At 32.9% G+C, this 144,179-nt stretch overlaps 8 protein-coding genes, 1 non-coding gene and 1 pseudogene across 10 annotated transcripts; 1 reads left to right on the top strand and 9 right to left on the bottom strand.

The window, feature by feature from the left end:
* Window positions 1-7,988: 7,988 nt before the first annotated feature.
* On the bottom strand, window positions 7,989-16,511 carry LOC127541328 (olfactory receptor 4C11-like). 2 transcript variants are annotated; one of them, XM_051966612.1, is made up of 2 exons: window positions 15,614-16,508; window positions 7,989-7,999 (listed from the first exon to the last, which is right to left on the bottom strand). In XM_051966612.1, exons 1-2 carry the CDS (start codon window positions 16,506-16,508, stop codon window positions 7,989-7,991), a joined length of 906 nt encoding a protein of 301 aa, XP_051822572.1. The 2 variants fall into 2 exon arrangements, with proteins under 2 accessions (XP_051822572.1, XP_051822573.1); XM_051966613.1 differs by lacking the exon at window positions 7,989-7,999 and having other exon boundaries at window positions 15,585-16,511.
* A 17,901-nt stretch (window positions 16,512-34,412) lies between these two features.
* On the bottom strand, window positions 34,413-35,347 carry LOC127541558 (olfactory receptor 4C11-like; annotated as a pseudogene).
* Window positions 35,348-49,070: 13,723 nt separating this feature from the next.
* On the bottom strand, window positions 49,071-50,003 carry LOC127541308 (olfactory receptor 4C15-like). The gene has a single exon (XM_051966592.1). The coding sequence runs from the start codon at window positions 50,001-50,003 to the stop codon at window positions 49,071-49,073; it is 933 nt and encodes a 310-aa protein (XP_051822552.1).
* A 16,360-nt stretch (window positions 50,004-66,363) lies between these two features.
* On the bottom strand, window positions 66,364-67,296 carry LOC127541334 (olfactory receptor 4C6-like). The gene has a single exon (XM_051966617.1). The coding sequence runs from the start codon at window positions 67,291-67,293 to the stop codon at window positions 66,364-66,366; it is 930 nt and encodes a 309-aa protein (XP_051822577.1). The 5' UTR covers window positions 67,294-67,296.
* Window positions 67,297-73,176: 5,880 nt separating this feature from the next.
* On the top strand, window positions 73,177-73,283 carry LOC127542196 (U6 spliceosomal RNA). Its single transcript, XR_007948584.1, has one exon. It is a non-coding gene; the product is annotated as a U6 spliceosomal RNA (small nuclear RNA).
* A 7,697-nt stretch (window positions 73,284-80,980) lies between these two features.
* LOC127541557 (olfactory receptor 4C6-like) lies at window positions 80,981-92,081 on the bottom strand. Its single transcript, XM_051966784.1, is given in 3 exon segments — window positions 80,981-81,540; window positions 81,543-81,620; window positions 92,054-92,081. Coding segments are annotated over 3 exon segments (666 nt in total).
* A 53-nt stretch (window positions 92,082-92,134) lies between these two features.
* LOC127541306 (olfactory receptor 140-like) lies at window positions 92,135-93,073 on the bottom strand. The gene has a single exon (XM_051966589.1). The coding sequence runs from the start codon at window positions 93,071-93,073 to the stop codon at window positions 92,135-92,137; it is 939 nt and encodes a 312-aa protein (XP_051822549.1).
* Window positions 93,074-114,853: 21,780 nt separating this feature from the next.
* Window positions 114,854-115,798, bottom strand: LOC127541330 (olfactory receptor 140-like). Its single transcript, XM_051966614.1, has one exon. It carries the CDS (start codon window positions 115,790-115,792, stop codon window positions 114,854-114,856), a length of 939 nt encoding a protein of 312 aa, XP_051822574.1. The 5' UTR covers window positions 115,793-115,798.
* Window positions 115,799-130,500: 14,702 nt separating this feature from the next.
* LOC127541316 (olfactory receptor 4C12-like) lies at window positions 130,501-131,430 on the bottom strand. Its single transcript, XM_051966599.1, has one exon. The coding sequence runs from the start codon at window positions 131,428-131,430 to the stop codon at window positions 130,501-130,503; it is 930 nt and encodes a 309-aa protein (XP_051822559.1).
* A 3,082-nt stretch (window positions 131,431-134,512) lies between these two features.
* Window positions 134,513-135,442, bottom strand: LOC127541318 (olfactory receptor 4C12-like). Its single transcript, XM_051966602.1, has one exon. It carries the CDS (start codon window positions 135,440-135,442, stop codon window positions 134,513-134,515), a length of 930 nt encoding a protein of 309 aa, XP_051822562.1.
* Window positions 135,443-144,179: the final 8,737 nt, after the last annotated feature.

The following is a 144,179-nucleotide window of genomic DNA, read 5'->3' as shown; positions in this document are numbered from 1 at the left end:
CTGTTTCTCTCTCTCTCTCTCTGTTTCTCTGTGTGTGTTTCTCTCTCTCTCTCTCTCTGTCTTTCTCTGTCTCTCTGTGTATGTGTGTTTCTCTCTCTGTCTCTCTCTCTCTGTTTCTCTGCCCAGTAAATGATAGCTCTATTGATGATGTAAAAGAGCTCCCATATGCTCTATAAGCTATTTTCTATAGCATGATTTTCAAAAGCTAACTTTTCTGTTTAACTTCTCTGAGTGTGCTAGAGATCATCAGTATTGTTCTCCAAATAAGTTACCCAAACTTAGAACAATAATCCATGTGTGAATAAACAAGGGGTGAGTTATTTGGAATTATTATTTCCCTTATTCTGAACGCTAGGACTCAAATATAGCCCAAGGAACCATTAAAATTTTTGGTGTCGTGTTAGGTCATTGACTCCTTTTTAAGCATATAATTTAGTACAACATGAATTAAAATCTAGTAGAGACATTAAATGTTATCAAGGACAGTCAGCTTATTTTGAAGAGAAGTGAGTTGAATCTAAGACGGCAAATTTGCTTGCCCCAAATTGTCCAGACCAGTTTTAGAATTTGGCCTCTAGATCAGTTTCATGTTTGTTATTGGCTGACTATGATTCCTTTATTGTAGATTTTTTTTTCCTGTTGAAGGATTCAAACGAAATGTAACACTTCACATTCATCCTATTAAATGGTATATTGTCAGAAGCAATGAAAGTAGCTGGTCAATTTTGATTTTATGCTGACACTCAATATGTTAGTTTTCTTAACCATGTACAAATATGGCAAGTCTAACATCTATGTCTTCTTCAAGTCATTCATAAAAATGTTGAACATTGAACAAATATAGTAGTTGATATACAACCCATGATTCCAAAGAATATAGATACTGTTACATTATCCCCATATAATTGTGTGGAATAGTCTTTTGAGGTAAGATTAGTCCAATTTCCCTGTTCAGACAGAGAAAGGCAAATAAAGTTGTATGAATAATTGAAGGTTAGAAATACAGTAAATATCAGAGGGAAGAATTTAATTTTATTTTCTCTCCCCTCTTTGTCTACTGAGCACTCCACCCCACAACAATCCATGCAGAGACTAAGACAAATTCTAATTACTAAATTGGAATATTTCCTTCTTGTTGTAGTCAACTAATTGAAAAAGTATTGTTACTTGCACCCAACACTTCACATTTTTCCTTCTTTTTAAAAAACTAAAATAAGAAGAGAATATTTGTGTTTCTCTTCCAGTAGTCCTCCTTATTTTTAAAAAAAATCTCACTTTATTTCCCAAATGACAATGTGAAATTTATGTTCCATATTTCATTCAAAAAATTCCTGTTGGTGTTTGAAAAGTTTTGAAAGAACATAAGCAATATGAAAACAATTTTTCAAGGAAAATAAAGTTAAGGAGAGAAAGGGAAGGGAGGGAGGTAGAAGAAAGAAGAAAAGATTAGAAAAAAGGAGAGAAGATGGAGAATATAGACAAACACAAACTTATCTATCTATACAAATCTATACATCTATACAACACATTTTAATAGATCTATACAAAACAAACTCTGTGGGATGTAAATCTCTAACTTCTTTCCTGTCCTAGAGCCATTTTCACAGAAAAAGATAAAGAAAGAAAAAGGAAGGAAGGAAGGAAAGAAGGAAGGCAAGAAGGAAGAAAGGAAGGAAGGAAAGAAGGAAGGAAGGAAGGAGGAAGGAAACAGAAAGAAAGAAGGAAAAACAGAAAAAGAAAAGAAAGAAAAAAATTTCCATTCGAGGTAAAAATGGTACAAAATTTGCATATAGATATATAAAATAAAATCTTAGTACAATTTGCCTCAATGGGGATCTAAAAAACTATGGGTATCTATGTCAGAGAAGAGCGGTGGCTTGAAGAAGCTCCTGTTAAAATTCAGTTTTCTTCCTTCCCCTATAACAAGCAATATAAGATTCATCAAAGTATTTCCATATACTGGTGCAACTAGAAAAAAGAGGGTGCAGACACAGAGATTTAGGACAAATTTTATACTCTTTGGGTGATTCATGTGAATAAATTTTTCAAACATGCTATAAATCTTACAGTAAACAAGTTAGTATTGAAGAAGTATTTCCAATATAAAGGTTACATCTCTACATCTGAGTTGCTTTGGTGGAACGTTCTTAACATCTCAAATGTTAACGCAGCTATACTATCTTTTTGTGAAATCAGGATCTGCTCTCAACAAATGCAGGATTGACCAGAATAACAACTAGATACTTACTTTCAGAAACTTTGAGTCATTTACCAATTCTTCTGTTGTCAGAAAAAGAATCAGAGGTATTTCTTGTTTCACTTTTTAAAATTTATATCACTAAGCAAAAAAAAAAATTTTTTTTTTCTATATTATGGATGTAATGTCTTTGGATTCCATTCCCCTTTTCTCAACCTCTTTTCTACACAGAACAACTAGAGCCAAATGGGTCTCTTTTCTCATAAGAAATTTTGATGGAGATTTTGTCAAAGTTCCAGATTTGTCTCATTCCCTTAGGGACTGAGGATCATCCCCCTTGTTTGGACTCAGTACAGTCTGTTTGGCTTTGGTTGATATTAAACAAATCTTCTTAGCCAAATACTTCCAACTTATATTTGTACTTACCTTAGGGAAAATCAGGATGTTTTCAAATTGAGTGTTCAAAGATTTTAACTTAAACTTTATGTGAATTGAATGTTCTTTCTAAAGGACACCATTTCTGAGAATACTCAGGCACTCATACAATTCCGAAATCTCTGCTATTCCCCTCTATATGTTTTCAAAGGTATTCAGAAATATCTGTCAAACCTATGTCTGTGATATACCCGTTTATCAATTTAGAGAGGAAAATGAGATGTTTTATTCTTTCAAGATATAATTTATCTGTGCTCTCTGCCTTTTGTTCCTATTATCTGCTCTCAGCTAATGGTTAGATATTAGACCACTGTGCTTCTATAGTCATGACTATATGACTATACTAATTGTCCTCACTCATTTTTTAATAATAATTTTGGTTATTTGCTTATCTATTCATCTCAGCAATATGTTAGCATGATCATCACTCTCTGACTAATGTGTATTAGTCAATTCATAAGCATTTAATATCTAACATGTGCCTAATGCCGAACTTGGTGATGAGCCCCAAAAATAAAATTAAGAGTATGCTCTCTTAAGAAGCTCACATTTCATCAAAAGACATACTATTTGTATAAGTATATGTGTGTATATGTGTGTGTGTGTGTGTGTGTGTGTGTAAACCGAGGACATTTTCAATTTGGTAGGAAGAGGAGAGATGGAATTTGACTAAGTGAATGGCAGGCATTGTAGTAGACACTGGAAATTCAAAGAAAATATTGAAATAAAATAAGAATTTTTGATAAAAATCCCTGATTAGTATGGACAAATTGAAAAAGGAATTAGTGAATCTCAGAGACTGAAGGATCATCAGAGAATCATATAACTTGCTTCGCACTAAAAATGATTTTTTTCAGTAATATTCCTATCAAATGTTCATGCAGGTCCCATTAAAACACATCAAATAATAGGGATGTAACTAACTGTGGAGGTAGCCAATTCTTCTTTAGGACAACACAATTACTTAAGATCATTAGATGTTCATTTTTCTAAGAATATAAGTCCCAATTAATCTTTTTTTTTCAAATCTTTTTATCTTCAAAACATATGCATGGAGAATTTTTCAACATTGACCTTTGCATAGTCTTGTGTTTCAGATGTTTCCTTCCTTCTCCCCACCCCCTCCCCTAAATGGCAAAGAATCCAATATCTGTTATACATCTTAAAATATATGTTAAATTCAATATGTGGAAACATATTTATATAATTATTTTACTGCACAAGAGAAACCAGATCAAAAAGGAAAGAGTAAGAAAACAAAATGCAAATGAACAACATCAAAAAGAGTGAGAATGTTATGTTGTGATCCACATTCAGTTCCCACTGTCCTCTCTGTGGATGTATATTGCTGTCTTCGTTACAAGATCACTCGAAATGTCATCAATCATCTCATCGTTGGAAAGAGTTGCCTTCATCAGAATTGATTTTCTTATAATATTGATGTTGCCATGAATAATGATGTCCTAGTTATACTCATTAGCTTCAGTTAATGTAAATCTCTCCAAGCCTCTCTAAAATCATCCTCCTGATCATTTCCTTTAGAAAAACAATATTCTGTAACATTCCTAATCCACGAATTATTCAGCCCTTCTCCAATTGATGGGCATCCACTCAGTTTCCAGTTTGTTGCCACTACAAAAAGGGCTGCCACAAACATTTTTGCACATATGAATTGATCTCTTTGGGATGAAGGCTCAATAGAAACACTACTGAATCAAAAGTTATACAAAGTTTGATAACTTTTAGAACATAGTTCCAAATTGCTCTCCAGAATGGTTGGATTCATTCACAGGTCCACCAATAATACATTAGTGTCCCAGTTTTCCCATATCCCCTCTAACATTCATCATTATTTTTTACTGTCATCTTAGCCAATATGAGAGATGTATAGTGGTGTCTCAAATTTGTCTTAATTTTCATTTCTCTGTTAATAGTGATTAAGATTAATATTGATGTCATGTACAATGATCTCCTGGTTCTGCTCATTTCACTTAGCATCAGTTCATGTAAGTCTCTCCAGGCCTCTCTGAAATCATCCTCCTGATCATTTCCTAAAGAAAAATAATATTCCATAGCATTCATATACCATAACTTATTCAGCCATTCCCCAACTGATGGGCATCCACTCGGTTTCCAGGTTCTTACCCCTAAGAAAAGGGCTGCCACAAACATTTTTGCACATGTGGGTCCTTTTCCTTTCTTTAAGACTCTGGAATATAGGCCCAATAGAAACACTACTGGTTCAAAGGGTATGCACAGTTTGATAACGTTTGGAACATAGTTCAAAATTGCTCTCCAGAATGGCTGCATCTATTTACAACTCCACTAACAATGTATTAATATCCCAGTTTTCCCACATCCCCTCCAACATTCATCCTTGTCTTTTCCTGTCATCTTCAGCAATCTGAGAAGTATGTAGTAGTATCTCAGAGTTGTCTTAATTTGCATTTCTCTGATCAGTAGTTGTAAAGGGCTGAAACTCTTAAAAGGTGTGCTTGAATCAGACAACTGACCACTTAAGGCTAGTTACCTATTGGACAATAACTATTAGAATATATTTGAAAAAATGGCCCTTCTCACTATTCCATGCTGGCTCAATCTTTTGCTGTATACAGATCATCGTAGGAGGGATTAGAGGGTAAAGTGAGACAAGTCAGACTCACTTTGCAGGAGAAAGGGGAAAAGGGAGATTGGTGGAGAGTTTGTGGCAGTTTTGTCGACCTCCTTCACTTCTCCCCCTAAAGACCAAGGACTTTTGCTTGTCCTGACTCTGGCTGATCCTGAGGTCTCCAGGGAGCTAGCCCACACTTTACAAATAGTCATTTAGAGCACCTTCTCATGTTATTAGAAATAGTTTTAATTTCATCATCTGAAGATTTTCTGTTCATATCCTTTGAATATATGTCACATATCTGATTAATGTCTAAGTATGAATTTGAACTCAGTTTTCTTTGATTCCCTGTGCAGCCCTCTGGTTACATCAGTAGCTAATACCCACCAACACAGTTCTGCACAGTTCAAGTCCTGGGGGGAACTCTTGCTGATTATATTTGCCCTATTCTCCATATTATCTTTGTCTCTCTCTCTCCCTCAGTTTCTCTTCCTTCTCCCTCTCCCTCTCCTCTCGGCTTCTTCCTTCCCTGCCTCCCAAGTTGTATGTTTCAGTTACTGGGAACAGAGATAACATGAAGAAGTATCTGTGAAGGCCTTATTTTTATACCTCTTCATTTGTGATATAGTTGGTACATAATTATTCATACATTATCTCTCCCATTATAAAATATGAATATCTTGAGATCAGATTTTTAAAAAAATTCTCCAACAAGTCAAATATTTTTTGACTTATAATGGGTGCTCAATAAATGAATCTTGAATGATTGATTTCTTACAATGTGATTCTGTGAGGTGATGGACACTAACTTTTCCAATCTTTATGTTTCCAGTGCTTTTTGATGTACTGATACATAACAAACATTTAATATATGTGTGTTAACTGACTGATTGAGCAACCATACAGCCCAACCCATACTTCAGAGAATCTCACTATAATATACATTTGATCTGATTACCCAACTTTTGATTTAAAACCTTTAGAAGTAGAAAATCTAATGCTTTCCCAGACATACAGGATAGCACTGAATGCATTAAGAAATGCTGTTGAAAAGAAAGCCAAATTCTGAATAGTCGTGGTTAGCAATATTGCCCACCAACAGAAATGAAGATTTTCATTTTTCCATTTTCTTTAGATATCCTGGGAGATATGGAAGAAAAATTCATACAATAATGTATAAGATATCTGATATAAAAAATTAGTCATTTGGTTTTGACAAACTATTCATTGTTACAAAGGAAAGTTCATTGTGTGGTAAGGATAACATGAAGTATATCTAAACAAAGAAGACATTGAATAGAAACAAATAGATATACAGATTGAGAGAAACAAAGGCAGATGGATAGAAAAAAATTAGCATCATGTTGATTTGAATCAAATGATTTCAGAAAAAATATTGTATTGTACAAGTTTCTTGATAAAGCTACCTAAATAATTGTATCTCTCATAACAGTACCCTTAGTAAATAGCATCAATGATATTTTAGCATTTAAGAAAGCTAACTAACTTTGCACTGCTCTCCTTGGTGCTACCATTTCTCAGGATAGAGAGAATTTGCAAGTGATACACTAATTATTTGAAAAGTAATGTACAGGATGACTCAATCAAAAGGTAAATGATGAGATCTATTTGTGGTATGATTAGACATCAAGGTAAGCTAACTGAATTACAATGTAATTATAAAAATGGTGAATGATAAAAGGTAAATGAGAACAAATAATAGTAAGAATGAATTTTATTTTTTATCATGAAGTTCTCCTTTAACTTCAGAAACTCCTACTTATAACACTTTGAGTAAATGGGAGGGAAATAGAGAAAAGGAAGAAAGGAAAGAAAAATAAGCAAAGCAAGGAAGGAAAGGAAAAAGGAAGAAAGGAAGGAAGGAAGGAAGGAAGGAAGGAAGGAAGGAAGGAAGGAAGGAAGGAAGAAAGAGATGGAGGGAGGGAGGAAGGAAGGAAGAAAGGAAGGAAGGAAGGAAGGAAGGAAGGAAGGGAGGGAGGGAGGAAGGAAGGGAGGGAGGGAGGAAGGGAGGAAGGGAGGAAAGAAGGAAGGGAGGAAGGGAGGAAGGGAAGAAGGAAGGAAGGGAGGGAGGGAGGGAGGGAGGAAGGGAGGAAGGAAAGAAGGAAAGAAGGAAGGGAGGAAGGAAAGAAGGAAGGAAGGAAGGGAGGAAGGGAGGAAGGAAGGGAGGAAGGGAGGAAGGAAGGGAGGAAGGAAGGAAGGAAGGGAGGAAGGAAGGAAGAAGGAAGGAAGGAAGGGAGGAAGGAAAGAAGGAAGGAAGGAAGGAAGGGAGGAAGGAAAGAAGGAAGGAAGGAAGGAAGGGAGGAAGGAAAGAAGGAAGGAAGGAAGGGAGGAAGGGAGGAAGGAAGAAAGGAAGGAAGGAAGGGAGGAAGGAAAGAAGGAAGGAAGGAAGGGAGGAGGAAGGAAGGGAGGAAGGAAGGAAGGGAGGAAGGAAAGAAGGAAGGAAGGAAGGGAGGAAGGAAGGAAGGGAGGAAGGAAAGGAGGAAGGAAGGAAGGGAGGAAGGAAGGAAGGGAGGAAGGAAAGAAGGAAGGAAGGAAGGGAGGAAGGAAGGAAGGAAGGGAGGGAGGAAGAAAAAAGCTTCCATATAGAATAACACTGATATGAAATATGCATACATATACATATAAATTAAAACCCTCAATACACTTTGCTTCAATGGGGCCTAAAGAGACATGAGTATCTATGTCTAAGAATAGAGATGACTTGAAGAAGTTTCTTCCAAGATCTTATTTTCTTTCTCCCCTTATATAAGTGATAGAAAGTTAATTTAAGAATTTCTATATACTGATTCAATTAAGGAAAAAATGGGTGTACAAACATTGAGATTAGGATGAAATGCTATGATTCCTGAGAGATTTATGTGAAAAAATATTTCAAACATGCTATAAAAAGAGTGAGTAAGTTAGTAATGAAGAGTTACTTTCAATATAGAGATGGCATCTCTATATCTCTGAATTGCTTTGGTAATTGATATCTCAGATGTTAAGGCATCTATATTATCCTGTTATGGAATCAGGATCAACTCTCAATAAGTGGGGGTTGAATTGAAGAAAAACTGGAAACTTACTTCCAAAACTTCCCAAAGTGATACCATATTATTATTCTTCTATTGTCAGAAAACAAAATCACAGAAATATCTCAGTTCAATTTTTAAAATTTATATCTAACAGGAAAATAGGATTTCTTCTATTTTCTAAAGGTTAACATCTTTGTGTTTCATTACCCTTTTCACAAACTAACTTCTAAACAGAACATAGTGAGCCAAATGTGTATCTTCTTCTAAGAAATATTTATGGAGACTTTTTCAAAATTCCAGAGCTGCCTCAGTCTCTAAGGGACTGAGTAGCATCCCAATTGTGTGGACCCAGTTCAATTTATTTGTCTTGGTTTGTTATTAAAGCAAAACTCCTTAGTGAAATTGTGGTGACTTGTATTGTTGCCAGCCTTAGACAAAATTGTAATGTTTTCAAATTAATTCAGTTTTCCCCTAATCTTTATGTAAATTGAAAGTGACTTAAATTTATTTTATGCAGCAATTGAAAGAAATTCTAATCATATAATATTTAAATTTATACAAATTCAGATCACTTTTTTGGGCTTCTTATTCTTTTCTTTCTTTTTAATTTTTAATATACTTTGCTTTATGAATCATTTTGAGAAAGAAAAATCAGAGCAAAAGGGAAAAGCCATGAAAGAGAGATAGAGAGAAGCAAACAAACAAAAAGAAGTGAACATAGCATGTGTTGATTTACATTCAGTCTCCATAATTCTTTTTCTGAATGCTAATGGAATTTTTTGTCCATATTCTATTGGGATTTCTTTGGATCACTAAAATGCTGAGGAAATCCAAGCTTTTCATAGTTGATCATTACATATTCTTGCTGTTATTATGAACAGTGTATTCCTGGTTCTTCTTGTTTTACTCCACATCAGTTCATGCAAAACTTTTCAGGCTTGTCTAAAATCATCTTGTTCATAATAATGCATAAAATAATATTCCATTGCTTCCATATACCACAACTTAATCAGTCATTCCCCAAATGATTATCTATTCCGTTTCCAATTCTTTTCTACCACAAAAAAGAGGTTCTACAAACATTTTTGCACATGTGAGTCATTTCCCCTCCTGTATGATTTATTTGGCATACAAACCCAGTAATGGTACTGCTGGGTCAAAGAGTATGCACAGTTTTATAGTTCCAGATTGCTCTCTAGCATAGCAATAATGCATTAGTGTCCCAGATTTTCTACATCCCCTCCAACATTTATCATTAACTTTTCCTTTCATTCTAGCCAATCTGACAAGTGTGAAGAAGCACTTCAGTCATTTGACACAGGTCTTTATATATGTTAGAAATGAGACCTTTATCAGAAATAGTGGCTGTAAATTAGAAGAACATAGGATAGTTTTCTTCTCAGATCTATGGAGAAGGAAGAAATTTGTGTCCAAAGAAGAACTGGAATAAATAATTGAACACGAGATAGATAATTTTGATTATATTAAGTTAAAAAGTTTTTGTACAAACAAAACAAATACAGATAAGATCAGAAGGGAAGCAATAAATTAGGAAATCATTTTTTCATTTAAGGATTCTGATAAATTCCTCATTTCTAAAATATATAGAGAATTAACTCAAGAATCCAAGTCAATGTCCAATTGATAAATGGTCAAAGGATATGAACAGTCAGTTTTCAGATGAAGAAATTAAAATTATTTCTAATCATATGAAAAGGTGCTCTAAATAACTATTAATCTGAGAAATTCAAATTAAGACATCTCTGAGATACCACTACACACCTCTCGGATTCGCTAAGATAAAAGGAAAAGACAAGGACTAATGTTAGAGGGGATGTGGGAAAACTGCGATACTAAAACATTATTCATGGAGTTGTGAAAAATACAGCCATTTTGGAGAGCAGTTTGGAAGTATGCTCAAAAAGTTATCAAACTGTGCATACACTTTGACCCTGTAGTGTTTCTGTTGGGCCCACATCCCAAAGAGATCTTACAGGAAGGAAAGGGACCTACATGTGCAAAAATGATTGTGGCAGCCCTTTTTGACAAGAAACTAGAAACTGAGTGAATGCCTTTCAGTTGGTATGAAGTCCGGGTTAGCTCCATAGAAGCCTCAGCATCAGCCAGAGTCAGGATAAGCAAAAGTCCTTGGTCTTTAGGGGGAGGAGTGAAGGAGATGGACAAAAGATCTTTTGCCAAAGATCCCTCCTTGGTTCTAGAATCCAGAATCTCCACACTTTTCTCCTCTCCATCCTGAGGCCAAGTGAAGTCTGGCTCCTTTTTTCCCACCCTCTAATTCTTGCTTATTATCTGTATACACCAAACAGTGAGTAAGCATTGAAGAGTGAGAAGAGCCATTCTTCCAAACATATGTTAATAGAGTCATTGTCTCCTATCGAATTGGTAATTAGTCTTAAGTGGTCAGTTGTCTAATTCAAGCACATCTTTTAAGAGTTTCAACTCTTTACAAGTTGGAGAATGGTACAAGAATGTTAGGGAATATTATTTTTCTATAGGAAATGATCAGAAGTATAATTCTAGAGAGACCTGGAGAGACTTACATGAATTGATGCTAAGTGAAATGAGCAGAACCAGGAGATCATTGTACACAACCACATCAATATTATACAATGATCAATTATGATGAACGTGAATCTTTCCAACAATGAGATGATTGATGCCACTTCAAATGATCTTGTGATCAAGAGAGTCATCTATACCCAGAGAGAGGACAGTGGGAACTGAATGTGAATCACAACATCACATTCTCACTCTTTTGTTGTTCTTCACTTGCATTTTGTTTTCTTACTCATTCACTTTCTTTCTTTCTTTTTTTTTTTTTTTTGGATTTGATTTCTCTTGTGCCATAAGAGAATTGTATAAATATGGTTATACATGCTGAATTTAACATATATTTTCACATGTTTAAGATACATTGAATTGCTTGCCATCTAGGGTAGAGAGTGGGGGAAAGGAGATGAAAATCTGAAACATAAGACCATGCAAGGGTCAATGTTGTCAAATTATCCATGTGTATGTTTTGAAAATAAAAAGCTTTATTAAAAAACAGCAACAACAACAAAGAAATACTGTCCGTAAAAATCCCCCCCCCAGCTTTATGTTTCCCTATTAATCTTGTTTCTATTGGTTTTGTTTGTGCAGAAACTATTCAATTTAATGTAATCAAAGTTGTTGATTTTGCCTTTTATAATGTTCTTTAGTTCTTTGATCATAAATGTCACTTTGTCACTTATCTGAAGACCTGCTAGGCAAGTTATTCCTTATTCTCCTAATTTGTTTGTGGTATCATCTTTTATGTCCAAATCAAGTATCCATTTTTACTTTATTTTGGTATGCAGTGTGAGATGCACATCTATGCCATTTCTGACATTATTTTCCAGTTTTCCCCACAATTTTTTTCATTAAATGTTTGGTAAAATTCATTTGAGAATCCATCCTCTGAAAATATTTTCTTAGCAAGTTCATTAATGATTTGTTCGATTTATTTTTTTAAATGGGACTATTTAAGTAATTTATTTTTTCTTCTGTTAGCCTGGGTAATTTATATTATTGAAAATGTTCCTTCATTTGGAATAGTTTGTCAGACTTGCTGCCATACAGTTGGACAAAATAGCACCTAATTATTGATTTTATTTCTTTTTCATTGGTGATCAATTAACCCTTTTCATTTTTTGATGCTGGTGAAAGAATTTCGGAAAAGGTCTGTTTCATTTGAGGACATCGGGGGAGGAAAAGGGGATGGGAGGTAGCCAAGAGCAAGTATAGCATAGGGACCAAGTGCAAAGTGGAATTCCCATGGTGGGGAAATCTACCAGATGTTCTTAGCCAAAATACATCAGTGTTGGCTTTTCTGTCCTGGTTCAGAAGCCAGTGTATTGACTGAGTAGCTGTGAGATCCTCAATTCAACTACAAAAGGCAAATAGTGTTCCTTTGCAGCCCAATACAACAGACAAGACTCTGTCAGGCCCAGTGAGCACAGGGACTAAGCTTGCAGCAGCGCTGGTTCCAGGGCAATGTAATATCACTGTAGCCTATAGAGAAAGCTTTGAACAATCTCCCCTTTGCCCTAAGAGCAGATCTCAACCATTAAAAATGAGCAAAAAGCAAAAAGAGTTCTCAAGGACCCATAATCAGTATTGCCCAGCACCTACAGCTTTCACTTTAAATAACCATCATATTCCTACTTAAATATAAATATAATATTCCTTAGGGTAAAGGAACTTTGAATGCAACCAAAAGTCCACTATCCAGAAAAATTAAATATTATCTTTCAGAGGAAAAAGGAAATTTTCATTTTATTTTTGATGAAAAAACTAGAGCTGAGCAGGAAATTTGATCTTCAAATATAGAATATAAGATAAGCATAAAAAGGCAAAAGGGAAGGGAAAAATATAGTTTTTAAGGTTAAAATGTTTAAATGCCTATATGGGAAAATGATATGTTAAACTCTTAAGAACTGTTAGTTTGTTAGGGGTATACTTATATAGTATAGGTATAATTTGACTTTACTGTGATAATATTTAAAAAGAAGCTATAGATGGAAAAGGAATTGTATTGGAAGAAGGGGAAGGGGAGGTGAAAAATGGTAAATTACATCACATGAAGAGGCAAAATAAAGCTATTATGTTTGAAGGAAAGAAGGGAGGAGGGTAAGCATTGTCTGAATGTTAATCTCACTGTATTAGGCTAAAATAGAGAAGATCAGACATATTTTCTTTAATACAGAAACTTGTCCCAACCTATATGGAAGTAGGAGAAGAAAGGGGAAAGCAATAGAATGGAAAACAAAAATAGAAGGGGAAAGGGATATGAAAGGGGGGAGTACATGTAAAAAAGATGGCGTATTGAGGAAGGTATTGGTCAGAAGTAAAACACTTATGAAGGGAGAAAGAGGAAAGAGAAAAAAAAATATAACGGAAAATAAGATAGCAGAAATACAGAGTTAGTAATTTTATCTGTGAATGTGAATGGAATAAATTCTCCCATAAAAGGGAAATGGATAACAGACTGGATTAAAAGCCAGAATCCAACACTATGTTGTTTATAAGAAATGCATTTAAAGCAGAGAGAAGTGCATTTAAAGCAAGAGAAAAAATTGGCCTAAATAAAAGAAATAAGAAAGAACACTACATCCTGCTAAGGGTATCATAGATAATGAAGCAATATGGATAATAAATGTTTAGGCCCCAAGTAATATAGCATCCAAGTTCCTAGAGGAGAAATGAAGAGAATTGCAAGAAAAAATAGACAGCTAAACTATACTAGTGGGGATTCTCAACCTTGATCACTCAGAATTAGATAAATCAAGCCACAAAATAAATAAGAAAGAAGTTAAGGCAGTTCGATTGGTATGGCACGGAATAAGTAGACCAATTTAGGCAGAATTGTTATTTTTATTATATTTGTGTTTTCTAATTGGGTTTATATAGTCCTTAGTATCTTTGATATTTTAGTCAAGAAAAGTGAAAGATGTATCTGTCTTCAGTACCCTTCCCTTTTCTTTTAACATCTTCTGGTTGACTTATTCCAGTTCAAAGCCTCTCTAATTTTTATGTATTTACAATTAGATTGCCCAAACTTGTAAAAAAAAAAAAACAAAACAAAACATATTACACAAAATTTATTTTCAGTTGAAAGATATGTTTTATTTGACTTCTCAATAAGCAAGTAGATAGGTGAAGTTGATAAAGCATTGCACTCCTTGCCAAGAAGATTTGAATTCAAATTCAGCCTCGGAAAGTTGAGTTTGTGTGTGGCCCTGCACAAGCTATTTAACCTCTATGTATTTCAGTTTTTCCCCATAAAAGGAAGTGGATAATAGCACTACTCTCAAAGATTATGAGAATAAAATCATATAATATTTGTAAAAATAGTCTGTAAACAACAGAGTATATATTTTAAAAATATTTATTTATTTTAAAGTAAATGCAAAATAATTTTTTAAAAAATTAGAAAAAACAAGATAAAGGAAACTGAAATTTTAAAAAAAATCATGTGGCCAGCAGTTCAGGGAGGATTAAAAATATGTAATAATAAATTTTCATTTGAAGAAAGCATTTATTGCAATGGAAGAGATTATATTCATGACTCTCTCTCTCTCTTTTTTTTTTTTTACTTTCTTGTAGGTTATTCTTTCATTCTCTCTATGTAATTTCTAGTTAATTCTTTTTTTCCCCTTCCCCAACTCTTCCAAAGAAAACTACAGATAAGCACAGATATATTTAAGTTTTTGTGTGTATATATCAATATGTATATATAGATATGGATATATATATGTATGTGTGTATATATGTACATTTTCACAGTTTCCCACACATATACATATATCTATATGCAACCTATATATACCTAAAAACATAAATATGAACACATACACATATATATACATACATATGTATACATATATAAACATTCATATATATCAATATTAATATGGCTAATATGTGTAAATTTTTCTCTTGCTTGAATCTTTGACTTTGAGAACAGAAAAATAAATTATACAAGAAATTCATGTAACCTATTGTAAGTCTTTTAGAATTTTCTATCAACCAATCTTGAATGAAGATTAGCATATTTAAATGTAGAAAAATGCAAGAGAATTGCAGCATCAAGTTTTCATAGTGGGGTTCTAAGAGGTAAAATGGTGAGTACTAACAATAATATGGGAGATTCTAGTCCTTAGATTTCATCTCTTTTCATTTGATTCCTTATCACTTTGTGTCTGAAACAACATTTTTCACCTAAAACTGTTTTTTTTTTGTATCCTATATTCACAAGGCTAACAATTTAGAAGTATATAAGGTTCTAGAAGTTCTATAGTCCAAAATGTTTATTCCATTTTTGAGAAAACATACAAAAAAATTAAAATTATTTTCCCAAATCACACAAGAAAATAATAGGAAAGAATGGACTTGAGATCCAGTGTTCTGTTCTTTATACCACAAAAATACCTTTCTTTGGTATTTTTTCCCCTTTTGTTCAATATGAGATAAAATACAAAAGCTCCTCATGGTAATATATTTTTCCACTCTAAGAAATAATGATAAAACCAAAGTAAATGACATTTCAAATTTTTCAAGTTCAAAAGAGTAACACTTTCAAAGGCATAAAATAAAACATATGGAAATGCAAATTCAAAAATATCTATTGAAATTGTCATTAAAATGTTGCTAAAAGTCCATGTAACTCCATATCATCTTTATGACTATTACATATCAATTTCACTTCTTCCAGTTTGAAACAATCATCTTTGGAAAAGTATAAAAAATAATATGCACTAGCATATTATTTGTCCCTTGAAGTCACTCTGGTGCTCCATAGCTTCTTCATGGCATTTTTTACTTCTTCATTCCTTAGGGTATAGATCAAAGGATTGAGGAAGGGTGTTATAATGGTATAAAATACAGATACCAACTTATCAAGAGGGAAGGTGGTTGGAGGGCGGGTATACATGAATATACAGGGACCAAAAAATATGATGACAACAATGATATGGGAGCTGCAGGTGGAAAGGGCTTTGCGCTTCCCCTCTGCACTATGATTTCTCAGGGAGTGCAGTATAATTGTGTAGGAAATCATCAACAAAATGAAGCTTGCTGAGCATATGGCTCCACTATTGGAAACTACTAAGAGATTTAATACATATGTATCCATGCATCCCAATCTCAACAAAGGTTGCAAATCACAGAAATAATGGTCAATCACATTGGGACCACAGAAAGGCACACTTAAGATAAGGATTATCTGGGCTATAGAATGCAGAAATGACCCTACCCATGCCAGTAGAATCAAGATCCCACATACCCTGTGGTTCATGATGACTGAGTAGTGTAAAGGCTTACAGATGGCTACATAGCGATCAAAAGCCATTAGAATGAGGACTAATATCTCCATGCAGCCAAAGAAATGCATGGCAAAAAGCTGGGTCATGCACTCATCAAAGGAAATAGTGTTTTTGTGAGAAAGGTTGTCCACAATCAATTTGGGAGCTGTGGTGGTAGAAAAACAAGAATCTGCAATGGATAAATAGGTTAAGAAAAAGTACATAGGGGAACCAAGTGTAGGACTGGTCTTGATTGTTACAATAATTAGTAGGTTCCCCAACACAGTGGCAGTGTAGAATACCAAGAAAATGACAAATACTATCTTTTGCTTCTCTGGGTCTTGTGTCAGTCCAAGCAGAATGAATTCAGTCACATTGTTTCTCATCTCTAGGACTCAAGTAGGATGGACACAGAACTGGGTAATATAACAAAAAAAAAAAAAAAAAGATTATTATAGCAGAATTTGAGAGATCTCCACAATAAAAACATTATCTGTCTATAGGTAAGCTTCTGTTGTGTCTGTTTTTAATGTCTTAGATAGAAGAAATTTAAGTAAAAAGCACTCCCCTAATCTGCTCTAACCCATTTTTTGCTCATAGCGTGTGTCTGTGTGTATATGTATGTGGGAAAAAGAGACAGAGACAGAGAAAGAAACAGATAGAGACAGAGACAGAGACATAAATATAGAGACAGTGAGAGAAAAAGACAGAGGCAGAAACAGAAAGAGAGAAGGGAGAGGGAGAGAGAGAGTGAGAGGGAGAGAGAGAAAGAGAGAAAGAGTTAGAGACAGAGATACAGAGAGAAAGAGAGAAAGAAAGAAAGATAGAGAAATGCACTGTGCTCTGCTCATTTACACTTGACAAACTTAGAGGATGACTTAGATAGATGAATGTGGGTATATTGAAATCAGAACCATTGGAAAGAATCATGTGATCACAGATTTATTTATTAATTTTCTTTTATTTTACTATTCTATTTGGTGTGAATATAAGTAATCGTCTCATTCAAAAACTCCAACTCTACTCTTGCTTCCATAGCTTTCTAAAAATAACATTTTGGGGGATAATTACTACAATCTTTCAATGTGCACACTAATCTAGCAGAAATAATACAGAACTAGATTGTTGTGACTAAGTAATTCCTTTCCTATACCCTCAGATATTCAAAAGAACTTGTAAGATGTCTTGGCCTACTCTTGTTTTTTTTTTTTTTGTTTGTTTGTTTGTTTGTTTTAGTTTTTCTGATAAATAATCATCTGGCTTCTCTTTGTAAATAACTAATAATGAAGAAAATGTTTTTGCATTTCTGTTATATTCTTACTGTATCTGTGTCTATGTCTGTCCTTCTGTCTCTTTGTCTCTGTCTCCATCTTTCTCTCTGTCTCTGTGCCCATCTCTCTCTTTCTCTCCAATAACTGACAGTCCTATCAATAATTTATAATGGCTCTCATATGTCCTATAAGCTATTTTCTATGGCATGGTTTCCAAAAGCTTACTTTCCTGTTTAATCTTCTATGAGTGTGTTAGAGAGCATCAATATCTTTCTCATATATATTACCCAAACTTACCACAATAATCCATGTGTGAAGGAATAAGGGATGAATACTTTGGAATTATCATCTCTTTTATCCTGAGCCACTAGGGCTCAAACATAGCCTAAAAAACCATTAAGATGTATGGTACTATGCTAGGTTGCTAAGTCCTATTTAAGCATATAATTAGTACAATGTAGAGGGTCCAGAACTCTGGAGAAGTATACTTGAAATAAGGATACTTACAACAAGGTGTTACCTAGGTGGAATTGATGAGATTGTGGTCTTTAGTTTACATATACTTAGTACTTAGCATGGTGATGTAATGGTTCTCTAGTCCACACATAATTAGTATATTTAATGATGTAATCATATTGAGGTATTTAAGGGCTGAGAGAACTGAAAATGAGACATTTCATCTTTGACCATCCTCCTGGTGGCTCTCCTACCTCCTGTACTCCTCCACTAAGATCAAGACTGGGTCAGACTATGACAGACTATGAAGGAGACAATAAAGATTCTAGACTCAATTCCTGACTATCCTCATGGTGTCTATCCTGCTGAGACCAAGGCCTGTCCAAGTGATCTCCAGAAAGCTAGCCTGGACATTATAGTACAACATGTATTAAAATATAGTAGAGACATTAAAGGTTATCAAGGACAGTCACTCTATTTTGAAGAGAAAGGAGTTGAATTCTAGGAAGATCAAATCTGATTATATACTGACTGTCATCCAAATTATTAGTTGTTTCACCAACATTCAAATATGGCAAGTTATTTGTTCAATAATGAATAGAACCAGCTACACCCAGGGAAAGAACTCTGGGAAATGAGTGTGAACCACTACATGACATTTCCAATCCCTCTATTTTTGTCCACCTGCATTTTTGATTTCCTTCACAGGTTAAATGTACATTATTTCAAAGTCTGATTCTTCTTGTGCAGCAAAATAACTGTATGGACATGTATACATATATTGTATTTAACATATACTTTAACATATTTAACATGTATTGGTCTACCTGCCATATTGGGGAGGAAATGGGGGGAAGCAGGGGAAAAATGAGAATAAAAGATTTTGCAATTGTCAAAATAAATAAATAAATAAATGAAATAAAAAATAAGACAAAAAATATGGCAAGTCTTACATCTATGATTTTCTCCAAGTCATTCATTAAAATATTGAATGGGAAAAAAATTATATTATACATATAGTTAACTAATAGTTTCAAAGAATAAGACAAAATCGTTTTATTATCCCCATTTAATTGTGTGGGGTGGGCTTTTTAGGTTTGATTAGTCTGATTTTATTCCTGAGATAGAGAAATTTAAACAAAGTTGCATGAGTCATTGAAGGTCAGAAATGCAGCAAATGTCAGGGGGAAGAATTGCATTTTGCTATTTCTTTTATCCTGCATGTCTACTACTCAACTCACCCCACTGAAATCCCTTTAGGGACTAGGACAAATTCTAGTTACTGAATTCCAGTTTTCTTTCTAACTGAAGTGAACTAATTGTTCATTTATTGTTGCTTGTATTCAATAATTCATATGTTTTACCTTTTTAAAAACTAAATGGAGAGAATGTGTTATTTTTTCAACAGACTCACTTATTTTACCAAATCTCATTTTATTTCTCAAAGAACATATGAAATTTAAGTTCCATATTTCATTCAATAAATCCTTGCTATTCCTGAAAAGGTCTAAAATAATACTGAAAATATAAATACAATTTTAAAGGAAGAAGAGAAAGTTAAGGAGAGAGGGGGATAGGCAGTGGGGAGGGGGGGTCAGAGGAGAGAATAATAGAAGAGAAAAGAAAAGGAGATAAAGTGAAACTATAGCCACAAAAACAAACTTACAAACTTTTATACAAATATAACATACATACATACATAAATAAATCTCTAGTGTCTAATGCTATTGTTATTAGACTCAAATTAAATAATGAATTCAAATCATTTTGAAAATTATATTATTATTAATTTAAATCCTTTCCAATCTAAGCAATTTCTGGAAGCAGGACTAATAGCAATAGGCAATTAATTTTGCCAAATTAGGACATGAAATGAGTGTGAATGATTTTGAACTAGAAAAATTTTCCCTTTACTTTGTTACTAGATGACAAAACCTCAGTTGGAGTCATAATATCATAATTTAAAATCAGACAATAACTTAACCATTACCTAATCCAAATTTTGTAAATTAAAACAAAACATTAAAAAAATATAATAAATAATATTAAAAGAAAAAAGAAGGAAGGGAACTCACTCCATATGAGGAATATGTGAAGGATATGTTAACTGCTACCATTTATCTGAGATTAGCACCTCGAAAGGAACCCAAGTATATCCTTTCATTATGCTGCAAGTTAGAGTAGGAACTGTATCCCACCTAGTACACTCTGACTTTCACACTCTATAGTCTGACATCTCCTACTGTTAAAAGAAAATTAAGTCAGTCCCATCGATTTATTGGCATTTGTATTCTCACAACATGATAAATGAGGCTCAGATCCAGACCATGTTATACTAAATCAAAATTCTATCCCAGATAGCTATCTATGGGTTGTGACATAGTATAATACTTATTTGAACTATTATTGACAAAAGAAAGATTTAAAATGGAATCTTAAAATTAAGGTTGCTACAATGATTTTTGCTTGCCTCTTTAATACTGTATTCATTCCCACCTTCCTCCTCAATTTTTAAGGATGATTGGCACCTGAAGGAAAAGCAAGGTGCTTTAAATGCATCAATATTTTTTTCAATAATGATTTCTTGAGTTAAGTAATATTGGGGAAGAGTCATAAATCAGTCAACACCTTTTGTATGACCTTAAACATATAGTTATAAATGACTTTATAAATGATATAATGTCTGAAAAATTACTTCCTTATCTATGAAATGAGGTATTTAGACCAAAGTGCCTCTATTTTTTTTCTACCTACAGAAGGCTATGAATATTCTACAGGCAATGGATGCAAATTACTACAAAACTTTACTATTGCTTTTATAGACTTAGATTCTAGATGGGGAAGTAAGACATGTGTGAAGGCTCATCATAAATAAGGGGGGATGATTCAGGAGATTTATTAATTGGTATCTGAAGGATAAATAATCATTTGATCCCTAGACTTCAGGATTAAGTTATTTGATACTATTTTTTTTTCTAAAATGGAGTATCTATTCCACATACATTGTACAAATTAGTAAATTAAAGTCCAGCTGAAAACCTGGAAATAGCTTTAAGGATGCTAGTTAGACAATAACTAGAAATGCTGATAATTACAATTAGAACACCAAGTCAAATAATCTATTTCCTTCCCTTTTCTTGCAAAATCAGAGAACTAGGAGTTATTTTTATTTTATTATATCTGTGTTTGTATTTACTTACTAAAATGTGAAGTTTTATTTTTTTTTAAAGAGATGTCTTGGGAATATTTTTTCCTCAAAAACATGGAAGAAAATCAATATTTTTGTTTGTTTTGATTTAGTTTTATTTTTTCCTGTGGCCTTTGGTTGATTTTTTTTTCCTTCTGGTTTAATGGTCTTACAAAAAATAAAAGCCTGATCTTCAATCAATCCATGAATTATATTATTATCTTCTTTGGGGAATTTATTGTTTGAAAAAAAAAAAGAATACTGGTGAGTGGTAACTGGATTTTGACAGACATTCTGAGTAAATGGATTCAGGGACAATTGGAGTGCATTAGAGGATAAAGAAGAGTAAAGGAGAATGAGAATGAAAAGAGAAAGAGATGATGCCACAATATTCATTGCTTTACCACCTCATCCTGTGTCTTCTTCCAAGAACCAAGTTATAAATGCTGAAAGAAACCTTATAAGGAATTCACAGGCAAACACTAGAACATCTTATCCAGACATCTCAATCTACATATGAAAAAAGTCATAAAAAAGGCCAAATAAATCCTTCAAGATTATACAGATAACAGAGTTTAAGAAGTTAGATTAAGCCTGTTTCTCATGATTACAAATCCATTGTTTTTTGAATACTATACCTTGGCTACTGGATAGTCTTTAGATCATAATTGCATTCCATGAATTGTTCCCATTTATTAAAGACTAAAACAAAGAAGACCAGAAAAATAATAGAATAAAATCTCCAAAGTTTACCAAAATCATTGCTTCACCACTAACTAGCCTTTCTTCATCTTTCTTAACTGAAATCTGAAAAGTTCCTTTTATAACTGAGTATATGGGAGATGCTTCTGCAAATGCAATATTTACATCCTGGTTTTAAATGTATTTCTTCCTTCTAGAACATCCAGCATGCCATAAAGGCATAAAAGGCATAAAAGACACGGTAAACCTAGAAATAAGTAGTTCACAATTTGAGGTGGAAAACTGTATCACAAATGTATTAAATCCCAAATGGATCGTATTAATCATTATCTTAAGGATGTTATTTGTCTTCTATTTTCATCTTTCCAGTTCTGGCTTCCCTCACTACTTGAGACAAATCTCAGCCTCAGTCCATGAGTGCTTTCAAAAAAGCAGAAAAGTTATTTTTTTTAAAAAAGTAACTTTTTTTTTTTAACAGGAGGAGATTTATGCTATTCCCTGGATTACCATTCCATTATGCTTCTTGTCTGAAGACCCTGAAGTGATACTAGAAGAGGTACTTACCTTTGACAAAAAAAAAAAAAATGGAATATTCTTAAATTTTCATAAAAGAAAGAACATTTTCCTGTTTTCTGTTACAAAAAAGATCAATGCACTACTCTCTCTAACCCCAATGAACACTTATAGGACAAAGGCACACAGATATTTGTAGAAACTGCATTTAAATTCAGAAATTTAGAGAAGTAAAGAACATATTCAGCCAACAGGGAAATAAGGCTCTATGGGATGTGTGCCACTTTCACCTCATTTGATTTTAGTCAGCAAAATAGCAAATTTTCCTAGACAATTAGCATCAGTCTTCCCTAGTGCCAGGTTTTGGTTGAATTAGCACTTAATTGAATTGGATAGCCATTCTATTTTTTTTTCTCCTTTCAATAAATCTTACAAATACATTCTTTTATGATGTTATTTTTGGGATAAATTTCTCATTTATGAATGACCAAAAAGTCTCTATTGAATAACCATTTTATGTAATTCATTCAAAAATTTTAAAATATTCATTAAAAATCAAATGTGTTCAGGCAATATGGTACATGTTTGGAAATAAGCAAATAAAAACCATTCCCTTTCATTTATTCAAGTTTCAAAGCATATATAAAGATAAGTAAATCTTGTATGTGTTTGTATGTGTGTGAGTGTGTTTACTTGATTGCATATAGCATAAGAAGTAAGGGAGAAGAAACCTTCAATAACGACAGAGGAGTTATAAGAAATTTATATAAATAGAGTATCACATGAACTAATTGTTGAACAGACCTCAGGTTTCCAAATCACTCATCAAATCATAAGCATTTTTTTTTTAAGTTATGGAACAACCGTTGAATTGAAAGATAAAGACATGAAATGATGAGAATTTGATCATTAGCTATAATCACAGATCCGTATAAAAAGATTGAGGAATAGGAAGAGTGAGAACATAGTAAAGAATGAACAAGAAAGAGTGATTAGGGATTGCAGCAAGGTTGGGGGAAGCAGCAGGCAGAAGGAGTTGCAGAAAGGTTTTGTTTGTTTGTTTGTTTGTTTGTGTGTGTGTTTTTAATTAATTCATCATCTTACTATCACATTACTCATTTAAGTCATGAGGTGTTTTTAGAGAATGTTGTGTCTTGTCCCCCAAATTGTTTGGTGGTAATTCTTTTCCCCATATGTCTTTAAAGAACACATGAAAGGTAGCTTAAAAGAGATTATCATAAGAGGAATTTTGCTTAAATCTGCATGGTTTAGATCTCTCTGTGTAAAGGACAGGAACTATGGAGAAATATACTTAAGGCTCAGTATGATTGATTTAAACAAGTTGTTAACTCAGTGGAATTGATAATATAATGGTTATCTAGTTTAGCATGTGGATTCAGTTCAGTTCAGTATGATTGCCCTAGTGACATAATGATTGGTTTATATTCAGTATACTGTAATGATGTAATTGTAATAGAGCATATAAACTGGGACAAACTCAGCCAGAGACAGACTCAGAAAAGACAGAGGAGTGGAGGCTGGAGCTCAAGTTCTGGGACTCAGAGAGACATTCCATCTTTGATCAGGTGGTAGTTCTCCTGCTTCCTGCACTTTAACAAAGGAGACTTGACCACTTAAGACTTGACCAGCCTGCATTTCTCCACTGAGACCAAGTCCTTCCTGAAGACCTCCAGAAAGCTAGTGGAGCTCCAAGGTAAAGGAGATAGACTGTGAAGGAGATAATAAAGAATTTGGACTTTATCTCTGGCTATTTGATTACTCTGCTGAAACGAAGGCTGGTCCCAAGACCTCCAGAAAGCTAACTAGAATCTTACATCTCTGTTAGGTTTACTTAGAGGTTAATATTCACCTTTAAATGTATTTATAGTAATTGAGTCAAATGTTAGAAACTTAGAGAACAGCCAGGAAAATGAAGATTTTTTAAAAATTATTATTTTTGGCTCTCCAATCATTATTTATTTGTTTGTTTGTTTGTTTGTTTGTTTGTTTGTTTATTATGGGATTAAAGTTTTTTCTTTCCCAAAAAAACTTATTTATGGATTATTTTTCAACATTGACCCTTGCAAAACCTTTGCAAAATCCCACCCCCCTTCCCTTCCCCCCTCCCCTAGATGGCAAGTAACACAAAAATATGCTAAACATGTGCAATTCTTCTCTACATATTTCTACAATTATTGTGCTATATAAAAAAAATATATCAGAATCAAAAAGGAAAAAAATGAGAAAGAAAACAAACAAACAAACAAAAAGAGTGAAAATTCTATGTTGTGATCACACTCAGTTCCCACAGTTGTCTTTCTGTGTAAATGGCTTTCTTCATCACAAGATCACTTGAACTGATCTCAATCATCTCATTGTTGAAAAGAGCCACATCCATCAGAAGTGATCTTCATAAAATCTTGTTGTTGTGTTGTGTACAATGATCTGATATAACTAGTATTGTGGGAATTTATGCTTTGCCAATATTCCTGATGCTGAAGCTTCTCCAAATTTCCCCTATCTCCATGATACTTGTGAATATGCCTCCCTGACTGAAGGAGATCTAAGATAAAAATCATAAGAACTGAGGGAATTCAGTAATATGGTAGCTGTGTATCCAAAATAGTCTGAATACACAGCTGTCTGTGTATTCTCATCACCATTAGTCCTCTAAAATCAAGACTGGTTATTGCACTGATCAGAGATTTTAAGTCAGTCTGTCATATAATCTTGTTTTTCATTATGATGTTGTTCTATTGTATAAATCGTTCTCTTGTTCTGATCACTTCACTCAGAATCAGGGTGTAGTAGCCTTTGCAAATTTTTCTGAAACTGAATGATTCATTTCTTTATCATTTCATCCCCATTATATCTTTTTTTTTTTAATTTTATTTAATAATTACTTTATATTGACAGAATCCATGCCAGGGTAATTTTTTTTTTTTACAACATTATCCTTTGCACTCATTTCTGTTCCAATTTTTTTCCCCTCCCTCCCTCCACTCCCTCCCCTAGATGGCAAGCAGTCCTTTATATGTTGGATATGTTGCAGTATATCCTAGATACAATATATGTTTGCAGAACCGAACAGTTCTCTTGTTGCATAGGGAGAATTGGATTCAGAAGGTATAAATAACCCGGGAAGAAAAACAAAAATGCAGATAGTTCACATTCGTTTCCCAGTGTTCTTTCTTTGGGTGTAGCTGCTTTTGTCCGTCATTTATCAATTGAAACTTAGTTAGGTCTTTTTGTCAAAGAAATCCACTTCCATCAAAATATGTCCTCATACAATATCATCGTCAAAGTGTATAATGATCTCCTGGTTCTGCTCATTTCACTTAGCATCAGTTCATGTAAGTCTCGCCAGTCCTCTCTGTATTCATCCTGCTGGTCATTTCTTACAGAACAATAATATTCCATAACATTCATATACCACAGTTTACCCAGCCATTCTCCAATTGATGGGCATCCATTCATTTTCCAGTTTCTAGCCACTACAAACAGGGCTGCTACAAACATTTTGGCACATACAGGTCCCTTTCCCTTCTTTAGTATTTCTTTGGGATATAAGCCCAATAGAAACACTGCTGGATCAAAGGGTATGCACAATTTGATAATTTTTTGGGCATAATTCCAGATTGCTCTCCAGAATGGTTGAATTCGTTCACAACTCCACCAACAATGCATTAGTGTCCCAGTTTTCCCACATCCCCTCCAACATTCATCATTATTTTTTTCCTGTCATCTTAGCCAATCTGACAGGTGTGTAGTGGTATCTCAGAGTTGTCTTAATTTGCATTTCTCTGATCAATAATGATTTGGAACACTCTTTCATATGAGTGGTAATAGTTTCAATTTCATCCTCTGAAAATTGTCTGTTCATATCCTTTGACCATTTATCAATTGGAGAATGGCTTGATTTCTTATAAATTTGAGTCAGTTCTCTATATATTTTGGAAATGAGGCCTTTATCAGAACCTTTAACTGTGAAGATGTTTTCCCAGTTTGTTGCTTCCCTTCTAATCTTGTTTGCATTAGTTTTGTTTGTACAAAGGCTTTTTAATTTGATGTAATCAAAATTTTCTATTTTGTGATCAGTAATGGTCTCTAGTTCATCTTTGGTCACAAATTTCTTTCTCCTCCACAAGTCTGAGAGATAAACTATTCTATGTTCCTCTAATTTATTTATAGTCTCGTTCTTTATGCCTAGGTCATGGACCCATTTTGATCTTATCTTGGTATATGGTGTTAAGTGTGGGTCCATGCCTAATTTCTGCCATACTAATTTCCAATTATCCAAGCAGTTTTTATCAAATAATGAATTCTTTTCCCAGAAGTTAGGGGCTTTGAGTTTGTCAAACACTAGATTGCTATAGTTGACTATTCTGTCTTGTGAACCTAACCTTTTCCACTGATCCATTAATCTATTTCTTAGCCAATACCAAATGGTTTTGGTGACTGCTACTTTATAATATAATTTTAGATCAGGTACAGCTAGGCCACCTTCATTTGATTTTTTTTTCATTAATTCCCTTGAGATTCTCGACTTTTTATTGTTCCATATGAATTTTGTTGTTATTTCTTCTAGATCATTAAAATATTTTATTGGAAGTCTGATTGGTATAGCACTAAATAAATAGATTAGTTTAGGGAGTATTGTCATCTTTATTATGTTCGCTCGGCCGATGCAAGAGCACTTAATATTTTTCCAATTATTTAAGTCTGACTTTATTTGTGTGGAGACTTTTTTATAATTTTGCTCATATAATTCCTGACTTTCCTTTGGTAGATAGATTCCCAAATATTTTATGGTATCAACAGCTATTCTGAATGGAATTTCTCTTTGTATCTCTTGCTGTTGGGTTTTGTTGGTGATGTATAAAAATGCTGAGGATTTATGGGGATTTATTTTGTAGCCAGCTACTTTGCTAAAATTATGAATTATTTCCAATAGCTTTTTAGTAGAATCTCTGGGGTTCTCTAGGTATGCCATCATATCATCTGCAAAGAGTGATAGTTTGGTTTCCTCATTGCCTACTCTAATTCCTTTAATATCTTTCTCGACTCTTATTGCCGAGGCTAGTGTTTCTAATATGATATTAAATAATAATGGTGATAGTGGGCAACCTTGCTTCACTCCAGATCTTACTGGGAAAGGTTCCAGTTTTTCCCCATTGCATATGATGCTTACTGATGGTTTTAAATATATGCTCCTGACTATTTTAAGGAAAAGTCCATTTATTCCTATGCTTTCAGGTGTTTTTATTAGGAATGGATGTTGGATTTTATCAAATGCTTTTTCTGCATCTATTGAGATGATCATATGGTTTTTGTTTGTTTGGTTATTGATATAGTCAATTATGCTAATAGTTTTCCTAATATTGAACCAGCCCTGCATTCCTGGTATAAATCCTACTTGGTCATAGTGTATTATCCTGGTGACAATTTTCTGTAATCTTTTTGCTAATATTTTATTTAAGATTTTAGCATCAATATTCATTAGGGAGATTGGTCTATAATTTTCTTTCTCTGTTTTCAGCCTACCTGGTTTAGGTATCAGTACCATGTGTGTGTCATAAAAGGAGTTTGGTAGGACTCCTTCAATCCCTATTTTTTCAAATAGTTTATTTAGCATTGGAGTTAATTGTTCTTTAAATGTTTGGTAGAATTCACATGTAAATCCATCTGGTCCTGGGGATTTTTCCCATTATATCTTAGGATCTATTTTATCCATTCCCCAATGGATGGATACATGCCCTTTTAATTTACAGTCCCTTGACAAAATAAAAGAGCTGTTATATGTAATGACCGTGTATTTAAAATCAGCCAGAGTCAGGAATTCAGGTTAAGGGAAAAATCTTCAATCTTTATTGAAGTGAAGAGATGAATAAGGATTGCGATAGCAAGAAAGATTGCAATAGCAATATGGGCAGCTGCGACAGGAAGCCAGCTACCAGAGAGAGATCTGAGCTGAGCAAACCATCGCAATCGCAATGCAAAAAGTCTCTCCTTCCCCTTCCTTTTCCATTCTCCTGCCTCCACCCACCAAAATTGTCATTTCCTATACAACACATCAGGACTTGCACAGAGAGTGGGCGGGGGCCATTCTTTCTCCAAGCTTATATATTAATAGAGTATGGTCCAATTACTATTTAGCCTCATGTGCTTGGGACCTCAGTGCATCAACTCAAGCCTCAGCCCATTACAGTTATATACTTGTGTGAACATATATATATATATATATATATATATATATATTTTGCATGTGTGTGTTTATGTGTCCTTTATTCTATTTCATCAATTTGTAACATAAATGGGACAAAAAGTAGACACTTTGGAGATACAGTTCCAAATTGATATTCAGAATGATGTGACCAGTACACACACACACACACACACACACAGAATTAATGTAATTTTTCTTCCCCTTTCTGTCCTTCACTTTTCATAATGTATCTTTTTTTTTGAAATTTTACCATTATGAAGAGGAGAAAGTGGAGTTTCACAGTTTTAAATTTTTTGTTCTTTAATATTGCTAATTTGGGGAAATTTTCTTCTTATCAATATTGATAGATTGGATTGTTCCCTCTGAAAGCTGCCTGTTAATTCTTTTCATTATTTATTACTTGGAATCAGTTCACAATCATATAAATTTGATTAAGTTCATTATATATCTATTCTACTGCTGCTGCCACTGCTATTGTTGCAACAGCTACTAAAAGTAATAATAATAGCAATAGTATTTGTTGATTACCTAGTATATTGTATAAAATATTTTTCAAATATTATCTCATTTGAGGCTCATAATAATTCTGGAAAATAATAACTATTATTATCCCCCTTTTCAATTAAAGAAACTTAGGAAAACAGAGCTTAAACAAAAGTATCTGAAGCAGAATTTAAAATCAGGTCTTTCTGACTCTAGGTCCAGAGCTCTATACACTACACCAACTGCTACATTTGTATATTTATCAGAAAAGGGATACATTATAATTATTGCCTTAGTTCGCCGCTTCTCATATAATTATGCTTCCTGAACTTTTGTGTAACTTTTATATGATTTTTTTTTAATTATGTAATGAAAATTGTTCATTTTGTACTCTGTGATAATCTTTCTCCCTTGTTTGACCATGTAAAGATCTATTTTCTCCTAATTTATCTAATTTCTTTATATTTTCACCTTTTATGTCAAAGTCATGAATCTTTCAGAAATTTATCTTAATATATAGTATAACTGACTTGATGCATTGAGGTCCAAGCACTTAAAGGTAATTACCAATTAGACAATACTCTATTAGCATATGCTTGGAGAAAGAATCATCCTGCCCACTACTCTGTGCAGGTTTGGATCTGTTGGTGTATAGGGATTGAGGCAGGATTTAGAGGGTGGAGTAGGACCAGGGAGTTGGCTTGGAGCAGGAGAAGAAAGAGGAGATTCCTGTGCCTGGGAGTTCTCCCCTCCCTTCCGTAAAGAATAAAATCAAGGACTTTTGCTTATCTCAGCTCCAGCTGAGTTTAAAGTATCCAGAGTGCTAATAAGATCATCATAATATAGTATGATTATATAGGTTTATACCAAGTTTCTTCCAAACTTTCCAGTTTTCTCAATGGTTTGGATCTTTGGTTTTACTGGAATGGGTTATAGTGCTCATTTTCTTCTATAATTTATCAACTTCATTGACCAATTTCTTTATTGAAAATCTAATTGCTTTTATGTGATATCTACTGGTTTGGAATATAAGTATTGATTGAGTACTACCTTAGTTTATTTTTCCTTAAAAATTTGACTTTTTCCTCAAATTAATTTCATTTTTGTTCCCTCGGAATAAGTAAAATACTTTCAACAATTTTCAATTTCTATTATATAAGCTTAGTCTATTGAAACATAGTTACTATTTTTCTAATTATCAAAATATTTTTGTAAAGGGTGTTTTGTACTTGTTTTCCTATATTACTTTTGTATGTATTGAAAAGGAAATTCACTAGTATTTTATATCTAATGAATTCATTTTAAGTGTAATTCAATTTTTTCTCTTCCTGCTTTTTTTTCTGAAAATATGCAGACATGCTAATGATATATGTACACTTATTTTTATCCTGTAATTTTGTTCAAGTTGTTGATTCTTTCACTTATTCCTCCATGAACAAAGTGAAATAGACTATATCCAAAGAGATAGCAATGTTCTGGGATGACCAGCTATAAATGACTTTGTTATTCTCAATAGTGCAATCATCCATATCTACTCTGAAGGACTTATGATGAAAAATCCTATTCATACCCAGAGAAGAAATTGATCAAGTTTGAATACAGATTCTTTATTTGTCTGTCTCTCTATTATTAATTTAATTTTTCTTGAGGGTTTATATTTTTTATTAGGGTGGCAGATCTAAGTTTTCTTTCACAACTTGACTTTTTGGAAATGTACATAACTTCACATGTAGTTTCTTAAATGTGGGTGGGAATAAAGAAGAAAATATAGAACTCAAAGATCTAAAAACAAAGGTTAAAAAATTGTTTTGAATGTAAGCAGAGCAAAATATTAAATAAATAAATAAATTTCCAAAGGTTAAAGAAAGGAGCAAATATGATAGTTTTCTAGTTTTCTGGTATTTTAAATTTAAAATCATTTTCATTTTGCAAATATTTTCCTGTATCTATTAAGAAAAATATATACATTTTCTCATTTGTTGTTATTATTCTTGACATAGTAAAGTATATTTGTAGTTTGTTTTGTAATATTGAACTAACCATTTAATCCTGGTATAAATCTAATTTTATGTTGCTATAAGTACTTTGCTGAATTTTTTGCATCAAATTTGAATATATGTACATGTGTACATACATCTATACAGCACATATGAGTAAAAGTGATTAATTCATAGAGGGGGGAGAAAATGCTTCTAAAGAAGATCTTTGTGGGGTGTTGTATAGATCCATAAGTCAAACATTTATACATTTCAGGGAAGAAAAAACTTTGTAGGGAATGAGATAAATTTATTATTTATTTTGAAAATAAGGGGAAAGAAGAAAAATGTAAAATATAACAATACATTTTGCAGAAAAGAAAAAAAAGAGTGATTAAACAGTCTAAAACAAAGCTTAATACTTTCTGCACGAGAAATAGCTCAAGACCTTTCACAGTCTCTCTACTATAGAGAGATATTTTCAAAATTGTTTTCTTCTTTTATGGAAAAAGCTGGTCTCTTTTTCTATATAATGAAGAGATGCTGAAAAAATATTCCACAGTTTTATTTTATGTCATTTCTTTATATGGAGACTGGCATTGCTTAGTGAGAATGAAAAGGCATGATATAATTCTTAAGACATTTAAGAAAAGTTTTAATTTGTTCCTACTAAAGATATACATACATATATATGTGAATGCATTTCTCTTATTTTTCATTATTTAGCATTTTATTTTTCCCTAGTTACATGTAAAACAATTTTAACATTTGTTTTTAACACTTTGAGTTTCTGTATAACTATGTATACACATATTGGATTTAACATATATCATAATATATTTAACATGTATTGGACTATCTGCCATTTAGGGGAGGGGATAGGGAGAAAGAGGGAAAAATTTGGAACAGATTTTACATAGGTCATTGTTGAAAAATTACCCATGTGTGTGTTTTGTAAATAAAAAGCTTTAATAATAATTTTTTAAAAATAGTTTCAAATTTTCTTTATTCCTTCCTCCCCATCCCCTCAATGAGAAGACATATGTTACATCATGGAAAGCATAATCATAAAAGTAATGTTGTAAAAGAAAACACAGACCTCCCCCTTTCCAGAAAAAAAAAAAAAAAAAACTAAAGAAAAATAAAGGAAAAAGTATCCTGTAATCGAGATTGAGACATCATCAGTTCATTCTTTGGGTGTGGATAATATTTTGCTTAAGTCTTTCACAGTTATCTTGAATCATTGTATTTATGAGTAGTTAATTCATTCCATAGTTGACCATCTTAACAATATTTCTGTTACTATGTACTCACTATATGTCACTTTGCATCATTAGCTCAAGGAAGTTTTTTTCTGAGAGCATCCTTCTCATCATTTTTATATTACGATAAAATTCCATAAAAGTAACATAACTCAATTTGTTCAAGTATTCCCCAATTAATGCTCATCTGCTCAGTTTCTCATTTTTTTTTTTTTTGCCCCATGAAAAGAGTTGCTATAAAGTTTTTGTATGTATAGCCCCTTTTCCTTTTTTAAAAATATTCTCTTTTATTATACATGCCTATTAATAGTTTTCCTAGATCAAAGCATATGCATGATTTTATAGCACTTTGGGCATAATTCCAAATTGCTCTACAGAATGATGGATCAGTTTACAATTTAACCAACAGTGCATCAGTGTCTATTTTCCCCACATTTGCTCCAATTGTCACTTTCCTTTTCTAGCCTATTAGCCAGTTTAATGGGTATGATGTAGCACCTCAGAATTGATTTAATTTGCATTTTTCCAATCAATGGTGTTACATTTTTTTTTTCATATAGCTATAATATACATTTATAAATTGAGGAATGCTCTTATTTTTTATATATTTTACAAAGTGCTATATATATTTTTGAGATTATTTTGTTGAGATTTTGAGATTTTCTTTTTTGGGAAAAGCTTGTTTTAAAATTATTTTCACAGTTACTATTGCTAGTGATATTTCCCTCATGATAATTCTATTCTCTCTCCTTTCCCACTGTTCTTTTTCAAAAGTGTTTTGCTTCTGACTAACCCCTCCCCAATCTGTCCTCCCTTTTTTCATTCTCTTCCATTCCTATTTCCCTTTTCCATTTTACTTTCCTATAGGTTAAGAAAGATTCCTCTTTCACAGCCTAGTTTTATTTTATTTTTAGTTATTATCTCTTCATATTTAACTCACACCCAATATATACCCTAGTTAGAATTTATCTCCTTCTAACTGTTCTAATAATGAGAAAGTTTTTATTAGTTACAAGAATTATCTTGCCATATAGGAATGTAAACAGATTAACCTTACCAAGTCCCTTATGACTTTTCTTTCCTGAGTGCCATTTTTGCATCTCTTGAGTCTTGTATTTGAAAGTCATATTTTTTTATTCAGCTCTGGAGTTTTCATCACAGATTCATGAAAGTAGTCTATGTCACTGAATGTCTAACTTTTCCCCTGGAGAGTCTAACCACTTTTCCTATTTGTCCAAAAAGACTATGTGACTTCAACTCCTAGATATTACTAAAGATTTTTAAATTGACATAACTAATTCTCTTTTGTTCTAGTACACCATTTACCATATATATCCCTAGCACATATTAACTGCTTCAAGAAAAACAAAATCTTTTCAAAACAGAAGTAAGCCAGCTAGCTTCCTGTGCTTCTTCCTCCTTTGTATATAATAAATTCAGTAACTCTCTTTTTCTTCTTTATCTCATATCTTGAGTGATATAAGTCATTTTCCTACCATACATGAGAAAAAGCTATTTTATAATGTACATGTGATTATTTTTTATCTCATATTACTAATTTGTAAAATAATAATAATAATAATATGAACAACTCCTTGTAAAAGACACACATTTCCCTTCATTTGTTGGTAAGGTGTCTCATTTCGAATGAATGAAACTGTAGTATTCTGGTCTCTATGTTGTTGATCAATTGGTAGCATCTAGTTCATGATTTAAGAGAAAAGAAACTTATATGACCATGTTAAATGAAGAATGATATCCATTTCATGAATCTTCTAGGCTAAGTTAACCAACTAGTAGTTGTCAATGTTGTTGCACTTAAGTAATGAATAATGAATGATAAATAATGAGTTGTAAAGTATGGATAATGTAAAACAACTGACTTAGATCACAGCAAAATATAAATTCCCCCCATTTCTAGAAAGGATAGGGGAGACTTATAGAATCTGGGGCCGGGAGTACTGATTCAGAGAAAGCAGGAACTTTATGACAGATCATCAAAAAGGATCTAGCTTAAGGACTTTAAATATCTATGATTGCATATCTCATTTTATATACAGCCATGGCTTAAATGTTAATTCTCTCATATCTATCCATTATGTGGAGATAAGCAACCAGTAAGATAAGTTTACACCTTACATAAGCCAAATATAAACTATCATCTCAAATATGTCCATCCTTATAAGACCAATCAGTTTTGAAAAATGATGATGTCTATCCACATTGTTTTTTGTGTAAAGATTTTCTGCTGCTCCATAATTTCCTCATAGCTGTTTTAACTTCTTTATTCCTCAGTGTGTAGATCAAAGGATTTAAGAAAGGAGTTCCAATGGCATAAAACACAGCCACCAATTTATCCACAGGAAAGATGGTCAGTGGCCTGCTGTATATGAATATACAGGGGCCAAAAAATATGAGTACAACAAGGATGTGAGAGCTGCAGGTGGAAAGGGCTTTGTGCCTTCCCTCTCTACTCTGATTTCTCAAAGAATACAAAATAACAATATAGGAGCCCATTAACAATATAAAACTCACCATGCAGATAGCTCCACTATTAAAAACAACCAAGAGGTTTAACACATATGTGTCTGTACAGGCCAATTTCATTAAGGGTTGTACATCACAGAAATAGTGGTTGACTACATTGGGTCCACAGAAGGGTAAACTCAAAACAATGAAGAGTTGGGCAATGGAATGCACAAATGACCCCACCCAGGCTAATTCCACCAAGATCCTACATACCTTCTTATTCATGATAGTCAAGTAGTGTAGAGGTTTACAAATGGCTGCATAGCGATCATAAGCCATCAAGATGAGAACCAAGATCTCCATGCAACCAAAGAAGTGCCCTGCAAATAATTGGATCATGCATTCATCAAAGGAGATGGTCTTACTCTTACGTAGACTGTCTACTATGAGTCTTGGGGCTGTGGTGGTTGAGAAACAAGCATCAGAAAAAGATAAATAGGTGAGAAAGAAGTACATGGGGGATCCAAGTGTGGGACTGTACTTAACGGTGATGATAATAAGCAGGTTCCCCAAAATAGTGGCAATGTAGAAAATCAGATGATGACAAATACTATTTTTTCCCTTGCTGGGTCCTTGGTCAGTCCAACAAGAAGAAATTCAGTCACATTATTTTTCATTTTTATAATGTCAGTGGAAGTGGGTTTGAAAAAGTTGAGTTCTACTTAAAATACAAATTAGATAAAGAGACATGATGAAGACACATTTTGTGTAATCTGGCAGCAAAGAACAATCCTTTGGTTTCAGCTTTTAAACACACCTGTAATATTTAGACTTAAATTTAGATTTGAGGCAATCCCCACAATGTATTACAGTTAGAATATAGCACAATGGTTATGTCATGCTCATTGTGCTTTGTGACTAAAGCTCTTCTTTCTCTGTTAGTTCAAATTCAGGATTTTTCTCCTAAAATCTGTGTTTACATCATTGAAGAAGTTACCAAAGACCCATGCTCACTTTTGGTGCCTGTATAAGGAAATATAGCAAGAGGAATCACATATAAGCACGTTCTTAACATGCACTACATTTTAGAGAATCACTGAACTTAAGGAGATTTCATAGGCATTTACACATAATCAAAAAGAAGATTCTTTATCAAAATCTCTAATAATGTGTCATCCTGCTTACAAGTGGAGACTATCAATGGAAAGGAACTCTCTAATGGCAGAACACTTTCATTTAAAATGATGCTAATTCTTCTCTGTAGCACTACACTCATTGCTCACAATTCCATGCTGGGATAAAACAAATAGAAAACAACCAAAGAAACAACAATAAAATGTCTTTCTTCCATATGATAGCCCTTCAACGATTTTCAGCTAACGGCCAGCTACTATAATGTCTTCTGCTAATGTCTTTTCTTCTTATATTAAATATTTACATATTTGTTTTTCATGTTGTTTATTTATTTTTTGTGAATACTCACATGACACATCTCTTCCTTCTTCATCTCTCTACTCTTACCTGATGAGTATAGGGTATATTTATGATAATGCTATAACTTTTCCTGTTTCTTATATTAAGTTTTTAGTTTGCTGGAAAGAGAAAATTGCATTTGAAATAATTACAAACATTAGCAGTAACCTAATACAAACTGCTCATTTTACATTAATTAAGTTTCAGTTATAAATTGCTTGACTTTGAAAAGTAAACATTACAGATGAATAGTAAAACCAGCTCCTTTTTTTTTCTCATATCAACTTGTCAATCAAAACTATACTACCTAGTACTCATAGAACTGATTTGTTGAAGTTAAAATTAGAAATTATACTTTTACTCCTGCTAAAATGCATCTTATTAAAACTCATTGTTTTAGACTGCCAGAATTGTTACTCTACAATCTATTGGGTTAGCTCTACTTTACAGGTTCATTTTATCATCAGATTTGATAATCATGTTTTGAACATCTTCATTTAAGTCACTTAAGACATGATGAAAGAACAGGTTCAAGTACAAATCTCTAGTGATTTTTTTTTCCTTTATAACTTCTCTCCAAGTTGAAATTACCTCATTTGTTCAACAAGCTACTTAACTTGAATATGATCTGGGCTAAATCTTTCTATAATTTTTCTCTAGAATAGCATGAAACATTTTTTCAGATACTCAAATGAAATTTAAGGAAAATTCAGCAGTATCAATACTCTGGTTGAAATTAGTCTCATATAAATTGCCCTTAATATACAACTCTTGAATTTCTGTATAACTGACCCTTAAATAAGATACCTTATAAAAAATAATTGAAATCAATCTGAATATATTGTAGCGGTACCTTCAAGAGTCAGTCATCACCTTTCTTCAAATTGACTGCATTTTATCTTACAAGAAAAAGGGTTACATTAAAATTATATGCAAACTTTGGCATGGTTTGAGATTAAATGAGAAATATAGAGTAAATGAAACTTCCATTCTATTAATGAAAATGCACATAGAATACCCAAAAAAAAAGATGAATCGATATATTTACCTCTCTCTCTCTCTCTCTCTCTCTCTCTCTCTCTCTCTCTCTCTCTCTCTCTCTCTCCTCTCTCTATATAGATAGATAGATAGATAGATAGACATATATATATTATACTTCTCTAAATAAATATGTATATGTATATATTTTACACTTCTCTAAATAAGTATGTATTTCTGCTTACAAAACTAAACTATGCAAAAGCTTCAGTATGTTTGTGCAAAGGATCTAATTTGGAATAATTCAGTATGGTGTGTGAGCTTTCAGAACTTCATTGACTAGAGGAATTATGGGACTCATAAACTAGGAACCTTCTTGTATACTTTGAAATCAAGCTATCTTCTCAGTCAGCATCATTTTTTTTCCCCAGGGTATTTCTTCTTTAAAAGGAAATACAAAAAAGGGAATTACAGAATGTCAAAGTTAAAAAGAACATTATTTCACTTGAATCCTTACCCCTACCCTCAAAGTAATTTTTGCTGCAACATAATGAATGTTCCATCTAGCTTTGACATTATATGAATAACTTTAGCAATGTTTGTGGAAAACAAACAGACAAATGAGCAAACAGCAATGTATTACACTATGCCTTGATCTCATAAAGTTAACATCCTGGTTGGGTAGATGAGACATGAAAATAAAAGTCAAAGGAAAAAAAAATAAAAGAAAAATTCAAAGGAATATATTGTGAGACATAGAAATTAGCAATTGGATTGATCAAGGTGACATTTATTTGTTTGGATTTCAACCAAAGTTATAAAATGTGGAGAGGAATGAGCTGCCTTTACTTGAATGATGATAAAATAACTCTTTTTTGTTTGTTTGTTTTAAAAATTATTCTGGCAGAAGGACACTTTTTGACAGAGGGTGTACTGTTTAGAGCAAGAGTTTCTCCATGGTTTTCCCTTGTTCCTTTATCTCTGTTTCTATTTTACTTTTATTTTTTTCTTTCTTTTCCCTGGCTCTGTGCCCTTTTCATTCTAGCATCAAAATAGACAGCCAGGAATGTTTCTTTATTTGTTTGTTTGTTTCATCATTTCATAGGAAAAAATGTTATATTTTATATTCTGTAAAATATTTTTTTTCCTTTCCTTTAGGAATAGAAAATGAAGTTAATATGTTGTTTTCCCTCTTTATTGGATCAGTCATTTAGAGAAATGTAAAAAATTCAGGCTTCTACTTGATCCATCAGTTGACAAGATGCATGAACATCAACTATATAAAGAAATAATTGAATGGCAAAAAAGAGGAAATTAACAAACATGATTGCTTGTTTAATTTTTATTTTATTTCCAACCACCAAAGTTGCTCTATGCTAAGATAACATAGGGTAGATATTTGAAGGAACGTATTTCAGTGTGTAGAAATGTAATGAGTCAGGTTTCTGCAGCTCACTTCTGGCTTATCTCATTTAATATGTCTGTACCTGACTTTCCTCATGTATATTACATAGGATAGTGATACCTGCTCATTTATCTCTCAAAACTTAAATTCACTGAAATCATTATAAAATGCTTTCCTTTCTAAATATTCACACTAAATTCAAGCTAACACAAAATACTGGTTTTATTTATTCACAATCAAAAGTGTCTCATGTCTAAAATCCTTGGTTAATTTTCCTTAAATACTACTTCTGTCATAAATCTTCACTGGACAATTAACTCAATGACTTCACCTTGGAAAATGATTTTTTCCCCTTTCCTTGTCTTTTTAATACAGTTCAAACTTTTTGTCCTAATATCCAAAGTCCTCCACAATTTATCTTTGCTATTGATTTTTCCTTATTTACATAGAGGAAAGTATTTCAATATCCAGCTTAGCCTATTTTGCTCATTTATTTGTTTTTTTGTTTCACCACTAAGGGTTGTCATCAAATCTCATCTCTGACCCAAATCATTAATATAACATAGGCCAAGTTGCTCTACTGCTTAGTTCTACAAATTTCTACGTGTAAAAGTTAAATATTAGGGGTCCATCTATCTTGAAATAAGAGTTTCCTGTACTAATTAAATGACAATTTGAAACTATCACTCCCCCCCCCCCCAAATAGATAAAATAAAATAATCAAAGAAAATATCATGGAGAGTAGTAAAGAGATGAGAAGAAGGAAGAAAAGAAGTAAGAGAAGTGGCATAATAAAGATGCAGAGGAAGTAAAATATGGAGGCAATAACATGAAGGGGAAGATCTTAGAAGGAAGATGAAGTCTATCATTTTCAATACCTTACCTTTGATATCATGAACTTTCTATTGCTGATAGAGATTCGTTGGAAATGTTAAATCTCAGGAACCAAACATTTTGAAAGTTAATGGCTCTTTCTCATTTTCTTTTCCAAATTTCAAAAAAAGTTTCAAGAAAAGAAGCCACAAGGAGAGAATAAGGTATAATTTTCCTAAATTTCTGCTACATTGTACACTTTATATAACTCATTCTCCCCTAACTTTTTTTAAAAAGGCCAGAGAATTGAGTCTTCTAGATGTAAATATTGCTGTGGGGAGAAACATCAATTAAGGCATTATTTCTTCTCTTGATTATAAAGCAAATAATGAAAATATGTGTGCATATGCAAATATATTTGTATATATATACACATACATATGCAGAAACTATATATATATATATGTACATATATATATATCCATGAATATGTATTCACATACATACACATATATTTGTGTGTTTTATGTCTATTTATATAGACACATGCAAACACATATATACATATGTATGCATATATATGGATATACGTGCATACAGAATGTAAGAAAGTTACTAGAAAATGAGTCAACCAAGAAGGAGAAAATAATCACTGAATTCAGCATCAAGTTCAATACTTTTAAAATTGGAAAAACATATCAAGATTTAAATTCATATTGGTCATAATAACTAAAAATTCTTCTCATGTTTGGCCTGTTTTCTTTTCTCCCTCTTAGTTACATTTAGGGAGGGAACAAATGTTGTTGTATCTAAATTATTCTGTTGAAAGATTAAGTCATTGCTCTAAATAAATGGAGAGGTCTAGAATTCATTTGGTTCCTGACACAACTCATATCCTTCCCAATAGCAACAAAAGAGACACTTCATGTTGTCCTTACCCATAGTAGAAAAGGAATCAGAAATTCTTCATCTTCAAACTTTAAAATTTCAAATGGACATAGAAGTATCTACCATTTAAATTAAATCTTTCACTAGTTATTCCATTGTCCTAATCCCAATTTTACTCTGCAGTAAACACTGATAGCCTGATACTGCTGTCTGAGCACATTTTAATAAGAAGTTCATGAAAGTTTGTGAATTTTAAGAATTACCTTTTATTCTTTAGGGAATAAAGAAAACACTTCCATTGGAGACGGCTCCAAAGTGCATCTAACTTTGCTTACTTAGTTTAAGAGTGAACTCCAATTTGCACCAGACCACTATAGTTTCAGGTATTGGTTGAATAGGAAGCAGGAGACTGCATCCTCCAGAACTGTATCCTTCATCCAGAAGTTTTATTTTCTATGAGGTCAAAAGAGGAAAAAATGAATCATGTAATAGACAGATTGCTATAAGCGTACTATCACATAACAACTATCTCCTAGGAGGTACCATTTCCTCCAAGCCCTGGGAATTTGAGACTGGGCTACATTTCCCTTAGAATGAGACTATTAAATTTATTAGTTTACTCTATGGAATCACTGTCACAGCTACTGTTGGTCATCTCAGGACCCCAATCACTCCTTTGTCATTACTGGAATTTTCCTCAATTAAATATTCAATCTCATTTTATGCATGAAAAATAAATCTCAATTATTTAATGAGGGATCTTATAATATTCAAATAAATTATAACCTTAGAAATTCTCTAAGGTGACCCTCTTTATTGTGTAGGTAAAGAAACTGAGACTTCCAGAATTTGTGAATCTCTTAAGAAAAAGTGATTTCAAATGTAAAATGTAAATGTAAAAATACTCAGGAATAAACCAGAAGTCCAGATCATCATCATCATAATCATCATCATCATTCTCGTTGTTGTCATTATCATTATTGCCATCATTATCATTATAACAAATCATGTGGGTAATAGGGAGTCACTAGTATTTATTGAGGGAGATAAGATGGTCATGCTTTTAGCTTTAGGCAGCTGAGTAATGGATGGATTGTACTGGAGAAAGACTTGAGCCATTCAGAAATAAGAGCAGTAGTCCAGGAGTTGAAGTAATGAGTGCCAGGGCACTTAAATAGCAAGGGCCTGCACCTGAAACTTTGCTATTTGAATGAAGAGAATGGGGGATATAGAAGAAATGGGGAAGAGAAATCAAAAATACTTGACTACAAGATTAGATAAAGGAAATGAGTGAAAAAAATACATCAAGGATGACACCAAATTTCTAGCCTGGAGATCTGGAAGCCTAAAAGTTACTGAATAATAATAATAATAATAAATGTTAAGACAGGAGACTATAGGAGAAAAAAAACTTTTTAAAAACATATGTTGAGTTTGAGATGTCTGTAGGATATCTGACTGAGATGTCCAATATTCATTCAGAATTACAGCTCAAGAGATAGAATAGAATCAGATATGTTTACATTTATCTAATATCTAATAACCTATTTCTATATATAAAAATTTTCTATATTTAGATTGATAGTTATTATCAGTGACTTTCTAAAATATGCATATCTATATTTATATCTAGGTCAAAGTATATATCCTGTCTTTTTCTCTATCAGTTTATATATTTCTTATTTGCTAATGTAGATCCCTTTCTCCTGGAACCTCTCTTCCTTCTAAATTTTTGTAACATTGCTCTTGCCTGGTTTTAATTCTAGTTATATAATCAATTATTCTTAGTTTTCTTCAAATGTTGTTCATTCAGGTCATATCTATTAAATATTGTCCCTCAAGTACCTGTCCTGTTACCTCTTCTCACTCTCATACCATAGAACTAGAAGTTCTCAGTTTCCAGTGATTGATTATATATCTATAGGTGTACATTTTCCTATATCTATATTTTCTGTATCTAACACTATATCTATATCCAATGCAATATTTATATATGGAACACTTCACAAATTTGCATTCAGCCATTATTAATCATGCTACTTTTCTGTTTCATTCCAATATGGAGTGTTTAGAAAGGGCTAGTGCCTTTGGTTTGAAGACTGCCAAATCTTTTTCAGAGCTCTTCATCCACCTTTGCTATCCACTTTCGACTGACTTCTTCCAAGAAGCTTTAGTATGCACAGCAGCTCTGCTACATAAAACCACCTCAGCAGAATGGCTAAAGCAAGTTGAGAGTCACCTTCAGACATCAAACTGCTTGTTTAATTTTATGGCGTGTCTACATAAAATGACTTTATGAAAACCTCCCCTTAATAGAATTTGCAGATGAAAACAATTGCTCCAATTGCAATGAAAGTGGCTGAAGCCAGCCCTGTGAAATGCTTAGATCTTTTTCAAGCTTCTAAGATAATATAGTTATCTACTGAATCTTGGACCAAATATGAACTTAATAAGCCGAGTCTTCTTGATCCCAAGTCTTAATGCATTATCTACTGTACCATCTATCTGTTCAATTTAAGATTATATAACACATTTTTTGTTACAGACTTAGGCACTACATGCTTATGATTCTTTAATTCAGTTCAGAAAGTAAAAAAGTGGTAGATTCTGGGAGTGATTAAAGGCTCTATTTTGTCAATGGATCACTAGATTAACTAGATTAAGTTAATGGAAGAAGAGATTTCAGTGTAAGGGTGACAATAGGCAAAGAGATGGTTCAGGGAGTGAAAAGAGGATAGCTTGGAAAACAGTAAAGGATTAAATAGTTTCTGAGACTTGATGATGATAAAGAGGAAGATTAAAAGTGACAAAATACAGAGAAAGAGGTGTTGAAAAGAGAGTTTCAGAGTATAAGAATGTGTAATTGGAAAATCAGTGGGTGATGGCATGACCAAGCACATGATTCTTTCTGCATCTGAGGTACAATGTTGCAATAAGTCAAAATAATTTATTGGATTAAATAACTAGGAGAATAGAACATTTGAGACTATCAAAATGTATGTTGAAGTGTCCTAATTATAGGTTTTGGAAAATAGAGAAAAGACTGTTACCTAGTTACCTAGAAGAAAAAGAATTTTCCTATGATTATTAGATAGCAGTCCCTAAATTTTTACTAAATCGTAAATTTTGAATAATATAAACCACAAAATGTGTGGCTATAAAGTATTCTCAATAATCTTGGTTAAGAGAATATACTAGGTCCACAATCAGGAAAACCTGAGTTCAAATACAGTCTCAGGAACTTACTAGTCTCATGAACCTCCATTGGAGAAGGAAATAGCAAATTATTCTAGTATATTTGCCAAGAAAACACGCAAAAGCAGGGTCTTGAATAGTCACACATGATTGAATGGTTGAATAACAAAAAGGCATAGGGAGACCTCAAGAGGCCTGAGGAAATCTCTGGAGGAAAGAAATAAGAAGTGAATGATCCAATCTAGAGGTTGGTACACTGATTCATGTGAGTTATGTGCCAAATTTAGGCTGTCAATTGCTTTGTGTAATTATGGAGAGAAAAACAACAACAGGAAGGAAGGAAAGAAGGGAGGAAGGAAGGGAGAGAGGGACAAAGGGAGGGAAATAGGGAGGGAAGGAAAAGGAGAAAGGAAGAGGAGGGAGGAAGGGGGGAAGAAAAAAGGAAAAGAAGGAGGGAGGAAGGAAAGGAAGGAGAAAGGGAGGGAGGGAGGAAGGGAGAAAAAAGAAGAGAAGAAAGACAGAAAGAAAAAAGAAAGAAAGAAGTGAAAAGAGAATAGAATGAGAGAAGAGAAAAGAAAGGAAAGACCAGAGGGAAAAAGAAGAAAGGATGAAAAAAAGAAAGACAAAGATGAGAGAGATAGAAACACAGAAATACAGGAAGATCAGTATAACAAATCAATACACTGAAAAAATCTGAAAAGTTATTCATTACACAATACCTTTGGTTCTCCCTCTTGGAGGCAAGAGGAGATCTCTCTCATCTTTGTCTTTCTTTTTTTCATCCTTTCTTCTTTTTCCCTCTGGTCTTTCCTTTCTTTTCTCTTCTCTCATTCTATTCTCTTTTCATTTCTTTCTTTCTTTTTTCTTTCTGTCTCTCTTCTCTTCTTTTTTCTCCCTTCCTCCCTCCCTCCCTTTCTCCTTCCTTTCCTTCCTCCCTCCTTCTTTTCCTTTTTTCTTCCCCCCTTCCTCCCTCCTTGCCTCCACAAAAGGATAAATTGTATTTTTGGAGGGTCATGCATGAATGATCTTTATAATTTTGCTACATTGTCTATAGATTGTTTGTGAGAGTGTATGTGGTTGTTGTTTCCATTTACATTTTTCTAATCATTTTATACATTGTTTTCTTAGGTTTGCTTACTTCACTTTGTATCAGATCCTGCAGTTTTTTCTTTATTTATCGATATTCACAACATACATCACTGGAAAATCACAGTAACATTCAATTATATTCATGTACATAGATTTATTTAGCTGTTCCCCAACTGTTTACAATTCTAGGGTAACACAAAAAGTTCTGGTATGAATCTTATAGTGCATATGGGCATTTCATTACCACTATTCTCTGGATTCAATGGATACACTGTGATATAAGCCAGGAATGAAATCTCTGGGGCAAAAGTAATGGATATTTTATCCATTTGCATAATTCCAAATCTTCTTCAAAATGAATTTTACCAATATATAATTATGCCAGCAATGCCTATCATCCCACAATCTTGAAAACATTTATTATTGCTATTTTTGTCTTCTTTACCAATTTACAGAATGAATTGTCTTTCCTCATAATTAGTAAACTGGATCATACTTTAATATGGTTGTAAAATTTTAAATTCTTATAGTGTTTCTTTATGTAGTTTTCTGCTTATTTGGGGGAAAGGCTATCAGAAATATATATGCACATGTGTGTAGAATGTAAATATAAATACATGTATATATCAATACATGCATACATATACACACATGACCTTTCTCGGATACCAAATATGTCATAACATGATGGAATGTTTTTGTTATTGTTTTCCCTTGTGGTTACTACTTTTCTTATCTTATATCTATAATACATATTCATATAAGTTTGGGCCATTTATGTTTTTTATAAATATTAATCCATTTTCTTTAGATTGTTAATTTTACTGGCATTTTTTTGGCAAATATTTGCTTTGTCATCTTCATTGGCGGTGCATTTATCCTTTTCATTTTTAATATAAGTAATTTTATTTTTTTAATCACAGTAATCAATGAATTTTCTATTTTATTGTTTTTTTCATAAAATTAATTGCAAGTTTTATTTATTAATTCATTTTTTTTTGTTTTTACTTTCCAATGTATTAATCTTCCCTTAATTTTTCTGAACTTCTATTTTGGTTCTTACATTTAGATATTTAATAGGTTCTTCCTTTTCTTTTTTCTTTTTCAAGTTGCATGCTCAATTCATTTATTAATTGTTCTCTCTATTATAGATGTATATATTTACAAATTTAAATTTTCTTTATTGTTTTATCTATATCCCATTAATTTTGATATGCTTTTTGATTGTGGTCATTATTTTTAATTAAATTATTGATTGGTTCTATGATTTGTCATTTTACCTCTCCATTCTTTAATATTATAGTGTTTAGATTATGATTGCTTAGATTTTTAACATTTTGATTTATTTCTCTCTGGCTGTTTCTTGCATATAATTTTATTGCCCTGTGGCCTGAAAATGATATATTTAACATTTCTGATTTTCTACATTTATTTGTAAGATTTTTATGCCATAATACATTGTTACATTTTTATGAAATGACAATGTAGAGCTGGAAAAGGATATCTTCTTCTTATTTTCAATTGGGAAAAAAATGTACTTCTTTCTATTTCCATTCAATTTTTTTCCCCACAACTCATCATATCTAATTCTTCACAGATTCTGTCCACCTCAACTTCTTTTCTATTTATTTTATGTTATTTTTATCTAGTTCTGAGAGAATATTTGAGATCTCCCACTGTATCAATTTATTTTGCATTTCTTCCTATAATTCACATTACTTTTCCTTTAAGAATTTGAATGTTATACTCTTTGGTGCATATATAGATATGCCATAGACAATATATTTATTGTCTGTCTATCTTATTCTCTCTGTTGTGTCCCTTCTCAAAAGTCATGTTTGCTTTTGACCACTGCCAGTTTTACTCTGCCCTCCCCCTTTCTTTTATCATTTTACCCTCCTATTACCCTGTTGGACAAGACAAAATGCTATATCAGGTGACTATGCATATGTATTCTTCCCTCTATTAACTGATCTAGGTGAAAGTGATATTCAACCATTGCCTGTCCCACCCACACTCAAAGCTCTCCCTTACACACCTCTTGTATGTAAAGCAATTTCCCCAATTCTTCTTTTCCCTTTCTCCTTTTCTCAGTATATCTTGCTTTATGACCATATGCCCAAATTCTGTAGAGAATCTTAGCAGTGGTGAATGCTATACTTTTTCAATGGCTTTTTTTTTTTTTTACTCTTAGATAGTTTTTTGGTTTGAGTAGTTTTGGTTTTAATATTTTAATTACATTTTTTCTTAATATTGAATCATTCTCACATCTTTTCTTTAAATCCAACCATTGAATGATTTCTTGGATAAATCCCCATTATCAGACTTTTTTAAAAAAGTAATATATTTAATAATACTTAAAATTTAGAAGGTAATGAAATATTGTTCATTAATCATATCCATCTATTTTTGTTTTATTTTTCCTTCTGTGTTTTATTCTTTCCTGGTAGAGATATTTGGAGTAAATTTATAAAATAATTTTGGAAGATAATTTTCTCAGATGTTGCATGTGTGTATACAGAGAAAAAAAGATGATAGATAATATAAATATGATCCAGAGTCAATAATATATATGTATATGTACATGTCTATGATATATATATATATACATAGAACTATGATATATGTGTATGTATTTTTCGTTTGACTTAATGTAATGGTGTGAAATTAATCATGACTTCCTTTTTTTAAATGTCAATAAGCCATGTGTTTTATAAGGTAGTTAAGTGCTTTGTTTGTTTGTTTGTTTTCTTCTAGCCATAAGCATTAAGCCTAGTGGTCTAAACTTAGAGCACTTTCTTTTTTGAAAATGTTCTACCTTTAATTTTTTCCTTGTTTCAGAACACCTTTGCTATTTATCAAGAATCATCAAAGGGTAAGTGACAACAACTATACAATCACATATTTAAGTACTTCTAATAGATTTGATTTGATCCAATGAGGCAGGAGACATGATAGTATTAAAGTAATTAAATATCATCTAATCTTATAAATCACTTCAGAATTCATTTTCCAATTGAACTTTGTTTTCTGGTTAAATAACAAAGAGAGGAAATGATTGGTTTTTGAAATGATGAGGTCTGATTAGGATGCAGGCAGATGATGAAAGGCAGATATCTCACCTTTAAAAGCTCTCATTTTTGAGATTCAAAGGGGAAAACTTTTAATTTATTATGTTCTATCCTCTTTTATATAAACATTTTTGTCAAGAATGAAATGGATTCTTAGACTCAATTCTCACCTTCTTTGAAGCTACTATTAGACAACATGCTAGGATTTCCTTCTGTTAAAAATCAATCTTGAGAATCAATTCTGATGGAAGTGGCTATCTTCAGCAATGAGAGGATCTAATTCAGTTCCAATTGATCAGTGATGAACACAATTGGCTATATCCAGCTAAAGAACACTGGGAAATGAGTGTGGAGTGTTTGCATTTTTTCCCCCCAGGTTATTTTTACCTTTCTAAATCCAATTATTCTCTTGATATAGAGAACTATATAAATATGTACACATGTAATTGTATTTAAGATATACTTTAACATCTTTAATATGTGTAAGACTGCCTGCCATCTAGGGGAGGGGGTGGAGGGAAAGTAAGGAAAAGTTGGAACAAAAGTGTTTGCAAGGGTCAATGTTGAAAAATTACCCATTCCTATGTTCTGTCAATAAAAAGCAATTTTAAAAATCAGTCTATACCCATACTCTCCATCAATTCATTAGATCTTAAGATTCCTCACCAACTTCATTATTTGAATAATCTTATTTATAGAATTTTAGGTTTAAAGAATTCTGCTTTTCTATCCTCCTAACAGTAGTGAACATAGACAAGGCCCTGGAGTAGAAAACTTTCTCTGCTATCATCTTGTAAGGAAATACCTCCATGATACCCAACTGTCTTTTAAAGATTAAAAAATCTTGCAATAGGAATATGAAGTGCTGGATTCTAGACTGAGCACATTTTTAATGTAGTCATGTGAATTTTGCAAGTTATGTCAGTGTTCTGAGCCTCAGTTTCTTCCTCTTTAAAATCCATTTGTCTTGGCGATCACAAAATCCTTGAATTTCAGAATTCGAAACAATCTCAAAGTCAATCTACACTATCTCATACCCGTGCAGGCATCTCTCATCCTAACCTTTCTACTTGGAATAACGCTGTTGGAAACACTGTCAAATACTGTTTGTTTCTCTATGTTCTTTTTGGAAATTTAACTTTTGCTTTAAAAGATGTTGATTCCTATTGTGCACTATGAAATTCAATGTTTTGGCTTAAAAATTTCCTTTTTAGTCCTTACATTGATATTCTAGATTTTCAGTTTTTTTTTTTCTTCCTACAGCTAAGCCTTCTGTGCTATGTGGTCTAAGATATCTATAAAATTCTTTAATGAATGATTCTATAAATCAACATGTTAACTAATCATATACATATATATATATATATATATATATATATATATATATATATATATATATATATATATATGGAATATTATCATTTAGATTTTCTTGGAAATCCACTCTAACTCTCTTTTCTATAAAAAACAATGTTGCTGATTTCAAAATCTTTATTTTTCAATAGAGATTGTTGTTCTGTTCCAAAACCTCTTCATTGCATTCTTCACTTCGGCATTTCTAAAAGTGTAGATCAAAGGGTTTAATGTGGGAGTCATTATGGTATAAAATACAGCTACAGTTTTGTCAAAAGAAAAAGTAGAAGGAGTCCGTACATATACAATTATGCATGGGACGAAGAACATAACAATAACTGTGACATGGGAGCTACAAGTGGAGAGGGCTTTTCGTCGTGCTTCCATATTGTATTTCCTCAGAGAGTACAGGATGACTCCATAAGAAATGAGCAAAAGAGCAAAAATTAATATACATATCAAGCCACTGTTGGCCACAACCATAAAACCAAAGCTACGTGTGTCAGTGCAGGACAATTTCAACAAAGGATACAAGTCACACATAAAGTGATCAATCACATTAGGGCCACAAAAGGATAACGGGATAATGAAGATCATTTGGATAATGGAATGGAGAAAGCCCCCTACCCAGGCCACTCCTACCAGGAGTAAACACAGACGTCGGCTCATGATGGTCACATAGTGCAAAGGCTTGCAGATGGCTATATAGCGGTCATAGGCCATGGCTGAGAGAATGATCACCTCAGCACCTGCAAGAAAATGCTCTGCAAAAAGCTGTGTCATACACCCTCTGAATGAAATGGTTTTTCTCTCATAGAGGGAATCAACTATTACTTTTGGAACAATGGCAGATGAGAAGCAGGCATCCAAGAAGGAAAGGAAAGCTAGGAAGAAGTACATGGGCGCACTCATAAGAGAGGGGCTATAGACAATGGTCACAACAATAAATAAATTTGCCCCCAGAGATGTGACATAAAAAAACAGAAATATTACAAATATCATTTTCTGAATATCTGGATTCTGTGAAAGTCCCAAGAAGATGAATTCAGTCACTTGGCTTTGATTGTCCATGATTAGGTGGATGTCTGACTGTCTTGGTGATCACAGAGTACCTGGGGGGTAGAGGGAGAGAGAGAGAGAAGAGAGAGAGAGAGAGAAAGAGAGACAGAGACAGAGAGAGAGAGAGAGAGAGAGACAGAGACAGAGACAGAGACAAAGACAGAGAGACAGACAGAGACAGAAACAGAGAGAGAGACAGAGACAGACAGACAGACAGAGAAAGAGACAAAAAGATGAAGAGAGATAGAAACAGAGAGACACAGATACACAGAGAGATAAAGAGAGGCAGAAACAGACAGACACAGAGATACCAGAGAGAGAAATCAGAGAGACCAGAGAGAGACAGAGGAAGACAAAGTGATAGAGGAGAGATTGAAAAAAAAGTTATAAAACCTACCTTATATTTGAAACATGAATGCTCAAGAGATCCTCAAAAATGGTTTTTTTAAAACATTTCTGGCAAATACATGCATATCTATGCTGTCATTCAATAAAAGAGCAGAAGGCAAAAGAGAATATATGCCTATATGTTTTTTTTTTTCCTGTTACATCCATATTTTATACAAACACGTAAATATATAAGTTCATGGATATTAGATAGGATATGGAGGAAGAAATGAGAAACGAAAAGAGACAGGCTTGTATTAAACACAAATGTTGCATGTACACAGAATTGCAAAAATATAAATTGAACCTTTTTCATAATTTCAATTGTCAAAAATGTTCTATGTTTTTGAACAGATGTATGGAATCTAAGAGAAATCTGAGCAGCTTGATAGCTGCTATCCAACCAAGTTTCAGAGGTTGTGGAATATTCAAAGAAGGAAAGAAAGAATCAGCAAGGACAAATAAAAGGAGTCTGAGCATGAACACTCTTGGGAGCCTACTTCAATATTTGATCTAAGTGCGGATCAAACTTTTTTCAATAGGAACAAACATGCAAGGATCCAACTCTTAATTATCCGGACTGAAAATAAACATGCAGGAATGTTCTGAAATAAATATTTTCATGAAACATACCAGGAATGGGTCAGAGTTATTTTTAAGGTGAAGCTATCTAGAATTCATAGGAAGTTGTTTTTAAGAGTGTATTGTTGGGGGAAATATCTAGAAAAGATTTATTGCTTCATTGTTGAAATATCCAAAGCAGAAATGTTGATTTTTCCATCTGTTCTGACTTCTCTGAGAAGCTAATGAAGCCATTTCTCCCTTAACTATTGAACTGAATATATTGAAGTACACAATTATTTGTGGAATGCCTTCTAAAAATAATACTTTTTTTTTTTTTAACTCAATTTCACCATGAGAAGTTTCTTAAAGTTCCCATCTACCTAATCTCTCCCTTTTTACAAGGAGTTACCTGGTATAAGAACAAGTAAGAACCATAGAATTCATTAATCAAATTAAGATTCACCTTACTCATAACCAGTGTGTGTGTGTGTGTGTGTAGTCAGAGAGAGCTAAATTCAAATCCTCCTTCATATACTTACTTGATGGATAATTTTCAACAAGTCCTTTAGTTACTTTCAATCTATTTCCTCATCCATGTAATTGGGATAATAATAGCATCTTCTACAAATATATTTTCAAGAGTCAAATGAAATAACATAAGTAAATTGCCTTTCAAATTTTAAAGCACTATAGAACCAAAGCACTAAATAGCTGTTGCTATTTAAATCCTGACTGAGTATCAGGTATAGATCATGAATTAAATACTTTTGATCAAATTATTATGTACTATGTATTTGGATTACAAATTTTTAAAAATTCTAATTAAAGACATCATAATAATGCCGTTCTTTATGTCCTTTCTCCCCCTTCTGTATAATTTTAGTGTGTACCAGGTACTTCTCTATTTTAATTTCTTCATCCATGAAATAGTAATAATAACTCTGGAGCCTAGTGTAGTAATGTTTTATGAACCTCAAATTTCATGTAATATTTTGCAAATTTTGTTTCACACAAAAAGTACTCTATCACAATAACCACAAACATAATATTATTGTTGTTACAATTTCCATTGATAGATGTATATATTGTTTCTTATAACAATAAATAATAAGGTCATAAATGTATTATTGCATTTTATATATGAGGAAACTGAATAAGAAAGAGTTTAACCTATCTTTTTATGATAGAACTTTTAAATGTCAAAGGAGACATTTCAACCCAGATTTCTATTGAAACCTATTGAAAACATTGTATCTTTTACTCTCTTTTAGTATCTTTTTTCCCACTCAAAACTAAGTCTGTGAGCACTCCCAGGTAAAATTAGTCACACTTTAAAACATGATGAAAACAATTGTTATAGTCAGAGGGGGAGCTAAAATGAAAAAGTGTTTTGGTGAAGTCCAGAATTTAGTTTATTCATAATTGTAATGCCTGACACAGGTAAATAATCCATAGAATCAGAACACAGATGGCTGAAGGATACAAACCAATCATAGTTCTCATTTACCACATGAAAAAGGGTTTATGCAAATGAAATAACTTCCATCTTTTCTCAAAAGCCCTTAGAATTAGGACAAAGATTAACCCCTGGAGTTTCTGAAGTTTGTTTGTTTGTTTGTTTTAAGCAATGAATTCTTTCAATTATCCTGCAAATTCCTATGAAAAAGGGCTTTCCTTTTCCACCAAATTTCCTTGATCCTCTTATTGTTTTTTTTAGTCCAGAAAATTAAAATTCTTACATTGCTTCAGGAAATCTTTAGACTACATAATTTGTTAAGCAAATACAGTCTTAAAAAGGATGCTGGTCCATATGTATATGCCTCAAATGCACAACAGCTAAATTGGTCTTTAGTCATTACCGTTATCACCATAATCAGAGCATTCTGTTTTTGTTTTTTTTTTTTTTCTTTTCTGTTATTCTATCTTAAGCTTTGTCTCTAATTCTCCACTCCAATTTTTTTTTTTGCTCCTTATTTTGATGCAATGCTACCCACTTAAATTATTGGTGACTTTTTCTTGCTTTCTTTGCATGGATAAAATATTATCAGAATATATGGTATCATTATGATTATTGATCTATCAAATTGCATGCATCATGTCAAAAATTGCAACTGACATATGATTATTTAAGTTTGGAAAAGATAAAATGATATGTTATCTAATTTAAGAATCACAATAGGCCTATGAGAGAAGTACTATAAAACTCATTTTATTGATGAAACCCTGAAATCAAAGAGATTTAGTGATTTGTCTGTAGACACAGAGAAAAAAATTAGAAGGAAGACCTTCTGATTCAAATTCCAGTGTGTTAAATTCCCTCTAGAGAATGGTTATGGTAGTTAGAGAATAGTCATGAATCTATTTGCTATTAAGTCATCATTTTCACAAGTGATAGGATAAAATAATTGCATATTCATAAATGGCAATAATAATAATAAAATGCTATGTTGAATTTTGACATTTTTTAAAAATTAGTCACCCCAGAAACTCTGCATCCCTCCCCCAAGCATCCTTGGAACATGAAGAGCAAACACACATTTGACATGGTCTAGGTTCCAAGGGGAATCAAATTTCAATACTTACTTCAAGAATCTGTGACTTGATTGCAACATTGGCTCCTTTCACTAGGGCAGATTGCAGACCTTTGAAGAAAGTTTATGAGTTCAAAAGTGAAGTCAATCTGGGATCAATCTTCTGGACATGAACCTTCCCAATTTAGCTAGCTTGGTCCTTTGACAACTGATGCACCAGCCATTGGTGGGCCAGAGTTCTAACACTTTTGATCTTGATAAGACTTGATAAAGCTTGCACACCGCCAGGAGAAGCCCTGAGTTTACCTCTGGGAAGCTAAAATATGAACTTGAAATCCTATATAATTGAAAAATAATAGAAGTTCCATTTCTTTTATCAAAGGCTTTCCTTGTGTTATTTTTTGTAAGTAACTTGATAAGTAAACCACAAGAAAGATAAACATATTCAGTTCTTAAATATGAGGACTATGCTCACAATTCAATTAGATCCTGGAAGGTATATTTATAAACTTCATACCTTATAGTTTATGATGATAGAGACCTGTTGGGGTCATCTACAAAAGATTTGTCATATAGTTAAGAAGTATTTGAGGGTCTTTTCTCAATTGCAATATCTATAGCAGAGAGAAAAGTAATGTCTCTGATCCTTATGGGTATGAAATGCTCCTGTCTCTGCTCTAGTGATGCCTTTACATGGTCTCTTGGGAGAAACAATCAAGTTTCCTTGTTTAGTGTTTTGACTGGATTCCCTTGGAGCTTGTGGACCTATGGAATCATTCCTTAAGATCTCCTAGGGTTTGGGGGCAGGAAGGGGAGTAATCTTCTAATAGGATGATTTGTCAAGATGGTATACTTACATTTAAATCAGTCTTTGAGAAATTTTGATGTTCCTTTTCATGTATCTTTTAAATATGATTTCAATTGATTTTAATTTTTATACTGTTTATCTTTTTGTATAGGAATAAATTATAATGTACATGTGCCCTGAAATGGGATGGAGATCTCTTTTTAGGACTTTCTTCTTCCTATTTTAATTTCTTCTTCTACATCACAGATTCCTGATAAATATATAGCAAATACATATATATATATATATACACATACAAACATATATACATGTATATATATACATTTTATATAGATGTATATTTGTGCATGTGTGTGTCTCAAGTACCAATATTGAAATCCCATAATTCTGAAATAAATTATATTTTTGTGTATATATATGTATATATATACATATATATTCACCAATGAAATATATTCCTATGAAAAATTATTAATAAATCTGCAAATACACACAAACATACATTTTTCCTATAGGATGATAGAAGTGGAATGGAAGTTTCATGAACAATGTTCTAATCCAGACTTCTAGCTTTAATGGTGTAGAAAGTGAGGCCCAGGGAAATTATGTGATTTATCTAATATCACAAAAAACAGTAAACATTCTTGTTGGCATTAGAACATAAGTTTTCTGACTCTGGAACTCACATTCTTTCCCTTGTTCTATTCAGTCATTGTTAACATAGAGGATTAAGGGGCAGCTAGGTGGCATAGTGGATAGAGCACCAGCCCTGAAGTCAGGAAGAGCTGAGTTCAAATCTAGTCTCAGATACTTAACACTTCCTAGTCCTGTGACCCTGTGCAACTCACTTAACCCCAATTACCACAACACCACCAATACCAACACCACAACCACGATAGCCACAGAGTATTAAGAATGGAGATTATAGGAAAACCTGGACTCATTCCTCTAAGCCTCTCAGATTGGGGCCACTAAAATTCTCTGTCAAAAAAATAAAAAGTTCAGTGTGTCTTTATTGTCATTTTAGATTTCATTTCCTCTTAGATTGTGTTTAGCACATTCATTGTTATGTAATAGCTTAGTTAAAACACTTTACAAAGTTCAATTAAGCTTATCACAGATTTATTAAGCACCTTGTATGCACAAGATACTATATTGTTGCCAGAGGTAATCAAAAAAAAAATCCATTACATTCAAATATAATATAGTATATTGTACTTGAGAGAAATAATGCATAGAGAAATGACTCCTGCAGTTTATAAGATTCAATTCACAAGCATCCACTATGCATAAAGTAGTTATTGTGATTATTATCAACCACAAGAAGAGAAAAATGAAATATAAACTTTATGCTCAAGAATACATTATATCCTATGTTTTGAAAAAAAAAGGATACAAAGTTTCAAATGAGATATCATTACAAATTAATTTGAGAAAGGAAGAAAACACTCAAAATTGAGAGGAGAAAAAATGATGTTGTAAGACAGGGGGAAAGGAAATTCCAGAATAAATGCATGAAGGCATTGAAATGAAAGAGTGCTGTGTTCAGGCAAGCACACAAGTGTGCTTGCAATGTGTGGCTGCAATATAGAGATTATGAGTGAAATAATTTTAAATAAATATAATAATATTAATAAGTATAATTCTGGCAATATCAGAATTTTATGAATTTTAAAAATCAAACTAAGGAATTTTCATTTAGAGGCACTATATGAGAAACTATAAATGAGAAATTTATATAAGAAACTATAAATATTTCAGCATAGCTGAGATAACAATATAATTATGATGTTGGAAAATGTATTTTGGCATATCGGGGAAGTTTAACTTTAAAAATGTAAGACTGGTAGGAAAGAAGACAATTTGGTAAATATATATGTGTGTGTGTGTATATACTATACGTAATATATATATGCATATATATATATATATATATAAAGAGAGAGAGAGAGAGAGAGAGAAAGAGAGAGAGAGAGAGAGAGAGAGAGAGAGAGAGAGAGAGAGAGAGAGAGAGAGAGAGAGAGAGAGAGAGCATAAAGACCTGAACTAATACTAAGTGTGAATGAGTGGAAAAAAGAGGACATATACAAAGAATGTTACAGAGATAGAATCAGGAAGGTTTAATGATGTCTGGGCATGGAAAGTGAGAGAAAGTGAAAAATCATAGATGATCTCAAAGGTGCAAAACTGAGAAAATCTGAAGACAGGAGTTTTATGGGTAGCATGTAAACAGTCAACTATTATTTACTAAGCATTTTTTTTTTTGATGCTCTGTGATTAGTGAAGATAGAGAGATAGATTAATGGATGGATTAATAGATTTGTCTCCACAAATCTATAGATAGGGAAACATTTTGATGGATTGAGAGACATAAATATTATAGATAAAGATAGGTAGGTATATATAGATATTAATAAATATTAATTTATCTATTTAAATTATGTATGAAAGTATATATCCAGTACCAAAGATTCTTTGTGGAATGGCACAATGTATAGAATGTATACAGTTGAATATTTCTCCAACTCCATCATTTATGTATGTGTGTATGTATATATGTGTGTGTGCATGTGTGTGTGTGTGTGTGTGTGTGTGTGTGTGTGGAAGAAAGAAGGAAAGGAGGGTGGAAAGCAAGAGAGGGGAGGGGAAGGATCCTAAGACAATGATCTCAAGCATTATGATAAAACAAAATTTTAAATGAGTTTTTTTTTAATAATTTATTAGAAAAGAGTATTTGGAACAGATACAATAGTGGATTTGTAGTCAGCAATGTTTGAGTTCATATATGGTTTCCTATTTATAATAGCTGTGTCATCTTGGGCAAATCACATAAGCTTTCCAGCCTCAGTTTCCCCACCTATAAATGAAGATAATAGCACTAACCCAGCATTCTTATTGTGAGGATCAAATGAAAGAGCAAACATATGTGAAGTATATTACAAAACTTAAAGCTAAGTTGAATAATTATAATAGATAGCAGTAATATTTTCCCCTTTATTCTTGTGAATGAATCATTTACAGAGAGAGTGAAATGATTGGTGAGCTGTAGTTTTACTACTTATCTATTAAATAATAATGTTATCTATTAGTGACACTGAGTATACTTCAAAGTAACTTCAAAAATAAATATTCAATTATTATAGAGAAACAAAAATAAAACATGTCCTTACCTTTAAGGATCAACTGTTTTGGGGGTGATGGCATAAATTTTATACAGAGACCTTGTACAATTCCTCTCTGTTCCTCCAAATCCATTTCCTAATTGTGAGAGAAAGATGGGTAATTTTGATAATATGAAATTTAAAACAAGAAGTTTTTCATAAACAAAATCAGTGTAGACAAGATTAGAAGGAAATGAGGATGAGTTACAATAAGTTTCTTTGATAAAGGCCTTATTTCTCAGTTATATAGTGAGGCAAAATTAGAAGACAGGGAGTTATTCCCCAAGTGGATATAAACAGTTAGTTTTTAGAAGAAATCAAAACTTGTACAGTCATATGTAAAAAATGTTCTAAATCACTATGGATTGGAGAAATGCAAATTAAAACAATTTTGTGATACCAGCTCATATCTATTAGATTGGTTAATATGATAGAAACTGGAAATGATTAATATTAGAAGAGATAAGAAAAAAATTCAGACACTAATATCCTCTTAATGGTTTTGTGAACTTGATTCAACCATTCTGGAGAGCAATTTGGACCTAGGCCCAAAGGAGTAGAAAGCTGTGCATATCTTTTGACACAGCAATACCACTTTTGGTCTGTATCTCAAAGAGAGCAAAGGAAATGGATTTATATGATCCTCTATGTGAAACAAACATTTATAGGAGCTCTTTTTATGATGCCAAAAAATGGAAATTGAAGAGATGCCCAGCAACTGGAGAATAGCTGATAAGTTATGATATATTGTTGTGATGAAATGTTATTGTTCTATAAGAAATGACGAGCAGATGGTTTCATAAAAACCTAGAAAAAACTTATGTGAACAGATATCAAGTTAAGTTAACAGAAAAAAAAATGTACACAGTAATAGCAGTACTATACAATAATAAACTGTAGATGCCTTAGGTATTCTGATCTGTACAATGATTTAAGAAATTTCCAAAGATTTATGATTAAAAATGCTATCTACCTCTAGAAAAGGGAGTGAAAAATTCTGAAGGTAAATAGAAATATAATTTTAAACTTTATTTTTCTAGATTTTTTTTTTGCATCATGATTAAATGGAAACATGTTTTAAATAAATTCACATATATAATTGATATCACATGTCATACCTTCTAATTGAGTGGGGGAGGATGGAAGGGAAAAAGAATTTTAAACTCAAAATGTTTTAAGTGAAAATTAAAAATAAATAATAATTTGGAAAAGAGGAAGTTTTAGATATTGATATGAATCCTACATTTTATTCATTCTTTAACTTCAGAAATTATTCCTAATTCTGTTCCCATAATGAATAGCCTGTATAGAAATCCTTCCCTCTCACAAAATAATGGTCCTATCTACCTCCTTTCCCCCATTCAGAGCAGCTCAGTCTTCTTGTTCCATGAAAATTGTATATCTTTATGTTTATTTATCTGATTTTGAAATGGTGTTATGAAGAAATCATTTGCAAACTTTACAAATCTATGGGGATGTGAATTTTCATAGTTGTGCTATTATTGCTATAAACCACAAGGTGTCACTAACAGACATTAACCTGATACTGTTATCAAGGAAATCTCATGGCCTGGGTAAGATCCAAAGTCACCCTGACAGTTATATTTTCAAATGCTTTGAAGGAAATTGCTGAGGACACAATAATTTAAAATTATCCCTCACTCTTCCTTACATCCCATTATACTTTTATAATCCTCAGAAAATTAATGATCTAGATCCACTAGATCCAATGTCTAGATTAATGATCTGGATTATTGGAATGATTTAGTAATTTAAAAAACATAATAAAGAACATAAAAAGCATTCAATTAGAATTTTCTTGTGTTCCTCTCATACCAGGGAGCATGATTATCTTTTGATTTATTAAATTTCACTTGACTCTGGCCATATAACCTTTTAATAACGGCATACAAGAAAGACATCTTTGTTATTTTTGCTTTGCTTTTTAAATAATTAATAAAGAGATGTAGTGTTATATAATACATACTCACCTGTTTCTAAATTCCTCTGGACATAGATCACCCCAGAAAATACATTGGCCACTTTAAACATAAGAGTTTTATGATTAGTGATTTATGATTAGTCATACACTGATGTGTTTTATATCTCACTTTTAACTGCTATCCTGGCTGTTCCAGGCAAAAAAATGAAGAAAATACAGTCTATCAATGGATATTTAATTCATGACTCCAGTAGAGTCAATCAATGGAAAAAGGTTTTCAAAGCTCAGTATCTTACTCGATTTTCTATTGTGGGATAATCATGGATTCACTAAGTCACAATTCTTTCTATGATCAATGAGGGCTCTTTATTTTATTGTGCTATCACTTTCTTACTTCATTTAGGTTATTGTTATTGCTATGGTGAGTTATAACCAATGATAAAACACACATGAAAGTGGATTATCTCATTTCCATTCACACTTTTTGAATTTTTATCCCTTTATATCTCCTTGAACTCAAACCCTTCAGTTTACATTTATAATATTTAAGAAAAGTATCATTTCTTTATCTCTCCATTCTGCTAAACTTTTCATCCATTTGGGGGGGCTATTTTAAAGAATAAAATAGTTGTAATTGTCATTGTTCAGTAGTTTCAGCCATGACTCCATTTGCATTTGCCATTTCTTGGCAACGATACAGGAATGGTTTGCCATTTCCTTGTCAAGCAGTTGTCATTAAATGTACATAAATAAATAAATATATGTGTCCATTCTCTAGCTCTCACCCAAGTTTTATTAATTATATCACTTTTGATCCATTTCATTTTGGTTTCTGTGCCAGATAAGGAGAATTAAATGAAAATGTCCCTATTTTCAATGGTTTTAAATTTTAATGGAAGAAAAACTTTGTAACATAAAAAAATACACTACAGGGACATGTAATGGATTGTTCTGCACAGAGTAGGTATTTTATTAAATGAATAGCTAGATGATTGAATGATGAAGCCAGTGGGTAGGAATTCAGTGCTAGAAAGTGATCAGTGTTAATTGGAGAGATTTTTCATGAAAGAGATGTTGTTTTATTTTGTTTTTTGTTTATTTAAGCCTTGGATGGGTGGGGTAATGATTTGGATTTAATAGGGAAGGGAGGGAGGAAAAGGTGGAAGAGAAGGAGGTTTGGTAACATTTCAGATAAATGAAACATCAGAGTATAAATCTGAAGAAATAGAATGCCAAAAAAATGGTTCTGGTTCTTACAAAGATCTAGTTTTGTGATAAGATAGCTCTTTATATTGGATAGAAGAATGAAACAATTTATACTTGAGGACGAAGTTGAAAAATCTGCAGATAATCTTATAGGCTGAAAATTTTGTTAATTCTTAAGGAAGGGAATCATGGAAAGGGAGCCATAAATTTTCACAGAATAAATACCATCTAAAGGAAATTATAGATTCTAGACCAAATATAGGGGAAGAAATTTCAGGATTTTATAATTTGATAATAGCATTAAAAGTCATTTTATACCATTTCTCTGGGATAGAACTGTAGTTAGTACTAGAAAAGTAGTTAAGCAAATTAATCCATGTAAAGAGACTTATTTTTTCAAATTTTCATCTTCTGAATCTGAATACCCTGTTCTTTTCTGTATCCTCAGCTCTCTTTTTCAGAATAAATAGAAATAATTATGTCTCTTGAAACAATTATTGTGTTTCCAAGTTTAAAACATTATTGTGAATTTGATTTTCGAAGCTAACTTCAGATTCAATCTGAACTTCAGTAGATCCATGATCTTTACAGAGCACAGTGTGTGTCAAATGTTTGTGAAAATATGAGGTTGTATAAAGTTTCTAAAATCTTCACTTGAGAATGAAAATTAGTAAATAGTGAAGAGTGTAACATTTGGTTAAAAAAGAGAGAGAGAGAGAGAGAGAGAGAGTTTTTGCAACATGTGTCTCCTACAATTGTGTGGTGGTTCAATTATTTTCTGTCATGCCCAACTCTGTGATGTCCATATGGGGTTTTCTTGGCAATGATACTGGAATACAAAAGAAATAAAAATGGCTTTCATTTCTATTGTGGATGGTTATGTAAAATGATTTTCATATAGCTGGATGGTCAGGCAGTTTAGTTAATTCTTCCTCCTGACCTCTGTCTCTTGTTTCTATGGTTGTCTTCAAGATTCAGCTCATATTGGTCTTCACTCTCAAATTTCTTTCTACTTGTTCTACATATAACTATATAGCTAATGATTTATCTGTAGTATTGCCATAACAGGTTATGAGATCCATTAGGACAGGACTTATTTTTGCCTTTCTTTGTATCTCAATGCCTTAGCATAATCAATTACTAGTTGACTTGCTAATTTTCCTAAGTACTTTCTGATGGACCCTATTCCTATTCAAGTGATTTAAAGAAAAAAACCTTTAAAAATGACTGCAGATTCAGTGAAAAAGACAGAATAGCAACTCAGGGCTTTCTGATCTAATAATATACCATGGGAACTGGAGAAGAAAAGGTTAAGTACGTGAGTGTGCATATATATTTGTTCACTTATTTGTAAAATTGTGTGTGTATATATATATATATATATGTGTGTGTGTGTATGTGTGTGTGTTTATGTATATGTATATATGTATATATGAATGTAATTTGTATATATGTATATGTATATAAGTATACATACACAATATGTAATTGTGTTAATGTAATGTAATATACTTAATGTATATATGTTGGTGAGTGTGTGTATACACCTGTGTGAGTGCATGTACAGAAGTGTATGACTATGTGTGTATGTGTGCATATGTGCACATGCATGTAGCTATGACTATATTTGTGAGTATGTGTAGATATGTGTGGGTGTGTATATATGTATATGTATGTGTATGTGTGTGTAAATTTGTGTAAAGAGACATGAATGTGTGTTGTGTGAATATATATACATTTGTCTGTTACTGTATTTATGAATGTAAGTGTATGTATATGTGGGGGTATACATTATTGTAAATGTACACATGAGTGTGTCTATACTGGAGACTGGGACTGTGGAAATTATATAGGCATTCAAAAAGAATTTAAAGGGATCCCACAAGGAAAAGAGCTAAGGGAGAATTGAACTTTCTCTAATGCCCATAATCAATTTACTACCAAGGCCTGTCAATTTTGCCTTTGAAATATCTCACATAAATGACTTTCTTCTGACATAGTCACACTCATGATGCAGGTCCTTATCATCTCACTCTCTACCTTTTCAACACCCTGCTAGTCTCTCAGCCTGCCATAAATCTCTCACCACTCCTATGCATACTTAATTTATCAATTAATTTCCCCAAATACTCCTGAGCATGTTACCCCCTAAGTCCCAAATAAATAAACTTCAATGGCTCCTTGACATTTAAAAACACATTTTAGCCTTCGAAAATCTCCAATATTCTTATATCTTATGGCACTTCTCTTTCTGCATGAATACTAGAATCTGATCACTTGGCTTCTTTGCTATTGCAAGTATAACACACTTCATTTCCTAAGTCTGGGTTTCTTAAGGTATAGTCTCTCCCATGCCTTGAATTTTCTCTCACCTTATCTCTTCCTCCTGGCTTCTCTAGCTCCTTCTACCTTCTGCAAGACATCTTTTCCGTTCCAATATCTATCCTCTAATTACCAGCTTGAATTTATCCCATCAGTATCTTTTATTATATTTAGTTGTTTGCATAGTATTTTTTATTTATTTTTAATTTTTTTTAATTTATTTTATTTATTAAAGTATGTGCTCCTCAAAAGTGAGATTGTTTTTGCCTTCTCTATTATCTAAACTTATGAATTTATCACATAGTCTTTAATAAATAACTGACCATACAACTGTTTAGTCCCTTGGGAAAGAATCAAAATTAATGAGCAGAAGTCTCAAAGAGGCAAATGTTAGTTTTAGGAAAGGGAAATCTGACATCTTCCTAACTAAAATATTCCCAAAAGACCATATACTGCTTAATGGACAGTGGATTCCCATCTTCTTAGCTATAAGTAAGCAAAGATACCACTTCTATAGTATGCTAAAGAGAAAAGAGAAATCAATCAGTAATTTAATAAACTTTTAATAATTATTAAGTATATTTCAGGCACCATGCTTGTGTCTAGGGATACAAAGTCAAAAAATGATAGCGTCCCTTTTAAGGACTAGTGAATATCAGCCTATCAGCATTCCCTATAGAGAGAACCCCAGGATACTTTGAACTCACTTCTACAAAAAATGAATATGACTTGTGCATCTTGAGAGGAAGAGGCTATTATGATGGGGCTAGGCTAGGGAGAAGCTCTACTGGGATGTGGCTGCAAGGTAAAGGAAGCTAGCAATCTGGTCGTTTCCTGCTTTAATGAATTTTTGTGCTAATTAAATGTTAGGCTTCCTAGTTTCTCAATATAATGTATGTGTTGCATCCCTAGCTAACTTTGCCTTGACGTAATTATTTTTCTGGTTAGGATTTAGAAAAAAAAAAAAAAACAAACAAACAAACAAGCATCCTTTGGAAAATTAGCCTGAATTATCCATATTCTTATTTTGATAGAAAAGATTGACTGCATTTCCTTAGGACAAAAATAAAATAATTTATCACAGTTACTCCTGCCTTTCTATAAATTGGGAATCAGGTTTAATGGGAGGTGGGGAATGAAAGAAATGAATCAGAAGTAAATGACCCAGTATTAATCATCACTTTAAATTCATTTTGTGACACAATAAACTGGAGATATGATCAAAAAAAATTATTAACAACTGCATATTAGCTTTCTAGGAAGATAAGCAGATAGAATGCACAGATAAGAGAGGAGTTAATGAATTGATAAAAGACAGATTAGATGGAAAAATAGATATGTGATAGATGGAAGAGATAGATGATAGATTAGAAATAGATTTGAGAAATAGGTAAACATCATTTAGACAGATAATATAAAACATTCATTAAATACTTACTATGGGCCAGGCACTGTGTTAAACACTTAGAATACAATGCAAATAAAAAGAAAAAAATCATCTTCAAAGAACTTACATTCTAGTACAGTAAAGATAACATATAAATGAGAATGGAAAAGGAGAATCAGAGAAATACCCTTTTAGGGACAGAGCATCAACAGAGTGATAAGCTAGTTATGGCTTAAAGAGAGCATTATTGGATAAATGATTTCCTCAAATGGAGATTCATACAGGAACTAATGCCTAGCACATAGTAGGTGCTTAATAAATGGTGATTGATTGATTAAGGAAGATAGTTCCATGTCACTAATAAATGAAATACAAATAAAACTAATTTGAGGTTTTACATAATACTCAGCTAATTTTAAAAAAGCTTCTTAAAAAGATGAAAGTAACAGAATGGTTATAACAAGAGAGGAAAAAACACAGGAAGTGGAAGAATTTTAAATTCTGGAAAACCATTTGGATTTATACATATACTGTTTCCTTGGTACCTTGTCATTAATTCCCTGGCTCTAATACCTAGAATGTTCTCTCCCCACTTCAAGATTCAGTTCAAATTGTACATTCATTAGGAGTCCTTATCACATCTCTGCTGTGGCCCTCTCTCGAATTAAAGATTTACATGATAAATAATGTGTAAGTATATAGTTATTTGCTTGTGTCTACTCCATTAGAATGATAATTTATTGAAGTGATTTTGCTTTCTTTGTATCTTCTGTGCTTAGCTCAATGTTTGACATTTAATAGATACCTCAAATCCAATTTATGTATATGTATATGGTGTCACCTCCTTGATGGGAGAATGGCCCAAAATGAAATTAAATTGTGTGTAATGGAAATAATGATGTCTAGCCCTAGGGAAAAGTATAGAAATCTTATATATTTCACTGTTTTGTATAGGTGAAGGATTACATATGAAGAATATTTCAAATGTTGTCAATCTTTCTTTGTCTCCTCTGTGTCTGTCTGTCTGCCTCTATGAATTGCCTTTTTCTCCCCCTCATGTCTATCATCTATCTACTTATCTACCTACCTATCTACAAGTCTTCTTTCTTCCTACCTCTCTTCCTACCTCCCTTCCTCCTCCCTCCCTCCCTCCCTTCTTTTTTTCCCTCCCTCCCACCTTCCTTCTTTCCTTCTTTCTTTCTTTCTTTCTTCCTTCCTTCCTTCCTTCTTTCTTTTCTTCCTTCCTTCCTTCCTTCCTTCCTTCCTTCCTTCCTTCCTTCCTTCCTTCTTTCTTTCTTTCTTCCTTCCTTCCTTCTTCCTTCCTTCTTTCCTTCTTTCTTCTTTCTTTCTCTCTTTCCTTCTCTCTCTTTCTTTCTCTATCTATCTATCTATGTATCTATTCTATCTAGTCTATCTATCTATCTATTTCATTACATTTAACAGTAGTCTAGGTAGCAAAAGAAAAGATAAAAGTCCAGATAGTTATAATCTGTATATAATACTTAATGGGAAAATTTTGACTAGGAAGGGGAGTGTAATTGGATTGTGACTTTTGATAAGTAAAAGGAATATGATAATCAGTGTGCAACCTGTTAAAAGAAATTTTGGTTCAGGCCTCATCGAAGTCAATAAGTAAACTCAGGAAAAGAAAGGTAAAAAATATTTTATTAGCACATCATTGTAACAAACATTTGGATCAAGCTGGTGTGGATTTCAAACTGCTCATGCTACTTTTATAAACAGAGCAAAAACTTTAACCAAGGCAAGAAATAAGGACAAAAAAAATGTTGATAAGCATAAGTAATCATGAGGATATGTGATTAGTACTGCTATTACAATACCATAGAGAGATGGAATTAGTGAGCTTGGGCAAGGGAATATTCTACCACTGTCTCTTGCAGGCTGTCCTGGAAGGTGTCCAAAGTCTAAACTAGATTTGAACAGAGGTCACTAAGACTAACTGCACAAGTGACAGACTGCATACAATCACTGATGAGTCAAGAAAACTACTTAAGTGTTCACATCTTTCCTTTTCATTTGAATGATTTGCTTTTTGGACATATTTTATTTAAAAAGCAAAGTCACTTTTGTAATCCAGAGTTTCCTCATGGCATTTTTAACTTCTGTATTCCTAAGGGTATAAATCAAAGGGTTTAACATAGGAGTAATCATAGTAAAACATACAGCTACGGCTTTGTCTATGGGAAAAGTGGCTACTGGTCTCACATACAAGAATATACAGGGAGCAAAAAACAAGACCACCACTGTGAAGTGAGAGCTGCAGGTGGAAAGGGCCTTTCGCCTTCCTTCTGAACTACCACCCTTCAGGGAAGAGAGGATAACAATATAGGAGACCATTAGAATGAGAAAGATGGACAGGCACATTACTCCACTGTTAGCAATGACTAAAAGGCCAAGAACTTGGGTGTCCATGCAGGCCAATTTCAGCAATGGGAACAAATCACACATGAAGTGATCGATTACATTAGGGCCACAGAAAGGAAGATGAGCCATGAAGATTAATTGAATGGTAGCGTGTACAGAGCCCCCCATCCAGGCTGCTGCCACCAGAAGCTGGCATACACGAGGATTCATGATGGTCATGTAGTGCAGGGGTTTACAGATGGCAACATAGCGATCATAAGCCATGACCACAAGGAGGATGATTCCAACACCACCAAAAAAGTGTTCTGCAAACAGCTGGGTCAGACAGCCTTTCAGAGAGATGGTTGTCTTCTCATAGAGTAAATCCACAACCATTTTTGGAGCAATGACTGAAGAGTAGGTAGCATCCATGATGGATAAAAAGGTTAGAAAAAAGTACATGGGTGATTTCAAAGTTTGGCTGACAGTCATGGTTATGACAATGAGTATGTTTCCTATAATTGTGGCAATGTATATGATTAAAAAAATGACAAAAAATATCATTCGAAGCTCTGGACTTTGTGTAAGGCCTAGGAGAATGAACTCAGTTACATTGTTTTTATTCTCCATTTTGGTCAGTCCTCTGCCAGCTTCCTGATTATAACACAGTTTTATTGGTTCTTTCCTTTTCTCTTCATTTCTTCTTCTAATGAGACCTTGCTTATACCTTACTCAAACAATCCAGTTAATTTAATTCAAAGTTGGGTCAAGCATTAGTCTTCTCCATGATACTGTTTATTCTGTTAGTGATGATTTTTTTTTTTTTACATTGTGAATGAAGGGATATAATACATCCTCAATGCTAAGAAATGTGATTCCTGTCCCTTTCATCTTACACAAAACTGGTGACAGTAAATTTCTTTCATGCAATTAATTTGTAATCCCAGGAAGGGAGAGATGAATTATCATGTTTAAAAATTATTATAATCTAGTCAATTAATATAACACCTAGTTTTAAATTATATACTTTTGTTACAATGATATATTTGCCATTTAAGATTAAATATTGATAAGATTAATGAGTTAGTAGCTCTTAAGTCAATTGGGAAGGAAGGGTGTAAAGCTTGAGATAAAAAAGTAAATGGAACAATAATCTTGGAATTGGGAAAACTTTCATGTCCTGCTTCTGGCTATATGTCAGTGGGTAAATCATTAACCTATAGTTACCTACATATCTCTTTACATCCAGAAACTGCAAAATATTTGATTAACTGCATGGACAGTGGAAGCTTCCTTGTTGGGAAATTCTTGAATCCAGTTAAATCATAGTCTGGTTAAAAAGAAAAATAAAGGTGAATGAGTATGAGTCATAATAATAACTGATTTAAACTTAACAAAAGTGTTAACAACAATGCCTAATTTGAACCTCAAAATAATTTTACAGGATAAATAGCATTGACATCATTACTATTTTTACAGATGAGAAAGCTTACTTTTGCTTACCCAGCTGGTAAGTGCCAGAGACAGAAACACAGGAATCCTGGTTTCAAGTTGAATTTTAGTCAGATGAAGAGTGGGAAAAGGTCTTCTCAAGAAAAGTTACTTAGTAAGAAGGGAAAATGCTTGATATGAAGCTAGACATTATTTTTTAAATAAAGGGTAAAAGAGCAACTGCCATGGAAGAGACACCATAAGAAACTGTTCTCCAAAAGACTTAATCCTTAATCACATATGAATCATTTAACCACAATTAAAAAAGGCTCAATGATCAATTTCATTACCTCCCCTCCTCTACTTCCTCTTCCTTCCTTCCTCCCTTCCTTCCTCCTTTCTTCCCTTCTTTCTTTCCTCCCTTATTCTTTTTATTTATTTCCTCATATGATAATTTTATTTTCCTCCCTTCCAATTCCAACCTTTTAGTTAATCTTTTTCTACCATTCTCTATATTGGAGTAGTTTGTGCTCTAGTTCAATTAATAGTCATATCCTGTCCAACCCCACCACCTACCTTCTCATGTTTATAAATATATTATTTTAAAAGGCCAGAAGAAGTCAGTAAGTCCCCTACAGTTGTGTTATTTAATATATTTGAGTTTTGACTGTTGAAAGTCATTGTTTGTATGCTTTTCTGATTGAATTCTATTTCCCATATAGAAATGTTCTGATGTATTTCTCCTTTTCTTAAAGATAATAGATAAAATGCAGGTAGTGAAATAGTGGATGCAATGTATTTTAAATGTTACTTCATTTGATTCTCATAAGTATCCCCACTTTGAAGATGAGCAAACTGAGGTTAAAGGTACTTAAATAATTGGTTCAGGGTTATACAGCTGGCACATATCTTAGTCAGGAATCAAGATCAGGTTTTTCTAACTCTGAAGTCAATATATTTCCCAGTATATCACCTAGCTGTCACAAAACTCTAGCACTAACCCCCCAACTCCCCCAGTAGATGAGTTCATTGTATTGAGATAATTAAAAAAGAAATCTATTCAATGTTATCCTTTCTTCCTATCTTATCATTTCCATTCATTTCATTTCTAGGAAGACTTGGATCTTTTACTCATCAAAAACAATTCTTCACTATCTGTGGATGGACCTCAGGCTTTCCTATATCTTACAGAAGCTTGAAGTAGTAATTATATTTTTTCTTTAAATTTCAGTGTGTTCCTAAATACTGGTTACTTCCCTGCTCCCTACCACCATTTCAAAATCTTGCTTATTCTTTAAAAATAACATAATTTGATTCCCTCATGGCCATCAATTTATCAATATTTATTTCTTCTTCCTTCAATCAGTTTACCTTCTGTGCAAACTATCACCATTATACTGTCTGACTTTTTTTTTCTCTTCTCACTTCATAATTTTTAGTAATATGAGTTCTGACCTGATTAGTTATCTGAATCCTCAATCTCTGAGTAACAAAAGATCTTTTAATTAGTGATCTTTTCTTTGCTTTTTTTTTTCAGTTTTTATCATTCTTAGTTTATATCTTATGGGATTTAAATTAATGTGTATCTCATAACATACATCATACATAACTATCTGTGATATTTATCCTTTTTCTCTCTTGAGTTTTGGTAATAGTATTTTCCTGATTCTACTCATAGTTGTCCAGGCACCCCTGAGTTTTCTTTGTTACAAAATAATTAACATCCTACCCTCTAATTATTGATGTCAGTGAAGAGTCTCTTATTCATACAGTTTTCCTTTTTTCCTCTTTATACTCATTTGCAGTAATAATATCAGATTCTGCAAGTTAAATTATCTCTATGTAGACTACAATTAAAATGCATATGACATATATATATGTGTGTATGTGTGTGTGTATGTATATATATATATATATACAAAATATATGTATATATATATATATATATTCTCATAAATATCTTCACTTTGAAGATGAGGAAACTGAGGTTAAAGATACTTAAATAATTGGTTCAGGGTTATACAGCTGATACATATTTTAGTCAGTAATCAAGATCAGATTTTTCTAAGTCTGAAGTCAGTACATTTCCCAGTATACCACCTAGCTGTCACAAAACTCTAGCACTAACCCTCTTCCCCTTAGACACTTCCTAGTTGTATTACCCTGAGCAAGTCACTCCACCTTACTTGGCTCAGTTTTCTCATGTAAAATGAGCTAAAAAGGAAATGGGAAACCACTCCAGTATCTTTGCCCCCCCCCCAAAAAAAAATCCTAACAGTTCATGAAGAGTTAGACATGACTGAAATGACTGAACAATAACCATTAATTTCTCCTCTCTACAATCAATTTTCCTTTACTTACCTGGCAAATTTGAATTCCCATACTACAGGTCACAGTGACACTTCATGAAATGTCCCTACTCCAGCACTCCCAGTGAACTCCAGAAACTCAAATACCTTTTACTCCAAAGAGACAACACAAAGTGACTTTTAAAAAAGTATTTAAAGCACTTGAAAATCTATCCCCAAGAGGGTTGCAAATTTCTTCCAATCATGTGCTCTATAATCCATCCAGAGAAAGGTAGGATACAAGATACTATGTGGGGTTAGAAGAATTACGACTTAACAACTGATCAGTAATGGGCTATATGCTGATTTTAGTTTAATATCACCCAAAGTCAAGACTACTGTCTTATTGAATTTGATCTTCCTAAATTTAACTCTATGTTCTAGGCTGTCTAGATAATTTTGAACCCTAACTCTATAATCCTCTAACTATCCTTACTATTTTTCTAAACTCTGTTTAATCTGAAAATTTGATCTATTTACCATGTATAATTTACCTGAATCATAATAATAGTGCTAAACAGCGCAAGTCCAAACACAAGGCCCTGGAGAATTCCACGGGGTTTCTACTCCCATGCTGACATAGAATAATTAACATGTCTTTGTTGCCACTACCCAACTAATTATCAGTCCATCTAATTGTATTATCATCTATCTTCTCCACAAGGATTAAATGAGAAAATTTATCAGAAATTTTGTTAAAATCTAGATAAACTATACCTTCAGACTACTTCCCTTCTGAAGATGTAATAACCATGGATAAATAGAAAAATTTTTTCCCCTTCATTTCATGAAGTCAAACTACAGAATATCTGACTTGCCTTCCATCTCTGACAGTCTCTGATCTGATTATATAGACAATGTGATAGATTAAAATTCATTCTGGATTTGGAATCACAAATCTTGTTCCAAGTCTTCAAGCTCATAAATAATCTATAGATTTGAAGAAATCCCCTTAGACACGTTAGACTTTAGCATCCTCATCTGTAATATATGGGGATATGCTAGATGTCTTTCAAATACATTTTCATCACAAAATTGATGACACTATGAAATATCTTTTAAAAGGAAATGACATTTTCAATTAAGTATTAAAAGATATGACACATGTGGTTTTTCAGGGCAATCCCTTAGCAGTTCCTTTTTATTTGGTGGCAGTACTTTGTTAGATATTATTTTTAATTTGGGGGAGGGGAGCTCCAATAATTATCAACATAGGGATCCAAGGAAGGTAATATTGTGTCATTGAATTTAGGAAATCAGTCAATTTCATGATCATCTGGAGCCCTTGTTATCAAATTCTCTGCATCCCAAGGATCAGCATTGAGTTCTGAACCTATATGTTCAGGTAGAAATTGGTCTCTTCCCAGATAAATAAGGGCCTTGTTTTTTTTGTTTGTTTTTTTGTGTTTTTTTCCCATATTTCTGTGAACATAACCTTCCAGAACGTGTGCAACATTTCCCCTCTTAGGCTCAGTTATTCTCTTTGAATAAGATTGACCATTATATTTTACTCAGGATTTAAAGTCAGAATCTCATCTATTTTATTTCCTATTATTCTAACTTTGGACAAGTTACTTGATTTCCCATATTTTCAGCTCCTTACCTGAAAGCAGGTTCAAACGAAAGTTGTCTTTTCCTTCTTTTTCTCCTGATAAGCTTACCTTTGGCAGGGCTGGATAAAACTGGTACTGCTCCAGATGAAGAGTGAGAATTGAAGTGGTTGCTATAGAAACCCAAATACCTGATGTAAAAGCCCACTTCATGTTTTGCAGAAAGATTTGAAATATCATTCAACACTCGGAGAAGGATGGGGAAAACCTCAAGACTTTCAGAAATAATTTAGACACTGCCCAATGGACTTTGTAATAAAACAGTTTGCCATCATAAAAAATCTCTTAACAGAAAGACAAATAGTTAAAACAATGTTCATCTTGTGAGGAAAGTAGAATATTAAGGACATCCGATAATTACCTTCAGGATAACAACAGCATTAAATATTATTTTGTTATTACAATAATGTCCCATTGAGGATGTGTCTCCAGTGACTGGTGAGTTAATCATCATCATCATCATCAGGGTTCACTTTTTCAATGTGAAGTGGAGAAAGAACATCTGCTTTGTCAAATAAAGTTGGTGATGGTAAAAAGAAAAAAAAATCCTAATTTCCACTAATTGGTGGTTATATTACAAAAGCAGACAATTGAATAAATTGTAGGGCACCAATGAATTAATAATTGTAATGGAACCCAAGCAATTTCTAATAGTTTTGGAGACTATCACACTAAAGACATCCCAGAGGCAGAAAAGGTTTTTTGCTTTCCCAACAGAATCTGATCCCTGATGTAAAATCTATTTGTGACCAACAGCACAAACACTGAAGTCCATAAGGATTCCATTCCAAAAAATGCCAATGGAACATTTCCAACATAATACTATCTAAAACTAGTAGGGGCAAGATGATTTAACTATAGTAGTTGCTTCTGTATCAATATCATAATCAATATTTATAATAACAATAATAAAATAATATCTATGACTTTTTTAGGCATTGTGGAAGGGCTTTACAAATATCCTTTAATGTGATTCTCACAGTTCATGGTGAGGTGAGGGGACCAGTTAATGTCCTAATTTTATAAGTAAAGAAACCAAGGCAAACTGAGGTTAAGTGAATTTACATAGCTAAGAAATATCTGAGGACCTATTTGAAATCATCTCATCCTATCAAAAAATTTAAGTGCTCACTTGGGCAACATATGTACTAAAATTGGAATGACACAGAGGAGATTAGTATGGCCCCTATGCAAAGATGATATACAAATTTGAGAAACAATTTTAAATCTTACAATTAAATCTTAATGTATTGAATTAATTAAAAAATGAGTAAATGTTACTATCTGAATATGTTGGATCCCTAGAATCTATGTGATATTTAGTAAATCAATTATCTTTTCTGGATCTCTAGGGAATCATGTTTAAGTTGGGGGAGGTATACCTACAGAATTTTTAAAAATAATTTCTGTAAGGAAGTCATTTTGAAATAATTGGCAACTCATGGGATAAATTGTCTATAGGATATGGAATTATAAGGGCATAGGTATTTTAGCTGAGTTTTTATGGAAACATTGCTTAATTTAGAGCTTTAGGTTTCATCACCATGGATATCTTGGAACAGTACCATAAGCAAATAATGTAATTGGAATTGGATATCATATAAAAATTTCAGTGATTTCAGATTCTTCTGTTGGGCCAAAGCCCAACTTACAAACTTAAATTTGCTGCTGGTTATTATATTCAGGAATAAAATAGTTCATTATTATAATTATAGAAGACTTAAAGTTGTATGTGATTCAAAGGGAATTGGAAATTTAATAAAGAGATTTTGAATGGCTGGTAGGAAATGACCAAAAGATGTTGTGCATCAAATAAGCATCATAAAAAGTATCACTCAAAAAATGAATTACAAAAAAGGGGTAGGCCATTAAAGTATGAAGCGCTCTAATACTGATTTGCTTTTCTCAAAACATGAAAACACTTAGAAGGAAATTCTTATCAGGTTTGGGACAGCCTCTCTGGAATTTTTCTTATGCATGTCACACATATTTATTTAATTTGAATGTGATCCAAAGCAAGAAGAGACAGTATCTACATTGAATGACATTCTCATTCAAATATATATATATATATATTTAAAAAGATAAATCCATTAATAAAAATTCTAAGCAACTTCTATACACTATGCACTTGTACATTGTGAAAGAAAACAGAGAAAAACAACAACAAAAACAACCAAAACTTCAAGAAAAAACTTTTGTTGTTGTTGTTTTGTTTTGTTTTGTTTTAAGCATGCTTCAATTTATATGCAACCATCACCATTTCTTTCCCTGGGGATGAATAGCATTTTTCATCCTATGTCCTTCAGACTTGTGGTGGATCATTATATTGTGGAGAATAGCTAAGTTGAGAGCTGATATTATATATATATTTATATATATATATATACACATACACACACATACACACACACACACACACACACACACACATATATATACACATACCTATATAGCATATGGAACATTTCATTTTGCATCTTACATAGGTATTCCCATTTTTTTTTTTGTAGAACATACTGTACATTATTTCCTATAGCAAAATAGTATTCTACCATATTAACCTACCCCACTTTATTCAATCATTCCCCGATTGATGGGCATTCCTTCAATTTCTAATTCCTTTCCACAAGAAAAGAGCTGCTGTAAATATTTCTGTTTAATATATGTCCTTTTCATTAAACAAAAAAATCTCTTTGGAGATACAGATCTAGGAGTGATATTGCTAGATCAAAGAGTATGCATGGTTTTATAACCCTTTGGGCATTGTTCCAAATTACTCTACAAAGTAATGGAATTAGTTCATAATTTTACCAACAGTGCCTTAATGTCTCATTCTCCCCACCTCCATTCTCTGCCAACATTTGTCATTTTCCTTTTCTGCTCTATAAGTCAATCTAATAAGTATGAGGTATTATCTCAGAATTTGTTTAATTTGCATTTCTCAAATCAATATTGTTTTGTTTTTAAATGGCTATAGATAGATCTGAAAACTCATCATATCATTTCACCATTTAAAATTAGTTCATGACTGTTATTTTTAGATACTTACATCCATTCTCTACATGTATGAAAAATGAGACCTTTCTCAGAGAAATTTGCTTCCATTTTTAAAAGAAATTTTGAAGAAATTTTCAAAATTCTGACTATCCCCTTCCCTAATCTGCTTTCCCTTCTGTTACCCTCTCCTTTTTTTCTTAAGTCTTCCCTCCTACTTTTCTGTAAAATAGATTTCTATATCCAATATAGTATGTATGCTATTCCCCCTTTGAGTCAATTCTTTTGAGTGTAATGTTCACTCCCCATCACCTCTTCTTTCCCTCCGCTATAAAAGTTTGTCTTGCCTCTTTTATGTGAGCTAATTTGCCTCATTTTACCTTTCCCTTCCCCTTCCTCATAGTACATTCCTCTCTTAGCCCTTCATTTTTTAAGATATCCCACCATGTTCAACTGATATATGTGCCCTCTGTCTATATATATTCATAACTAACTGTTCTAATGAGAAAAGTCTTATGAGTTACAAGTGTCATTTTCCCAAAAAATGATGGGAATAAATAGGAATTTAATTATTCCTACCATATGCTATCATATCTCAGTATTGCTTTATAATTATTAGAGATCAGGAGGGGTACAATATAAGACTTAAGGAATAAGTCATTTGAAGAATGGAGCCTATGACTAGATACTAATCATCAACATTTTCTTCAATAATATAATCATCATTGTCATCCTCATCATCATCACTACCACCATCCCTTTCCTTGCCCTTATCCTCCATCCCCATTTGAGTTTATCTTCCAATTCCTATCTCTGTTTTATACCAAATTATTTATAAATCTCCTCACTATGAGAATTTGAGCTCCTTGAGGACTAGAATTGCCTTTCGCTTTCCTTTGTATCCTCAGTTATTAGCATATTTCTTGGAATATAATAAATCCTTAAACATTGTTTATTGACTGATAGAATCTGTGTCATTGATTGATTTTTCCACATACAATGGCTGCAAAACTGAGACTAAGCAATAGAGATAAATAAGTAGGTTTTGAACCCAAATCCTACAGATTCAATGTCCAATTCCCTATTGCACTCCCATGCCACCTTTATTGTAAGATTAAAGAGATGTTTTTCATATCTTTTTGGGGTTGAGAGTAGTAAAAACAATTGTTTTTTAAGTATTAGAAGGGACGTCAAGTGGGAGAAAAGTAAAAGGGGTTAGATTTGTTCTATTATTCCCCTAGAAAACTGTTCTGGATTAATAGGTAGAAATTACAATTATACAAATATAGATTTTATGTCATGAAAAAAACCATGACAACAAATTTTCACCATTACATTGTTTAATAAGGAAATGGGATGATTCAGACGTGATGAGTCTCTCTATTCCCTTATTGTTTAAGAAGCTTTCTTATCATTTGTGAAGTATGCTAAAGTAGGGAAACAAATCAAACCCTAACTCAGCAAGCATTTATTAGGTACCAAATACATTACAGGGATTGCACTTTTCATTAGGAATGACAAGGTTATGTTGTGGCACAGTTCTCTCTTAATTGTCCTGACTCAGTTTACCTAAATTGGTTCTGCCTCAGTCTCCTTAATTGTTCTGCCTCAATTTCCCTAATTGGTCCTGCCTTGTTTTCCTTAATTGTTCTGCCTAAATACCCTTAATTCCAAACCTTCTCTCTGGTTCATGAAGACTGATATAACTCAGGGCTATTTGGTCTAAGGTTATAATAAATTGTCAATGTGTAAACTCAAAAGGCGGAATCCAAACTTTGTGTCTGTAGTCTCACATTTTCTTAACTCCTAGTTTGTTAGAATTTATGGTCCTACCAGCCAATCTGTCAGAACTGGATTTATGGTTCCTGCCTGAAGATTCCCACTTATCAGAGTTTAGACTCCACTCCCCTTCCCCCCACCCCTCGCCTTTGTTTAGTTACTGTGTATAAATATGTCATGGAGAACTTGCATTGGCTGCTGGATGCTGGCTGGATGCTGGATTCTTGGAGATGATAGTCTCATTCAGCCCTGGGACCAAATTATGGATCCATTTGATTCCAGTGTATCTCTCCCATTTAATAAATTATTAAAAACTCTCTAATCTCTATCTTGCCTCAGTTTCTCCGGCATTACAGTTAAACTTAAAAAGATCTGCAAATATCAGAAACTAACCAGCCTAAAAGACACAAAACATGTGTTAAGCATTTCATTTGTTCCAGATACAGTCCTCTGAACATAAATAAAGAGAAAAAATACAGTTCCTCTCATTGAGGATCTTACATTCTAAGGGAAGGTAACACTTAAAAGGGAACTGAGAAGTGGAGTAAGGGCTGGGGACACAGGAGTATTATAGACAAAGTACTATGAAGGTGAGATGGAGAGAAGAGCCTGCTGTAGAGGAATGAGGACCTGTACTGAGAAAGACTCCAGGATATAATGAAACAATTTCAGAAAAAGCTATTTTCTGCAGTATGTGCTATAGGAAAATGGATTAAATTGTAAGGAATGGTATGGCCACTTACAAGGAATTCTACTGGCTAAGATTGAGAGGTAAAATAATTTGTCAATCTGCTAGCTTCCTGCTTTAATTGCTGTGCTAACTTGTTGTAAGCTGTAAAAATGTAAGTGCCATCAGTACCATCTAAATTTTGCCCCAAGCTACCTCTAAGTTAAGCTAGTTGATGCTTTTCATGGGACCTAGGATAAAATAAATTGATAGTACAGCAGTGTTAGTAATAGTAAAATTACTACTACTACTACTACTACTACTACTACTACTACTATGAACAATAATAAATAAAAGAGGAAGAAGAGAATGACAATGATTTATTAATTTTTTTTAAGTTTTCAAAGAACTTTGTAAATATTTCTGTCTTCACAGCTATCTTGCAAGATATTATTGTAGTCATTTCATTTGTATCCAACTCTTTATTGTCTTATCAGGAGGGTTTGTTTTTTTTTTTTTTTTTAATTTTTGCTTTGTCTTTTGTTTATTTTTGGCAAAGATACCAAACAAATCATTTGCCATTTCCTTTTCCATCTCATTTTATGGGTGGGAAATTGAGACAAACAAGGTCAAGTGATTCATCCAGGATCATACAGGTAATAAGTATTTGAGGCCAGATTTGAAGTCATGATGATAAATCTTGCTGATTCCAAACCAGTGATGTGTCCATTGTGGTGGTTGACATTACTATTCCTATTTTATAGAGGAGGAAATAAAGATAGAAAGCAGTACAATTAATGGTCCAAGATCACACAGCTAGTATGTATTAATGTTTCAGAAAAAAACTTAAGTTGAAAAGGTCAGTAGCAGTGCAGAGTTGTTGGAACCCCTTTGGTTGGCCCAGAGGTCCTTCATAAAGGAATTTATGAACCTGAAAAGCTAGATTGGCAAAAAGAAGTTTATTATTGACATTGGGAAGTCATCATTTGCTGAAAAGATTGAATTCCTTGGTGGCAAGGTCCCGACAGAGGGATATAAAGTTTTTAGCAGAAAAATTCTATCTTAGCAGAGAAAGTAAATAAGGTCTTGTTAGGGAAATAGAAAAATGAAAATAAAGAGGGAATAATACTGAAAGAGAATATCATTTCAATGGGCAGAGGGTTGCAGCTTATGCCAAGGAGAAAGAGAGGTTCCTTGACATGGCCTATTAGGTCTTCTTCAAGGAGTAAGGACCAAGTTATCTCTTTTTATAATTGAAACCATGGCTAGAAGCTGGGGGAAGCTCTTGATAGGGGTTGGGAATAGTTTGAGCTGGAATCAGAATAGAAAATCTTGGAACTGAATGAGTATCTCTGGGCTAATTTCCAATTCAGTAGGGTTAGGAGTGGTCTCAGACTTAACTGGACCCACATAGATAACAGAATAAAACCACTTTATTTTCATTCCCTGGGCCAGGTCTTTCACAGAGGCAGGGTTCAAGGAGAATCTCTCCTTCAAGGAGCTTCTCAAGTGCTTTATCTCATGGTTCACTCCCCAAATCAGAGAGAGAGAGAAAGAGAGTTTGGGGGCTCCCCTCATCAAAGTGATCTGATAGATCCATAAAGATATTTCAATAGCTAAAAAATAATACAAAATTGAGGGTCAAAGGAACTTTCATTTTTGTTACTTTTGTCCAAAACAGAAGGCATATAATGAAATTCAGAAGAGAATATAGCAAGGGACTAAGGCAAAACAAGATCAAATCCTTTTATCCAATATTGTAATTTTATCTTTTTACTTAATGTATCCACCTTCTAAGACATTTCCAATAAAATAAGGGCATAGATCAATCCTACCAAATTGGAAAATATGGGGAAGGGAGAAAATGGTCAATTTTGGAGGACTTCCTTAAAGAGAGACACAATAACACAACATGGGCAGAACTGTGATTTAGTCCATCCATTCTAGCAAACAACTTAAGAGTGAGGCTCAAAAAAAAAAAAGCTATTAACATATAAGACAAAATATAGATACCCTTTGGCAAAATCTTCCTGAATTAGACATATGCAAATAAGACAACTATAGGCATTAAATTCAAAATAAAACTATTCATAAGTATATTTTCATAATGACAAAGAATTAGAAATAACATATATCCTATTGCTTGGTAAATGGCTACAAAATTATGATACAATACTTGAATATGGAATAAGAGAGTGCCATACCTTAAGAAATAAAATATGAAGAATTCAGAAACTCATGGAAACTCTTTTGAGTGAAGTAAGAACAACAATAACAACAACAAAAACAATATTCACAATAACTTTGAAAATATACACAAAAAGCTAATATTAAAAACAAAGTAAAAAAATAAATAAACCATGCATAAATGTAATACCTGAGTTTAACCTCAGAGAGAACTTGAGTAAATACACTTCTCTCCCTTTTTTGTAGAGGCATAATTGGAGGGAGATGCCTGGTACAATTGATAGAACCTTAGGCTTAATTCAGAAAGATATCAATTTAATTTTTTAATCAGATGATGATTTTCTATGGGACTATGTGTCAGCTACATATACACTCAATCAGCCTAAAGGTCTTTGTGTGCAAAAGGATTATAATAATAGCACTTACCTCTGAGAGATGTTGTAAAAAATTAGGTAATATTTATAAAGTACTTTGAGAAATAATATCTTTTATTGACTTTAATGGGATATAACAATTTAATTATCATCATCATTATTAGATGAAGGACTATGAATGAGGAATATTCTACATGCCTTCCTTCAGACTCAGTTAATATTTGTCTTCATCATGTCTTTTATATGTCTGTTATAACCTCTCAGAAATTCATGGGAAAAAAGGGCTAGGAATAATTAAGGTGGAAATTTATGAAAGGATTGGGATCTTTGCTAGTGAATAGAAAATCTAGACTCATTTATATATTATTCTATGTGGGAAATGAGCATTTTGTACATTTGCAAAAAAAAATGGAAAGACTTGGACTTATGAAGGAATATATTATCTACCTTTAGAGAAATAGAGGAAAAGCAAGCAGAGTATGGTCTTACACTAGTGTTTTTAAGTATATTTCTTTATGAAGATAGATTTCTACATATGTATATATGTTATATATGTGCATCTAGTTACAATTATACTGATATATATCCTGATTTTATTGTAACCATCTTGGGGGTGAAGGTGAGGAGCAAGGAAGGAAAAAAGAAGAATAAAATAAAATGTGCACAACAGAGAACAAAAGAAAATCTTCAATGAAGAGAAGAAAAGATGGCTAGTTCTGAATAAAATAGGAAATATTTATGATATTCATTTTCTTAAAATGGAAATGCATTGCTTTATATATTGAATTCTCCCATGTACTGCTGTACAAAAGGTAATTTTTTTCTATTTTGTATTTATATTTTAAGTTAATTAATTAAAAACTAAATAAAATGTTATTCCATCAAAACATTAACATCCTTCTGCTGTTGTTGAATGCTTTTCAATTAGTAGGCTGACTTTTCCTGAAGAGTCAAAGATATTCTTCTGATCCCGAATTTCCACATGGCATTTTTAACTTCTGTATTCCTGAGCATATAAATCAAAGGCTTTAACAAAGGGGTAAGCATAGTAAAACATACAGCTACAGCTTTGTCTATGGGAAAAGTGACTACTGGTCTCACATATAAGAATATACAGGGAGCAAAAAACAAGACTACCACTGTGAAGTGGGAGCTGCAGGTGGAAAGGGCCTTTTGCCTTCCTTCTGAACTACCAACCTTCAGGGAAGAAAGGATAAAGATATAGAAGACAATTAGAATGAGAAATCTGGACAAACACATTATTCCACTGTTAGCATTAACTAAAAGGCCAAGAACTTGGGTGTCCATGCAGGCCAATTTCAGCAATGGGAACAAATCACGCATGAAGTGATTGATTACATTAGGGGCACAGAGAGAAAGATGAGTCATGAAGATTAATTGCATGATGACATGTACAGAGCCCTCCATCCAGAATGCTGCCACCAGCTGCTGCCAAACACAGGTATTCATGATGGTCATGTAGTACATGGTTTACAGATGGCCACATAATAATCATAAGCCATGCCCACAAGGAGGATGATTCCAACACCATCAAAAAAGTGTTCTACAAACAGCTAGTTCAGACAGTTTTTTAGCAAGATGATTGTCTTCTCATAGGCAAATCTACAACCATCATTGAAGCAATGATTGAAGAGCAGGTAACATCCATGATGGATAAGAAATTTAGAAAAAAAAAGTATTTGGGTTATCTCAACGTTTGACTGGAAGTTATGATTATGACAACGAGTACATTCCCTGTAACAGTGAAAATAGATATCATTTTTTAAATGATAAAGAATATTTTTAAGGGTCTGGATTTTGTGTAAGACTTAGGAAAATGAATTCAGTTACTTTGTTTTAATATTCCATTTTGATTTATTCTCTATAAATTTCTTGATTGGTCTATATTCTAATTTGTTTTTGTTTTGTTTTCCTTTTTTTTCTCTATCTTCCTTATATTCAGTAGTTAGAGCCCTGAGGTTGGGTTAAGAATGACCAGAATTCAAATCTTTTTCCAAACACTAACTTCTATGAACCTGGATAAGCACTTAACTTCTTTCAGCCTCAGTTTTCTCATATGTAAAGTAAGGATAATAATATAATTCTATTATTCACAGAGTTGTTATTTTGAATACCTTAAAGTGCAATATGTCTACTGATTATTTTTGATCTTCATAAAAATCCAATAGAGTACAAAATTCAGATTTTTCAATCTTCAATATAGAACTGGGATTCTTTTTTACATGAATTATATACTGAATGAGTTAAAGATATTGAAATGATCAAGGATAAGGAGTAGAGTATTTCCTTTGATATTAGAAATAATTGGTGAGAATTGCTTCTTTTGATCTCTGTGATACAGAAACCCAATGGAATGAAAAAATGAATATTCAGTATTCTTGTTGAAAAGATATAATGAAACATATTTCAGTTAGGTACAATTTTAAATTACTTTAATGATAAAAACATATACTTTAAATATAAACATATATTATTCCTAAAATTTAATTAGAAGGAAAAGAATAAGATTAGACATAAGTCAGTGAGAGGCATAAAATAATATTTGATTGCATTTCTGGGATATTTCTCCCACATTTCTAAAAACATTACTCCACTTAGAAGAATCCATACAACACTTTAAAACTATTTAAGCAGTTGCTTAAGCACACTGAAAATAGGATTTTCTTCATTGGGAATGTCCTGGAAACTTCAAATTCTTTGACAATCTACATTTTGATCTTATAACTCAGATAAATCTTAGCAAAGTTAAAAGCAATCTTTAATTGCAATATTTTATAGATGTCTTCTACCCATGTCCTTTTTGAAATCTATTACATTGACCGATGTCACCTCGAGAATAATGTATATTGCTCTTCTTTAATTTGCTCATATAACTTTATTGACAAAACTCCAAAGACTACCCAGTATTTTTCACAAGATTACAATAAATGTCCCATCCTCTAATACATTAGTCAGAGAATGGGAGACAGAAATAGAGTAAAACATAGCCTTGTATACTTGCATATGTTGTTATTTCCTTGAATTATCTCATTTCTGGGAAGAATGTATTAAAATGTATAAGCAGCTAAAGTTGGGACACAAAGATAATCCACAAGACTAAAGTGTGTAAAAATTAAATTAAATGGACACTGGCAACTACAGGGATCAGAATAGTTCTCTTTTAGTGAGTAATACTGCATCTAATTCTCAAAACTAGGGATTACAATTAAAAGGACAGGGATTGAAGTTGAGGAAGAAATTGGAACTATGGTTTTTGTGTAAAAGCATGAACGTTAATATGTGTACATGCATGAGTGTTATATGCATGTAATGAGTTTTACAGGTATCAAACTCTACTATATATGTATGGATTATATAAATAAACATATTTACTAGTCTCTCTTTTGAACTCTAGTGCCACACATCATCATTTTAAATGGTATTTAGAGTAGGATGTTACATAGAATTCTCAAAACAAACATTTTCAAAATAAATTTTAGTAATATTATCTTTGCCTTAAAGCCTGTCATGTGTAAAGTTTGACAAAATGATAAACCAAGGCAAATCTGCAAGCAAGATAACCTTTATTCACATGGGAATGATGCCTGCTAAAAAATGGTTCAGTGTTTTGTGGTTTTTTATGCCAAAGACCCTAAACAAAAAGACAGTTCTCTTTTTGTAAGTTTTGAAGAATGCAAAATAAAGAAAAGAATAGGGTCAGTGACATCATGGAATTAAAGGTAATATGATTGTTACAGAGTTGAAGCACAGAGTACAAGATGAGTGGTTGAAAACTCAGTAATGGGACCTAGCAAGGACATCCATTATTATTTTATGAGACTAAGAAGTATATTTTGTTTGAATCCAAATGTGAGATTGTGACTCAGATGTTTGTACAGCAAACTAGATATCTTTGAAATTTAGCCAGATGGAGTAAAAGCATGTATACTATGTCAATATTAAAAGTTTTGCTTTTTTTTTTTTTTAACTTATAAAGTAGCTGAACCAAGGTTTTGGTTTGAAAGATGGAATACCTATCTAGTTTGTAAAAACTTATAGACCTGACTGCCTTTGCATTCATACACATTCCCTATGGATAGCAAAATTCTTTAAGGCAAGACTAAATCAGTGATTAATAGGAAAGCTTTTTTCCCCAAATTATCCCATTTCAGGCCAGTTGAATTCTGAACTAAGATCAGAGACTAAGACCTATGGTTTGTTTATTTATTTATTTATTTATTTTTATTTTTAAAATTATTATATCATCATTATTTTTATACATTTTATTTTTTACAAAGTTTTATAAATCTTTGGGCATAAATCCAAGTTGTTCTTCAAAATGATTGAATCAGAGGTTTTATTTTTCTTCTTTTTTTTTCAAACTTTAAAAAAAATTTTTCAACACTGATCCTTGCAAAATCTTCTGTTCCAAATTTTCCCTTCCTTCCTCCCACCCTCTCCCCTAGATGGCAGGTAGTCCAATACATGTTAAATATGTTAAAATATATGGTAAATCCAATATATGTTATTTTGCTGCACAAGAAAAACCAGGTCTATAAAGAAAAAAACCTAAAAAGGAAAACAAAAATGCAAGCAAACAAAAACAGAATGAGTGAAAATGCTATGTTGAGGTCCACATTTAGTTTCTACAGAACTCTCCCTGGGCGTAGATGGCTCTTTTCATTACTGAACAATTAGAACTGAAGACCTATGTCTTAACCAACTGCAGGATAATAGCTATTATAAAACAAAAGCAATTAATGGTAAATAGGTATAATAAATACATGTTGTAGGATCAATTTTAATCTTCTCAAATCCTATATTTTCCAACATCCTAGACTCTCAATATCCCTCCAGTTCTTCATTTTCATTCTCCTATTTGCAACATCCTATTATTTGTATCTCCCTGTCATCCTTTAAATATATTTTTTTTATTTACCATGTAGATACAAATTGTGCTAAGTAATTTTTTTTAATGTGTTAGTATTTTATTATATAACAATATATCATGGTTGTTGAGGAGTAAACCAATGAATTGGGAACACTATGCTATTGAATATCTAGGTTACAAACACATATTTCATCCTAGGCAAGTTACTTAACTTTATTTGTCTCACTTTCTCATTTGTAAAATGAGATGGAAAAGAAAATGGCAAACCACTTCAGCAACTTTGCCAAGAAAACCTTAAATAGGTCACGAAGAATCACAATTGTCTAAAAATGACTGAACAACACAACATATGTGTCATAAATGGAAAATAAAGTAACAAACTCTAAATGAACTGAGCAAGTAATGAAGGTGGGCAAGAGAGTAAGTTTTATTCTATTCCATTCTGTTTCTTTCATTCATTCATCTAATTCATTTCATCTCTTCATTTAGCAAATTTTATTAACTGACTCCTTGTTCAGTGTTGGGGAGAGAGAATAAGTTTAAAAAAAAAAACAGTTTCTTTCCTTTTAGGGTTTTCTTGGCAAAGTTTCTGAAGTGACTTGTCATTTTCTTCTTAATATGCTAAGTAATTTTAAGAGGGAGTGAATGCTAACAACTGGTAAATTAGGAATAACATCATGTAAAAGTTGCCACTTGATCTGGGAATTCTAAGAGATACAGAATTCATAGCTTCCCGAATCCAAGAATTTGAAAGTAGGAAAAAACCTAAATATCTCAGAATTCAAAAGTGGAGAATCCTCATGCATAGAATTTCATAGGTGTTTTTTTTTCACCAAAATACAACATTGGCTACTCTGTCCTAGTTCAGAATTCAGTGTGTCAGCAGACTAGCTGTGAGCCTTCCAGCACAACAATAGAAGGCAAATAGTGAGGCCCTGAAAATAGAATAACATGGGAGATTTGGCCAAGAACATCAATCATACAGTAGGCCTACAGAAGCACCAATCCCAGTGTAATGTGAAGCTCCTGTCACCATGTAGAGGAAGCTTGGACACCTCTGTGCCCTAGGAGGATATCGCAGCCTTTAAAAAAGAGGGAAAAAAGCAAAAAGAGCTTTGACCATAAATAACTATTATGGAGATAGGGAAGAAAAGACCTCAAAACTAGAGAGTACTGAAGGAAAATCCTCTTGAGATACAGCCTCAAAGAGGAATATGAGTTGGTCTTCAACTCAAAAGGTTCAATTGAAAAATTCAAAAAAGGATCTTAAATGAGTTAGAAGAAATTGGGGGACTGAAATGAGGGCTTGATAAGAGAATTTTGAAAGGGAAACAAAAATTGACTAAAGAAAAGAAATCCTTCAAAATACATTTGGTGAAATTGAAAAAGAAAAATATTAGAAAAACACCTTAAAAATAGAACTGGTGAAATAGGGAAAAAAATAATGAACAAAACAACTCCTTTAAAAATACAATTGGCCAAATGCAAAAGGAAGTTTTAAAAAAGCTAAATTTTATTCTTAATTTAAAGAAAATAATTCACTAAAAACTAGATATTGGACAAATGGAAGTCTCAATGAGACATCATAAATCAGTCAAACAAAACAAAAAATGAAAAAAAGAAAAAAAATGTAAAATACATTATTGGAAAAACTATTATCTGGAAAATAGATCCTGGAGAAAATCATGATTAAAAAAAAAAAAGCCTGAACATCTTTCAAGAAATCAATAAGGATGACAATATTACCTAAACTAATCTATTTATTTAGCGCTATACCAGACTCCCCAAAAACTATTTTAATGACCTAGAAAAAAATAGCAACAAAGTTCATATGGAAAAACAAAAGGTCAAGAATCTCAAGGGAATTAATGAAAAAAAAATCAAATGAAGGTGGCCTATCTGTACAGATCTAAAATTCTATTATAAAATAGCAGTTACCAAAACCATTTGGTATTGGCTAAGAAATAGACTAGTTAATCAATGGAATAGATTAGGTTCAAAGGACAAAAGAGCCAATAACTTTAAGAACCTAGTGTTTGACAAACCCAAAGACCCCAGTTTTTGCGATAAGAACATACTATTTGACAAAAATTTCTGGGAAAATTGGAAATTAGTGTGGCAGAAACTAGGCATTGACCCATACTTAACACCATACACCAAGATAAGGCCAAAATGGGTTATGATCTAGGCATAAAGAATGAGATTATAAGTAAATTGGAAGAGCATAGGATAGTTTACCTCTCAGACCTGTGGAAGAGGAAGGAATTTATGATCAAAGAAGAACTAGAGATCATTATTGATTACAAAATAGAAAATTTTGATTATATCATATTGAAAAGTTTTTGTACAAACAAAACTAATGCAGACAAGATTAGAAAGGAAACAATAAACTGGAAAAACATTTTTACAGTTAAAGGTTCTGATAAAGGTCTCATTTCCAAAATATAGAGAGAATTGACTCTAATTTATAAGAAATCAGGCCACTCTCCAATTGATAAATGGTCAAAGGATATGAACAGACAATTCTCAGATGATGAAATTGAAACTATTTCTAGCCATATGAAAAGATGCTCCAAGTCATTATTAATCAGAGAAATGCAAATTAAGACAACTCTGAGATACCACTACACACCTGTCAGATTGGCTAGAATGACAGGGAAAGATAATGTGGAGAATATTGGCGGGGATGCGGGAAAACACAGACACTAATACACTGTTGGTGGAATTGTGACTACATCCCGCCATTCTGGAGAGCATTTTGGAACTATGCTCAAAAAGTTATCAAACTGTGCATACCCTTTGATCCAGAAGTGCTACTGGGCTTATTACTCTAAAGAGATACTAAAGAAGGGAAAGGGACCTGTTATGTGCCAAAATGTTTGTGGCAGCTCTGTTTGTAGTGGCTAGAAACTGGAAAATGAATGGATGCCCATCAACTGGAGAATGGTTGAGTAAACTGTGATATATGAATGTTATGGAATATTATCGTTCTGTAAGAAATGACCAGCAGGATGAATACAGAGAGGTTTGGAGAGACTTAAATGAACTGATACTAAGTGAAATGAGCAGAACCAGGAGATCATTATATACTTCAACAACGATACTGTATGAGGATGTATTCTGATGGAAGTAGATTTCTTCAACAAAGAGATCTAACTCAGTTTCAATTGATCAATGATAGACAGAAGCAGCTACACCCAAAGAAAGAACACTGGGAAATGAATGTAATCTGTTTGCATTTTTGTTTTTCTTGCCAGGTTATTTTTACCTTTTGAATCCAATTCTTCCTGTTCAACAAGAGAACTGTTTGGTTCTGCACACATATATTGTATCTAGGATATACTGTAACATATTTAATATGTATAGGACTGCTTGCCCTTTGGGTGGAGGGAGGGGAAAAGTCAGAACAGAAGTGAGTGCAAGGGATAATGTTGTAAAAAATTACCCAGGCATGAGTTCTGCCAATAAAAAGTTCTAATTATAAAAAAAAGAAAAGTATTTCATAAAAAAAAAAAAAAGAAATAATTAAGGAAAACTGCCCTGATATCCTAGAATCAAAGGGTAAAATAGTATTGTCTAAGAAACAGAGTTGTATATAAATGGATTAGCTTAGGTTCATAAGACACAAAAGTCAATGATTGCACTAATCTAGTGTTTTATATTCCCAAAGACTCCAACTTTTAGGATTTGAAATTTAGGATAACTTAATTTCAAACTGTTCTAATTGGTAAAGATGGCATAAAAGATGACAATTGTTAAAGGGGCTATGAAAAACAACAACAACAACAACAACAGGCATATTGATGCACCAATGTGTATGGATATGTGAATTGGTTCAAACATTATGCAAAGCACTTTGTAATTATAGATAAAAAAGTTGCATAAGTTTGTACACAGCTATCCTACTACTAATTTGATACCCAAAAGAGATCAAATATCCAAAGCAGATATGCCAGTTATTTTGCTGGAAAAAAATTAAAATGAAAAATGTCATAATAAATTGTAATATATAAATATAATGGCTATTTTTTTTGTAAACAATAAGGAAATTAATGGATTCTTAGAGACATGAAAAGACTTTTACAAACCAAACCAGAGACCAGAATAATAATTTGACTATAGCTTATATCAGCAGAACCAGAATAATAATTTGACTATAGCATGAATATTATAAAATCAATGAATTTTGAGAACTTTATAAACTGATTAAGAATGAAATGAGCTTAATGAAGACCATTCATATAATAAAAAGAATTTACAAAAACTTTGAAATTTGTAAAAACTCTAATCAATGCATAGATACATGGAAGACAGAGAAAAAAGTAGATGTTGATGATATAGATACCCATGAATCACCTACACAGAGATGATAGTTAAACTAGTAGTGTAGGTATTGGCAAATACAAAACACAGAAAAGAAGATAGCAATAGGTCTCAGGATTATTTAATAAGGAATTGGTTGCTAGGAACTGGTTAAATTTAGCTTGGAGAACAGAAGCCTTCAGGAAAACAAAATAGCTATTAGCAAGTATTTAAATGGAACTTATAATGAAAGAGGTTATAAGCTTTTCATATCTATTTCTAGAAGGTAGCACTAGGGAAAATAGAATGGATTTCCAGAGAGGCTAATCTGGACTTGGTGTAAAGCAACAAAATAAGCAAACCAAATAAAGTAACTTTAGAAGAAATATTTCACAGTGAGTCTCAAATAAGGTAGTATTTGTTAAGCATTTAGTACATAGTGGATATTTAGTACATTCCTGTTTCCTTCTTTCCTATGATATATTTTCATGTCTACCAAGAATAATGGCTCTACTGCTTTTGTAGTATATCTATACAAATAGTCTCTCTTCCATTCCATAGTATGAGGAAAAAAATAATTCATTGGTTAGTTTTGCTAATTCCATGCATTACTACATCCACACCTCAATCTCAATACATTCCATTAACCTATAAAGTGGCTAGAAATTTGGCTTTGATGCCCAGTTATCCTAGATTCTCTGTTGTTTATTCTTCATCTGCAGATAGATGCTAGCTATTTGATTATGGCTGTAATTTGTAGATTAGGTAATGCTAAAAGATTGTAAAATATATTTAAGTTTCTTAGGTGAGCGTATTATGCAATTTTTAATAAAGGTATTGATAAATGATGTCACAGAATGAAGTTTTTAGCTATATGGATATGTAGAGCTGTAGAGTGAGAGACAAACCATGGCATTCTAAAATTATGCTTCCTTTTTGTCAGTTATCAAATTGCTTATTAGTATTAGGCTAGGTTTGCCTTCTCTCTATATATGTCTCCTTTGTCTCAAATTCTGTCTTTATCTCTGTCTCTTTCTCTCTAATACACCTCCGCCTCTATCTGCCTTTTTGTTTCTCTCTTTTTCTAGCTCTCTATCTGTCTCTCTGTCTGTGTATGTTTGTGTCTCAATATTTCTCTGTCTTAATTTCTCTGACTTTTTCTGTTTCTATCTCTGTTGCTATTTCTATATGTTTGTTTCTCTGTGTTATGTAAAACCAAATATATTTATATATGTATGTACATGTGAACGACTGTGTGTATGCTTACATATATACAAAACCAATACTTCCAGTTAGCAATTGTTTTTGTTTCTTTGTTTGCTTTTTGTTATTATTTTTAACAAAGTGTTCTTGAAGTGCAATGTGAATTCTAGGCATAAGAAACATTCATTACATGTATTCCAAGTAACAGTGCTAGACAATAGAAAATATTCAAGGCTTACACTATAAATACTAGTATGTGCCATTGATTTAGAGCCTCAGATAAAACTACATTCCCATTGTATCACAGTTTAAGAAAGGTAATACTAGTTTACAGCCTTAATTTTGCAAATGAGAAAAGTGAGAGCCAAAGAGAAGAAAGTGATTTGTCTAAATTCACAGAGGTAGTGAGACACAGAATCAAGATCTTAACATTATATCCTCATTTTCTAATCTTGTTCTTTTGAAAATTCAGCATTCTACCTCTAGATCATGCCAGAATAAATTTGGGTTAGCCTTGGAAATAACTGTATCCCAGATGATTGACAATGCATTTCAGAAAGGTTTTCTGCTCTTTTGAAAAAATAATGCTGAATGTTAGGCCACACTTTTTTATATGATGGTTCAAAAAAACCACTGTCATTTAAATTTACTGGAAGTTAAATAAGACTGTTTAAAGAAAATAGGATCCATTGCTTTTGTTGAATTGTTTGATTTGCCTTTGAGGAAAAGATTTATGGATGGTTTATGTATCTTCCTCTTTAGCTGTTAAGAGTCTTTCATTATTACTAGAAAGGAGATAGCACATTACCCCATTATACTTCAGGATATCACACCAAGAACTTCTACCTTCTTTTCGACTAGTCTTCCAACACACAATAAAAATCCATGTCCAATAAAAAACCAATTATGCATGGAAGTTATAACTAGCAACAGCCAATTTCTAGTTTACTAGTTGTAAAGTTCTCCTTTCAAAATAATCCTAAATAGAGTAGTTTGAATGTGTTCATAGGATCATTTAGTTCAACCTAGAAAGATAAAATCATTACCCAAAGCACCAGGGGTAGCAAATATCAAGTATAAGATTAGAGTTCAAGTTTTATAACAGGAAAGCTAGTGGTATTTCTACTTATACATTGTGTTTCTCAAATAGCATTAACATCCTCCTCAAGTTTGCCCAGTACAATTTTCACTTCTACCTCTTCTGAAAGCCTTCTCTTCAAGCATGTTGAAGGTATTTATTATGTGACAGGTCATATCCAGAGACATGATGGGGGGAAAAAAAAGCCCTAGAGATGAACAGTGATATGTGAAAATCATAGTGCTAATGCATGCCCTTTCCTAACTCATTCTTTAGAGTGAGTAACATCATTCTAGGTCTCAATTTTCTTATTCATGAAATAAGAGATTTGGCCAAAAATGATTTCCTAAGTGACTCTCAGTTTTATTACTCTATAATTCTATTTAATACATCTAATAAGCAATTGGATAATTGACAATATGGAATTATAATTTTAGAATGCCATGAGTTTGTCTTCTACTCCACAGACTTACATATCCATATATAGCCAAAAACTTCATTCTATGCTATCAACTTCCAATACCTTCTTTGTTAATGGATATATCCTCCATGATTACTTCTTATTTATTATAATATTTAGGCAAATACTATAATTCCTTTCAAATCATTGGGAAGTAGAAGTGACTCTTTTTTTAAGCAAATTTCTCATAGCATTTTTCACTTCTGTGTTCCTCACTGTGTAAATTATAGGATTTAACATGGGGGTAAAAATAGCAAAAAATACAGTGACTAATTTGTCAATCTCATAAGTACATACAGGTCGTGTGTAGGTGAAGATACAGGGCACGAAGAACAGGACTACCACAAGAAAATGGGAGCCACAGGTAGAGAGGGCTTTGCGACGCCCCTCCAAACTGTGTGTCTTTAAGGAGCACAAGATGACAATGTAGGAGACAAGAAGCATGGAAAAAATCAACATGCACATGACTCCACTGTTAGCAGCAACAACCATCCCTAATATGTAGGTATCAGTGCAGGCAAGTTTTAGCAATGGGAACAGGTCACACATGAAATGGTCAATGACATTGGGGCCACAGAAGGGTAAATGGATCATGAAAAGAATCTGAGCAGTAGCATGTACCAAGCCCCCCACCCAGACCACTACTACCAACAAACGGCACACACGAGGCCGCATAATAGTCATGTAGTGCAAGGGCTTACAAATGGCAACATAGCGATCGTAGGCCATGACAATGAGAAGGATGATCTCGGAGCCCCCCAGAAAATGTTCAACAAATAGCTGTGTGAGACAGCCATTGAAAGAGATAGTTCTTCTGTGATACAGCAAGTCAATTATCATCTTAGGGGTGGTGACAGAGGTATAGCAGGCATCAATAAAAGATAAATAAGTAAGAAAGAAGTACATGGGAGCTGAAAGTGTAGGGCTTAAAGCAATGGTGACTGCAATGAACAGGTTGGCCAATGCAGTGAAGAGAAAGATGAATAAAAATACAACAAAGAATATTTTCTGCAGCCGCGGGTTTTGTGTAAGTCCTAGGAGGATAAATTCAGTCACATTGTTTGGAGAGTCAGAGTGTTCCATTCAGGGGGGAAGATGTCATGGAAAATCAGTCTACCTAGAAAGAGTAGAATACATACCCAATTAATAACGTCCATAACACAGCCACATTCTCTAAGGAACAAAGATCATAGGATCATAATTTGAGAGCTGATAGGGAATCTTAGAAGTGAAAAGGTCTAACTTCATTTTATAGATGAGGAAATTAAATGCCAAATCATTTAAGTAAGGTAATACAGAATTATAAGTAATACATAGAGTTGAAACTGGAGTTCAAAATCTCTGGTTGTCAAATCATCACTTTTTAAATTCATGTGTTTTTGTAATAAAAGGAAAATAAACATTCTTATGTTTACATCAATGAAATCATGGTCCAAAACAAAATAAAACTGAGAAAAAGAATCAGGAAGACTATTACATTTTAAAAAAAGAAATTTTTAATGATATATGTATATATCATTAAAATTTCTATATATATATATAATATAATATATATAAATAATTATATAAATATATAATTATTAAATATATGGCCCCAAAGATAAAATGTTTATATTCCTAGAGAACAGGAACCAATCATTCTTTTCCCACTGTTCTATAGTGGTATCTAAATCCTGAAGTAGGGAGAGCTTTTTTTTTTCCTTCCTTTTTATTCACCATTCTTTGCCCATTCTCCTTCTCTAACCCCCCCCCATTCATTCTATGTCATTCCTTCACAATTACAGCACTTAATTTATTGCAATGGATAATGCATTGGACTTAAAATTAGAAGAGATAAGGGCAGAACCAATATGTGCAATTAGCTAGCATTGAAATCTTGGGAAATAAATTTAGTCTTTCTGGGGCTCAGTTTTCTCATTTGTTAAAGAGTTTTACTTTATAGAATCTCTTAGGTATAATATTACATGAGTTTAGGCATAAACTCATACAGTAAAGGATTAAGAATGCTACTAGTTTATCCCTTAGTCTTAGCTTGACTTTGATGAGAATCCTGCACCAAAATATCTGATCTAAATGTAAGAAACTAGTTTACCAGCTAATGACGAGCCACAGTGGATAGACTTGTAGTCTATTAGACCTAAATGCAATAGTGCCTCCATCACTTATCAGTTGCATAGAAAAGTTATTTAATATATCTTGACATAAATTTCATCTATACATTTAGAATAAACTTCTAGGGGTTTCATGCATTAAATGAGATAATGTGCTTTATAGATCTTAAAATGTTTTGTTATTGTTCTATTTATAAAAAACTGCAAAGAACAAAGAAAGATAAAAACTTTTGCTTCCAGGTCATCAGAATCCCAAGCATTTCTTTCAGTTGTATAGAATCCATGAGATATGAAAGTGTTAATGTAATTATGAAAAATAATACATAGAAATATGCCAATTTTCAAGATGATTTTCAGAAATGAGATAAGCAACTCATTATTATGTTTTTCTTTATTTGAATATGTACAAAATAGAACTAAATGTCATCACCATCTACTGTGTTTTTAAACACAATTTAAAAAGGAAACAAAATCTTTAGGAATATATGCAAGAAATCTTTTTATACAAGTTTACAACATTAAAATCTATCTTAAATGTCTCCTTTCTCACAAAAAGAAAAAAATTTCCTTTTAAAAATAGGTTTAAATATTAAAAATATTCATAAGAATTGTATTGTGTAGATATTGAGATGTTATTTCCTTTCTATGAACATTCACTGATTTGTTTTTTCTAAACTTGTTCATGTCTAAATATTAATTATTTATAAAAGATCTAGGCATTTTGTGGCTGTAGTTCAGTGATTTCTCTCATGTCCCATTCTTTAATTTTGGTGGGTGGTTTTGACAAAGATACAATGGTGTGCCATTTCTTTCTCTAGTTCATTTTACAGATGAGAAAACTGAGGTAAACGGGGTTAAATGACTTAGTTTCACATAGCTGGTGAACAGATTTGAAATCAGGAGGATGAGTCTTCCAGAATCCAGGATTGACACTGTATCTACTGTGTCATCTACCTACTTCTGTGCTACACTAATAGATTTTTAATGAGTTTTTATAAAAATTTCTGAATCAACAGTCATATCCATTGGACAAATCCTCAACCCACAATCTCACTCCTTTCTTGTCATAACTGTATATTTTCAAACCTTTTTCTTTCTGCTTTCCCTAATTTTCAATAGACCATCAACACTGCCTGTTATCTAGGACCATCCTGACCAAATCTAATCAGGCAATCAATTCATTAAATCAATTGCCTACTATTCCCAAAGCAGGATATAATTAAAGTGAACTTTTTCATAAAAACATTTTTCTGCCTTTCAAAGAGAAATGGAGCAAGAACTATCTGAATATCTATAATGATTAGATTCATGGTCATTTAAAAAAATAGAAATGGGAGTTAAGCAATTTTTTTTCATTCAACTTTTGGCTTCCAAACATCCATTTTCAATGAATATAACAGTGTATAGAAGTTCAAAACAATAACACTGCTAACTACTGGCTTTTCTTAGTTTAGTTTAGTTTGGTTTTAAATAATTTGCAAAGTACTTTCATTAGTCAAACAGTGAAAAAACATCATTGGGATTCAAGTTAGGGGCCTAAGGTTGAAATTATGACTGACTTTGATTATGGCTTTGTATCTGTGTGAAAAAAAATGATTTCATCTCTCTGTGTTTCAACTTCATTATCTATTAGATGACTAAATGATCTCTAAGTGCCCTTCTGTCTTGAAATTCTATGATCACTATAGATAGTATAGATTTCACCTATTTGATTGTATATATGATATAAGGGAGATGGAGAGAGTATAAGTTCTCAAGCTCACCTGAGACTGAGGAGGTGAATCAGATCTTCTCTCCTCAACCCCAATCTCATTCCCATGCATTCTCTGCCTCTGTATCTGTCTCTGTCTCTGTCTCTGTCTCTCTCTCTCTCTTTTTCTCTCTTTCTGTATTTGTGTATATTCCTCTCTCTGACTCTATCTCTGTGTCTCCGTCTCTATGATTCTGTGTGTATCTCTTTGTCTGTCTAGCTGTCTGTGTATCTCTTACATACACACATATACAAATCACATTGAGTAATATGGCAAAGGTGCACAAATGCTTTTGTTTAGAGTAAAGAAATTATAAGTTTTTATGAAGTGGTAGTGGTGCTGGTACTGGTGATGGTGAAAAATGGTCATCTCTGGTAGGAGAGGCATAAGGGTACTAAATCAAGATAAAAATAAACTATTTAAATAAAAGAAATTATATTACTTTTAAGGCCTATGAATTCTTCTTTCAAATTACATTGATATACACATCCATTCATATACCATGACCACCTGATAAATAGCTAATATGATTGAGCAGACTAGCAAAGAGATCTAAACTTAAAAATATATATATATAGTCAATATTCATGGGTGATATTGTATAATCACCAGCATGTCTATTCAATCTCTTTTAAAGACTTGGCCAAATTCACCTTCAATCCAGAGGTCAAAAATATTAGCTTTTCTTAACCCCTAAGTCTCACCTGTGAACCCTTTGTACTGGGCTGCTCAGCTAGGCACACTGCTCAGGTACCCAGCTGACTATGATACAGTTACAGTCAGCAGAGAGAAGAGAAGATGTCACCCATGAAGAGCTGAACATTTCAGCTGCAATTCTCTTGATTAATAAGCATAACATTCAAGGAAATCTTTGGAAAATGTCTTTCTCTGAAGCCTCAGAACTTTGAACATGTGTTGTTTTGTAGAATAAGTTTTGTGAAGTGTCTCCATGTATAGCAGCTAATGAGTTCTCAGGAGCATTTTGGTCTAATTAGACAAACTTGGTGAACATGCAATTGTTCTTATTACTTTAGTAAATACTATTGTAAAACTTTGAAAATTCTGAAGTATGGGCCTTTTCCATTTTGCTTGTCTAGAAGAAAATAAAGCACTTTAAAAGATGACTCCAAGTCCTCCATTCCTTTAATGTAGAAGGTTGTAGACCTTGTGTTATCCTATGTGGCTTCATGATATTGAATTAGTTTGTTTCTTTGTTTCTGGATGTTTGCAATGTTTTCTACCTGAGAATCCTGTGATGTGATTAGCATACTCCTGGGAGTTTTTGTTTTTGTATCAGTTTTAAGAGGTAATTAGAGGATTCTTTCAATTCTAGAATTCTAGGATATTGGGACAGTTTTACTTAATAATTTCTCAAAAACTGTTTAGGTATTTTATTATCATGGTTTTCAGGTATTCATTTTTTTAAAAAAAAATTATCTCTCCTGGATGTGTTTTCTTGAGAAGTTATTTGCTTTTGTTTTTCTCTGTGAGAAATTTTAATGTTATCTTCTAGTTTTTCTTCTTATTGTTGTTTTATTATTGCTTGATTTCTCATAAAGTTATTATTTTTCATTTCCTCAATTTTAGTTTTTCAGGAATCATTTATTTACTTATTTGTTTATTTATTTATTATTAAGCATTTGCAACTCCTTTTCTATTTGGACAATTTTACTTAAAGATTTTTTTCCTTTTTTTTTTTCCGGTGAATTCTGTGTTCTTCTCTTTCTATTTGCCCATTTCTGCTTCTTAAGACACTCTTCTTGCCTCATTGGCTTTTTTGTATTTCTTTTGACATTTGGCTTAAACGATTTTTAATGGTTTTTTTTTTTCAGTATTTTTGTATCTCCTTTACCAATGTTGGGTTGTTTGTCATGATTTTCTTACTTCACTCACTCTCCTTTCTCGTTGCATTTTTTTCTCTACCTCTCTTATTTGTATTTCAAAATTCTTTTTGATCTAATCCATATTTTTCTTGGAGGTTTTAAATTTAGGGGCTTTGGTTTTGTTTTCTTCTTCTGAATGTATTTGTTGATTTTTTTCCTATCACCATAGTCATTGACTATGATCAGAATTTTTCTATTGTTTGTTCATTTCCTTAGCCAACTTGTAACTATTGTTATTTCACTTGTAACTATTAAAATGGTTCTCTCCTTCCAGTGTAAAGGGACATTATCCTGAGCTTCAGGGTTTTTGTTCAACTGTTTTCAGAGATATTTATACAGACCTGTAAGTTTTTTCTGAAGTGGTATGATCTAAAAAGAGTTGTGTTTACTATTCCCTTAGCCAGTGATCTAGTCTGTGAGTGACCAGAAGAACTCTTTTTTCCCCTAAAACTGTGATAAGGGTACCTACTCCACTGTGGCCACAAATTCCGGTGTGCTAGTACTCCTTCAAGCTTTTGGATTACTATCCAGAACTGCAACCTGATTTAGAGGGTGGACAAAGCAAAAATCTTGTCTTAATGCTAGGAAAAAGAACTACTCACGATCTAGGAGCTAAAAGTTCCAGAAACAGCTCCTATCATTGCTTATTCAGTGTCTCCCAAGGATCAGAAAGCTAGGTCCATATTTAAGTGGCTTGAACTATAGTGTACTTCAGTTTTAGTCAGAAGTGACAGATCTTTCCTGCTGAACTTCCTCATTGATTGTGTTTTGTTTTTGTTTTTGTTTTTTTTTAAAGCTTTTTATTGTCAAAACATATGCATGGTTAATTTTTCAATATTGACTCTTGCATAGCCTTGTGTTTCAGATTTCCTCCTCCTTTTTTTCCTGCCATAGATAGCAAGCAATCCAATGTATTTTATACATGATAAAATATGTTGAATCGAATATGTATAAATATATTTATCTAATTCTCTTGGTTCATAAGAAAAATCAGATCAAAAAGGAAAGTAAATGAAGAGGAAAACAAAATTCATGGGAACAACAACAAAAAGAGTAAGAATGTGATGTGGATCCACATTCAGTTCCCACAGTCCTCTCTCTGGGTGTAGATGGCTCTCTTTATCTCAACATCATTGAAGCTAGTATCAATCATCTCATTGTTGGAAAGACTCACATTCATCAGACTTGATCATCATTTAATATTGTTGTTGACATGTACAATGATCTCCTGGTTCTGCACTTTTCACTTAGCATCAGTTTGTGTAAATCTCTCCAGGCCTCTCTAAAATCGTCCTCCTGATGATTTCTTATAGAACAATAATATTCTATAACATTCATATATCATTACTTATTCAGCCATTCCCCAACTGATGGGCATCCACTCAGTTTCCAGTTTCTTGCCACTACAAAAAGGGCTGCTACAAACGTTTTTGCACATGTGCATCCCTATATAGGCTCAATAGAAACTCTGCTGCATCAAAGAGTATGCACAGTTTGACAACTTTTTAAGCATAGTTCTAAATTGCTCTTCAGAAACTGAATCCATTCACAGTTCCACCAACAATGTATTAGTGTCCCAGTTTTCCCATACCCCCTCCAATATTCATCATTAACTTTTCCTGTCATCTTAACCAATCTGAGAAGTATGTAGTGGTATCTCAAAGTTTTCTTAATTTGCATTTCTCTACTCAATAGTGACTCAGAGCATCTTTTCATATGACTATTAATGGTTTTAATTTCTTCATCTGAAAATTATCTATTCATATCCTTTGACCATTTATCAGTTGGAGACTGGTTTGAATTCTTATAAAACCGAGTCAATTCTCAATATATTTTAGAAATGAGGCCTTTATCAGAACCCTTAAATGTAAAAATGTTTTCCCAATTTATTGCTTCCCTTCTGATCTTGTCTACATTAGTTTTGTTTATACAAAACCTTTTAAATGTATTATAATCAAAATTATCTATTTTGTGTTCAATTATGAGTTCCAGTCCTTCTTTGGACACAAATTTCTTCTCCAGAGATCAGAGAGGTAAACTATCCTATGTCCTTCTTATTTGCTTATAAGATCACTCTTTATTTCTAAATCATTTCAACCTTATCTTGTGTGTGGTGTTAGGTATGGGTCAAGGCCTAATTTCTTCCATACTAGTTTCCAATCTTCCCAACAGTTTTTTTTTTTTTTTTTCCCTGAATAGTGAGTGCTTATCCCAAAAGCCAGAGTTTGGGGGTTGTCACACACTAGATTGCTAGAATTTAATTATTGATTATTTTGTGCTGTGATCCTAACCTATTCTACTGACCAACTACACTAATTCTTAGCCAGTACCAAATAGTTTTGATGACCACTGCTTTATAATATACTTTTAGATCTGGAACAAGTAAGCCACCTTCATTGGCATTTTTTCATTAATTCCCTTGAAATTCTTGACATTTTGTTCTTCCAGATGAACTTTATTATTATTTTTCTAGCTCTGTAAAATAATTTCTTGGGAGTCTGCCATGGCACTAAATAAGTAGAATAATGTAGGTAATATTGTCATTTTTATTATATTTGCTCAGTCTACCAATGGGCACTTGATATTTTTCCAGTTCATTAGATCTGACTTTATTTGTGTAGAAAATATTGTTCCTGACTTTCCCTTGGCAGATAGATTCCCAAATATTTTATGGTATCGACAATTATTTTAAATGGAATTTCTCTCCATCTCTTGCTGATGGACTTTGTTGGTAACATATAAATAGGCTGAAAATTTTGCTAAAGTTGTGAATTATTTTGAGTAGTTTTTTAGTTGATTTTAGTTGATTTTCTCTTAGTATACCATCATATCATCTGCAAAGAATGATCATTTGGTTTCCTTATTACCTACTCTAAATCTTTTAATCTCTTTTTCTTCTCATTGCTAAAGCTAACATTTCTATTACAATATTGAATAGTAATGGTGATAATGGGCAAACTGGTTTTACTCCTGATCTTCTAGTTTGTTCTTATTACAAATGATGCTTCTTGATGTTTTTAAATAGATAACAGTGATCATTTTAAAGAAAAGTCCATTTATTCCTATACTCCTTAGTGGTTTTAATATAAATAGGTGTTGGATTTTATCAAATGCTTTTTCTATATCTATTAAAGTAATCATATGATTTTGTTCATTTGTTGATATAGTCAATTATGCTAAGTTTTTTTCTAATATTGAACCAGCCTCACATTCTAGTATAAATTCTACTTCATCATAGTGTATTATCCTGAGAATGACTTTCTGGATTCTCATTGATAATCTTTTATTTAAGATTTTTGCATCAATATTCATTAGTGAAATTGGTCTATAATTTTCTTTCTCTGTTTTCACTCTACCTGGTTAGCTATCTGCACTATATCTGTGTCATAAAAGGAATTTGGTAGGACACCTTCATTCCCTATTTCTTCAAATACTTTGTATAATATTGGAATTAATTGTTCTGTAAATGTTTATTAGAAATCATATGTAAATCCATCTGGCCCTGGAGATTTTTTCTCTGGTTGTTGATTAATAGCTTGTTCTATTTCTTTTGCTAACATGGGATTATTTACATAATTTATTTCCTCTTTGTTTTCCTGGGCAATCTATATTTTTGTAGATATTTCTACATTTCATTTAGATTATCAAATTTGTTGGCATATAGTTGGGCAAAATAACTCTTTTGCTCTAATTTCCTCTTTATTGATAGATCTTCCTTTTCATTTTTGAGATTAACAATTTGATTTTCTTTTTTTTTTCCTTTTCCTAACCAAATTAGCTAAAAGCTTATATATTTTGTTCTTTTTTTCATAAAACCTACTTTTAGTTTTATATTTATTAATTTAATAGTTGTTGTTGTTTTTTTTTATTTTCAGTATTATTAATCTCCCCTTTTATTTTCAGAATTTCAAATTTGGTATTTAATTGAGGGTTTTCAATTTGTTCTTTTTTTCTAGCTTTTTTAATTTTAAGCCCAATTTATTGATATTTTATTTCTCTATTTTATGCAAGTAAGCTTCTGGAGATATACAATTCCCCCTAACAATCGTTTTGCCTGCATCCCACAAATTTTGGTATTTGTGTCCTTATTGTCATTCTCTTGGATAAAGTTGTTGATTGGGTCTATGATTTTGTTGTTTCATCCCTTCATTCTTTAAGATTAGATTATTTAGTTTCCACTTAATTTTTGGTCTATTTGCTCCTTGCCTTATATTAAATGTGATTTTGATTGCATTATGACCTGAAAAAATTGATTTAGTATTTCAGACTTTCTGCATTTGATTTTGAGGTTTTTGTGCCCTAATACATGGTCAATTTTGGTACAGGTTTCATCAGCTGCTGAGAAAAAAGTAAACTATTTTCTGTGCCCATTAAATTTTTTCCAAAGATCTATCATACCTAACTTTTCTAACATTCTGTTTACTTCCTTAACTGCTTTCTTATTTACTTTCCTATGTCTTCAAATATTTTATGTAATATTAGAATTAATTGTTCTTTCAATGTTTGCTAAAATTCATATGTAAATCTTATTTATTTTGTGTTATGATTTATCTAGTTCTGAGAGAGCAAGGTTGAGATCCCCCACTAGTATAGTTTTGCTTTCTATTTCTTCTTGTGTCTCTCTTAACTTCTCCTCTAGGAATTTGGATGCTATACCACTTGGTGCATATATATTTAGTACTGATATTGCTTTATTATTTATGATATCCTTTAGTAAAATTTAGGTTCCTTCCTTATCTCTTTTCATTAGCCCTATCTTTGCTTTTACATGATCAGAGATCAGGATTGCTACCCCTTTTTTTAACTTCACCTGAAACATAATATATTCTGCTTCAGCCTTTTACCTTCACTTTGTATGTATTTCTCTGCTTTAAATTTATGTCTTGTAAGATTTTGGCTTTTAATTCAGTCTGCTATCTGCTTCCATTTTATTGGAGAGTTCATCCCATTCACATTCACAGTTAAAATAACTAATTCTGTATTCCCTGCCATATTATTTATCCTAAGTTATGCTTTTCTCTTTCCTTTCCCCCTTCCCTCCTCACCAGTATTTTGCTTCTGATGCCCACCAACCTCAAACTGTTCTCCCCTTTTTAAAGCTCCTCCCCTGTTTTTATATCTTTCCGCTAATACTTGTTTTCCTTTGTATTCGTTTTTCTTTTTCTTTTCCCCTTTCCTTTCTCACTTCTCCATAATGTGAGACAAATTTCTCTGTAAAACCAAATACGTCTGTTATTCTCTCTTTGAGCCACATCTGATGAGAGTAAGATTCACACAATGCTCATTTCACTCCCTTCTTCCCCTCAATTGAAATTGGTCTTAGCCTCTGTGAGATGTAATTTATTTTGCCTCCTTTTTCCTCTTTTCCCAGTATGATCGCCTTTCCACTTTTAGTTTCTTTTTCATGTTATCATAATAAAATCAAGCATACACACATTCTCTAAGTATATCCATAATAGAAATATATTCTCAAGCATTCTTTCCTTTTTACCTTTTTATGCTTCTCTTAAATTCTGTATTTGGAGATCAAAATTTTTGCGCAGTTCTGATCTTTTCATTAGAAAGAGGTGAAATTCACCTACATTATTGAACATCCTGTCTTCTTCCCTGAAAGATAATGCTCATTTGAGCTGGATAGCTTATTCTTGGCTATAATCCAAATTCCTTTGCCTTTCAGAATATCAGATTCCAAGCACTTTGCTCTTTTAAATTGGAATCTGCTAAATTCTGGGTAATCCTAATTGTGACTCCTCAATATTTAAATTCTTTCTTTCTGGTTGCTTGCAATAACTTTTCCTTGATGTGATAGTTCTGAAATTTAGCCATGGGGTCTCTTTCAGAAGGTGATTGGTGAATTCTTTCAATGGCTATTTTACCTTCTGATTCTAAGACAGTTTTTCTGGGCAGGGCAGTGTTCCTTTATGATTTCTGAAAGATAATGTCTAGATTCTTTTTTTCATCATGGCTTTCAGATACTTAGATTGTCTCTCCTAGATCTATTTCCAGGTCAGTTGTTTTTCCTCAGAGATATTTCTTATTTTCTTCTTTTTTTCCCATGTTTTTTGTTTTTATTTTTGTTCAACTGATTCTTGAAGTCTTATTGAGTCATTCACTTCCATTGGTTCAATTCTAAATTTTAGTGTATTATTTTCTTGACTTACCTTTTTAAATTCCTTTTGTATTTGGCCAATTGAATTGTTTTGTTCGTTGCATTTTTTCCATTTCACAAATTTTCATGAAATGGTATCTTTTGCATATCTATTTTGTAATTATATGTTTGTGTATGTATATATATATGTATATATATACATATGTTATATGTTTTTTGTTTTGTTTTTTCATTTCATCAAATCTGTTTTATAGAGAGTTATATGCTTTTCCCATCCCTTTTTGCAAATATCTCATTTCCTTTCCCCTTTTCCTTCTAACTCTTTCAAGATCCTTTATGCATTTTTTTCAAGAAAGCCTTCTGAAAATGGGGACCAGTTCATATCTTTCTTTGGGGCTTCATTTGGAGTAGATTTGCCTTTAAGAACTTCATAATTTGAAGTCTGTTGTTCTCTCTTGCTATAAAAGCTGTCTGTGGTGAGAGTTCTTTTGGGGTTTTTACTCATTTTTAAAGACTTTTATTCTGCTTCTTACACAAAGGAGCAACAGCTGCTTTTGTTTGCCCTGGGGCAGTTCTGCTGATTGATTTCTGGTGCTGGATAATCTTGGCTTCCAATTCTTCTGGGGCTCAGTGTTTTACAATTTAAATTTTGTAGCATATCTGCCAAACCACCTGCTTGCAACCAGACCAGAGTAGCCTAAGAAGCTCGCAAAAGATTCTCAGTTGTATGGAAGCTGCAATGCTCTGACTCCCTGAGCCAGCTCCTTGCCCAGGTCTCCCCTCTGCTGTGGTCTGGGTTTGATAGCCTGTCCCCCTACTTGTTTGAAATGGACTTGTTTTGAAATTCTTCCAAGGTATCTTCTTTTGGAAATGTGTTGTCCTCCACATATTTGTGGGTTCTTTGACTCCAAAACCAGTTTAGAAGCTTAATCTGCTATTGGTTTGAGGGAAGGTCAGAGGGGGTCACAGAAAGTCATATTTGCTCTTCACTGTTTGGACTTTGCTCCCCTGCTATTCTTCCTCATTGACTTTGGCTGGAAAATGATTTCATCTTATCCTTTTGTGGGTTCTGTTCCTCTAAAATTTGGTTTATGTATTATTTAAGGCTGTTTGGAGAGATTTTATAGTGTGCTTAATGAGGCGCTTTTTCTCCTCCATATTGTCTCTGGCGTGACTCAATTTAGATCTTAGCTTTCATTTTTTAACTTTTTTTTCCATTTGAAGTTGTAAAAGCTAACTCCTGGTTTAGGATGTTTTTCAGCAATTTTGTTTCTTTAAAATAGAGTAAATTGTTTTAGACCTTTCTGAAAACAAAATATCATAGAAATATTTTTTTTATTCCACTCATCAAAGTAAATATATGTGTAAATATCAAGTATTTTGATATCTAATCGGGAGATAGGATATAATGATGGGTAACTGAAAGGAAAAAAAAATGTTTGTCACTATAGTGAAAATATGAAGGAGTACATGTAGAAAAGGGATGTTTTGATGTTAATTCTAACAGCCTTCCAGAGAGATGCTTGTTAAATTTTCAGTGCAAAATTACACCTCAGAAATTAGCAATAGTATTATGGCTTGGCTTATGGTTTTATTAATTGTTTAGCCTTAAGAATATGTTAAAAATGATGTTTAAATATAAAATTCTATGAACACTTTTTTTTTCTTCCTGAAAGCTCAGGTTCAAATATGCTATCATACCTCAATGTTTCTTTATAATTATTACAGGAAGTATAAAGTATGACTTGAAAAATTAAGTCATTAGCAGGCAGGAGACCTATGACTAGATGCTAATCATCAACATCTTCTTCAACAGCATCACCATCATCCTTTTCCAAATATCTTCTCCAAACTTTAATGGTCTGTAACAATTTAATTATCATCATTATTATTAGATGGATGACTATAGATATATAATATTCTATATGCCTTCATGCTCAGTATCTTCGTCATGTCTTTCATATGTCAGTTATGACCTCTCTCAAAAATTTATAGAAAAAAATATTTAGGAAAAATTAAGGTGTAAATTTATGAAAGGATTGTGATTTTTGTTAGTGAATGGAGAATATGTACTTATTTGTATATTATTCCAAGTAGGAAATGATCACTTTGTGGATTTAGAAAATCATGGAACGATCTAGACTTATGAAGGAATATATTATTTAGCTTTAGAAAAATAAAGGAAAAGCAAGAAGATTGTGGTATTAACATTGGTGTATATGTGGATATTTCTTTATCATTATAGATTTCTATGTGTGTATATACATATATGTATGTATGTATAAATGTTATATATATGTATCTAGATATAGGTATATAGATATATATTTACATTTAATTGTAACCTTCTTGGGGGTGGGGTGGGAAGGAAAGAGGGAAAGAAAGAATAAAGTAAAAAGTGCACAACATACAACAAAAGAAAACTTTAAAACTTACAAGGAAGTAAAGAAAAGATGACTAGCTTTGAATACAATGGGTAGTATTTATGATATACATTTTCTTAAAATGGAAATGTATTGCTTCATACTTTGAATCCTAAGATGTACTGTTGGGCAGAAGGCAATGTTTTTTTCTTTCTATTCTTATTTAAATTTTTCATTCATTAATTAATTAGAAAAAACTAAATGAAAATTATTCCATCAAAACATTAACATCCTTCTGCTGCCTTTGAATGCTTTTCAATTATTAGGCTGGCTGCTACAGAAGAGTCAAAAGCATTCATAATAATAATAATAAAATCATACACAATGCATATGATCAAAAATGAGAGAGAATATTTTTCAAAGCTCTGGACTCTGTGTAAGGTCTAGAAGAATGAATTTAGTGACTTTGTTTTTATTTTCCATTTTGATAGTTTCTCATCAATTTCTTGATTGGTCCATATTCTAGTCTGTTTTTGTTTTGTTCTCTCTCTCTCTCTCTCTCTCTCTCTCTCTCTCTCTCTCTCTCTCTCTCTCTCTCTCTCATAGTCAGTTGTTAGAATACCAGGGTTGGGTGAAGAATGAACAGAATTCAAATCTTTCTCCAGACACTAACTTTTATGAACCTGGTTAAGCATTTAACTTCTTTCAGCCTCAGTTTCCTTGTATGTAAAGTAAGGATAATAATATAGTCTTATTATTTGCAGAGTTATTATTTTGAATACCTTAAAGTACAATATGCTTACTAATTATTTTCCTCTTCATAAAAATCCAATTGATTGAGTCCAAAATTCAGAAAATGTTTCAATTTTCTATATGAAACTGGGATTCTTTCTGACATGAATTATTGACTGCATGAGTTTTAGATATTGGAATGATCAAGATTAAGGAGTAGAGTCTATCTTCTTTCATATTAGATCTAGAGAGTGAAAATGACTTCCTTTTATCTCTGTAATACAGAAATCCAATGGAGTGAAAAAAGTGAATATTCAGCATGCCTGTTGAAAAAATATAATGCAACAGATGCATATATCAGCTAGGTACCATTTTAAATTACTTTTATAATAAAAACATATAATTTAAATTTTCATATAATTTTGGGCTATAAAAAAGTGTTATTCCTAAAATTTAATTAAAAGGAAAAGAATAAGATTAGACACAAGTCAGTGAGAGATATCAAGCAGTATTTGGTTGTACTTCTGGAACATTTCTCCCATATTTCTAAAAACATTACTCCACTTATAAGGGTCCATACAACTTTTTAAACCTATTTAAGCTGTTACTTAAGTGTATTGTAGCTGCTTCATTGGGAAGATTCTGAAAACTTCAAAATCTTTGACAATCTATATTTTGATCTTATCACACAGTTAAATCTTTCTTGGTAAAGTCACAAACCATCTTTAATTCCCATATGTTATAGATTTCTCTCTACCTGTAATGCCGGAGAAACTGAGGCAGGAGAGAGATTAGATAGTTTTTAATATTTTATTAATGGGAGAGTAAGATTGACTGGACAGGACTCTCGGCTCTCATTATCCAGTCAGAGACAACGATATCCTGGGACCAAGGAATCTGTGTTGGTCCCAGGGCTGGAGGAGTCCAGCATCCACTCACCAGCCACCATCCTCCAGCAATGGATGGAGGAACCCCAACTTCTTAAATATCTTTTCTCTAAACAAAGGAAAGGGTAAGAAGCTGTTAGGATGGGGGAGGCCATAAATTCTAAAAAAAAAAAAAAAAGAAACCAGAGATAGGATGTCTGAATACACAGAGTTATCTTGGAATATTTTAGAGGGATATTGTGAATTCTTGAGGACAGAAAAGAGTCAAGAAGTATACTCTCTTGTTTATCTTGCTTGGGCTAGCAATTTATAACCTTAGAGCAGTTGGTCCTTAGTCTTAATGGCCCAGAGAGAGATTTACAGCTTAGGGGAGTGACACAGAACAGTTAAAGAAACTGAGACAAGGGAACTAGTTCAGGGAAACTGATTCAGGACAGTTAAAGAGAATTGTGGCATAACATACCCATGCCCTTCAAATCTATTGCAATTGATATTACTGACCAATGTTACCTTGAGAATAATTTATATTTCTCTACTTTAATTTTAGGAACATGGCTTTCTTCATAATTCCCCAGAATCTATCCAATTTCTTTTATAAGACTATAATAAATGTCCCACCCTCTGACATTTTGGCCACTTTTGAATAGGTATGTGAGAGAGAGAGGAGTAGATACAAAGACAGAGACTGAAACAGAGTAAAACATAGCCTTCTATACTTGCATATGCTGTTATTTCCTTGAATTATCCAATTTTGGGGAAGAATGATTAAAATATATAAGTAGCTAAAGAGGGGAAACAAGGATAATCCACAATACTAAAATATATAAAAATTAAATTGAAAGGGCACGCAAGGATCCTCAAACTTTTAAAATAGGGGTGCAGTTCACTGTCCCTCAGACTGTTGGAGGGCCAGACTATAGTAAAAACAAAAACTTTGTTTTGTGGGCCTTTAAATAAAGAAACTTCATAGCCCTGGGTGAGGGGGATAATCGTCTTCAGCTGCAGCATCTGGACCACTGGCCTTAGTTTGAGGATCCCTGTGAGGGATCAGAATAATTCTCTTTTAGTGAATAATGTTTCATCTAATCTTTAAAACTAATTAGGGATTACAATTAAAAGAGAAGGAAGGGTTGAAGTTGAGGAAGAAACTGGAAATCTGTATTTGTATAACATATGTATGTTAGTGTGTGTATATGCATATAATGTGCAAGTTTACTGGTCTCTCATTTGAGCACTAGTCTCACACATCACCATTTTTAATGTTATTTAGATTGAGATCTCCCATAGGCATCTCAAAATTAATATATCCAAAATGAATTATAGTAATATTATCTTTCCCTTACCGCTATCTTGAGTAAAGTTTGACAAAAGGATAAAATGAGGCAAATCTGCAAACATTTATTCACAGGGGAATGATGCCTGTCAAAAAATGGTCCATTGTGTTATCTCTGTTTATGCCAAAGACTTTAAACAAAAGGAAAGTTTCCTTTTTGTAAGTTTTGAAGAATACAGGACAAAAAAAAAATAATAGGGTATGTGATATCATGGAGATTAAGGAAACATGATGATTACAGAGTTGAGGCATTTAGGGTGCAAGATGAGTGGTTAGAAATTTGGTAATGAGTCCTAGAAGGACATTGATTGTTATATTATGAGACTAAGAAGTTCATTTTGTTTGAGTCCAGATGAGATAGTGACCCAGATGTTTGTACAGCAAACCAGATTGTTGGAATCCTTACTAACTGCTAAGTAATTAGAGTTGATCTAATCTTACAAGAAGTTGTTTTGGCCAGAACCTGAAACAAGGTACTAAGTAGAACTAATCAAGACAAGGCTTGTGTTCCCACCTTTACTCATTGGAGTCCACAAGTATGCTAGCTTCACAAAGTACACTTTCTAACTTCAAGAGAGTCCACACCTTAAAGCTCTTTGGGCCAGAGAGCACTATGGGAGAAAACCCATAATCCCATTCTTTCAGAAGGTTCACATATAAGGCGAGACAGCCATTCCAGAACACACTTTTTCCTCTTGGCTGGCTGATTGCGCTGGACTCGAGAGGAACGACTCTGGTGCAGAGAACACTTTTGACGGATTCCAGAGGAGCTACGCCAGAAGCCCTCTCTCCGCGGCAAGTTGGTGGCTGGACGCCAGAAGCCCTCTCTCCGGGGCAAGTTGGTGGCTGGGCTCCCCAGAGGGAGATAAGAGAGACCTTCCATCTCTGTCTTGGTTGGAGGCAGAAGAAAGCAGAGGCAGAGGCTGAAGGACAGAACCTTTGGATTTGGAGACATCCGAAGGGCTCCAAGCCTCTAAACCGGCTGCGCTCTGAGAAGAACAAACTCCAACATTTGAACTCTTAACACCAGATATCCTTGAGAAATAGCTAGATGGAGTAAAAGCATCAGAGCTGACCTTATGTTCATACACATTCCCCAAGGATAGCAAAATTCCTTGAGGCAAGACTGGATAAGTGATTAACAGGAAAACTGTATTTCCCAAATTAACCCATTTCAGACCAGTTGAATTCTGAATTAAGATCAGAGACTAAGACCTATGACTTAAGCAACTACAAGTTAATTGTTATTATGCAATAAAACCAATTAAAAGTAAATATGTATAATAAATGCATGTTGTAGGATAAATTTTGATCTTCTCAACCACTAAATTTTCCAACTTCCTATACTCTCAATATCCCTCTAATTCCTCAGTTTCACAATTTCAGATGAATTCTTTAACAATCACCTCTTTTCATTCTCCCCATCCAACCAGTTGCAATAGCCTATTATTTGTATCTCCATGTTATCTCTTAAGTATATCTTTTTGTTTAGCACACTTTTGAACTACCGTCCTAGGTCACTCTTAGGTTTTAATCATCTTTTTTTATTTTAGTATTAACATAGTTTCCTAATTGATCTCCCACCTCTGGTTTCTCTTCTCTACAAGCTATTCCTTTATAAAATGGCTTAAATGGTATACCCAAAGCACAAGTTGTAGTGACAATCCATATCATTCCCCAACTCAAGGACCTAATAGATTCCTCTTGACCCTAATATACATTCAAATACATTGCCCTATTTTTAGTTTTCAAAGTCCTTTACAAAATCAACAGACATATTATTAGTTCTGAAAATCATTTACTGTGTGACCTAAACTCTTCACTTGACAAAAAAAAAAAAAAAAACTCTATAAGTAAGCAATTAAGTAGATACAAATTATGCTAAGTTATTTTGAGAGGGAATGAGTATTAAGAACTAGGAAATTAACAATATCATTTAGAAGGTAGCAGCTGATCTGGGAATTCTAAGAGGGAGAGAATTCATAACCTCCAGAATTCCAAAATTTGAGAGTAGGAAGAAACCTAAATATCCCACAAGTCCAAGGTGGAGAAGCCCCATGCAGGGAATTGAATGGGAGGATCTTAGCCAAAATACAATAGCATTGGCTACTCTATCTTGGTTTAAAATCCAGTGAGTCTGCAGACTAGCTGTGAGTCATCCAGCACAACAACAGAAGATAAATAGTGGGGCCCTGAACCCCAGAATAACACACCAGATTTGACCATGCACAACCAGCAAGGATTTGGGGAATGTTCATTGGCACATCAAAAATTCTATTTGATCCTAGAAACAATAAGGAGCAATTTAAGTTTATTGAACAGAGGAATGGTCACTTGGTCAAATCTGAGCATTAGAAAACCAGTTTGATAGTCTTGGTGACCCAATAAAGAGGCAATTGCCTTAATGTTACAAATGTAAAGTTTTTCACTTGTGATCAAGATGCCATTTCCAAATATAGAATGTGGGAGCCTTAATCAGAAAATTGTTTTGCCCCCAACTTTTTTTCTGAATGTCAGTGGACCATAAAATGGGTTTGAGTGAGTTATCATCTGGAACCCACAAGAGATAAAGTAGTCTTGGGCTGCATCTTAGACACTGTTAATGATAATAGGAAAATAATGATTTCATATTCTCCCCTAATGACAAAATACCTGAACTTTTATCAAAAGACACTGGCAAACTACAAAACATAGAAAAGAAGATAATTTGGATGAAGGAAGATCTCAGGATTATTTTATAAGGGAATTGGTTGCAGGAACTGGTTAAATTTAGCCTGGAGAACAGAAGTCTTCAGGAAAACAAAATAGCTATTAGCAAGTATTTAAAAAGGAACTTGGAGTGAAAGAGGTTATAAGCTTTTCATATTTGTTTCTAGAAAGTAGTACTAGGGAAAATAGAATGGGTTTCCAGAGAAGTCAGTCTGGACTTGGTTTAAAGCAACAAAATAAGTAAACCAAAAAAAAGTTACTTTAGAAGAAATATTTCACAGTGATGCTCAAATAAGATAATATTTGTTAAGCACTTAGCACATAGTAGACATTTAATAAATTCCCATTTCCTTCTTTCCTATGCTATATTTTCATGTCTACCAAGAATAATTGCTCTAATACTTTTGAAAGATAGTATATATATTCAAATAACCTCTTTTCCATCCCACACACTAGAATGGGGGGGAGGGAAAGCGTTCATTATTTGGTTTTGCTAATTCCATACACTACTACATCCACCCTTATCATCACCATAGTTTTCACTAACCTGTAAAAGTGGCTAGAGAATTGGTTTTGAAGCTCAGAAATCATAGATTCTCTGTTGTTTTTCCTTCATCCTCTGATAGATGTTGGCAATTTGATAATGGATGAAATTTGTAGATTAGGTAATGCTAAAAGATTGTAAAGTGTATTTAAGGCTCTTAAGTAAGAGTATTATCTGCTTTAAAAAAAAAAGAAAGGAATTGGAAGATGATGGCACAGAATGAAGCTTTTGGCTATATCAATATGTAGAATTTTAGAGTGGGAGGCAAAACATGGCATTCTAAAATTATACTTCCTTATTGTCAATTATCCAATTGCTATTGTATTACTTTAGGTTAGTCTTCTCTCTGTATATCTCTTTCTATTTGTCTTTCATCTGTCTCTGATTCTCTTTCTCTGTCTCTATCTGCCTCTCTCATCTATCTCTGTCTTTCTATTTGAATCTTTTTTGTCTCTGAATCTCTTTCTCTGTCTCTTTCTATCTCTAATTCTATGTCACTCTATGTCACTGTCTTTCTGTCTCTCTCTTCCTATCTATCTCTATAGCTTTCTCTGTTATCTTTAATCTCTATTTTTATCTCTATCTTTGTATCTTTTGATGTGTCTCAAGATTTCCCTGTCTCTGTGTCTTAATTTCTCTGTCTTTCTGCTTCTATCTTTGTTTCACTACCTGTTGCTATTTCTATAGGTTTGTTTTTCTGTCTTTAACTCTGCATTTGTATCTCCTTTATTTCTTATCTCATTTCTTATTTATTCATTATAAAGGATGGCTTTCTGGGTTGAAGAGAGATATTGTATAATTAGATATTCAGGAAAGTAGTTATATAAAAACCAATCGTATTTATATGTGTATGTATGTGTGAATGAGTGTGTGTATGCTTACATATATATAAAACCAATACTTCCACTTAGGAATTGTTTTTGTTTCTTTGCTAGCTTGTTTTTTGGTGTTGCTTTTAATAAATCGTTCTTGAATCACACTGTGAAATCCAGACAAGAAAAACATTCATTGCATGTGTGACAAGTAACAGATATCCAGAGCTTACACTAGAGACAAGTATATGTGCCATTGCTTTAGATCCTCATATAAAACTATGTTCCCATGAACTAATCACTATGTTTATGTTACCCTGAAAGGTAACATAAACATAGTGACTAGTTCAAGCCTTAATTTTGCAATTTAGAAAAGTGAGAGCTAAAGAGAAGAAAGTGATTTGTCTAAATTTACAGAGGTAATAAGGCACAGATTCAAGATTTTAATCTCATATCCTCAGTTTCTAATCTTGTTCTTTGGGAAATTCAACATTCCACCTCTAAATTATACCAGAATAGATTTGGATTAGCTGTGGAAATAGACCTATCCTAGATGATTCACAATGCATTTCAGAAAGGTTTGCTGCTGTCTTGAAAAGAATTGATGAATGATAAGGCCACACTTTTTACTTGGTGACTTGTAAAAACACTATCATTTAAATTTACTGGAAGTTAAATGAGACTGTTTAAAGAAAATAGGATGCATTTGCTTTGATTGAATTTTTTGATTTGCTTTCTGGGGAAAAAAGATTTATGGGAGATTTATGTATCGTCCCCTTTACATGTTAAAGGCTCTTATTTTAAGTTCTACCCCTGAATACCACCCAAGGACTTCTACCCTTTTTTCTACTAGTCTGCCAGCACAAAATAATAATTAACATTCAAAAGCTAGTGGCTAGTTATAAAGTTCTCCTTTCTAAATAACCCTACATAACATAATTTCAAAGTGTTCATAGGATCATTTAATTCAACCTAGAAAGGTAAAATCTTTGCCCAAGGTCACAAGGATATCAAATAGCAGGCATGAGATTGGAACACAAGTTCTATAACAAGAAAAGTAATGGTCTTTCTACTTATACATTTTGCTCCTCAAATAGCATTAATACTATCCTCATGTTTATCCAGGATGAAGCCAGTACAATTTTTACTTCTCCCTCTTCTGAAACCATTCCATTTAATCACCATCAAGCATTTTGAAAGTATTTATTATATGTCAACTATATACAAGGAAAAAAATGAAAAAAGAAAGCTCTAGAATTAAACAGTGACTTTTGAAAGTCATTGTGCTAATGTATGTCCCTTCCTAACGTCTTCCTTTTGAGTTGGTAACATCATTCTAGGTCACAATTTATTTTATCTGTGAAATAAGAGAATTGGCCAAAATGATTCCTTAAATAACTCTCAGCTTTATTCATCTTTTTAATACCTCTAGTAACAATTGGATAATTGACAATACAGAACTATAATTTTAGAATGCCATGATTTGTCTCCTACTTCACAACCCTACATATCCATATAGCCAAAAACTTTATTTTGTGCTATAAACCTCCAATTCCTTTTTTTTTTAAATCAGATAATCCCTCCATGATTAACTTACCATATGTTATAATATTTGGGCAAATGCAAATATCATTGGGAAGTAGAAGTGACTCTTTTTTTAAGCAAATTTCTCATGGCATTTTTCACTTCTGTGTTCCTCACTGTGTAAATTATAGGATTTAACATGGGGGTAAAAATAGCATAAAAAACAGTGACTAGTTTGTCAATCTCATAAGTACGTACAGATCGTGTGTAGGTGAAGATACAGGGTGCAAAGAACAGGACTACCACAAGAAAATGGGAGCCACAGGTAGAGAGGGCTTTGCGTCGCCCTTCCAAGCTGTGTGTCTTTAAGGAGCACAAGATGACAGTATATGAGACAAGAAGCATGGAAAAAATCAATATGCACATGACTCCATTGTTAGCAGAAACAATTATCCCCAGCATACTGGTATCAGTGCAGGCAAGTTGTAGCAATGGGAATAGGTCACACATGAAGTGGTCAATGACATTGGGGCCACAGAAGGGTAGATGGATGATGAAGAGGATCTGGGCAGTGCCATGTACCAAGCCCCCAACCCAGACCACTATTATCAATAAGCAGCACACGCGAGGCCGCATAATAGTCATGTAGTGTAAGGGCTTACAAATGGCAACATAGCGATCATAGGCCATGACGATGAGAAGGATAATCTCAGAACCCCCAAGAAAATGTTCAACAAATAGTTGAGTGAGACAGCTATTGAAGGAGATAGTTCTTCTGTGATACAACAAGTCAATAATCATCTTAGGGGTGGGAACTGAGGTATAGCAGGCATCAATAAAAGATAAAAAAGTGAGAAAGAAGTACATGGGAGCTGAAAGTGTAGGGCTTAGAGCAATGGTGACTGCAATGAACAGGTTGGCCAATGCAGTGAAGAGAAAGATGACTAAAAATACAACAAAGAGTATTTTCTGCAGTTGTGGATTTTGTGTAAGTCCCAGGAGAATAAATTCAGTCACATTGTTTGGAGAGTCAGAGTATTCCATTCAGGAAGGAAGAATTCACGGAAAACCAGCTTCCCTAAAAAGAGTAAAATACACACCCAATTAATTGTTTCTGTACCACAGGCAGATTCTCCAAGGGACAAAGATCATAGGATCATGATTTGAGAGCTCATAGGGATCTTAGAAGTGAAAAGGTCTAACTTCATTTTATAAGATGAGGAAATTAATTAAGTGCTAAATCATTTAAGTAAGGTAATACAAAATAGAGTTGAAACTGGAGTTCAAAATCTCTAGTTGTCAAATCATCATTTTTTAAATTCATGTGTTTTTGTAATAAAAGGAAAATAAACATTTATGTGTTTACGTCAATGAAATCATGGACAAAAACAAAACAAAAACTGAGAAAAAGAATCAGGAAGACTCTTCATTTCCTTTTCCTTTTCTTTTCTTTCTCTTTTTTTGGGGGGATTGTTGTTGTTGACGCAATATGGGTTAAGTGACTTGCCTAAGGTCACACAGCTAGTAAGTGTAAGTGTCTGAGGCTGGATATGAACTCAGATCCTCCTGATTTTAGAACTGGGTCATCTAGTTGCCTCCTGTATTACATTTTTAAAAGAATTATGGTCAATGAAAAATATATCTAATTATTAAATGTATCCATCAAAAGACAAAATGTTTACATTCCTAGAGAACAATTAAGTAATCATTCATTTTTCAATGCACTGTATTGTTCTCTAAATCCTAAAGTTGGGAGAGCTTTTTTTTCCCCCTTCCTTTTTATTCACCATTCTTCTCCCATACCTCTTCTATAACCCTCCTGCCTTCATTCTATGGCACTCCTTCACAATTACAACACAATTAATTGCAATGGATAATTCATTGACCTAAAATTAGAGGAATAAAATGCAGGACTTGTGTCTTCAATTAGCTAGGATTAAAATCTTGGGAAATAAAATTAATCTCTCTGAGGCTCAGTTTCCTCATTTGTTAAAGAAATTTGCTTTATTGAATCTCTTAGGTATATTATGAGTTTTGTAATAAATCCATACAATAAAGGATTAAAAATGCTACCAATCTATTCCTACTCTTAGCTTAACCTTGATGAGAATTCTGCAACATAATCCCTGATATAAAAGTAGGAAAGTAGTCCACCAGCTAATGACTAGGTATAGTGGATAGAACTATAGTCTAATAGACAATGCAAATAGTGCCTCAGTCACTTATCAGTTTCATAAGAAAGTTATGTAATATATCTTAACATAAGTTTCAGCTATACATTTAGAATAAACTTCCAGTGGTTTGATACACTTAATGAGATTATGTGCTCTACACATCTTAAAATATTTTGTAATTGGTCTATTTGTTAAAAAAAAATGCAAAGAAAAAAGGAAAAAAAAAATCTTGCTTCCAGGTCATTAGAATCCCAAGCATTTCTTTGAGTTGTATAGAACCCCAGGGATATGAAAGTGTTAATATAATTATGAAAAAGAATACATAGAAATCTGCCAATTTTCAGGTTGTTTCAGAAGTAAAATAAGCAGCTCATTATTATGTTTTTCTTTATTTGAATATGTACAAAATAGAAATGAATATTGTCACTATCTACTATTTTTAGCCACAATTTAATAATTTTAACCACAAAATCATGAGAAATATATATATGAGAAACTATTTTACACAAGATCAAAACACTAAAAACATAAAAATTCTTCTTTCACAAAAATTTTCTATTTAAAATAATTTTAAATATGATAACATAAGCAAGAAATATATTAGGTAAATACTGAATTGTTATTCCCTTTCTGTAGCTATTTACTGATTTGTTTTTCCAAACTGGTTTATGTCCAAATATTAATTATTTATGAGACTTACATGCATTTTGTTGTTGTAGTTCAGTCATTTCATCATGTCCCACTCTTTATGACCTAATTTTGCTGAGTGGTTTTGGCAAAGATACAAGAGTGGTTTGCCATTTCTTTCTCCAGATCATTTTACGGATGAACAAACTTGATTAGATGACTTACTCAATTTCACACAGCTTTTAAGGGTCTGAAAACAGTTTTGAACTCGGAATGATGAGTCTTTCTGAATCCATAAGTGACACTTTATCCACTCTGATACCTGCCTACCTCTGTTCTGCATACTAATAGGTTTTAATGGTGTTCTATAGCATTTTCTGAATCAACAGTCATATCCACTGGACAAATCCTCAGCCCACAGCCCCATTCCTTTCTTGTCAAGACTGCTTGTTTTCAGACCTTCTCTCTGCTCTCCCTTACCTTCAATAGCTCCCCCCGCACTCAATGCTATCTCTTAGCTACTACTACCCTGACTTTAGGAAAACAAAACTATCTAATCAAGAAATAAATTCATTAAATCACTTGCCTACTTTTCCCAAAGCAGGATATAATTAAAATGAACTTTTTCATTAAAAAAAAAACCAAACATTTTTTCTGCCTTTCACAAAGAGATGGAACAAAAATCATCTTCACATCAATCATGATTAGATTCATGGTCATTTCAAAAGATAGAAATGGGAGTTTTTTAGACATATTTTTAAAATTCTACATTTGCTTTCCAAACATGTCTATTTTCAATGAATATAACAGTGTATAGAAGTTCAAAACAATAACTCTGACTAACTATTGGCTTTCTTAGTTTTGTTTTATTTTGTTCTAAATAATTTGCAAAATCCTTTCATTACAGTGAAAAAAAAAAAAAAACTGGGATTCAAGGTAGAAGCCTTGGGTTGAAATAATGCTGAAACTTTGCATCTGTGTGGAAAAAAATTATTTCATCACTCTGGGTTTCAATTTCATTATCTATTAAATGACTAAATGGTTTTTAAGTTTTCTTCTGTCTTGAAATTCTATGGTCACTACAGATAGCATAAGTTTGACCTTCTTGATTGTTTAGGTGATATAAGAGAGATGGAGAAAATACAACTTCTCAAGGTGACTGGCACAGAGGATGTGAATCAGCTCTTCTCCTCCCTCTACCCCCCCACCCCCATGCATTCTCTGTCTTTGTCTTTCTCTTGTGTGTGTATCTCTCTCTCTCTCTCTCTCTCTCTCTTGTTCTGTATGTGTCTCTATGTCTGTCTGTGTTTCTCTCTCATACACACACAAATCACATTGAGTAATATGGCAAAGGTTCACAAATGCTTTTGTTTAGAGCAGAAGAATTATAAATTTGTATGGAGTGGTAGTAGTGCTAGCACTGGTGGTGGTTAAAAATGGTCATCTCTAGGAGGAGAGGCATAAAGGTACTAAAATATTTTCAAACTTCTATAAATTAAGGAAATTATATTACTTCTAAGGCTTATAAACTCTTCTTTCAAACTACATCGATATACACACCCATTCATACATCTTGACCACTTGATGAATAGCTAACATTATTGAACAGAATGGCAGGGAAAACTACACCGGAAAAAAAAGCATAGTAAATAGTCAGGGGTGATATTGTATAACTACCAACATGTCTACTCAATCTTTTTTAAAAAGCCTGGCCAAATTCTCCTTCAATCCAGAAGTCAAAAAATATGTTTTTAAATCCCTGAGTCTCACCTTTGAGCCCTTTGTATTCAGCTAGGCTAGGCACACAGCTCAAGTACCCAGCTGACTATGATACAGTTATAGTCAGCAGAGAGAAGTGAAGATGTCACCCATGAAAAGTTGAATATTTCAGCTACAATTCTCTTGATTGATAAGTATAATCTTCAAGGGAATCCTTGGAAAATATTTTTGGAGCCCTAACTTTCAACAGGTGTTGTTTTGTAGAGTAAGTTTTTTGAAATGTCTTCAACTATGGCAGGTAATGAGTTCTCAAGAGCATTTCAGCCTAATTAGATAAACTTGGTGAACATGTAATTGTTCTTATTGTTTAAGTAAACACTATTGTATTACTTTGAAAGTTCTGAAATATTGGAGCTTTTCCATCTTGTTTGTCTAGAAGAGAACAAACATTTTCAAAAATGAGTCAAAAACATTTTAGTTCATATATCTAAAGGATTACAAAATAATACACACTAATCACCCAGCATACCACTACTAGGTCTGCACTCCAAAGAGATAAAACAAAAAGGGAAAAGGACTTATATGTACAAAATAATTATATCAATTCTCTTGACTTGATTGACAATATGCCCATCAGTTGGGGAATGCTTGAACAAGTTGTGACAAAGGAGTGTCATGGAATGCTATTGTGCTATAAAAATCAGTTGGACGCCTTCAGAAAAACTTGGGAAGATTTGCATGAACTGATATAAAGTGAAATGAGCAGAACCAGGAGAACATTGTACATGGTGATGGCAACATTGTATGATATTTAATGCTGAATGACAGCTATTCTCAGCAATACAATGATTGAAGACAATTCTAAGAGGAATTGGAAAACTCATATCCAACTCAAGAAAAAAACATGACATTTAAATACAGATTGACACATACTTTTTTAAAAAATCATGTTTTCTCTTTTACTTTTGCAATATGTCTGATATGCATATATGATATGCCCCACTGCACATATATGTGTATATATAATATATATGTATGCCATTTATGAAAATATTGTCTTTTCAAAGAGGGAAAAGAGAAGGGAAGTAGAAAAATTAAATTTTTAGTTTTAAAAATGAATGTTAAAAATTAGGATACATATAATTAATAATAAAATACAAAACACTTAAAATAAGAGTTAATACTTACTTTTTAGAAGGAAAGCTATGCCAAATGTAAACAGCACACTAAAAAGCAGAGGCAGGACTTTGCCAATAAAATTTCATGAAGTCAGAGTTGTTGTTTTTCCATAGTTTTGCTTTTTCCACAATAGTAATGTATGTGAGTGGGTCTATAAGGAAATTTAAGAGCTGCAGAAGTATTGCTTTCAAATTGTTCTGTTGAACAAAACTTGAATAGCAAAGAGATCAGATCAGTCAATATTTAAATAAATGAACAACTATTCACTGAAAAGACAAATATGAATTAAATACTTTGGACACATAATGAGAAGACAGGATTCATTGGGAAAGGCCCTGATGCTGGGAAAGATCAAAGGCAAAAAGAAAAGGGGAAGGGAGAAGATGAGAGACATAGAGTCATGGAAACAGTGATCATCAATTTGGACAGATTATTGAAGATAGTGAAGGATCCATGGCATCACAAATAGACACAACTGAAGGACTGAAGAGCAATAAACTAGTAACTTATTTATTTAAGTATATATCATATCCCCTTTGTTAAATTGTAAGCTCCTTTGGGGGTCCTAAAATAGTATATTATGTGTAGTAAAGACATTTATTTTTTGAAATAAAAATTAGTTAACTGCATTGTAATTGCTTTACATTTAAATAGCAAGAGATATAAAGGCATAAGTTAATTGTCTGACCACCAAATTTCTGAGTTAACTTGTTTGTTTGTTTGTTTGTTTTTTAGGGCCATGATTTATGCTTGGACAGTGAAGTAACAGAATACTCTTAGCATTAGTATTATTGATAATCTATTCTGGATTATAAATATGACCCACCAGTATTTTGAGTTGAAGAGCATTACAGCCTTCAAATTTATGCAGATGACACATCTTAAAATAAAATGCATAAAATTTTCAGCTGATAGCCACTCACAATAAATAGATGTCTTTCCCTCCAAGTTCAGTTAGCAAGTCTTTTTATTTCCCTATTTTTGGGTGGAACAATCTGTACAAATAGTGATCACTTAAGTTTCACTTAATTTTTATTGTTTGAATGCTTTCATTAAAAGAAAATCTCTAGTTTTTTTTAAACACATTTAGAAATGACAACTTGAAGTTCTAAGAGAAAAAATATTGGAGTTAAAATTCTACCAGAGAAACTGACCTGAAGTATAATATCTAGCAAGTATGTAACTTCTCTTGTATTTATTCATTTGTAACATAAAAACATATATAAAATAAAAACATATAAAAGGGTTATGATAAAATAGCATTAAAATATATAAAATATTTTGAAAATATTAAAATTCTATATAATGGTCATAAATTATTATTTTATTGTTATTATTATTACTGCTGAACTCGGATTGATGGATATGTTTACTATATCCAATGTCCTCAACTCGGCTATAAAGAAACATGTGCAAATAAATTCATGCACAAGCATTCAATAACACACATATATTCTCTCTCAGACACACACACATGCACGCACACACATGCGCACACGCACACACACACAGAATAATACACCACACATATTGCAACATATAGATATAGGTACAAGATGTTTCTTTGGTACAGTCAGTTCTTGAATGAGGAAACTCTTATCAATGGAAATTTCTCTGTAAGTTAAATCTTAGTGACTTGCCCCAGATACCAAAAGATTAAGTGATCACAGGCTAATAGTACACTATTTCAAACTCCAATTCTTTTTATACAGCAAAATAACTGTTAGGATATGTATGCTTATATTGTATTTAATTTATACTTTAACATATTTAACATGTATTGGTCAACCTGCCATTGGGAGGAGGGGATGGGAGAAAGGAGGGAAAAAAATTGGAGCAAAAGGTTTGGCAATTGTCAGTGCTGTAAAATTACCCATGCATAAAGAAAAAAAAGTTTTTTAAGAATCTTAGGATAATAATATTGCAAAATGATATTTAACAATACAACCCTATGTGATCTGCTCATGTAACTTAATAAATTCTTTCCCCTGGCTGGAAAAAAAATAAAAGGAATTCACCAGTTTCAAAAAAAAAAAAAAAAAAAAAAAGATCAAGTGATCAAAATCAGTATATGTCAAAGGAAGAATTTAAAGACATATCCATCTATGTGCCCCTACTCTATTTTCGTCTGGATGTAACATGGCTTTGAATTGCCATTCTAAACCTCCTATGTTTCTATTAGCTAAACAATATGGTTTATTTATTTGGTCAATGCTTATTTTGCTTGAAATTTGACCCCCCCCCAAAAAAAAAAGTTTATTTTATTTCTTTCTTATATTTTCACTATTTTATGTAAGAAGCAAATCACTTTTGGATTACAGTGAGCAAAGTCAAACATTCACGAGTATACTCTAGTTTAGCAGCTAAACATCCACTGCTATAATCTAGTGAAACTATGTCTACTTGTTCCTCAATTCCAATTTTTTTGTTCATTTTTGATCATTTAATCATGTGTTCCTTATTTTTGGTGAGGAATTGTCCATCTTTTTATTGTCACCAAGTGAAGGTTCCCAACGCATAAGTTTTTATTAGGATATTTTTTGAAACTATTATGGTCAATTTTGCAATTTCAATAATGTACACTCACATTTGTAGTGTATGGGTATTCATGATTTAGGAAATTGTTTTGATACTTGTTTTGTAGGAGAGATGGATATAGAGCTATGGAAGATAGTCTTTTTAAAAGTGACATAAGCAATCTAGAATTCTAAGAGACAGAGAAGAGGTAGCAAAGCAATCCAGACTGGGAAGTAAAATTAACAAATAAATAATTTGGTAAAAAAAAAAAATTAAGGAACAGAAACTAATATTATCAACATTGAAAATGAAAAGGACTAGATCATAGTAAAATTAACCCAAAGCTATAAAATTAACATGAGATGCTAATCAGAGCTAAATGATAATACATTTTAAAACTTAAAGAAAATGAATATATAGAGGGGAATATAAAATGACCTCAAAATGAGAAGGAAAAAGCCACATAGTAGGTCCTTATTAATGAGTATAGTGTCATAGCTGTAATGAGAAATTGTACCTTTAAGTATTAATTATTGATTTTCTCTATTATTTAACAAAAACAGGTCATAATTCTATTATGTGCTAATCCTCATAACAACAACAAAATAATTATCTTTTTTTTTTTTTACCAAATTGTATGCAAATGAAAGGATAATCACCAGTTAAGAATCTTTTATAACATGATCATAATGAGATCTTTCTTATAAATATATTCATGCAGTTAATCTAATTCCCTTCTATTTACCAAGTTTGGGATTTCTCCTCATCATCTGGTAATTACATTGGAGTTGTTTGCATTGGATATTGTCTTGTTGTCTTAAAAGGCCTGTATTCTTCCCAACTGTAATCCTGATTGCTTTTCTGTTGGTTGATGACATCAGAGTTCTGAATTTCTAAAGTCTCTCTGGGTGTAACCTCAGCTGCTATCATGCCCCACCTATCCTTTGATTGATACTTTAGAGCTGGGCCCTGCCTCTGCTTTCTTCAGCCTCCAGCCAGCTCCAACTCTTCATGTCATTCCGCTGAAATCTCGACTTGTAGCGTCTTCACTCTCCCAAGCCCTCTCCGACTGGCCCATTGGCCTATTTATGCTCCTTCCAGAGAGAGGGATTATGGGTAGTTCTACTTAGTACCTTGTTTCAGGTTCTGCCCAAAACATCTTCTTGTAAGATTAGATCAACTCTAATTAGTTAGCAGTTAGTAAAGATTCCAACATCTCCCCCTTTCTTTTGTTTTAAAACATAGGGGGTTTCTGAGGGGGTACACATAAATCCATCAATATGGGCCAGAACTTTGTAACAGATATACATGGTATACATAAATCCATCAATATGGGCCAGAACTTTGTAACAGATATACATGGTATACATAAATCCATCAATATGGGCCAGAACTTTGTAACAGATATACATGGTATACATAAATCCATCAATATGGGCCAGAACTTTGTAACAGATATACATGGTATACATAAATCCATCAATATGGGCCAGAACTTTGTAACAGATATACATGGTATACATAAATCCATCAATATGGGCCAGAACTTTGTAACAGATATACATGGTATACATAAATCCATCAATATGGGCCAGAACTTTGTAACAGATATACATGGTATACATAAATCCATCAATATGGGCCAGAACTTTGTAACAGATATACATGGTATACATAAATCCATCAATATGGGAGGCATTATACATAATTTACATAAGTACATAGCAATATAACACAGGCTAGTAGTAATGTAACAACATGAATCAACCTAAAAATTTACACATGTCCATAAGTCCTAGAAACAGTCCAATAGGATTCCATTGTCCATTAGTTCATGTGCCAGGAATCCAATAGTTCCTGTAAGCCCTGAAGTACTGCAAAAGTCTCATCAACAATTTTTCATCTCAGGGAACCCAATGATTCTTGCTGGTTTTTCAAGAAGTAAAACAGTTTCATCTTGTGTTAGGAAATCCAATGATTCCTGAAGCTTTTAAAAGTCTTTTTAACAGTTTCATAGTCAGCCATCTGATTCTTTCTCCATCTGTGGAAATATAAGCAGATCCTCTTCCCCATGCAGTTAATCTAATTCCCTTCTATTTACCAAGTTTGGGATTTCTCCTCATCATCTGGTAATTACATTGGAGTTGTTTGCATTGGATATTGTCTTGTTGTCTTAAAAGGCCTGTATTCTTCCCAACTGTAATCCTGATTGCTTTTCTGTTGGTTGATGACATCAGAGTTCTGAATTTCTAAAGTCTCTCTGGGTGTAACCTCAGCTGCTATCATGCCCCACCTATCCTTTGATTGATACTTTAGAGCTGGGCCCTGCCTCTCATTCCTCTGGGTCAATATACATTTAGAGGCCCAGTGAAAGCCTCTGTTACATTTTGGACATGGGGTTTTGGGTTTTCTCTCACCCTGTCTTCTCACTCTATCTCCATATCTACAATGAGCTCTCAAATGTCCAATTTTTCCGCACTGAAAACATCGACGAGTTTCTCTAGAATTCCTCTGCCAAGAAGGACCTTGTCTTTCCATGTTCATCATAGTCTGGGCATAATAAGCATTTGTGCCCACTGTGGCACAGCGTCTTATGATTTCTTCTAAAGGAGCATCTTTGTCTAGCCCCCATATAATTCTTTTGCAAACCTCATTGGCATTTTCCTTAGCCAAATGTTTAGTCATTATTTCTGTTGCTGCATTGTCTCCAATGGTTCTTATTACAGCTGTTTGTAAACGTCCCACAAAATCTGCAAAAGGTTCATTGGGACCTTGCTCTATTTTTGTGAAAGCATTATTTCCATCTTTCTGTCCAGGGAGAGAATTCCAAGCTTTTATTGCAGCCTTAGAAATTTGCTCATACACTGTTATGGGATAATAAATCTGTTCTGAACTCTCTGCATACTGACCTTCTCCAGTTAGTTGGTCAAAAGCAACTTGTACAATAGCTCCTGTTTGCCTATTGCATTGGGCTTGAATCCTACATAATTCATGAAACTCCGAAAGCCACAATAAATTTTGTCCCGGTTCTAGACAAGTTTTAGTGATGGATTTCCAGTCATTCGGGGTTAAGATTTCATAAGACAAATTATCCAGTAACATCTTCACATAAGTTGATGTAGCCCCATAAAGAGTGCAACCCTTTTTCAAATCTTTAATTTTTCCCAAATTAAAAGGAGTGTATTTTCTCTCTTTTTGACCTGAGGAGTTGAGCTCTTCAATCACAGGATATGCATTTATAAAATCAGATATACCTTCTCCTTCATTTTTTGCTTTAATTAATGCTTTTTCTAATCTTGTCAAATTCTGCTTTACAGGAGAAGCTGACTGTGTTTCTGTCTCTCTCCCTCCCCCTTGTTCCACACATGAAGGGTTAATTGCAGAGGGAGGGTCATGAGATGTGGAATCACCTAATTCCTCCTGCTGTGAAGTATCATACTCAGAATTATAATTAACTCCATTCTCATCTGATTCGTCCTCCTTTTCACCTAGTAAAGTTGGCATTTCTTCCTCTTGTACTTTCCTTTTCATCATTCTATCACTTAAATAACTTCTTATAGCCAATTGTGTTACATTATATGTATTAATTATTGAGTTAGGCCCATTTTTATCATAGAATTGACAAAGATCCTCTCCAACTAATTTCCATTCATTTAGATCTAATTCCTTATCAAGAGAGAAACAAGGACATATGTCCTTTACAGTTTGTAAAAGTTCAGTGATTTGCTGTAAACTTATAATTAAACCTTGGCTTTCCATAACTTTGACAATGCTCTCTAAACATTTTCCTTGAACAGAAACAGGCTGTTTTCTAAATATCTGTCCCATCTTAGCTGAAATTCTACTTTAACTCTTCTAACAAAATTTCTTTGTTGCACTCACCCTAATTTCTGGGTTGAAGTCTTTTCCACTGGATCAGGATCAGAGGCTTTTCCACTTGAATCAGGATCGGAGCTTTTCCACTGAAATCCACTGAGGGTTCTGTTTGTCCCACGTTCAGGGCGCCAAAATGTTGTGATCTTTTTCTTCTCAAAAACGCAGCCAGGTGATAAAAGTTCAGATCTTTTATTATCCCAATATAGCCCGGTTAGCTTAGAGGCCTATCTCTCTGCTTGGTTCCAAGAGCTCTCTCCGAATGTCACTAAATCCAAAGGTCTGGTCCTTCAGCCTCTGCCTCTGCTTTCTTCAGCCTCCAGCCAGCTCCAACTCTTCATGTCATTCCGCTGAAATCTCGACTTGTAGCGTCTTCACTCTCCCAAGCCCTCTCCGACTGGCCCATTGGCCTATTTATGCTCCTTCCAGAGAGAGGGATTATGGGTAGTTCTACTTAGTACCTTGTTTCAGGTTCTGCCCAAAACATCTTCTTGTAAGATTAGATCAACTCTAATTAGTTAGCAGTTAGTAAAGATTCCAACAGTGTATGGGTATTCATGATTTAGGAAATTGTTTTGATACTTGTTTTGTAGGAGAGATGGATATAGAGCTATGGAATATAGTCTTTTTAAAAGTGACATAAGCAATCTAGAATTCTAAGAGACAGAGAAGAGGTAGCAAAGCAATCCAGACTGGGAAGTAAAATTAACAAATAAATAATTTGGTAAAAAAAAAAAAATTAAGGAACAGAAACTAATATTACCAACATTGAAAATGAAAAGGACTAGATCATAGTAAAATTAACCCAAAGCTATAAAATTAACATGAGATGCTAATCAGAGCTAAATGATAATAAATTTTAAAACTTAAAGAAAATGAATATATAGAGCAGAATATAAAATGACCTCAAAATGAGAAGGAAAAAGCCACATAGTAGGTCCTTATTAATGAGTATAGTGTCATAGCTGTAATGAGAAATTGTACCTTTAAGTATTAATTATTGATTTTCTCTATTATTTAACAAAAACAGGTCATAATTCTATTATGTGCTAATCCTCATAACAACAACAAAATAATTATCTTTTTTTTTTTTTTTTACCAAATTGTATGCAAATGAAAGGATAATCACCAGTTAAGAATCTTTTATAACATGATCATAATGAGATCTTTCTTATAAATATATTCAGGGAGTTAATCTATTTCCCCAAATCTTCTTGCTCAAGTTACATTATATACATAGACACACACATGTTTATATTTCTACATAAAATATACATATAAACAAATATGTAGAGCTGTTCACACATTTCAGGATAAGGAATCCCTAGAAACTAAGAGTAGGGAAGGAACCTTTGGATGACATGGTGGTATAAGAGTTTAATTGAGTTTCACTCCCAGATCCCTTACTTACTAGCTTGAAACCTTGGATATATTTGGAACAAAGCTGGCTACTCTGCAAAATGAAAAGATTGTACTGAATGATCTATAAGCTTCCTTCTTGTTCTGAATCTCGTAGTATAATTTCTAAATGATTGCTATAGATTTGTAATCTCAAATTGAAAGTACATATTTTGAAATATATAAAGTAGTCCAAGTATATGTGTTTTTATTTGGAAATACACCCCATATTCTTTTTAAGTATTTATCCATAATTTTTGAAAACAGCTTTATGTTTAAAATTAAATAAAGAAAATAATAAAATTCACCTTTATAAGTCATTCTAATATTTCCTTGATATAAGAATGTTTCTCAGAATACTTCTGAATTTCTTTTTGATTTTTTTGGAGGGACAATTTTTAATTCATTGCCCCCAAATTACCCTTCTTTCACTTGATAATGTCAGATAATATTATTGTAGATCTTCTTTTAGTATGCATCTAGTTTATTTATTTTAAGAATCATATTTTTTTTTGCTCTCATTATAACATGACTCCCAATTCAGTCTTGTCATATCTATTAGAACTGGTCCTGAATTAAAATTGGTTAATTCTAAAGGTCAAATTCAATCTCAAAGGGTTAAAAATATTCAAAATATTAAAAAAAATAGAAAGATGTTTCATTAACTTAGAAAAGAACACTAGAAATGTTTTTAAGCATGTTACCTTCATCAGAATAAACATGTAGTATCTCTAAGGGATTTAAATTGAGAAAAACTCAAATAAAATACTTAAGATATGTTAATAAAAAGCATGTACTAGCACATAAAAAAAAACATTTCATAACCATGTGCAGCAAATGGAATCTGATAACTTGTTTATTTCTTTCCATATACCTGGAAATCAAAGAAAAGAAATGAAATGTTATTTTCATCATCATATTTAGGATAAAATACATCGATATCATATCCTTTCATTCAATTCCACTCCATTAAAATTTACATTAACTGTAAAAATGCTTAGAGGAATGTCCTAGAGAAGACATATCTTTTGGGGGGGAAAAATTCCTTTAAAATAATGAATTCCTTATTTATCCCTCTCTGTGGTCATTTCCCTAAAAATTTATACAAATCCTTCAACTTCTTGTGACAATGGTCTTATGTGACCCAAGAACCCTTCATACATTTTAGATCTCTTTGATGTATTTGATGCACATTCCTATCTCATCCATTTTCCATCACTGTACAATACAAAGACACTTCGATTCAACAACAAAAGTATTTAATTAAGACGTGTAGCAATACAAAGAATGGGAACAGGAATCAAATAGTAAAAGTAAGATCTGAACAAATTAGAGAAATGAATTCAATTTACTACACTTTCTCAGATTTGGGATGGGTTATAATTTTAGAATTTCTGAGCTAATATATGGAAGGTGAAAGCTGCTGAGATCCCCTCCAACTATCAAATTTGTGATATGGTGAAACTTTGGTTAGCAAATTTCATTTGAAGTTGGAAACTTGGCAAATGAAAAGACTCTTGTCTTAATTTTGAAATCGGGATTCTCCCATGACTACTGATTTTGTAGAAATGTATACAGTACCTTGAAATTAATTCTCCTCCCTCTTGCATTCTCATCAAAATCAATGGCTTCATCTCTCTAGTTTGCAAACTCTTGTTTTTATTCTTTTTCTTCTCTTCTGTTTCTTCATTTGAGTTATCCAAACTCTGACAACCATCTGATTTTTAATATCTTTCTTGTAAAATGGTCTACATCAAATGGAGTCTTCATAGCATTCTAGAACTTTTATGTACTTTCTGAAAATACATTTTTTTTCTTCTATTGAGCACATTTCTTGGTACCAATGCACTATGAGAAATAAAGTATTTGAAACTTTCTTGATAACCTCTGTATGTTCTCCCTGGCTTAAAAATGTTGCAGCCCTGGAAAATCTATCTAGGTACATAAACACATCTGAAGGCTCTTGTAGTAGAAATTTATTAATTTACACCAGTTATACAATGAATGTGAATCTAAAGAGTTTCATGAAGCATATAGACCACACCTTTGTCACATACTAATTTTATAAAAAAAAAAAATCTATGAATGCCCAACTGTATATTGAACTCCTTAGAATTTGCCCTTGGGTCTATCCAGTCACTGTCTGGTCTGGTCTGTCCTTCTGTACTGATCCTTTGTGCATCTTATTTCTTCTTTATCATCTGATCCACCAGCCTTTATGCACACGTCTTAGTTTAGGGATAATCCAAGTTTACTGGTCATTTGTCATTTGTAATCTGAAACAACTTTTCTGCTCCACAACTTTCTCATGGCATTTTTAACTTCTGCATTCCTCACTGTGTAGATAAATGGGTTTAGCATGGGGGTGATAAGAGTGAAAAATATAGTCACAGCTTTATCCATTGGAAAAGTGGTCACTGGTCGAAGATACATGAAAATGCATGGAACAAAAAATAAGATGACAACGGTGATGTGAGAACTACAAGTAGAGAGAGCTTTGCGTCTCCCTGAAGAACTGTAACTTTTTAGGGAGTGCAGGATGATAACATAAGAACACATCAACATAACAAAGCTAATCATGGAAATTAACCCTCCATTTGCAGCAATCAGGAGACCAACAATGAAGGTATCTGTGCAAGCAAGTTGGATCACAGGTATGATGTCACATAAAAAGTGATCTATGACATTAGGTCCACAGAAGGGGAGCCACAATGTGATGAGGATTTGTCCTGTTGAATGTAGGAAGCCAACTATCCAAGCCAAGCCCACCAAGATACAACATAATTGATGATTCATTATAGTAGTATAATGCAAGGGTTTGCAGATAGCCACATATCGGTCAAAGGCCATTACAATGAGGAGGACAATCTCAGAGGCACCCAAAACATGTTCAATAAATACTTGTGTCATACACCCATTGAAAGAAATTGTTTTCTTCTCACATAGTAGATCTGCAAGCATTTTGGGGACAATTGAAGATGAATAGCAGGCATCAATTAAGGATAAGAAAGAAAGGAAGAAATACATTGGAGAATTCAGAGTCTGACTAGAGGTTATGGTGATCACAATGAGAACATTACCCATCACAGTAATGATATAGGTCATTAAAATGATTAAAAATAATATTCTCTGCATCTCAGGATTTTTTATAAGACCCAATAGGATGAATTCAGTCACATTGTTCCTGTTTTCCATGTCACTTTTATACTAATGCAGAATTCAGAGGCAAATGTCAGGTGGTTCTGAATATAGATGCCTCCTAATGAGTCCAAGTTTTGTCAACACACTTTTTTTCCACTCTATGCCTATATGGAGAAACCAAGATCATATAGCTCACAATTGACAAATTCAGATTTTTTTTATTGCATATTCTGTCCATAACAACAACTAGAATATTTTATTATCCAATAAGACTTAACATAACTCATTGGAACATCTTATTCTTTTTTTCTTCACCACACCTAATATCTATTGCCACCATTGATTCTTTATTATATGAATATAATTGGAGTCCGACCTTCCCCATCATTTAAATTCTCCAGTGAGATTAGTACATTGGAGAAGAGATACAGATTAAAAAATATATGAAAACTGTTTCAAAGGTGAGGAAGGACTTAAATACTTTCCAAGAGAAACTGTTTCAAACACCTGAATAGTTTTCAAGGGAAGCTAAGTTTCAAGCACCTGAATACTTTCCAAGGGAAACTAAGTTTCAAGCACCTGAATAGTTTCCAAGAGAAACTAAGTTTGAAGGACCTGAATAGTTTCCAAGAGAAACTAAGTTTCAAGAACCTGAATAGTTTCCAAGAGAAACTAAGTTTCAAGAACCTGAATAGTTTCCAAGAGAAACTAAGTTTCAAGGACCTGAATAGTTTCCAGGAGAAAGGGGCAGGAGAGACAGAGTGAGAGACAGATAGACAGACAGAGACACAGCGACTGAGAGTAGTTGTGTGTGTGTGTGTGTGTGTGTGTGTGTGTGTCTGTGTCTGAGAGAGAAGAGAAGAGAAGAGATAGGCAAATATAGATGATATTCAGTAGAAAATGGCAAGTGAAAGGCTGATAGATAAATAGATGGATAGATAAATAATTCAATTTTTAATATATGTCAGGTCTGTGCTAACACTTGGGGATAAGAACCCAAGCAATGAAGAAGGCCTATACCCTCAGGGATCTTATATTGTTATATGACAAAAAGGATAAAGGGACATTTGAAATGGGATGGTTATTAGACACATTAAGTCTTCAGGTAATCATAAGTAAATTATAACTTTGTCCAAACATTAAAGGCTTTTTTTATCCTACAAACATGCTCACCTATTCCTCATTTTAATGGTAGTTAAATACTAGTTTTAGTACTAGGTCTTATTCATGAAAGAATATATGTTTGTTTCAAAGAGAAATGGCTTTGAAAAAAATCACTCCACTCTTGAAAAAATTATGAAAGCAACAACAGAATTAGATCCAAAAGAGAGGGGAGGGAATATCGATTTATTGTTCAAAGCAGGTCCCTGAATAACATGTGAGAATGTGAAATATGGTTTGTTACAAAGGGACCATAAGCAAAAACCTCCTAGCAATGAAAACAATTCGCATGTGTAAATGAGCTGCCACTAGAGATAGCAGGCTCCCTCTTCAGTAGGGTTATACAAATGGAGGATGGAGGAAAAAATGCCAGTGATGTTAGAAGGATTCTTCTAAAATCACAGGTTGGACTAGATGCTTTCTGAGGTCCCTTCCAATTATGAAAATTTGTGATGTTGTGCCTATTTATACATAAAGAATATCTCGCATAATAGATAGGGTGCCAGTTTGGTTTTTAAGAAGAACTGAGGTCAAATGTCTTTGTTCATAATTAGTTTGCAATTTGCTTATATACTAATGGTTTACTACCATGAGGAATTAGCCACTCAGGGATTTTTTACTCATTTATTTAGGATAAAATACATCGATATCATATCCTTTCATTCAATTCCACTCCATTAAAATTTACGTTAACTGTAAAAATGCTTAGAGGAATGTCCTAGAGAAGACATATCTTTTGGGGGGGAAAAATTCCTTTAAAATAATGAATTCCTTATTTATCCCTCTCTGTGGTCATTTCCCTAAAAATTTATACAAATCCTTCAACTTCTTGTGACAATGGTCTTATGTGACCCAAGAACCCTTCATACATTTTAGATCTCTTTGATGTATTTGATGCACATTCCTATCTCATCCATTTTCCATCACTGTACAATACAAAGACACTTCGATTCAACAACAAAAGTATTTAATTAAGACATGTAGCAATACAAAGAATGGGAACAGGAATCAAATAGTAAAAGTAAGATCTGAACAAATTAGAGAAATGAATTCAATTTACTACACTTTCTCAGATTTGGGATGGGTTATAATTTTAGAATTTCTGAGCTAATATATGGAATGTGAAAGCTGCTGAGATCCCCTCCAACTATCAAATTTGTGATATGGTGAAACTCTGGTTAGCAAATTTCATTTGTCAAGTTGGAAACTTGGCAAATGAAAAGCCTCTTGTCTTAATTTTGAAATCAGGATTCTCCCATGACTACTGGTTTTGTAGAAATGTATACAGTACCTTGAAATTAATTCTCCTCCCTCTTGCATTCTCATCAAAATCAATGGCTTCATCTCTCTAGTTTGCAAACTCTTGATTTTATTCTTTTTCTTCTCTTCTGTTTCTTCATTTGAGTTATCCAAACTCTGACAACCATCTGATTTTTAATATCCTTCTTGTAAAATGGTCTACATCAAATGGAGTCTTCATAGCATTCTAGAACTTTTATGTACTTTCTGAAAATACATTTTTTTTCTTCTATTGAGCACATTTCTTGGTACCAATGCACTATGAGAAATAAAGTATTTGAAACTTTCTTGATAACCTCTGTATGTTCTCCCTGGCTTAAAAATGTTGCAGCCCTGGGAAATCTATCTAGGTACATAAACACATCTGAAGGCTCTTGTAGTAGAAATTTATTAATTTACACCAGTTATACAATGAATGTGAATCTAAAGAGTTTCATGAAGCATATAGACCACACCTTTGTCACATACTAATTTTATTAAAAAAAAAAATCTATGAATGCCCAACTGTATATTGAACTCCTTAGAATTTGCCCTTGGGTCTATCCAGTCACTGTCTGGTCTGGTCTGTCCTTCTGTACTGATCCTTTGTGCATCTTATTTCTTCGTTATCATCTGATCCACCAGCCTTTATGCACACGTCTTAGTTTAGGGATAATCCAAGTTTACTGGTCATTTGTCATTTGTAATCTGAAACAACTTTTCTGCTCCACAACTTTCTCATGGCATTTTTAACTTCTGCATTCCTCACTGTGTAGATAAATGGGTTTAGCATGGGGGTGATAAGAGTGAAAAATATAGTCACAGCTTTATCCATTGGAAAAGTGGTCACTGGTCGAAGATACATGAAAATGCATGGAACAAAAAATAAGATGACAACGGTGATGTGAGAACTACAAGTAGAGAGAGCTTTGCGTCTCCCTGAAGAACTGTAACTTTTTAGGGAGTGCAGGATGATAACATAAGAACACATCAACATAACAAAGCTAATCATGGAAATTAACCCTCCATTTGCAGCAATCAGGAGACCAACAATGAAGGTATCTGTGCAAGCAAGTTGGATCACAGGTATGATGTCACATAAAAAGTGATCTATGACATTAGGTCCACAGAAGGGGAGCCACAATGTGATGAGGATTTGGCCTGTTGAATGTAGGAAGCCAACTATCCAAGCCAAGCCCACCAAGATACAACATAATTGATGATTCATTATAGTAGTATAATGCAAGGGTTTGCAGATAGCCACATATCGGTCAAAGGCCATTACAATGAGGAGGACAATCTCAGAGGCACCCAAAACATGTTCAATAAATACTTGTGTCATACACCCATTGAAAGAAATTGTTTTCTTCTCACATAGTAGATCTGCAAGCATTTTGGGGACAATTGAAGATGAATAGCAGGCATCAATTAAGGATAAGAAAGAAAGGAAGAAATACATTGGAGAATTCAGAGTCTGACTAGAGGTTATGGTGATCACAATGAGAACATTACCCATCACAGTAATGATATAGGTCATTAAAATGATTAAAAATAATATTCTCTGCATCTCAGGATTTTTTATAAGACCCAATAGGATGAATTCAGTCACATTGTTCCTGTTTTCCATGTCACTTTTATACTAATGCAGAATTCAGAGGCAAATGTCAGGTGGTTCTGAATATAGATGCCTCCTAATGAGTCCAAGTTTTGTCAACACACTTTTTTTCCACTCTATGCCTATATGGAGAAACCAAGATCATATAGCTCACAATTGACAAATTCAGATTTTTTTATTGCATATTCTGTCCATAACAACAACTAGAATATTTTATTATCCAATAAGCCTTAACATAACTCATTGGAACATCTTATTCTTTTTTCTTCACCACACCTAATATCTATTGCCACCATTGATTCTTTATTATATGAATATAATTGGAGTCTGACCTTCCCCATCATTTAAATTCTCCAGTGAGATTAGTACATTGGAGAAGAGATACAGATTAAAAAATATATGAAAACTGTTTCAAAGGTGAGGAAGGACTTAAATATTTTCCAAGAGAAACTGTTTCAAACACCTGAATAGTTTCCAAGAGAAACTAAGTTTGAAGGACCTGAATAGTTTCCAAGAGAAACTAAGTTTCAAGAACCTGAATAGTTTCCAAGAGAAACTAAGTTTCAAGGACCTGAATAGTTTCCAGGAGAAAGGGGCAGGAGAGACAGAGTGAGAGACAGATAGACAGACAGAGACACAGCGACTGAGAGTAGTTGTGTGTGTGTGTGTGTCTGTGTCTGTGTCTGAGAGAGAAGAGAAGAGAAGAGATAGGCAAATATAGATGATATTCAGTAGAAAATGGCAAGTGAAAGGCCGATAGATAAATAGATGGATAGATAAATAATTCAATTTTTAATATATGTCAGGTCTGTGCTAACACTTGGGGATAAGAACCCAAGCAATGAAGAAGGCCTATACCCTCAGGGATCTTATATTGTTATATGACAAAAAGGATAAAGGGACATTTGAAATGGGATGGTTATTAGACACATTAAGTCTTCAGGTAATCATAAGTAAATTATAACTTTGTCCAAACATTAAAGGCTTTTTTTATCCTACAAACATGCTCACCTATTCCTCATTTTAATGGTAGTTAAATACTAGTTTTAGTACTAGGTCTTATTCATGAAAGAATATATGTTTGTTTCAAAGAGAAATGGCTTTGAAAAAAATCACTCTCCACTCTTGAAAAAATTATGAAAGCAACAACAGAATTAGATCCAAAAGAGAGGGGAGGGAATATCGATTTATTGTTCAAAGCAGGTCCCTGAATAACATGTGAGAGTGTGAAATATGGTTTGTTACAAAGGGACCATAAGCAAAAACCTCCTAGCAATGAAAACAATTCGCATGTGTAAATGAGCTGCCACTAGAGATAGCAGGCTCCCTCTTCAGTAGGGTTATACAAATGGAGGATGGAGGAAAAAATGCCAGTGATGTTAGAAGGATTCTTCTAAAATCACAGGTTGGACTAGATGCTTTCTGAGGTCCCTTCCAATTATGAAAATTTGTGATGTTGTGCCTATTTATACATAAAGAATATCTCGCATAATAGATAGGGTGCCAGTTTGGTTTTTAAGAAGAACTGAGGTCAAATGTCTTTGTTCATAATTAGTTTGCAATTTGCTTATATACTAATGGTTTACTACCATGAGGAATTAGCCACTCAGGGATTTTTTACTCATTTTTTTTGGATGGAATAAACAATGTTTATAATATTTACATTATGGGGTTATTATAAAATTGAAATAACAACCAAATGATTAATTAATAAGCTTTTATTAAGTATCTTTATATGTTTCTTGTTATTAAAATAGCCTCTGATCTCATAGTCCATTATATAAGAAAAGAGAAAATGTAGACATATAACTATATTTATCTGTTATCTGTCTATTCATCCATATAATTGGGAAAGGTCACTATTGGGGGAGGAGGAAAGGGGGCAGTAGAAACATCTGTAAAAGGTAGAATCCAAAAGGATCACTGAAGGGAATTAAGATTCTAAAAGGTTGGATAAAGAGTTTACATTTTAGACATGAGGGATAGCCAATAAAAGGCAAGAATTCAGGAAACAAAATGGCATAAGAAAGAAATAGTATCATTTTAGTTAGCCCAGACAAGTAATAAAAGGGAATAGAGTATAACAAAGAATGAAAGATAGTTTGAGGCCAGCTAAGTTCTTTTCAAGACAAAGTCCACTATGAGATTTCTTTCTCCCTCTTCATGGTGCCTTCTTTCTAATGATGTCTTTCTTCTTTATCTGGCTAACACTGACTATATGTTCTCCCAATTCTATTTCATATTTACCATTCCTGGGTATCCATTCATTTTATCTGTACCCTTTCTCCCTAAATAAATCTACTTTTGGATCTATATCTTATCCTTAATAAGATCTATATTTTATCCTTAAGTCAATAGGTATCTAAGCAGAGTTGGTTGAGTAGGGAAATGTGATCATATCTGTGGCCTGAGATCCAGTATCCAGTACAAGTATTTGCAAAATTTAAAATATCATATAAATTAAAATAAAACAAATGTGTGTGGTGTGTGTGAATATTGGTGTTGTTAGTGTTGTTGTTGTTTGAGTATAGTCTATATTTATATATGGACTTGTGTCTTCCTTGGTTTATGAAACTCCCCTATACCAAGTTCATGTCTGGCACAGAAACTCCCTCTAGTAATGTAGACTAAAAGTTATTTTGCAAATTAAATTGTTTGGATGTTGTCTGGGAACAGGAGGGAGAAGTTAAGTGACATATAGCATCTCGACCAACCAGTATGTGTCAGAAATAGAACTTGGACTAAGTTCTTTCTGACAGTAAGAGTCACTCTGTTCATTACTTCAAGTCCCAATAGACAGATAAGAGATGATAGATAGATGGATAGATGGATAGATGGATGGATGGATAGATAAATGGATGATAAATAGGATGGAAGAAATTGAGATAGGGACAAATATTAATAAAGATGCAATATATATTTAACTCATAATAAGCATGATGCAGTGTGGCAATTAGGTTTTTTTGTGCTTTCTGCTTGAGGTTATAATTTACCTTTGGTATTCTAAATAACCTATTTTCCCATAATATATAGATAGATATAAATGTATAGACAGATGGATATAGATGCACACACACACACGTGTGTGTGTGTGTGTGTGTGTGTGAGAGAGGAGGAGGAAAAACAAAAGGGGAAGATTTTTAATTTATAGAAAATTGAAGTATTGTTAAACTTTGTGACATTGATTTTAAGTTTATTTATTCAAATAAATTTATTTAAACTTTAAAAATTAAATATTAAATTAATGGCTGAAATAAAATTTATTTAAAATAAGGAATATGTTACCCTACCCACATTCTAGGAACTTTATAATAGACATTCATATGATAATATAGCCATTTAGTCCATTTTCTAAATCTTTCTTTCTTCTTGAGAATTACTTAAGGAGCAGTTATTTGGTGCAGTGGATAGACCACTGAAGTCAGGAGGACCTGAGTTCAAATCTGACCTCACTTAACACTTCTTAGCTGTATGATCTAAGGCAAGTCACTTAACTTCAACTGCCTCAGCAAAAAAAAAAAAAAATGAGAGAGAGAGAGAGACAGACAGACAGACAGACAGACAAAGAGAGGGAGGAAGAGAGACAGAAAAAGAGGGACAGAGGGAGGGAGGAAAGAAGAGAGAGAGAGAGAATGAATGAATTAAATACAAGAGTTGAAAGAATGTTTATAGATTCTATTAATTTTTTTTCCAATTTTAATTTAATCTCTAAGAAACTTGCCTTGAGAGCAAATTATAAAGAAAACTTTAAAAGAAGTTAATAAACTATTGCTAAATATCAAATTCAAGCATCTGTTTCTGAAAAGGAAAAAAAAATCAGGTGAATATTAGGGAAATGTATTGTTCTGATACTTCCCAGAAAATGGAAACTTGAAAAGGGTTAATTGATTTAAAAGGGGTTATTTAAATTGTCTGGATTAAAAGATATCTCAGAAATATTAGAATTTCCCCCCATGTAATGAAACACCTTTTCCAAAAATCGGTTAGCAAGTAGAAATTTGAAATCAGCTTCATCTTTCTCCTACTCTAACCACCCTATTCTATATTTTGTTGGAGTGTGACAAAAAAGATAAAAATAAAATATGCACAAAAGTAAAAAATATTTTATGCAAAGAGAAAATAAGATGAAATGCAATGAGAAGTGGAAAGTTTTCATTAGTAATAGGAATGAGGAGGTGGAGATAAAAGTCTAAAAAACTGCATTATCAAATACTATTTCTCAGAGCTGGAATTAGGATGACCCTTTCAGGATATATTTGCACTGTGGAGATATGGATTATAACTAAATTATTAGAGCAAGAAGCATCCTCTGTCCCCAAATTCTCACCTATGAACTCTTTGTCCTGAGCTCAAAGGCTAGGTGGTCAGCTGAATGAGACATGAAGAGAAGAGAGACACTCTGGTCTGCATAGTGGGTTGAAAGCTTCACCTATAATAAATGTCTACTGATTTATATGACACCATTAGAATATGTGATCCTCTTGAGTCTTAGCCATTTTGTTATATGTCATATTTAAGAATAAATTCTTTGAATTATCTTTATTTTGACTAATGAGACCTCAGGAGCATATTCCCTTAATTAGATAAAATTGCCAATGACACAATTATGCTTCTTATTACTTAACTAAACATCAAAAAAATGAATTTTAGCCTCCCTAAATTTTTGAGGGATGTGTATTTGTTTTGTATGCTTATGTCTCCATGGGGAAAAACATCCTTGGCAAACTGAGTCAATTTTGTAGATATTTAGGTCAACTACCAATATTGCTATTGCAGGAAAATGAGGCAGTATCATTAATAAAAAAATTGTTAGTTTCAAGCTGCTATTCTAATTTCTAAATTAAGGATCCAGACTAAGAATATTCATACACCATGATGTCACCCCAGAATGAGAAAGGATTTGACAGAAATTTTATTTGAATAATTAAAAAGACTGATTTCATATTGTAGGAGGAAATACTGAGGAAAAGATAGATTTAACTGAAGACCAAAGAATTCTATAGGCTAACCAGAAGCAATGTCTTTAGGATTTAGATTCTTTGAGATAACCCAGAGCAACAAAAAAAGCTAAAATAATTTTAAAATCCTCCTTCCTAGAATTGGAAAAAAGTTACACAACAATGTTAATTCAGCAGAAGACAATAATGTGGCCCCAGAAAGTAAGTAACCAAAAGTAACATGTTAAGATGGGGGAATTTTAGATGAAATTTGAAGGGAGCCAGGGAAGACAAAAAGCAGAGAGTTAAGAAGAAAGAAAATTCTAACTAGGGAAAAAAAATCCCCAAATTCCCCAGATTTAGATAGTTTCTTAATCAATGTATTCCATACATCAAGGTCAATGATAATTGCTTACATTTAGAGAGCACTTTAAATATTACAAAGTTTTGCCTTTGTTATTTCATTTGATCTTCCTAATGACCCTGTGAGATAATAGCTATTATTTTCCCTATGTTCCAGTTGAAGAAATTGAGTCTTAAAGATTTTAAGTAAGTTGTCCAAAGTGGATATCAAGGGTGGATTTAAATTCTGGTTTTCTTGAATCAAAGTCCAGAATTCTGCCAGCAAACTGTCTTTAAATATAAGATCTAATCATCTGCAATTTATTATGGTAATCCTGTGCTTACAGTGGAAAAATAACACAGGCTCTGCTCTGTATTGGAAAATCATTCTAACATAGTAAATGTTTACAAATAAGTATTTAAAAGGTCAAGCAAAAGATTTTTTAAAATAACCAAAGAGAGAAAAGAGAATTGGGGGAATTGGAAAGGGCATCTTGGAGTTGGTAGCTCCTAAGATAAACTATCAGATGAAAATTATTTACAGAAATATAATTGTGTATATAGTACATTTCAAACAGACAACATACTGTATCCAATAAATTAATATATATATATCAATTTATAGAACATGACAGAGGATGAGGGATTAGGCAAATGTGATCAGAATCTACAACAGAAACTATTAAACCTGTTTGAAGAATGCATTTAATATGGGGATCCTCATCCATCTTTGATGTCCACTTGATTCACTCAACTCTTATCTGTGCTCCAAGAAACTGTAATATGCGCAATAGTCACATCCTGGTAAGCCATTTGGGCACATGAGCTTAACCAAGTTGAAGGCAGCCAGAGGGCTTCAAATGTGTCAGTGAATTACAAGTATGTGAAAACTTTCTCTTGTGGATTGGAAATATAAGAATAATTTAATCCAATAGTTTAAAGATTGGGTCAGGTATTAAAAACACTAAGGTCATTAACTGTATCTCAGGCCATCATCAAGATTTTTGTCCTACCACTGTCCTTTGATATCTCAGGAAGAGACAAATAAAGATGAAAAGTTTGTGTGCAACTCTGCTTAACTGAAATCCAAAGCATGCACAAATCAAGACATCACCCATGATGTCATTAGTTCTCTTCAAAAAAACAAACAAATAAATAAAAAAAAACCAGCAACACAGAATGTATATTGTGTTTTACACAATTATAGAAGACACTAAACAACTGGATATTTAAGAATTTTTTTAAAGACATATAACTTTATGGTCCATGTAGTACAGGTCAAACATTATCTTTTATTCCCCTTTCTTCTCTCTAGGGCCCAGCCAGATCAGCCTTGATAGTCTTCAAATAGTACTCCATGTCTTTTCTCTGGTATCCATATTTGGCCATCTCTCTCTCCTCATGTGCAATACGTGATATAACTAGTAGGTCAGATGTGTCTTGTTTAATTAGATTTGATTCTGGGATAAAAAGAGGGATTCATTGAACACAACAAAAATGAGGTTCACTTGACTCTAAGGTTATAAAGATCTTCAACAAAGACACAAAGCACATAGATTTTATAGAAGTCACCCATCCTCCCCCCCATATGGAATTTTGTCACTTCAGAAAGATGGGGAATGCTGATTTGAGTGGGATCCTTAAATATTCACCAAGTCTGAGGGGCCTGGACTGCACATGGATAGGTCTTTTATGCCCTCAGGTATCAGATAACCAGGAAACATGATAATAAAGCCCCACACGTATATTGTATACATTTGTGTTTATTTGTGTACATTATGTGTATATGTATATACAAACAAATATTTCTAGCAACAACTTGTGGTGGTGAAAAAAATAAAATTTAAGAGGATGTCCATCAATTGGAGAATGACTAAATTAGTTGTAACTTGTACATTTGATGATTAATAAAAATAAATTAATAAAATGTATTAATTATCAATAAAATTATATTGATAATTAATAATTAATAAAAATTTAATTATTAATAACAATGAATTATTTAAATTAATAATAATTAATTGATTGATAAAAAGTTATAAAGAGGATGATTTGAGGAAGACATTAGTTCAAATTCATTATCAGACATTAATTAGCTATGGATGATTTGAGGCAAGGCATTTACCATCAATTTGCCTATTTTTTTTCAAATGGAAAATGGAGATAATATAGCAGTTATTTCCCAAAGCTGTGGTGAAGATCAAACACTTGAGATACTATTTATAAAGTCCTTTGATATGTAGTGGGAACAATATACATGCCATAACAACAGCAGCAACAGCAGGAACAAGGTATATTATTTCTTAAGAACATGTATGCAACCCTTTGATCTAGCAGTGCCATTACTGGGTTTATACCTCAAGGAAATTACAATGGAGGGGAAGATATGCATGTGCAGAAATGTTTATATCAGCTCTTTTTTGTGGTAACAAAGAATTGGAAAATGAGTAACTGTCCCTCAACTGGGAAATATTTGAACAAGTTATGGTATATGAAGACAATGGAATGTTATTGTTCTATTAAAATGATGAACAGGCTGATTTTAGAAAAGCTTGGAAAGATATACATGAACTGATGCTGAGCAAAGCAAGAAAAACCAGGAATACAATGTATGCAATAATAGCAAGAATATGTGATGATCAACTCTGATGACTTGGTTCTTCTCAGTGGTCCAGTGATCCAAAGAAATCCCAATAGACTTTGGGCAGAAAATGTCATTTGCATCCAGAAAAAGAACTAAGAAAGACTGAATGTAAATCAATACATGCTACATTCATTTTTTTTTCCTGCTCTTTAAAAAAATCTCTCCTATAAATTTTTCTTTTTCTTCTGATTTTTCTCTCCCAACGTGATTATAGCATTATCACCTTATAGCAAAACACACACACATGCACACACACACACACACACACACACACACACACACACATACACACACACACACACACACATACACACACACACATACTGTTTTATTTTCCTATTTGTATTCCTGATGCTCAGTGAAGTACTTTGATTATGGTAAATGTTTAATAAATGCTTTCTTCATGTATATCTTCACTTATTCACTCAGCAAATTTTATATTAGCAAAAAACAAACCAACAAGAAAAGTAGAAGCAGCTTTGATTCTCAACACTTGGGGAATGTGGATAAACTAGTATGTAAATGTAATGAATGTTACAAAACTTTAGAAGTGATGAATATGAGAACATACACTTGGGAAAAAATGACAGGATGAAAGGAGTTCAATCAGGCAAAAATTTCATAAAATGCAAAAAAATGATTTTTAAAATATCTTTAGGGTAGCTGAATTTTGCTTAATTTAAATAGAGAAAATCAGAAATAGAGAAAAAAGAAATATCTCATATGTATATGTATGTGTGTGTGTGTATATATATATATATGCTTTCAGTAGATAGTTAAGAGATCTACAAGTATAAAAGTTATATAACTGCTGGATGGAGTGTTT

This window comes from Antechinus flavipes, chromosome 6, assembly GCF_016432865.1.
Source record: "Antechinus flavipes isolate AdamAnt ecotype Samford, QLD, Australia chromosome 6, AdamAnt_v2, whole genome shotgun sequence".
NCBI lineage: Eukaryota > Metazoa > Chordata > Mammalia > Dasyuromorphia > Dasyuridae > Antechinus > Antechinus flavipes.
Note: the sequence above shows the minus strand (reverse complement) of the source record. Positions and strands in the feature narration are given on the sequence as shown.

What these genes read in the sequence shown, in the direction of transcription:
- LOC127541328 (XM_051966613.1), bottom strand. Translation starts at nt 16,508, where the DNA reads ATGAGAAACAATGTGACTGAATTCATTCTGCTTGGACTGACACAAGAC.
- LOC127541308 (XM_051966592.1), bottom strand. Translation starts at nt 50,003, where the DNA reads ATGGACAATCAAAGCCAAGTGACTGAATTCATCTTCTTGGGACTTTCA.
- LOC127541334 (XM_051966617.1), bottom strand. Translation starts at nt 67,293, where the DNA reads ATGGAGAATAAAAACAATGTAACTGAGTTCATTCTCCTAGGCCTTACA.
- LOC127541306 (XM_051966589.1), bottom strand. Translation starts at nt 93,073, where the DNA reads ATGGAACACTCTGACTCTCCAAACAATGTGACTGAATTTATCCTCCTA.
- LOC127541330 (XM_051966614.1), bottom strand. Translation starts at nt 115,792, where the DNA reads ATGGAATACTCTGACTCTCCAAACAATGTGACTGAATTTATTCTCCTG.
- LOC127541316 (XM_051966599.1), bottom strand. Translation starts at nt 131,430, where the DNA reads ATGGAAAACAGGAACAATGTGACTGAATTCATCCTATTGGGTCTTATA.
- LOC127541318 (XM_051966602.1), bottom strand. Translation starts at nt 135,442, where the DNA reads ATGGAAAACAGGAACAATGTGACTGAATTCATCCTATTGGGTCTTATA.